The sequence below is a fragment of the Capsicum annuum genome, chromosome 2, assembly GCF_002878395.1.
Source record: "Capsicum annuum cultivar UCD-10X-F1 chromosome 2, UCD10Xv1.1, whole genome shotgun sequence".
NCBI lineage: Eukaryota > Viridiplantae > Streptophyta > Magnoliopsida > Solanales > Solanaceae > Capsicum > Capsicum annuum.
The window spans coordinates 102,324,584-102,468,762 of NC_061112.1; the positions used below are offsets into that span (position 1 = coordinate 102,324,584).

Here is a 144,179-nt window from a genome sequence, read left to right on the forward strand (position 1 = left end):
TTAATACTAAGAACCCTCTGAAATGTAGTCATATCTTATAACCCTATTGCTGCTAAAATGTTATATTGTTACAGGGATTAGATACAGCAATGAGGCCCGTTGGCCAGGTTCGGATAGGCTGAGGCCTCCACCCCCTACGTCTCATTTGCTTTTTCCTTAGTGTTGTCTCACTTTGTCCCTCTCCCCCTTCCCAGCCAACTTTTATGGCATTCTTCAATTTTCGGAAATCCTAAAATTAGTGATTCTGATTGCAATTATTCCATCAGACTCTTCCTAAACCCATTCTCCCCATCCTCTTTCCAGGTTTTCAAGGTAACTATTTGGATTTTGAGACCATAATCTTCCGGTAACAGCATAGCACTTTGTGTTGGGTTCGAAATTGAGAAGGCGTCATGCAAAAGCTTATAGTTTGCAAACTAAGACGGCTATAATTCAGATGACAAATAAAACATATATTAAAAGGACATTATTAATATGATTCGGTCAAACGACCTACATATTAAAAACAATATTGAAAAACTTAAAAACAACTGATAGAAAATCTCCCCATAAACAAAGAATCTTAAATGACTATATTGTAGATGCTATTATGTTATGGTATAAGAAGAGGGGTCTTCTATTTATAAATTTCCAAAACCTTTCCTCCAAGAAGAGATTAGCCAAATATGGAAAAGTTTTATATTTTCCTTTAAGAAAAAAGTAAAAATAACTATGGTATTACTTTTATTTTCCTTTCAAAAAAAGTATTAACTTCATTTTGGTAAGAAAATCAGGACAAAAACCCTAACACTTTGGAAAGAGGGTGAAGTTACATTTTGTCAAATTTCATATTACAGATTAAGGGTGGAATACTCCCAAGAGTTCCATGAACATAGCATCCTGAAATCATGATATGGGTTCCTCACTAAGTGCTTGATAAAATACATATTCATCAACCTGCAATGGCAACTCAACACATTTCCTTCTCTAGTATTTTTTTAATAGAAACATTACAACTCCAAGATATTCACTTTGTTTGGCCAGTCACATTGCCACCCCTAAGAGTGATTATTTGATGTAAATAAAGATGAATCATACATCGGGAAAGTTTCAACTGTCTAGCCAAATGGAACAGACAACTGACATTAGAGAAAGATGCATACCTTCATCAAATTCTCAATAATCAGCCTGCTGTTTACAGCAATAAGCACCACTATACAGAGATTGAGTAGGCCAGCATGACTCTACAACAAGATGCACCAACTAAATTAGAAAAAGAGCTCTAAAATCACTTATTTTTGGGAGATTCGCACAAATTAAGCTATTTATCACTTGTAAGACACCTGAAACGCAACTCCAAATAATACGAATTTGAAATTCTTGACACCATTAATTGTTAACTTCCACTGTCTTGGTTAAGTTATGAAACATTAGTGAACACTGATAATGCAAATTTAAACAATATATGCCAATTCATCCTTGCAAAAAATTTCTTATGAACAAGTTGGCTTCTGTCGGCCACCCAACTATGGATCCAATGGCGGAGCCAGGATTTTCATTAAGGGGGTTCAAAAATAAAAATACGAACTAATCAAAGGGGGTTCAACATCTACTGTATATACATAAAAAATAATTTTAACGATTATTAAAAATTTTTGCCGAAGGGGGTTTGGATGAACCCCTTCGGCCAAGTGCAGCTCAGCCTAGAGGCGGAGCCAGCCCTCTTTAACGGGTTCGTCCGAACCCCCTTCGATGGAAAAATATACTATTTATACATAATTAAAATTATTTTTATGTGACTATAGTAGGTGTTGAACCCCATTCGACTTAGTTTTCTTTGAATGTTGAACTCCTTGCCTGAAATCCTGGTTCCGCCTCTGGCTCAGCCCCTGTATGAATCATAACACCATACTACTCATTCTTTATCTGTTTACTCAGCTGAACCATCTTTTATGCAACTCGAAACGCTAAACAACAACCAATCACATAGCTAAAAAGTCTTGAATCCTTGCTTAGCGAGTGTAATGAACAAAACGATCGAAAAGTACCTCATGTTCAAAACTAACATTCCATTATAACCTAACTTTAGCCTACCAACCTTTTAACTAGATTCCTTTAGTTGAATTCAACCAACTAAATAAATAATAAACCAATTACTCTCTCCGTTCACTTTTACTTATCATATTTTGCTTCTCGAGCTCAAGAGTCAAAATGCATAAACTTTGGTGAACATTTTAAGATGTATTTGTTATGGTATAAGATGTATTTTCTTATTGTATCAGTATGAGAAAGATTGCAACTTTCAGTATTTTTCATGTAGTTTTCGAACATTTACAACAACAGCATACCTAGTGTAATCACACCAAGTGGGATATGAGGGGGTAGATTGCACACATACATTACGTCAAAATACTATAGTAATCTCAACAAAATGATATAAAAAAAACATATATTAACCAAATTTAGTTTGCAAATATCTAAATTTAAAATAATAAATTAATCTAATTCAATTTAACTCAAAACTTAATTAAATTGACAAAAGCATAACGTGATAACTAAAAGTGAATAGAGAGTGTACTCCATTTATTTATCAGTTTGGCTTCCTGAGAGCCAACTCCATAAATTTTGACCAACATTATAAGATGTATTTTTACATAGCATTAGTATGAGAAAGATTGCAACTTGTAGTATTTCTTGTATGGGTTTCTTACATCTAAGTAGCCTTTTGGCCATGAAAACTAAAATTTTCCGGAGTTGGAGTTGGAGTTGGAGTTATGTTTGACAATGCCTTTTTAGAAAAAAATTTTTGACTTTTGAAAAAACTTTTTTAAATATGATTTTATGCCCTAACTTTTACAAACTATCAAAATCACCCAACTAAAATTTACCTAATAATGAAAAAAAAACACAATTAGCCACGATTATAAAAATAATTACATATACATAGCCATATTTAATGAATTTCAATTACGACATATATAATATTTACATTAATAGTCGTTTTCTCATATTTGAAAATTTTAAATATGGATGTTACATTAACAGATTACTGCCTCCTGTTTTTTAGATAACAAATATTATCTTTCAAACAAATATATTTTTTTAGGAATTTATTTAATTTATTTCCTTTATTTTTCGTTCCTAAAAAATAGGAAATGATGAGTTTTTATTAAATTGTAGGGTGCCGCTAATTTATTTCTTTAATTTTCTTATACATGAAAGATATCTGTGTGTGAATAAATTATTTCTACGTAAAACATGCTTTGCATATTTATGGTATATTATATCATATACCATAAATATATAAATATGCTTAGTATGTTTCTTTATACTTTGTATTTTTATATATATGTGTATATGATATATACATGGTATAAACTTCATATATAACATATTTTGTATATTTATATTATAAATATGCTTAGTATGTTTCTTAATATTTTGTATATTAATATGTGTGTATATGGTATATACACATGGTATAAACTTTATATATAACATACTTTGTATATTTTTATTATAAATATAATACTTTATGGGTATAAAAAAATATAATATTTTATATATTTATGGGTATAAATATAAATTAGCAGTAAAATAACATCCTAAATGAGGAAGAAAATTAAATAAGGGATAAAAATAATGATGAGAAACAAAAAAAGATATATATTAATTAGGATAGCATTAAATTTGAAATTATAATTATCTTATTCTTTAAAACTGCTATATACGTAATATTGAAAAGAAATGTTATAAGGAGAGTTTTATGTAAAAATTTAAAAGATTGGAATTATATGTAATAATAATAAAAGTTGAAATTGGAGTTGGAAAATTGTGAAAACAACAAAAACCTATTTTCCCTTTACAGAAAAAAATTTCGGAATTATTTTTCGAATTTTCATGGCCAAACACCACAATTTCCAACTCCGAAAATATTTTCTGGAAAAAAGGAAAAAAATTTCATGGCCAAATGGGCCCTAAATTTAGAATTTAGAATATTAAATTAATTTAATTCATTTTAGCTCTTAAGATTAGTCAATCTGATTGTCATAAAGCAAAATGTACTTTCTTATCTATCAATATAAGAAACATTGCAACTTATAATATTGTCGTACAATTTTCTTCGAACATCTAAATTTGTAACTTAATATATTAAAACAATCTAATTCAATTTAGATCCGACGAGTAGTCAAACTCATTATCATAAAGCAAAATGTACTTTACCATCATATATGTACAAGAATGATTGCAACGTGTAATTTTATACTTCCTCCTTAGGACCCTTTTCTTTTTTCAATACTTTAATTTCAACTTTCCACATTGACATAATTAGAATCACAAGTATAACATCTAAATTTAGAAAGCAAAATATTCAAATTAATTTAATTCAATCTAGTTTCGAACATTACTCAAATTGACTCTCGTAAAACGCAAAATAACAAATAAATATGGACAAAACGGGGTAACTATATTACATAAAAACAAGCCAAAAATAGTAAGGAGAAGAGCATTTACTTGTTTGAAAATACCAGCAGAGCTAAGTGAACTTTCCTTATTCATCCGATGAGGCTGCGCCGACGCTCTATATACATACTTGAACGGCGCCGTTTCCCTCTTCTCCTCCTTACGCTCCACCTTCGGCTCACCATCTCTGACGTCACTCGTTACTTCATCCGAACTACTGGAAGCTTCTACCGAGCTCGAATCCAACTCCGTTCCACCATCGCCGCCGTCGGAGGTTGTTATCGTCGGTAGATGACGTAAATCTGTCCGGCGGATCCATAATCAACAAAATTTCTACAAAAAATACCCTCCAAACATGGATACGTGTTATATAATATGATGTCATGTATACGTGTGAAATGTTGTTAGTAACCAAGTTGAATTTGAACACAATAAATTACTTATTTAAATTAGATTTGAATACTTAATTAGTTGGCTAACTTATTAATTTACCTACTTGTTAATTTGAAGTCAAGTTTAATAATATTAAAAATTAAATTTAGTCAAGTTTGACAACCCTAAGAACTAAATTTAGTGGTCTATAACTAATACATTTTATTATGATCATTAAAATAGTAACAAATGTACTTCTAAATTCTCTAAATTTCTCTTATTTTTTTAAGTTTGATATTAATAGTTTATTTTTATTTTACAACATATTATCAGCACGAGTTTCTATCGTTTTGAAATTTAATGGCTAAGAAAAGAAAATTAAATTGAAAGGTGGAAATGGCAAGACCACAAGAACTATGTGATCATCACGATTTGGATTTCACCTTTCTACTCTTTATGATAAGATAAGTATATTATTAACTCATGTTCTTTCATTAAGTTTGAAAATAATATTGATGATCACAAAGTGGTGGTATTGTTATAGACTCAAGTTTGAATTTATTATACTTTGGCCTAATATGTTATTGATCGAAGGTGTGATGATGGATTTAAATCTCATGCCATTGAGATGGTACGACATTGAATTAAAAGTCCTGATGCACTATAATGATAAGATGTTGGGTTTAAGTCTCATTAATTTTTGGCATAAGATATCTTTATATGGATAAGACGGTGAGTTTTAATCTCAAAATAATATATTGATGATATAATAATATTTAAGGCAAAATTTTATTGAAAAGTCATGAAATATGTTCCATTGAATATACTTTATTTCTTGAAGTGAATGTGGTAGCATGCAGTGTATAGTATGTTTGGAAGAAGATATGTGATTGAATTTATGAATATGAATATTAGGCGTAACAAGGACAAAATATTTTGTTACATTATATGTACGCCTCGATTTACTCATGAAAGAGCAATATCTTGAAAGAAATTCTAAGTTATCATAATTTGATAGCCTTAAAACATCATTATATTTTATTTCTTGGGAATGAGAATTTTGATTGTTAAAACTACACATTCATTCTCTGGGGTGAATGTAATAGCAGTAACACCTCCATAAGAGGTAGAATAATTGAAAAGAAATATTATGAAATATACTCTAAAATAGCAAACTTGAAAAATTATTCATATTCTAATAAATCTGAAATTTACAAAGTAAAACTCATATGACATGGTAAACTTGAAGTTTACTAGTACAAATAAGTTCATAAGTTGGCATGAACGATTTTGTCATCTTGAAGATGTGCATATTGAGTATTACACAACATATATATTAAAGAATTAGAAGTTTATATTCTTCAAAGAACATAATGAGTTCTCAAATGATCCTTCAAAAGATGAAGGTAATTTTTGTCATTAATGGGCATGGTATGAAATGTCATTGCACACGTGATTGTCGTGCGACCTATTTTGATAGAAGTTTTATAAATCCTCCATCAAATCAAAGAATACAAAGTGATGGCACACTTGACCTTTCAAAGTGATGTTGAGGCATGTCTTGTAAATATAATAAATTTCATGGCACGAGAATAAGAGCTTCTAATGAAAATTTATGAAGCATGTGCATATGATTATAATTCATTCTTTGAAGAGAATGAGATTTGGTATAAGCATTGTTGATGCTCGATCATTCTTGAAATGAATGTGTCAAGATGAGATAAAAATTATAAAAAAGGACATGCTCATGAATGGTTGGATAAATGTCACATCTCACCTTTACGAAAAGTTTGAGAAAAAATAATTAAAAATTTATTTTGACATAAACGATCATTGATCGTGTACTTGTAGTATGGCATAAATATTTTTGATATGCTTATCGTGGATTGCGAAAGGGTAAAAGCAAGAAACAAATCTTGCCTATATAATGGTTTAAGATTATGGCCGTACTTATATGATTTTCTCCTTGAAGGATATGTTCACCATATGAATGGTGTGTGAAATATGTGTAGTACACGAAATTAATTGAGAACTCCAAAAGAGCTTAAGTGTTACTATCTGGAGGCTTGAAATTGTTCATAATATTGGGTTTGTAGTAAGTCTTGAAAGAAACTTATTAAGTTTCAAAGACATTACCAAAATAAATTATATTGAGATTATAAATAAATAAAAGAAGTTATATCTTCATATTACTACAATCGGCGTGTGTTATAAATATTTACGTAAAGATTATCCACATTTTTTATCTTATTTGTAATACACAAATATGAGCATGATGATAGAATCACATGCAACAGTAAATTAAAATTTCCTGAAAAAATATCAGTTGGCATGATGGTTGACTATTTCGATCCAAATGTGATGCAAAAATAATTGAGAATTCATGTGGTTATATATTGAAAAAATAAAAGATTCTTCACGAATTCTCTTGTGCTGCTTGTTCTCACAATGAATTGATCATTGTACCAGCTAAGGTTGGAATTATATTTCCTAAAATTTTGAACATATAAAAAGGTGAATATGAGACTGTTCACCTACCATGTAGACCGCTTACTATTATATAGTTTAATAGATGCATCTATGATATGGTCACATGTGCTTTCTATTAACTTGCAATTTGATTTTTGTAAAGTTGCTTGCTCGAATTATTAAATTAAGAGCATGGTTCCAAACTATAAATTATGTTGATAATGCTGATTGGTTTAGTAGAAATTGTATGCCTCCAATTCTAGCTAAATCATTGATTATTAGAACAAATCCACCAACAGAAATTTGGTATGAGATGTATCATTTAAAATATAGCAACATTCATATGCATCAAGCCGACGAGGCTCCCTTATCACAATTGGTTCAAGGTCAAGAACCAAATAATTTTCATCTAAAAATTTAGTGTGCGAGATATGATGCAATTGCTTCATCACAATGCACAAATATGAATCCCAAGACAAGGTTGGGAATAAATGTTAGATTCCCTAACATTAGGGGGAGAGAGTCGATTAACAGTTGAAAATTATGCATGAAATGAATTATCTAGATCCTTATTATATATATATATATATATATATATATATATATATATATATATATATATATGAACTTGAAGTTTAAGAGATAATTCATTTGCAAAATGTTGCAAACTAATTGTCAGATATGTTTGCTGACTCTATGTGATTATTCAACTGTAAATGCTCCAATAAAAGAAAATCGTAAAAGGATAGAGTCTGTGGCACGCCTGAAGCGTGATAGACCAATCGATTTCAAAGGTAAAATTCTTTGAATAAGGAAATGAGCAAATGATCAAGATAGTCATGATAATAAGGCACGTGCTTTGAAAGAGTACTGACATAACACTTCATAAAATCTTGGCAAAGGTTCATGTACCTGAATTATAATGAGTATAAAGAGATCTTTATTAAGTTATGTCTTATTGGAATCGATATCAAATAATCGTCGATGATATCTTTGATATAATATAGTGCTCAACATTATAAATAGTATCGAGAATCTTGGATACAAATCTATCAAAGAGTATGAAAAGATAAATTATTGGCCAAATAAAAGTATGTAATTCAAGTAGTTTGTTTCACTTGAAAAGTGAATATTTGGACTCATAATTCAAAGACCAGAGGTATAATGTCAGTAGGTACAAATGATTTACTATGCGAAAGTAAAATTCGTAGGATATAAAGTATGACTTGTGCCTTAGGGCATAAAGATTTCACAAAGTTTCTGACATTATTGTAGAAGAATTATTTTCCTGTGGTGGATGAAACAAGGTTTGTTTCAGCCTGACAATATTGAAAAGTTTGAATATGTATAATGAATTATTATCATGTCTAGCTAGATGAAATTTTTTTATGAATATCCTTAAGGGATTTAAAATGTTATAAAATTATTTTATTGGATAACCCCATGATTATAAAAATCCGCTTAACTTGAAAATAGATTAATTTTGATCTCATGAAAATGATTAGTAAGTACTATGTTAGTGTAATTGATGAACTTCTGAATTGCGGAGCATCATTTATAAGAATAAAGTGTGTTTTAAATGATGCGAGTATAATACTAGTGTTGCTCTCTTTTTTCCTTAGCTAAGATTTTATCCCACAGGTTTTCCTGGCAAGGTTTTTAATGGGGCAGCTAACAATGCATACTACTTGATGTATACGCGGAGTGTTTGACAAATGAAATATTTGTCCATTGATGAACATACGTTGAAAAGACATAAAAGGATGCATCTTGATAAGCATAACACTTATTTGATTTGCAGTCTAGACACTTGAAGATTTTACAGATGAAATGCTGAATATTGTCACTTAACAAAAAATACATGAAAACTTGTTAAGGATTCAAAATGTTTGAAGCATATAAAAGTTTCTGGGAAACTTATCTATAATCCTTATATTGCATAAATTTATAACTTGAAAATTATTTGAACTCTTGGAGAGTTTTCAAAAGCAATAGATTATTTGCTGACATGAGAAATATGCCAAATTGAATTGGTTTTGAAGTACCATATCTTAGTGCAATTGATGTACTAATGTATCCTACAAATACTACAAGGCCTGATATAGCCTTTTTCAGTTAATTTATTAGCAAAGTATAATTTTACTCCTACTAAGAGACATCAAAATGGGATCAAACAGATGATCTTATTTTATTCTAAAGATTGCAGTCCTGATCTTATTGATTATATTGATGCTGGGTATTTATTTAATCCACATAAATTTTGGTCTCAAACATGCAATATGTTGACATATAGGGATACTGCCATATCTTGGAGATATACAAAGCAGACTATCTAACGCTTCATCAAATTATGTTGAGGTAATAGTTATTCATGAAGCAAATCGAGAATGTGTATGGTTGAGGTTCATGATACATCTTATTCAAAAAAAATATTGTTTGAAATATGACAATGTACCCACAATTTTATACAAACATAATGCAGCATGCATAACACATATTAAAGGAGGATTTATTAAAAGGAGATAGAATGAAGCATACTTCATCAAAAATTTTCTATACACATGAGCTACAAAAGAATGGTAATATTAACATGCAACGAATTCATTCGAGTGAAAATATGAATGATTTAATCACCAAGTCTCTTTCAACTGCAACTTTCAAGAAGATGATGCACAAGATCGGGATGCAAAGATTCAAGTCATTAAATTGAAGTTCCCATTAGGGTGAGTAAAATATGATTTGTACTTTTTTTTTCTTAACTAAGGTTTTGTCCCAATCGGGTTTTCCTAGTAAAATTTTTAATGTGTCAACACTAAAGGTGTATTACAAGATGTGTGAACTCTTTTTCCTTCACTAGGCTTTTTTCCATTAGATTTTCCTAGTAAGATTTTAATGAGATACATTATCTATTAATGAACATCCAAGGGGGAGTGTTATATGGATGTCATGTGACATGTATATGTGTGAAATGTCATTTATTAGAGATAATAGTTAATAGTCAAGTTGGATTTGAAGACCATAAATTACTTGTTCAAATTGAATTTGAATACTTAATTAGTTGGCCAAATTGCCAACTTGCCTACTTGCCTACTTGCCTACTTGACAACTTGCTAATTTGAAGTCAAGTTTGGCAACCTTAGGAACTAAATTTGGTGGTCTATAAATAGCCACCCTTTGCACATTTTATTATGATCATCAAAGTAGTGGAAAATGTACTACTAAATTCTCTAATGGTCTCTCATTTCTTTAAGTTTGATATTGATAGTCTATCTTTATTTTATAAGAAGATAAAAGAAATTAATAGTATTTTTTTCAGTAACAGGAGATAAATTTTTAACTAAAACGTAGAAAAAATTTATTTTTTATGAGATATGTTAGTTATACTTACATGAGGGGCTTATTGTTGACACTTGGAATCTATAGGACCCACCGGTCATTACTTTTTGTAATATCCCATATTTTTCTAGCACAAATTAAATCTCAGTACATGAGTATCCGTGCATAAAATTTTCAAAATACTCATTATTTCTCAGTTAAGATCCCATCAAGTTGTGGGAAATTGAACTAGCTTTCTAACGGTATAAGATTCACCTTAATCCGATAACCGAGTAAGAAGTTATGGCAATTTTAAGTTTCAGTCGTAAAATAACTGTGATTTGGGCCCGTGGCGTGTCGTAAAAAAGTGTAAAATCACAATTGTCAAATTCCAGTGAGACTCTGTGATTCCACCGCATCACGGTGATGTCCTATTTCATATTTGTCAATTTCCAGTGAGCCTCCGCGATAATGGCGCATCGCGGAGGTGACCAAAATGGCATTCCAAAGGCTTACCGCGATAGCTCCACATCGCTCCAAGCTTCTAGGTCCCAGCCATCAAATTCCAGTGATGCTACGCAATCTTGGCGCATCGCGCCAGGGCCTCAAATCGGGATTTTCAATTTTCCACTTCCGCATTTTCAATTTTCCAAGGGGTTGTTTGGTCATTTTCCTAATCCCTAATCTTGTCTTAAACACAAAATTAAAGCCTAGAAGGGCATCATATTCCCATTATTCTCAAACTACTCAAAAGGGGATCCATTCTCCTCAAGAACATAAAAACCCTAGCTGTCAAATTCAAGGCTATATCTCAAGAACTCACCATCAATCCTCTCAAATTCATTAACTCAGGTATGTTAAACATTCATTCATGGGTTCCTTTCACTCATGGAGTCCAAGTATCTGATTTTAATTATAAATTTATGATCTTTTCAAGTTACTCTATTTTTAAATTAAGTTTTCAACCATGAATCTCCATGAACTATGATTCTACACCATTTATGAATGGAATTGTTGTTGTTATTTAATTCCCCATGTTTTAATGTTATCATCCATTGAATTAAATCATGACTTAGTATTATTCATGTTTAATCCATGGTATAACTGCAAGTTCCATAACACCCCTATGATGTTATTAAACTATGAACTACATGTGTTTGATAAAATGCTTACAAGAATGATTATTTAATAAAAGCCTTCATGTTATGTCCTCCAAACTTTAGTGTTGTTTTACTATTATTGTTTTGAGTCCTAGGGGTATTGAATACCAGAAAACCATAGCTGTTTACTTAGTCTCATTTCAGTATCTTCAAAATAACTTCAGATTATATTATGAGCATTATCAGAACAGTCAGTTAAACTCAGAACAGTCTAGTATTTCAGTGTCTTTCAGTTGGGAGTAGTATTTAGCACCGAGCGAGTATAGGGATGGCGGCTTCCCCGTCAGATAGGCAGAGTCGCTAGTAGCAATCCCTAAACTCTAGAACTATGTAGCCAGTGTAGGATATGAGTAGTCACCCGTTGGTTTAGGCTTGACTACCTGGCAGGGGTCACCCGTCAGATTAGGCTTGAAACCCTTAGTCCTTCTGGACAGTACATCAGTATAGTAGATCCACACAGCCAGCATTAGTACCCGTGGCATGGTATTAACACCCTTCAAATTGAGGCTATAGGTTGGACCCCAGTTAGCTTAAATTGGGGACTATCGGTTAGATGATAGCTCCCACAGTCTCAGTCCTATAATCAGACCAATAGTTTAGTCTCAGTATTGTTTGACCAAGGCATACAGATATTAGTTATTTCATTATTTTAGTTTACAAACTTCTATTCAGTTCATGTTATATGCTTGGTCATACATCCCCAATATCTACAGATTTCACGTACCTTCAGTATTTATAGACTTTCATGCATATATAATATTTATAGATTTCACATATTTTTGGTATCTATAGATTTCATGCTCTCTATTCAGTACTCCATGTTTTATATGTATATTTAGATAGATGTTATTCTTGTTCATGAAACCATACATATCAGATCGCATTTAGACATCTCAGACTCTCAGCAGTAGCATTGGTGAGTCTTCATATTTTGAGGATGGATTATTTTATTTCATGCTTTTAGTATAACAGTTAGTTAGGGCCTGTCCCATCAACTTACAGTTATTCAGTTTAGAGGCTTTCAGACACTACATTTAGTTATTCAGTATTCAGACTTCAGTTGACATGTCAGTTAGTTATTCAGTTTATCTCAGATTTCAGTATTTATTTAGACTTAGATAGTTATTTCTTCAGATTCATAATTCAGTACTTGTCTCAGTTATTAAAACCTTATGGAATATCGATTATTCTTCTGCATTTATGATTATGTTATTCAGTGCTCACAGTAGGTACCAGCTCATGGGTTAGCTTGTGGTCCCTCAGGACAGTAAGCATCGTGTGACGCCCAGGGTGTACTCTCGGGGTGTTACAAACTTAGTATCAGAGCCTAAGGTTTTAAAGAGTCCTAGAAAGTCTAAAATTAGCATCAAGTAGAGTCTTATGCATGGGTGTATAGCGCGCCACACTTATGGGCAAGAGGCTACAAGGCATTTAGGAAAAGTTTCCCTTTTTTCAGTAATCATGTCGTATGAGTGAGCATGATCTTAAGTTAAAATCCCAGTCTAATCCATTTCTTTATTCCATATACAAAATATGCCTCCTAAAAAGAATAACAGAAGAGGAGCAGGAAACCAGCCAGCACCTCTGCCCATCTAGGAAGATCCTCTGGACGTGCATGTTTCTCACGTAGAATTCATAGTTGCATTCACCACTCTCGCCAACTCTGTAGCAGTACAGAATGAACTACCAGCTACTTTTTAGGATAACCCAATGACCAATACTGCTGCAGCCAAGATTCAAAACTTTACTCGAATGAATCCTCTTTCCTTCATGGGATCCAAGTTTGAAGAGGATCCACAGGAATTCTTAAATATTGTGCAGAAGGTAACGGATGCTATAAGGGTAAATTCTAGTGAGAGTGCTGAGATAGCTGCATATCAGTTACAGGATGTAGCCCATACTTGGTTTAAGCAGTGGAAGGCTGATAGGGGTGTTGATGTAGGGCCTATAGAATGGGAAGAGTTTTCCACAGCGTTCTTAGACAGATTCTTCCTATTGGAGTTGAGGGAGGCCATGGTGTTAGAATTGATTAACTTGAGGCAGGTCAACATGAGTGTGAAGAAGTATTCCCTCAAGTTTACTCAGTTTGCTAGGTGTGCTCCTCATGTAGTAGCTGCTAACAGATCCAAGATAAGAAAGTTTATGTCTGGTGTGTTTGATAATATTATCAAGGAGTGTAGGACCGCAATGTTGATTTGGGAGATGGACTTGTGTATATTGATGGCCCATGCTCAGCAGATTGAGAAGCAGAAGATTAAGGAGAGAGAGAGGAAACAAGAGAGCTAGAATGGGTAGTTTTAATTTCAATCAACCGAGGTTAGAAGGTGATAATCGTCCTTAATTTCATCAGAGGTTTTCATCCCCAGCACCCTCTTCATCCAGTGCCCCAATACCTAAATTAATAAATAATAATTGGGATAGGGTAGGAGGCTCTAAGTCCCAAGCCAGAGTTAACAGTGCCCGTACGAATCTTCTATGTCAGAAATATGGAAGACACCATCAGGATAAGTGTTGAACGGGCAGTGATGTGTACTTCGAATATGGCAAGCCAAGCAATCGAATTTGAGAGTGTCAGGTAGTTGCTCAGAAAGGTAGGGATTTGCGCCAACAAGGCCAGTCCCATCAGTCGTCAGTTCCATCTGATCGTCCAACTTAGTAAGGTGCCTCTTTCAGTGCTACCAGTGGTCAGCGTCTGAATATATTATATACTCTTCAGTCCCACCAAGATCAGGAAAATTCTCCTGACGTAGTTACTGGTATGTTGTAGGTATTTCACTTACATATTTATGATTTACTAGACACTGGAGCTTCTCTGTCTTTTGTAACTCTATATATAGCCATCAATTTCAAAGTCAGTCCCAAAACTCTAGCAGAGCTCTTTTCAGTGTCTACCCCAGTAGGTGTTTTCATTGCAGCTAGACAGATATACAGGAACTGTCCGATCACAATATCTCAGAAAGTTACTTCAGTTGATCTCATGGAGTTAGAGATGATGGATTTCTACATCATTCTCTGCATGGATTGGCTCCACTCATGCTATGCCTTAATTGATTATAAAAATAGAATAGTTCATTTTCAGTTCCCAAATGAATCAGTCCTTGAATGGAGGGGTAGTACTACAGCTCTTAAGGGTCAGCTTATTTCGTACCTTAAAGCGAGAAAGATGATATCCAAAGGGTGTATTTACCATCGTCTTTGTGTCAAAGACTCAAATTACAGTCAGTTTATTGAAGGGTTTTATTCTATTGCACCACCCATGTCCAAATTAACTCAGAAGAAAGTCAAGTTTTAGTCGTCAGATTTCTACGAGAAGAGTTTTCAGGAGTTGAAGACTTGACTTACCTCAGCCCTAGTGTTGACTTTGCCAGATAGTTCAGATGGTTTGTTGTGTACTGTGATGCATCAAGGGTAGGTTTGGGTTGTGTCCTCATGCATAGAGGTAAGGTTATATCCTACGTCTCTAGACATCTTAAGCCTCATGAGAAGAATTATCCTACCCATGATCTCGAGCTAGCAACTGTAGTATTTGCCTTAAAGATTTGGAGGCATTACTTGTATAGGGTGCATGTTGATGTGTTCACAAATCACAAGAGTTTCCAGTATGTGTTCTCTCAGAAAGATTTAAATTTACGTCCAAAAAAGTGGTTAGAGTTATTGAAAGATTATGACATGAGTGTTCTGTATCATCCGAGCAAAGCCAACGTAGTGGCAGATGCTCTCAGTAGGTTGTTTATGGGAAGTGTTGCTCATATTAAGGCTGGTAAGAATAAATTAGCTCAGGAAGTTCATCAGCTTGCCCGACTAGGTGTCTTCCTAGTTGATTCAGCAGAAGGTAGTGTATGGGTGTTGAGTAGTTCAGAATCCTTCTTAGTTTTCGAAGTAAAGGAAAAGTAGGATAATGATCCCAGTCTAGTTAAGTTGAAAGAATCAGTCAGAGATTAAAAAATGGAGGTTTTCACCCAAGGGGGAGATGGTGTATTGCGTTGCCAGGGTCGGCTATGTGTGCCTGGTGTAGATGACTTAAGGCAACAAATTCTTACAGAAGTGCATAGTACGCATTACTCGATTCATCCAGGGGCCACTAAGATGTACCGCGATCTATGGGAGATTTATTGGTGGAGTAGGATAAAGAGAGATATTACAGAGTTTGTAGCTAAGTGCTCTACATGCCAGCAGATTAAGATTGAGCTCCAGAAACCAAGTGGGTCCATGCAGGAGTTTAGTATTCCCTCTTGGAAGTGGGAGAAAGTGAACATGGATATTTTGACAGCTTTGCCTCGTACCCATCATCAGCATGATTCTATTTGGGTCATCATAGACAAGATGAACAAATCAGCTCATTTCTTTCTAATCCATACCTTTTATTCAGCCGAGGACTATACCAAACTCTATCTCAGAGAGTTGGTTAGGTTTCACGATGTTTCCTTATCTATTATCTCTGATAAAGGTACCCAATTTACCTCTTATTTCTGGAAAGCATTCGAAAAGGGTCTTGGTAACCAAGTCCACCTCAGTACAGCCTTCTACCCACAGATAGATGGTCAAGCAGAAAGGACCATTCAGACTCTTGAGGATATGCTGAGAGCATGCGTAGTTAATTTTAAAGGTAGTTGGGATGACCATTTTTTATTTGATTGAGTTCGCATATAATAATAGCTATCATTTCAGTATTCAGATTGCTCCGTTAAAGGCTCTTTATGGTAGGAGATGTAGATCTCCAATTGGTTGGTTTGAAGTGGGTGAGGCCACAGTAGTAGGGCCTGACTTGGTGTTTGATGCATTAAAGAGGGTTCATTTGATCAGAGAAAGGCTTAAGGCATCCCAGAGCTGACATAAATCATATGCAGATGTGAGGAGAAAGGATCTCGAGTTTGAGGTTGGTGATTTTGTGTACTTAAAAATCTCTCCCATGAAGGGAGTGAAGAGGTTCGACAAGAAAGGGAAACTCAGTCCCCGATATGTCGATCCCTACGAAATTCTCAGCCATTTTGGAAAGGTAGCTTATGAACTCGAGTTGCCTTCAGATCTAGCTTCAATATACCTAGTGTTACATGTCTCATTGTTGAAGAAATATATTGGTGATCCAGCTGTAGTTGTTCCCTTAAAAAGTGTGGGTGTCCAGCACAGTCTTTCTTATTAGAAAGTTCCAGTCGAAATTCTTGATTTTCAAGTTCGTAGACTAAGGAACAAAGAAGTTCCACTAGTCAAAGTTATTTGGCGGAATCAGTTTATTGAGGGAGACACTTGGGAAGTAGAAACAGATATGAGGACCAAGTACGCTCATCTTTTCTCCGCAAATTCAGCTTCAGTTTAAGGTACTAATCTTCTTAAGAATTATATATATCATGCTCCATTTTAGGTGCACATCATGTTTATGTCAGTCGTACATTCATGAATCAGTTCAGTCGTGTACTCCATGCATCAGATATGCATGTTCAGTGTGTAACCTCAGTCCATCAGTTTTCCTCAGCTTAACCAATCTCATTCGAGGTTGAATGATCCCAAGAGGGAGATATTGTAATACCCCATATTTCCCTAGCATAAATTAAATATCAGTATGTGAGTATTCGTACATAAAATTTCTGAAATACTCATTATTTCGCAGTTAAGAGACCACCAAGTTGTGGGAAATTGAACTAGTTTTCCAACGATATAATGAGTATATCTGAGGTCCAACGAAATTGACCACTGTGATAGCTCCGCATCGCTCCAAGCTTCCAGGTCCCAGCCATCAATTTCCAGTGAGGCTACGCGATCCTGGCGCATCACGCCAGGGCCTCAAATCGGGATTTTCAATTTTCCAGTTCCGCATTTTTAATTTTCCAAGGGGTTGTTTGGTTATTTTTCTAAGCCCTAATCTCGCCTTAAACACGAAATTAAAGCCTAGAAGGGCATAATATTCCCATTATTCTCAAATTACTCAAAAGGGGATCCATTCTCTTCAAGAACATAAGAACCCTAGCTCTCAAATTCAAGGCCATATCTCAAGAACTCACCATCAATTCTCTCAAATTCATTAACTTAGGTATGTTAAATGTTCATTCATGGGTTCCTTTCACCCATGGAGTCTAAGTATCTGATTTCAATGATAAATTTATGATCTTTTCAAGTTACTCTATTTTTAAATTAAGTTTTCAACCATGAATCTCCATGAACTATGATTCTACACCATGTATGAATGGAATTATTGTTGTTATTCAATTCCCCATGTTTTCATGTTATCATTCATTGAATTAAATCATGACTTAGTTCTATTCATGTTGAATCCATGGTATTACTGCATGTTCCATAACATCCCTATGATGTGACTAAACTATGAACTATAAGTGTTTGATAAAATGCATACAAGAATGATTATTTAATAAAAGTCTTCATGCTATGTCCTCCAAGCTTTAGTGTCATTTTACTATTATTGTTTTGAGTCCTAACGGTATTGAATACCAGAAAACCATAGCTGTTTACTTAGTCTCATTTTAGTATCTCCAGAATAACTTCAGAGTATATTATGAGCATTATCAGAACAGTCAGTTAAACTTAGAACAGTCTAGAATTTCTGTGTTTTTTAGTTGGGAGTAGGATTTAGCACCGAGCGAGTATAGGGATGGCGGCTTCCCTGTCAGATAGGCAGAGTCGCTAGTAGCAGTCCCTAAACTCTAGAGCTATGTATCCAGCGTAGGATATGAGAAGTCACCCGTCAGTTTAGGCTTGACTATCTCGCAGGGGTCACCCGTCAGATTAGGCTTGACACCCTTAGTCCTTCGGGATAGTACATCGGTATAGTGGATCCACACAACCAGCATTAGTACCCGTGGCATGATATTAATACCCTTCCAACTGGGGTTACAGGTTGGACCCCAGTTAGCTCAAATTGGGGAATATCGATTAAATGATAGCTCTCACAGTCTCAGTCCAATAATCAGAATACTAGTTCAGTCTCAGTTTTGTTTGACCAAGGCATACAAATATTAGTTATTTTAGTATTTCAGTTTACATACTTCTATTCAGTTCATGTTATATGCTTGGTCATGCATCCTCATATCTATAGATTTTACATACCTTCAGTATTTACAGACTTTCATGTATACACAGTATTTACAGATTTCATATATTTTCGATATCTATAAATTTCATGCTCTCTATTCAGTACTCCATGTTTTATATGTATATTAGACAGTTGTTATACCTATTCATGAAACCATACATATCAGCCTACCTCATTTAGCATACCAGTACATTCAAAGTACTGATCACCTACATTTCTTTTGTGCTATGATGTATTATATCATAGGTTCTGATGCCCGGTTCTTGGATCGCGTTTAGACATCTCAGTATCTCAATAGTAGCATTGATGAGTCCTCATATTTCGAGGATGGATTATTTTATTTCATGCTTTCAGTCTAGTAGTTAGTTGGAGTTAGTTGGGGCCTGTCTCATCAACTCACAGTTATTCAATTTAGAGGCTTTCAGAAACTACAGTCAGTTATTGAGTATTCAGACTTCAGTTGACATGTCAGTTATTTATTCAGTTTATCTCAGATTTTAGTAATTATTCAGACTCAGATAGTTATTTCTTCAGATTCATAATTCAATACTTTTCGAAGTTATTAAAACCTTATGGCTTATCAGTTATTCTTCCGCATTTATGATTATGTTATTCAATGCTCACAACAGATACCAGCTCATGGGTTAGCTTGTGGTCCCTCGGGACTGTAAGCACCGTGTGATGCCCAAGGTGTACTCTCGGGGCATTACACTTTCTCATTTTCTTTTCTCCATAATCATCTTCCTCTTCCTCTATTTATTTTAATTTATATTCTATTCTCATATTTTTATTTTTCAAAAATTCCTCTGGATTGTTTTTCTTTCTTTGAATTTTTATATTCTCTTTCAATGTCTTTCATAACAATTAATTTTTAATTTTATTTAATTTAATATCTGTTAAATCAATGTCTGTTAAGTAATGTAATTTAAGTTTTATAATATGCATCTAAGAACTGTCCTATGCCACCATAGACATACTTATTTTATCTCAAGAGAAAAATTGAAGTTGGAGTTGTGTTTGATTTAAGAATATAAATTTGAGCATTTTTAACATTTAGTGAGAAAAGTAAGTAGGCGTTTGGCAATAAATATTATTTACAATATTCTGAAATACGTTTTCACTTTATTTCAAAATACTTGTTTGACCATGAATATCAAATACGTATTTTGAAATACATTTTCTCAATTTTGTTTTGTGAAAAACACCTCTTGAGGTGTTTCCACTTTTTTGGACTCAATTTTTTCTATAACTTTATTAAAAAAGTACATTCAAATTTTAAATATTTTTAAAAATACTATGGCTAAACACAACTCTAACTCGATTTTCAACTTCAAAATATCAAATAAAGTGACATTTTTTATTTTCATTGCCAAACGGGTCCTAAGAGTGTGAGAAAATTATTTGTTTTCATTTTTCAAATACAATTTGAAATTCTCACCAACTTGAAATTGTATGTAGAATAATGTGGGAAAATTTTTTTGAGAAAAAGAAAAAAGCTATCATGATCAAACGGACACTTGACAAACAATTAGTTATTAGGAACTAGAATTTATGAGGATATCACAATATCTAAGCAAGGAAATTCTGAAAAAAATGATATAAAAGTGGGAAGACAAGAAATAGTTGCAAATAATAGGTTGCACAAAGAGATTATCTTTAATTTTTGTGGCATTGTGTAATAACCCAAGAATCTCAGTCAATATTAGAACCATGCTTCAAGATCGTGAGGAATAAATTTTAGTGCTTAATCAATTTTATGAGTGAGTTTGATGTATATTAAGGCCCCAAGTAACTCCTAGCTATTAGACGAATCAAAATATTCCTTACCGATTGAGTTTTGAGAAGAATGTTTCTTTAGTCAACTCCAATGAGCTTATCTTTAATTTTACTGGGATTTTTTGAGCTCATGACCAACCATCAGATAGATAGTCGAATTAGCTTTCTAACGATACCAATTTCGCCTTAACCTGATACCCGGGTGAGAAGTTATGGCACTTTTAGTGAAATCAATAGATCAAAATGAGTAGAACCACATCACAGTGATGATTAAAATGACATTTATCCTTTTCCAGTAGCTCACCGCGATAAACCAGTATCACGCTAAAAATATCAATTGGAAAGAACTGCATCACGGTGGAGTGCAAAATGGGACTCATCCCTTATCTAGTGGGCCAACACGATTTTATCGCATCGGGTCAAGGGCCAAAATCGCGTTCAGTGAGGCACCGCAATGGCACCACGTCGCGCCAAAGTTCCAGTTCAGAATTGTTTTTTTTCAATAGTCTGACGTGATTGTACCGCATCACGTTGGTGTCAAAATTGGGATTTCTAATTTTCCAGTTCTGAGTTTTTAATTCCTAAGGGAATTTAAGTCCTTTCCCTTTACCCTACTAAGTCCAAACACAGAATTTAAGTCCTAATAGAGCATTTTTTTCCCATTATTTCACAATTCTCTCAAATTAAAGTAGCCCTCTTTCAAGAACAAAACCATAGCCTTCAAGAATTCAAGGTCAAATCTCAAGAATTCATCATCAACTCTCACAAATTCAAAAATCAAGGTATGTTAAATGTTCATCCATGGGTCCTTTTCACCCATGGATCCCACGTATCCAATTTCAAATTCAAAGTTGGAATCTTTACAAGTTTTCATGATTTTATTTGTGATTTTAACCATGACTCCCTTGAATTGTAATTCTACACCATGTTTACATGAAATTGTGATTGATATTGAACTCCACATGTTTGAATAATGTTATTTGCTGATTTAAACCCTAGTTAGTTATGTAAATGTTGAAATCATGCTATTTCTACAAGCTTTAAACTACCTCCATGCTTAGTTTACACTATACATACCAAGTGTTTGATGAAATGCCTACAAGAATGGAATTTTTATAAAAGCTTTCATATTATGTTCCCAAGTTTTTGTATTATTTTGCTATTGAGTCCTGGGGGTTATGAATACCCGAAAACTTAGCTGTTTACTTAGCCTCAGTATCTTGAGATTTGATTCAGACATGTTATGAGAAATATCAGTTCAGTCAGTCATGATGATCAGTTAAACTTAGTACAATTTAGTATTTTAAGTTAGTTCAGTTATGAGTAGAATTTAGCACCGAGCGAGTGCCGGTATAACGACTTCCCCATTAGTTAGGCAGAGTCGTTAGTAGAAATTCCTATGCTCCTGAACACGTAGCCAACATAGAAATTGAGGAGTCACCCATCTGTTTAGGCTTGACTACATCCCAAGGGTCACCCGTCAGTTTAGGCTTGACACCCTTAGTCCTTGGGATAGTATACCAGTGGATCCATACATCTAATGTTAGTACCCGTGGCACGGTACTGACACCCTTCCAACTGGGGTCACAGGTTGGACCCCAATTTGCTTATTAGGGCATGTTGGTTAGATGATAGCTCCTACAGTCTCAGTTCAGTATTCAATATATTTAAGTGTAGGATTGTATTGACCATAGCATATAGATGTCAGTTATCTAGTTATCATATTTTAGTATTTCAGTGCAAATTATATTCAGATACATGTTTTATGCTTGGTCATACATTCTCAGTATTTTACAGATTTCATGCATTCTATTCAGTACTTCATAAGATTCATTCAGTTAGTTATTACTATTTACATGAAACCATGCATATCAGCCTACCTCATTTAGCATACCAGTACATTCAAAGTACTGATCGCATACTCTTTTCTTGCGCTATGATATATTATATCATAGGTTCAGATGTTCAGTTCTTGGATTGCTCATAGACCTTCTAGATTATCAGCCGTAGCAGTAGTGAGTCCTCATATTTCGAGGATAGACTATATTTATTTTCATGCTTTTAGTTCAGTAGTAAGTTGAAGTTAGTTGGTGCATGTCCCATCAACTCATATTCAATCAATTTTAGAGGCTTTCAGACACACTACAGACAGTCAGTCAGTTGTTTTTATCGTATCAGTTTTAGACAGTCATTTTTAGATAGTTGTTTTCCATATTCATAATTTAGAAATGTTTTAATATTTAAAAACTTATGGCGTATTCAGATATTCTGCATATGTTATTCTGTTGTTATCATTCAGTGCTCACAGCAGGTACCAGCTAATGGGTTAGCTTGTAGTCCTACAGGACTGTAAGAACTGCGTGATGCCCAGGGTGTACTCTCGGGGCATTACATATTGATATTGAAATTGAGGAGAAAAAAATATAAAATATGAAAAATGATGCTATTGGTGGCTTCTTCACAAAGGTAAAGAGGTGAAGAAGGACTTGTGGACCCCACAAGCCACATGTCTATCAAATAATATAACCTCATCAAATTTTGTTGGTTGTATGAGACTCAAAGTAAATTTTTAATAAAACCTAGTGTTAATAATTTACACATTTTCCAAAATTATCAATCTGGATTAATATTAAAAACTTGGTAGCTCTTGTCTACTTGACTACTATTTGTGTTTCTAATACTCGTTTCAAATATAGTTCCTAAAATGTCTGCCCATAATGCATGTCATGCACATACTGGAGGAACTGCCAAAAGTTTAGTCCATTCAAAGGTTGTGGAGATGGCGCCCAGCTCAGCAAGTGCATTCGCCATCATATTTTGCTCCCTATTGCCGTGGCGTACAACTGGACTTCCCAGCCTCCTTAACTTGGACTTGAAATCATCAATAATATCACTATAGATATAGTTACCTTCTTTAAGCATTTTGATTATTTCTGTGAAGTCGATATTAACTTCCATAGGGGTAAAATTGTGCTCTTCCATGATTTTAAGGCCCTCGTATAGTGCTAACAACTCTATTCGGTTGTTGTTTGCACTAATGAAGCTTTTTAGATACCCAAGCATCCACTCTCTATTATGGTTCCTGATAACTCCTCCTATGCCCCCTTTTTGGGATTACCTAGGCACAAGCCATCTTTATTAAGCTTGAAGGTCCCCCTTTGGGAAAGGTTCCATTTGATGATAATGGACTTGCTGGGTCTGGGAGTTCAACCGGCATGGTGGAGATACTAAATTCAATGGCTTAAGCATAAGTTTGGGCAAGAGAATCTTTATTAGTTCTGTTATTGAAAACATTATCATTCCTATTCTTTCATATTGAACAAAGGCAAAATGGTAAAATTTCAGACCAAGGGATTAGGTTGTCAAAGCTCTTATTTTGAATAGATTTCCAGGTACTTTCCCAGTTCTAAGGAGAAAAATCAGTGACATTAATAGGGGAGGGTTGTCTGGTATTCTTAAGAAGCTCCTTCAAAAGATCTTTGAAATTGGTGCATTCAAAGAAAATGTGTTATTACTTAATGTATAAGTTGTTTCATACATAATTGTGTTAGTATACTACTTTTTCCAATCATAATAGTATTAATATTTAAGAATGAGGGTTCTTTATACATGTAATTCACTGTATATCGACAGAAGTGATGTGTAATGTTATTAGATAATCTTGTATACATTAGTTAGTGTAAGTTATTTTTTTTAATGAAAGGTATGAGAAATACCATAGAAATATATTTTTAAGTTCGTGAATTTGAATTAAACAATATAAGTTCATGATAAATACCATAGAAATATATTGAAAGGTATGAGAAATATCATAACAAATATCATTGCAAAAATTAGAATTAAATAAAAACATGAACCTATTAAACGACGCTGCTAAAAATATATAACATATGTATGTATAAGCAGTTCCAATAGAGCAAAAAAAAAATTATAATCATCACCAACATCAAAGACTCACAATTGTTGTAATTGTTTAACCTCCAATACATAAAAGAATAATATAAATGTTTTTACGCTGAACGTTTAAGAACTGTGCTACTCTAAAGTGACTATGGCAGTTTCATCCATTATCGTAACATAACTATTCCTTGGACGCGGAGGATTGTCATTATCACTTGTGTATTCTTCAAATGTCTTTCGGACCCCATAATTCTAGAGTAAAGATACGCAGCATATACGTTGGTCTTATGCGTCATCCTAATTAAAGGCACTTTCAGTCCTTCACTTAATATCTCTGCATATGCATCAACAAAAATGCCACAATCCCTGAATTGGAAATAATACTATTATTTAACAAGCCGTTAACAATATTATTACATGTTTATACATCTTATAAAGTAAAAAAAAAAAGAGCACTTACAGACTAGCAGATGTTTACTGAGGTATGTTTTGCACATAGTCAACATCAAATAGGTGTTAAGTAAGAAGTTGAGTGCCCTGAGGAAGCTTGTCTTAATATAATCTTATATAGTTTCACATATGTGTGTACACTTTATGCAAATCAGTACATAATCTGAAAAAATGTATAATGAATTCTTATACATAGAAGTATAAAGCCCAAACCAAAAAAATGCAACCTGATACAATAGTTTAACATTTATGTGTGAACCTTATACAAATCAGTACATAATCTGAATCAATATATAATGAAATCTTATACATAGAAGCAGAAAGGCAAAACAAAAAAATGCAACCTGATACAACAATTTCACATGTATGTGTAAACCTTATACAATTAATAATATAGTATTAATCCATGTATAATAAAATCTTATACACAGAATCATACTGCCACACAAATAAAATACAACGTCATACAACAGTTTCACATGTATGTGTAAACCTTATACAAGTAATAAATATAATTTAATACTATTTCACATGTATACGAACACCTTATACAATTTACTATATAATCTTAACAACTGTGTAATGAAATTTTATGCATAGAATAGTGTTGCTAATACATATTTTAATGATAACTAAACCTTCGACAGACGTGGTCATCCAGAATCATCAACCTTTTTCTTACTTGACTATTTTGGAGCTTTCTTGTTTGAACTTGAACTGATAATTTTCCTCAATTTCTTCATTGTTATTGGATTGTTTCGGTGCTTTGAATGGTTCTCTGTGAAATTGGGTTCTTCATAATCCAAAGAATCAGGAACCAAACCAACAACGGAAATAACAATACGCGACCAGACTCCATTGAATTTTTTTTATACTTTATGGGTTAAAATATTTCAAAAAATAACAAATAAAGTAAAGATGTGGCTTTGATAAAGTACAAAGAAAAATTTGAATCCAAATTTGATTTGGTAAAATTGAAAAAAAAACCTTAAAATTAAATTAAGAAGGTGAACTTTGTTCAGTTAATGATTGATAACTGAACAATTTAAAATTCCTCAGATCACGCTAACTTGATTGTAGGCATAAATAAAGGAGCACAAATATGGAGCAAAAATTGGTACACTAAAATAGGAGCAAAAAATGGTATTTTGATATGTATGAGGGGGGTGAGAGAGAAAGAATAAATTTAAGGGATTTAAGTAATTACTTTGGAATTTTTGTAATTCCTTTTCCAATATGGGATTTTATGTAATAAGGTACAGTTACCTTGTGTATATATATGTAATTTTTGTTTTTTTATTATATGCCTCATGGGTTTTTATTTATGTGCTATGGACATCATATGTCAATCTTTTCTACTTGTATGCCCTATAACTCATCTGTTTAAATATAATACCTTTCAAAACTTCATATGATTAGAATGTCAAAAAATTCAGACAGATTGTATAACGTTTGCTTAATATTTTATAGATTGTAAGGATATATATTTTAAGTTATAGTTCGTATTTTCATACGTTATAACTAAGTTATTACATGCCATGTGTTTTCAAAATTTTAAGATTTAAAGCTTAAGAGCTTTCATAATTTACTTTCCTATTTAATTATATGATAAATGCCTTGACATCTACATGATATATGCATAGAAAATCATTTATCTATAAATTATAGCCGTTATGAGTTATATGCTTATACACTACCTTATTCAGGATGTGGTTGCATAAGTGTTATGCATCTCATGACTTACCTACTTAGAGATGTTAAAAGGTTCATTTGCTCACAAAGAATATATTTATTTGCTTCTAATTCGATTCAAGGGTATTTTAATTTGATTAATTTATAGACAATGTTCTCGAGGTAGGACCACGGTAGTATTAAAAGGTGACATTCAGCGTACAGAAGTTTAAAAATGATTTATGATTTTGCTCCACTTTGAAAACCATCATAATGTAGCTTGTAGGTTGTCGCTACCGATTCTTTCATGGTGTCGAGTCTACAAATAAAGACTATTAGATCCCTTGAATTCATTAGCAAACTGAAATATAAGTATGTTCAATTTTTACTTGTTACAACATCATTGATTTGGAGGTTACAAGTTAAATTAGGATGTATTTGATACCTATCATTATCTGATCTTGATTTAGAATGAATTTAATGTTAATCAAAGTTTTAATTTAATCATTTTGTTTTTCCGCTGGTTTTACTAGTTAACTTTTTTTCCCTCATAAAAAAGTGATAGTATTTCTCCATTTAGTGCTAACCTAAAATTGCACATTCAAGTTTGCAATCAAATTATGTCATCTATATGCTTTGTACCTTAGGATTGATGTATTAGATTACCTATATCTATATGCTAGTATATCACAATCACTTTACTTATATGACGTTTTCCATTTAATTTAAAATGCTTTGTATTTAGTTGTCACGATCCAAAAATAATGGTCATGATAACACTTGTTGCGGCATACCTTGACAAGTAAGCCTATCATCCAAACTGATACAAAAAGAGAAGAAGACAGAAATATCCCAAGGTAAGACTTCTAGAATGAAGTCGTACCATATAAGCAATCATAATAATGCGGAAAGAATTTATCCAAAATACCAATTGTGCCCAAAACTAGGTGTAAATAGTGTAGAACTACTAATATAATTCAGGAGTCAAATACATTAGAAAAATAACCACAAGGAAATAATATTTGTCTCCGAATACTAATAAAGACAAAACTACTATAGAAAGATAGAGGTGAACTACAGATGCATAAATGTCCAACCGCTACCTTGGAAGCTCCAACAATCACCTAAGTCAAGCAAGCTGAGGCGCACTTGAGCTAGGACCTGCATCGAAATGGCGTAGTAGACATGAGTATTGTTCGCTTATACATAGTAGGTATCATAGGCTGACTAAGCAAAGTACTAAATAAAGTCGTAACACCCTAAGAGTACACCCTGGGCATCATATGGTGCTTACAGTCCCGAGGGACCACAAGTTAACCCATGAGTTGGTACCTACTGTGAGTACTGAATAACTAATCATAAATGCATAAGAATAACTAATATGCCTTAAGGTTTTAATATCTGAAAAAATACTGAATTATGAATCTGAAGAAATAACTATCTAAGTCTGAATAAATACTGAAATCTGAGATAAACTGAATAACTAACTAACATGTCAACTAAAGTTTGAATACTGAATAACTGACTTTAGTGTCTGAAAGCCTCTAAACTGATTAACTGTGAGTTGATGGGACCAGCCCCAACTAACTCCAACTAACTACTAGACTGAAAGCATGAAATAAAATAATCTATCCTCGAAATACGAGGACTAACCACTACTTCTGCTGAGAGTTTGAGAAGTCTAAGTGCGATCCAAAAACTAAGTGTCGACACCTATGATATAATACATCATAGCGCAAAAGCAATGTATGCGATCAGTACTTTGAATGTACAGGTATGCTAAATGAGGTAGGCTAACATGCATGGTTTTATGAATAGGAATAATAATTGTCTAAATATACCTGTAAAACATGGAGTACTGAATAGAGAGCATGAAATCTGTAGATATTAGGGATGCATGACCAAGCATATAATATGAACTGAATAAAAGTCTATAAACTGAAATACTAAAATAACTGATATTTGTGTGCCTCAGTTTAACAACACCGAGACTGAAGTACTGGTTTAATTATTGGACTGAAACTGTGGGAGCTATCATCTAACCGACGTGCCCCTATCTAAGCTAATTGGGGTCCAACCTATAACCCCAGCTGGAAGGGTGTTAATACCGTACCACGGGTACTAACACTGACTATGTAGATCCACTAGTCTTATATATTGTATTATCCCGAAGGGCGAAGGGTATCAAGCCTAATCTGACGGGTGACCCTTGTGAGATAGTCAAGCCTATACTGACGTGTGACTTCTCATATCCTACGCTAGCTACATAGTTCTGGAGTTTAAGGACTGCTATTAGCGACTCTGCCTATCAGACGGGGAAGCCACCATCCCTACACTCACTTAGTGCTAAATCCTACTCCCAACTGAATGACACTAAGTTACTAATATATTCTGAGTTTAACTGACTATTCTAGTAATGCTTATAAATATAATCTGAAGCTACTGAAACGATACTAACTAAACAGCTATGGTCTTTGGGTATTCATATAATGCCCTGATTTTCTGAACCGGAACGCTACACGATGCTCATGACCTCGAAGGACCACAAGCTAACCCATAACTGATATCTGTACCTATAACTGTAAAATATACATATAAAATACGGAAACATGAACAAAGAGGGCGTAATGTTTAACTTTATATAATAAAATATCTGAAATAAGGTGGTATCACAGTACCAAAACAAAACTGAAAATACTAAAGTCTAAATATAAACACTCTATAATCGTCTGAAAGCCTCTAAACTGTCTGAATAAGGAGTTAAAGGAACATGTCTCCAACTAACTCCCTAAACTGAAAATAAACTGAAATACTGGAATAATAAATGTAACGATCATGTCCTCGAAAGATGAGGACTCACTGCTTACTGAATTGCTACTACTAATCTGGAATCTGCACCTTAGAACCTATGGTGTAACATAAAAAGAAAGTACCATAGCGCAAATGCGTCAGTACAACTAAAGTATTAAGTATATGTGGGGGTAGGATAAATGCATAGGGTTTATATGCATGAACATACTGACTAATATGAACGTGAGAATACATGTATACGTAACTGCTATTGAACGCGTAGAGATACTGACTACTTGAGTTTGAACTATGACAATATGAGTTTCGTGATACTGAGATACTGAATGACTGATAACATGGATGACTTTATCTAACATTTCTAATTCTGGGGAAAACTATCTGAGTTCCAAACTGTATCTGAACATCTAAGTCTGAGATCAGTCCTAGCTAACGAGTGATCTCTGAAACTGATAATGAGAATACTCGACTGAATCTGAGATTGAGATTAAGCCTGTCTGCCGGGTGACCTCTAGATCCAATAATAAGTATCTGAATATGGGACCAAGCCTATCTAATGGGATGGTCCAAGAATCAATGGAACTATCTGAGTTCCTTACTAAGATCGATGGCTGTATCTGACAGTCCTGATTCCTGATTTCTACTCTAAAGACTGATACTGAAACTGTAACTACAACTATAACTGTAACTATGACTGTGGGAGATTGTAACCTAACTGACATGCCTCAATACAGTACTAGTGGGGTCCAATCTTTGCCCTGATTGGAAGGGTGTCAATACTGTGCCACGGGTAAAGACCTCTACTATGGTCAAGCCTCTCTGATGGTTGACCCTGAATAGAAAATCAAGCCTAAGGCAATATAATAGTCAAGTATAGCCTTTATCTGACGGGTGACTCCTATCCTGTGCTGGCTACGCAGTTCTAGAGTACAGGGATTGCTGCTAACGGCTCTGCCTTTATAACGAGAAAATTGCCACCCCTACATTCGCTTGGTGCTAGTCCCTACTCCCAACTGAAAGACTCTAAAAGGATTAACTGCACTGAACTGACTAACTGAACTGAACTGATTTATAAACTGATTAACTGAGCTGATTATATTTTCTTAGTTGAACTAACATGAATTCACTGAGTTCCGTTGACTGACAGAAAAGCTACTTGAGATCTGAGGTCTGACTGAGGGTATCAAAACCACTGGGACTACTGAACTACTGAGATTGCTGAGTTTTTCTGAGTCACGTGAGTAACGGAAATATATGGAGCATAGATTGACTGAGGACATCTTGAAACATAACACTAGCTCTAGGCACACAACTATAGTTTTCGAGTACAAGTACCCCCAGGACTCGATGGAAGGAAACTGACACACATGACTGACTTGATCATTAGAGTAAAGTCCACAATTCACAATATCATAAGGATTTCATAATAAGAATGATTCTCAACAAACTATCACATGATCAGGAATGCATACAACATGTATATACTTGCATGGCTTCAATAACATGGTCATTCCATATCACAACAATATCATGAGCATTTCATACAACATATTCAATTCAATACAATAGCATGGGGATCACGTTGAATATAAACTTAGAACATGGAATAGTCATTTAGGACTTATTATGTCATAAAAGAATGATTTCTATTCCCTTAGGTATTTTCAGAAACACCTTACATGCACATCTTAGGTATAGATGGATTCATCAAGATTACAAATATTCAACCACTAATTTCACATATTTATACATTAAATACCACCATATCCTCACACAAAACATACAAAGATCCCATCTTAGGCATCATCAAACTCTAACCACATGAACATCAACCACCAACAACATAAACATCATAATACATAATTTAGAAGATGGTTCTTGAGCTTCATGGATGAAAGGAGTCCATGAATCAACTCACGCATACCTTTGAAGGAAGATTCTTGATGATTGACGGAGGAATTTCCTTGAAATTGGATCTTCAAGATTAATTATGCAACCCTAGTTGTTTTTCACTTTTAGTGCTCTTGGATGATGAACTTAAGATGTTAGTAGGGTTGTAATGTAATTAAGAGTTATATATTTCATAGGGTTAAGTTTAGGGACGTGTAAGGAGTGTTAAAAGACTTAATTACCCTCAAAATAACTCAAAATGGAGTGTTTTTGGCACTTGGAACTGACTTAGGCAACGCCTAAGTAATCGCACAAGCCAGGTTGGGCGACGCCTAACCAATCACCTAAGTTTGGTTGGGTGGCACCTAACCAATCGCATACCCTTAATGTCTCATGAGAATGGGCATATATTTTCGCTCGGGTATTGGATTAAGGCAAAATTGGTATTGTTGGAAAGCTAATTAGATTCTCTATAATATGGTGGGTAGAAATATGTAGAAATACCACATTAACGTTGAGTTATACTCATTCAAATATGACCCTTATGAAATCGAACACTAAAACTTGATTGATTCAAAAACTCTTAGCTTGTATTACCTTAAGTGACTTATGTGAACATGCTTAACGCATCATAAGCTATCTTATCGCTAGGATACTCATTGTAAGTCATGTACTCAATTATGAATCACAGTATAGGAGATTTCATATGTAGGAAAAATGGTTCATCTCCTAGCTTTGAAATATGCGGGGTATTACAATTCAATACCTCCAGGACTTAAAACAATAATAGTAAATCGACACTAAATCTTGGAATACATAGCATGAAGGCTTTTATTACATACTCATTCTTGTTGGCATTTTATCAAACACTTGTAGTTCATAGCTTAATCAACTCATGGGAAGGTTATGGAATTTGTAGTAATAGCATGAATTCAACCTGAATAGCATTAAATCCTGATCTAACTCAATGAGTGATAATATTAAAACATAGGGAATTGAATAACAACAACAATTTCATTCATATATGGTGTAGAATCACAATTCATAGAGATTCATGGTTGAAAACTTAATATTAAACAAAGTAACTTGGAAAGATTATAAATTTATAATTAAAATTGGATACTTAAGTTTCATGGATGAAAGGAACCCATGAATGAAAATTTAACATACCTAAGTTAATGAATTTGAGAGGATTGATGGAGAGTTCTTGAGATTTGACCTTTAATTTGAGAGCTAGGATTTTTGTTCTTGAGAAAGGGATCTTTAATTTTTAAGAGAAATTGAATAATGATGATTATTTAGGTCACTAATGGGTTAAATCTCATGTTTTAGGTTGATTATGGTCATGGGAAAATACCCAAATACCCCTAAGCGAATTTAAAAACTCAGAACTGAAAGCTGGAAATCCTAATTTTTGACTCCGGTGCAATGCGGTGCTATCGTGTCGGGCTACTGAAAATTGACAACTGGGACCTGGAAGCTTGGAGCGATGTGATAAAATCATGGTGCCTTACTAGAATGCCATTTTAACTATCTTTGCGATGCTCCATAAGTGCAGAGACTCACTGGAAATTGCCAAATGCAAAATGGGATTCCTCTGCGATGCGTCATGATTGTGGAGCTTCACTAGAAAGTGACTATTGTGATTTTGCACTTCTCCGGAATGTGCTACGGGCCCAAATCATGGTGTTTTACGACTGAAACTTCAAATCGCCATAAATTCTTAATTGATTATCAAATTAAGGCGAATCTTATATCGTTGGAAAGCTAATTCAATTTCCCACAACTTGGTGGGCTCTAAACTAAGGAAGAATGAGTATTTCGAAAATTTTATGTTTGAATACTGAGTATTGGGTCTTAAATTATGCTAGGGAAATACGGCGTATTACAATATCTCCCCCTTGGGATCCTTCGTCCTCAAATGAGAATGATTAAGCTGCGAAAATTGATAACTGAGCATATACATTGAACATTCATATCTGATGCATAGAATGTATGATTGAATTAATTTGTAAATACACAACTGACATAAACATGATGTGGAAATAAAACTGAGCATGATAGAGAGAAATCTTAAGAAGATTAGTACCTTAAAATGAATTTGAATTTGCGGAGAAAAAATAAAGGTACTTGGTCCGCATATCTGCTTCCGCTTCCCAAGTGGCTCCCTCAACGGACTAATTCTACCAAAGAACTTTGACTAGTGGAACTTCTTTGTTCCTAAGTCTACGAACTTGATGATCAAGAATTTTGACTGGAACTTCCTCATAGGAAAGACTGTTCTGAACATCTACACTTTCTAGGGGAACAACTACAGCTGGATCACCAATACACTTTTCAACAATGAGACATGGAACACAGGGTGTACTGAAGTTAGATCTGAAAGAATCTCAAGCTCGTAAGATACCTTTCTGAAATGACTGAGAATTCTGTAGGGACTGACATATCGGGGACTAAGCTTTCCCTTCTTGCCAAACCTTTTCACTCCCTTCATGGGAGAGATCCTTAGGTAAATAAAATCACTGACGTGAAACTCCAGATCTTTTCTCCTCACATATGTATAGGATTTCTGTCGACTCTGGGCTTCTCTAAGTTTTTCTCTAATCAACTAAACCTTTTTTAAGGCATCAAACACTAAGTCATGCGCTACTACTACGGCCTCACCCACTTTAAACCAACCAATCGAAGATCTACATCTCCTACCATAGAGAATTTCAAACAAAGCCATCCAAATACTGGAATGATAGCTGTTATTATATTGAACTCAATTAAAGGAAAGTGGTCATCCCAACTACCTTTAAAATCGACTACACATGCTATCAGCATATCTTCAAGAGTCTGAATGGTCCTTTCTACTTGACTGTTTGTTTAAGGGTGGAAGGCTGTGCTGAAGTGAACTTGGGTACCAAGACCCTTGTGGAATGCTTTCCTGAAATAAAAGGTAAACTAGGTACCTCTATCTAAGATGATAGATAAGGGAACACCGTGCAACCTAACCAACTCTCTAAGATAGAGTTTGACATGTCCTCAGCTTAATAAGAGGTATGGACTGGCAAGAAATAAGCTGATTTGGTCATCTTGCCTACAATGACCAAAATAGAATCACGCTGAGAACGAGTATGGGGAAAACCTGTCACGAAATCTATGTTCACTTTGTCCCACTTCCATATGGGAATACTGAACTCCTATATGGACCCACTAGGCTTCTGGTGCTCAATCTTAACTTGCTGACATGTAGAGCACTTAGCTACAAACTCTGTAATATCTCTCTTCATCCCACTCCACCAATAGATCTCCCACAAATCATGTTACATCTTAGTGGCCCCTTGATGAATAGAGTAGCACGTACCATGCAATTCTGCAAGAATGCATTATCTCAAGTCATCTACACCAGGCATATATAGCCGACCCTGACAACGCAACACATCATCTTCTCCTTGGGAGAAAACCTCCACTTTTTGAACTCTGACTGATTCTTTCAACTTAACTAGAATGGGATCTCTATCCTGCTTTTCCTTTACCTTGAAAACTAAAGATGATTCTGAGCTACTCTACACCCATACACTACCCTCTATTAAATCGACTAACCGAATACCTAGTCGAACAAGATGATGGACTTCCTGAGCTAACTTTTTCTTACCATCCTCAACATGTGAAACACTACCCATAGACAATCTACTGAGAGCATAAACCACTAAATTGGCCTTGCCCGAATGACACAAAACACTCATGTCATAATCCTTTAATAACTCTAACTACCTCCTCTAACGCAAATTCAAATCTTTCTGAGAGAACACATACTGCAAACTTTTGTAATTTGTGAACACATCATGCACCCCATACAAGTAATACCTCCAAATTTGTAGGGCAAACACTACAAATATTAGCTTAAGATCATAAGTCGGATAATTCTTCCCATGGGGCTTAAGCTGTCTAGAAGCATAGACTATGACCTTACCTCTCTACATAATAACACAACCCAAACATACTCTAGATGTATCACAGTACATAACAAACCTATCTGAACCATCTGGCAAGGTAAGAACTGGGGCTGAGGTGAGTTGAGTCTTCAACTCCTGAAAACTCTTCTCGCTGGAATCAGACCACTGAAACTTAACTTTCTTCTAAGTCTATCTAGAAATGGGGGATGCATTAGAAGAAAAAACTTCAACAAACCAATGGTAATAGCATGCTAAACCCAAGAAACTCCTGATATCTAATGGAGAGATTGGTCTAGGCCAGTTTCTCACTGCCTCAGTCATTTGAGGATCAACTCTAATGCCATCACTAGAAGTAATATAGCCAAGAAAAGCTACTGATCTTAACCAAAATTCAGAATTACTAAATTTGGCGAACAACTGATGAGTTATGAGAGTCTATAACACTATTTTGAGACAGTCTGCATGATCATTTTTACTAAGGGAGTAGACAAGAATGTCATCAATAAAGACAATGATGAACATGCCCAAGTACTGCTTGAACACTCGGTTCATCAAGTCCATGAAGGCTGTTGGGGAATTGGTAAGGCCAAAGGACATGACTAAAAATTCAAAGTGACCATACCAGGTTCAGAAAACTATTTTCAAAATGTCACATTCCCTGACTCTGAGCTGATGAAAGTCTGATCTGAGGTCTATCTTAGAAAAGTAACTGGCTCCCTGAAGTTGGTCAAATAAATCATCGATTCTAGGAAGTGGATATTTATTCTTGATGGTGACTTTGTTCAACAGACGGTAATCAATACACATTCTGAGAGAACCATCTTTCATACGCATGAATAGAACTGGTACATCCCACAGGGAGATGCTGGATCTAATGAATCCCTTATCTAGGAGATCCTTCAACCGTTCTTTCAATTCTTTGAGTTTAGCTAGATCCATTCTATATGGAGGAATAGATATGGGCTGAGTATTTGGAAGAAGGTCTATTCTGAAGTCAATTTCCCTTTTGGGAGGAACTCCGAGAAGATCTTCAGGGAACACATCTAGAAATTCTCTGACTACTGAAGCTGACTCAAGGGTTGGAGTCTCTGAATTTGAGTCTTTGACTATAACAAAATGGTAAATACACCCCTTGGATATCATCTTTCTCGCTCTAAGGTACGAAACAAGTTGACCCCCTAAGATCTATAGTACTACCCCTCCTTTCATGGACTGGTTCATTTGGGAATTGAAAATGAACTATTCTATTTCTATAATCACATGAGGCACAACATGAGTGGAGTCAATCCATATCGAGAATGACATTGAAATCCGTCATCTCTAACTCTACGAGATCAACTGAGGTAACTTTCTGAGATATAGTAATCGGACAGTTCCTGTATACCTACCTGGCTACAATAGAAACACCCATTGAGGCAGACACTGAAAAGGGCTCTGCTAGAGTTTCGGGACTGACTCCAAAGTTAATGGCTATATATGGGGTTACAAAAGAAAGAGAATCTCCAAGGTCTAGTAAAGCATAAACATGTAAATGAAATACCTGCAATGTACCAGTAACTACGTCAGGAGAATTTTCATGATCTTGGCGGGACTAAAGAGCATATAATCTGTTTAGATGTTGACCACTAGTAGCACTGGAAGTGGCACCCTACTGAGTTGGGTGACCGGATAGAACTGGCGACTGATTAGACTGGCCTTATGGGCACAACTCCCTACCTCTTTGAGTAACTACCCGACACTCCCAAATCCAATGGCCTGACTTCCCACATCTGAAACACACATCACTACCCGTTCTACACTCACCTTGATGGTGTCTACCACATTTTTGATGTAGAGGGTTCGTACGAGCGCTATTAACACTGCCTTGAAACTTAGAGCCTTGTGATCTATCCCTATTATCATTTCTGAATTTGGGTACTGGGGCACTGGCTGAAGAGGGTGTTGGGGCTGAAGACCTCTGATGTAATTGGGGACGGTTACCACCTTCTGACTTTGGCTTACTGAAATTAAAACTACCCATTCTAGCTCTCTTGTTCCCCTTCTTAGCTCTCTTGTTCCCCTTCTTTCTCTCTCCATAATCTTCTGCTCCTTAATATATTGAGCATGGACCATCAGTCTAGACAAGTCCATCTCCCTAATCAATATTGCGGTCCTACACTCCTTGACCATACTATCAACCACACCAAACACAAACTTGCTAATCTTGGACCTGCTGTTAGCTACCACATGAGGAGTGTATCTAGCTAACTGAGTAAACTTGAGGTAATAATCCTTCACGCTCATACTGGCATACCTCAAGTTAATAAATTCTAACACCTTAGCCTCTCTCAACTCTAATGGGAAGAATCTGTCTAAGAAAGTTGTGGCAAACTCTTCCCATTCTACAGGCCCTACATCAACACCCCTATAAACCTTCTATAGTTTAAATCAAGTATGGGATACATCCTGCAATTGATATGCAACCAACTCAGCACTGTCACTGGATGTCACTCCCATAGAATCTATTTTCTTTTGAACTATATCTAAGTATTCCTATGGATCCTCTTCAGACTTGGATCCCGTGAAGAAAGGAGAATTTATTTGGGTGAAGTCCTAAATTATGGTTGCAGCAGTATTGTCCACTGGGTTGGACTGAATAGCAGTTTGACGTTCATTCTGAGCTGCTATGGAGTTGGCGAGAGTGGTGAACGCAACCTTGAATTTTGTATGAGAGACATGCACATCCAGAGGATTTGCTTGGATGGGCAGAGGTGCTGGCTGGTTTCCTTCTCCTCTTCTGTTATTATTTTTGGGAGGCATGTTCTGTAAACTAAAGGAAGAAATAGATTAGATAGAGAGTTTAACATGAACTCATGCTCAGTCATACGACATGAATACTAAAAGAAGAGAAACTTTTTCCTAAACATCTTGCAGCCTCTTTCCCATAAGTTTTGCGCGCTACGCACCCATGCACAAGACTCTACTTGACACGGCTTTTAGACTTCCTAGGACACTTTAAAACCTTAGGCTAAGATAACAAGATTTTAATGCCCTGAGAGTACACCCTGGGCGTCACGGGGTGCTTACAATCCTGAGGGACCATAAGCTAACCCATGAACGGGTACCTGCTATGAGCACTGAATAACATAATCATAAATGCAGATGAATAATTGATGTTCCTTAATGTTTTTATATCTGAAAAAAATACTGAATTATGAATCTGAAGAAATAACTATCTGAGTCTAAATAAATACTAAAATGTGAGATAAACTAAATAACTAACTGAGATGTCAACTGAAGTCTGAATACTGAATAACTGACTGTAGTGTCTAAAAACCTCGAAACTGAATAACTGTGAGTTAATGGGAGAGGCCCCAACTAACTCCAACTAACTACCAGACTGAAAGCATGAAATAAAATTATCCATCCTCGAAATATAAAGACTCACCATTGCTTCTACTAAGAGTCTAAGAAGTCTAAGTTCGATCTGAAAACTGATCATCGGGACCTATGATATAATACATCATAGGGTAAAAGAAAGGTATGCAATTAGTACTTTGAATATACTGGTATGCTAAATAAGTTAGGCTAACATGCATAGTTTTATGAATAGGAATAATAACTGTCTGAATATACATGTAAAACATGGAGTACTAAATAGAAAGAATGAAATATGTAGATACTGGGGATGCATGACCAAGCATATAACATGAACTGAATAAAAGTTTGTAAACTGAAATACTGAAATAACTATTATCTGTATACCTTGGTCTAACAACACTGAGACTGAAGTACTGGTCTGATTATTGGACTGAGACTGTGAGAGCTATCATCTAACCAACATGCCTCAATCTGAGCTAATTGGGGTCTAACCTGAAACCCCAATTTGAAGGGTGTTAATACCATGCCATGGGTACTAACGCTAGCTATGTGAATCCACTAGTCTAGTATACTATATTATCCCGAAGAACGAAGGGAGTCAAGCCTAATCTGATGGGTGACCCCTATGAGATAGTCAAGCCTATACTGACGGGTGACTTCTCATAACCTACGCTGGCTCATAACCTACGCTGGCTACATAGTTCTGGAGTTTAGAGACTGCTACTTCCAAATCTGCCTATCTGACGGGGAAGCCACCACCCCTACACTCACTCGGTGCTAAATCCTACTCCTAACTGAATGATACTAAGTTAGTGACATATTCTGCGTTTAACTGACTGTTCTAGTAATGCTCATAAATATAATCTGAAGTTATTCTGAGGATACTGAAATGAGACTAAGTAAACAACTATAGTTTTTGGGTATTCAATACCCCTATGACTGAAAACAATAATAGTAAATCAACACTAAATCTTGGAATACATTGCATGAAGGCTTTTATTACATACTCATTCTTGTAGGCATTTTATCAAACACTTATTGTTCATAGCTTAATCAAATCATGGGAAGGTTATGGAATTTGTAGTAATAGCATGAATTCAACCTGAATAGCATTAAATCATGATCTAACTCAATGAGTAATAACACTAAAACATGGGGAATTGAATAACAACAATAATTTCATTCAAACATGGTGTAGAATCATAGTTCATGGAGATTCATGGTCGAAAACTTAATTTAAAACAAAGTAACTTGGAAAGATTATAAATTTATAATGAAAATTGGGTACTTGGACTTCATGGATGAAAGGAACCCATGAATGAACATTTAACATACCTAAGTTAATGAATTTGAGAGGATTGATGGAGAGTTATTGAGATTTGGCCTTGAATTTGAGAGTTAGGGTTTTTGTTCTTGAGAAAGGGATCTTTAATTTTTAAGATGAATTGCATAATGATGATTATTTAGGTCACTAATGGGTTAAATCTCGTGTTTTAGGTTGATTAGGCCCGTGGGAAAAAACCCAAATACCCCAAAACAAATTTAAAAAATCGGAACTAAAAGATGGAAATCCCAATTTTTGACTCTGGTGCAACGTAGTGCTATCGCTTCGGGCCACTGGAAATTGACAACTGGGACCTAGAAGCTTGGGGCGACGCGATGAAATCGCGATGCCTTATTGGAATGCCATTTTGACTATCTTCGCGATGCGCCATAATCGTGGAGACTTACTGGAAATTGCCAAATGCGAAATGGGACTCCTCTGTGATGCACCATGATTGCGGAGCTTCACTGGAAAGTGATAATTGTGATTTTACACTCTTCCGTGATGCGCTAGGTCCAAAATCATGGTGTTTTATGACTAAAACTTAAAATTGCTATAACTTCTTAATCGGTTATTGAATTAAGGAAAGATAATTAAATTTCCCATAACTTGTTGGGCTCTAAACTGAGGAATAATGAGTATTTTGAAAATTTTATATATGAATACCCATGTATTGGGACTTAAATTATGCTAGGGAAATACGGGGTATTACAAAAGCATACAAAATATACACTAAGGTCATGTCACCTGCAATTAGAAAATGTCCCACAACAGTAGTCCACACCGCTTGCACTAACGGTTCCAATATATCACATATACACCAAGACAGAATACAAGTATGCATTACATCACATATAAGTAGAACAACGGGGAATATGCATATACAAGATCACCAAATACAAGTAAAAAAAGATAAGACAATTACATAGATGACAAATCAATACGACAATACAACACAATATAAACATCATAAAGTAAATGTAATATATGTGATGATGATGATGCACGAGGTCGTCGCACAACCTTCGGGATCATTGCGCAATCCACGTATATACCTACGGAGGCAAGTTTCCCAACGCAGGACCCATGCAGGGTTCGTCAACCCATATACAATCCATATATCTTATACTCTTTTCCGACACATCCCTCAAAAAGGTTTTTATAAGGTGTTACAATAAATCATCCCCAGCACATCCCTCGAAGAGGGTTTTAAAAAGGTGTTGCAAATGTTTCTCAGATGTTACCACGGTGATACCAATGTTTCATAATGAGTATGATATGAGGATGTAATGCTCACAACCAATCACAATGAGTATTTCCACAACCAACCACATGATATATTTTCAAAACCAACCACAATGATTTATTTCCACAACCACGTGAGCCAATATCCACTCATTATTTTAGTTTCATCCATAAATTTCCACATGTCTCATATGCCAATAAACTATGAATATAATCACAATACACTAACAGTACCATATTAAGCATCTTAACAACACAATACAATTATTCACATGTTTCAAGGCTATTAATATCACATAGGACCGCACACGGTCACACATATAATATAATATCTCTATTTTGATAATTACATCACATATAGGTCCCACACAAGCACAACACATAGATAGTCATTTTTCATGATTAGTTTCCACCCCTAACATGCATTTTGTACCATCATTTACTAGCCAACCCAATCTGAAAGAGTTATGCCATAACCTACCTCGAATCCTACAATCGATCCGCTGTACTTCGAACCCACGACCTTACTTTATGCGAACGATTCTAAAATTCACTAAAAATATCAAATAGAAAATCTATTCGTTAATACAAAACCAACGACACCCAAATTGTCTACTTTTGGTTCGGGGTCATATCGGACCCTAGAAATGGGTTTTTGAAAAAGAAGGGAAAAATGAAAACTTTACTTAAGAAATATATTTTTCATATTTTTAGGAATCTACATCTGAAAACCCAAGTCAAATCGAGTCAAAAGCGAAGCTCAAATTGAAGAAAAACTATTTTTGAGCTTTATTAGGTAAAATCATTGAAATTTGAATTAAAAATCAAGAACCAGAGTTGTTTTAAAGGTTAAATTGATGAAAAATTTGTAATTATAAGATGAAAACATTATTCAAGTGTAAGGGAATGAAACTGGAGTTTAAAATCAAGCCCTAAGATTTTTAGGATTTGAGAACTTAATCAAGAAATTACTAAGAAAATAGTGAATTCTTACCTTAAATATGTAATAAAATCAAGACCCCAGAAATACCATAATGCAACTATGGAGAGGGATAAAATAGGAAAATCACACAATCACAAATTTCACATATTTCAGCAAACTTTTAGGTCGTTCAACATCCACCACTAAAAATCTAGTTCGTCCTCAAACTAAGGAAAAAAAAATACCTGAATCAACGAAGAGCTAAAGATAAGAACTACGAATATCAGATCAACCTCCCAAGTAGCCTCATCTACAGATCGATAATGTCACTGAACCTTAACCATAGGGATAACTCTAGAGCGTAATCGCCTAACGTCCCTAGACAAAATGAAGACCAGCTTCTCAATAAAGGATAACTACTAATCCAAATGAACCGAATCCTAATGAATGACATGAGACTCATTAGGAATATAGTGGCGAACAATAGAAACATGAAAAAATGGATGAACATATGATAGATCAAGGGGCAAAGACAACTTATGAGACATATAAACAATAGTATTAAGAATCTCTAATGGACCTGTAATTCCCCAAGGCTACCCATTGGACGTCACATGGTGCTTAGGACCACAAGTGATCCCAAGTTAACCCATGAACTGGCGTACTATTAAGCTACTGGTTTAAAAAACACAAATCTTAAGAAAAATGCAAAAATAATTCTTTTTGAACTTGATCAATACAAATCAAAATTAATATGATTACAACTCTGCTAATACAAGATAAAACTAAAACTAAATACATCAACTATATTAACTGTCTATGAAGCCTCTACTATACTGACTATAGATAGATGGAACGCGACTCCAACTACCACTAATCAATATATGAGTAAGAAAATAAAGTACATGAATAATATCTAACTAAAGTCCCTGAAGTAGGAGGACTCATCATCTGTGGGCCGGAATCTGCAAGCTGTCTGAATATGCTGAACGCTCTACAACTCATACCATGATTATGAGACAACGTAGCACATAGACATATATGTGGATCAGTACTTTTGGAATATACTAAGCATATAGGGGTGAATGCATAAGTCAAAAAATAGTGCATTATTAATACAAACTATCAAAAACTGCATGCTAAGTGTAAGTGACTCACCTTAGCTTGAGTAATCAATACTGTAAAATCATAAATCATGAGAAGTAAAGCATAAAGGTGATTATGTGAGCCACCACACTTAGTTCTAAAAAATTATAGTTTTATTCTATTTTCAAATCATGCTGCTAAGTGTAAGAAGTACTCAACTTTATCATATGAAAACTAAAAGCTGAAATCTGATAACTAAAGTCTTATGTAAGACAATATCTGAGTAAATTTGTGAGCCTTTACACTTAAATTCTAAAAACTGTTCTGTTATTCTTTTTCTGTTGGGGAATTCTTTTGAAAACTTTTCTATCTTTCTTTACTAGTAGGAAGGTTCTTCTAACTGACATAATCATGTAAGCTATCATAGAGTCCAACGTCTTATTCCCCTAAGGGAAAAACCTCACATTGGGGAGAGGTGTCATACTCTTGCCAAGTAGTATAACCTAAGCTAAGTGATCACATCTGTATCTATCATCCATATAGAAATAGGAATAATCTGAATTTATACCTATGTTGGCTCATAGTTCTAGGGAAGTTGGATGCACTAAACCCACACTTCCCACTCGGTGTTAAATACTACTCTCTTTAATCTGTACGCTCAATCTATAGGAAATCCACTTTAAAATTTGCATAAGGATTTATAATGAAAATCAGTTATGCATCTGTCTATTTTAAGCTGTAATCAAAACTAATCTATTTTTTGTAAACTGTAATAAAAATGTAAAGTGGATTCCATATCTTAGCTAAGGATCAAAAGATCAAATCTTGTTCAAAATTTGAATGTAAACTAATCATAGAATGCTTAAAAGCACAATCTTTCTTGAAATATCAATATTCAAACCAGGGCTTAATAACCCACGCTCTAAATTTATAACAAATCAAAGTAATACTTCATGCTCAATAATCTTGAAATACTTCAATAATTTTAGTCAAGATAATGAAATCAAAATCACAATATGAATCTTATGGATCAAAACATGAGCATGCATAATCTTGATGCAATTAAAGCCTTTAAAGCTCATGCTTTCTTTCATATAACTTGCAACATAATATCATGCTTAAATCACAATTGAAAATCCTTAAAATTAAAACATAAATAGATAAGAACAAGCATGCATATTAACACTTAAATCCATAAAGTCAAAACAAGATAGGTTGGGTATGAACCCTAATTTCAATTTACGTAAATTAAACTTTAAAACTACTTTTTGGCACAAAGATGAAAGGATTATCCTTGCTCATAACCCCACATACCTTAATTGAATAGATTCTTAAAGAAATCTTGAAATTGAAGCTTGGATCCTTGTGTTCATGAGAGGAGAAACTTGAATTATTGTTCTTGGGAAAAGAGAGGGTGTTTATGTGAGTTGATTTGAAGAAGATGGGCAAATAATTTCCCTTTTTGAGTTATAATTCGTGTTTGGACGGCTGGGGATGGGGGAAAAGGACTAAAATACCCCTTGTCCTCTCTTTACTGTTTAAATGACCATCGTGGTGCGACCCCCAAAAATGGGAATGAACCTCGCATCACGAGCCTATCGCGAAAGCTTACTGCCTCACACGAAAAATGACATAATTTTTTGCTCAGGTATCGGATTTAGGCAAAATTAGTATCGTTGGAAATCTAATTCGATTATATACAATTTGCTGGTTCTTAATATACCAAGTTCCACTCGTACATTAAGTTATGCTTGTTCAAAAATAACCCTAGTGAAATCAAACACCAAAACTTGATTGATTCAAAAGCTCTTAGCTCATATTACTGTAAGTGACCCTTATGAACATGTTTCACACATCATAAGATCTCTTCTCAGTATTATAATCATCATAATTAATGCACTCAAATATGAATTACGGAATTAGAGGTTTCACACGTAACAACAACGGTTAGAATTCTAGCGCAAAAATATGGGGTGTTACATTATCTCCTCCTTGGAATCATTCGTCCTCGAATGATGGATAGGAACTTGTTAAAGCCTTAGAGGTATGGAATAATGTGGACATGATATGTCTTCTTATAAATGATATAACTGAGCTGAAACATTAAAACCCTGTATCATGAAACTTATTTCTAAGATGACTTGTCTTTACTTACTTTAAGGAGCTGATTCATATTGAGAGTTTAGAATTTGCTTGAAGTGTTCATGATACAAACATATATATAGAACTGGGAAGTGATAACTTATGCAAGCAAGAATCATAAGACAACAAGACTTAGATCGTACAAGGGGTATTACACTGTCTGAGCTAAAATACTTGGAAAACTGAGATTATGCGTTGAACACTTATGAACTGAGTCATGACAAAATAGCTGAATCTGAAACATGATGCTTGGACTGAACTGAATTCTCAATTTACATGGATGCGATCAGATTATCTCTTGGAATGGCCATACACATGAGACTTTGGAAGAGTAGGACTTGGCAAAAAGGTGGAAAACCATAGGAACTTGTCTGCCTGACTACTAAACTAAATTGCTGGCTATACGAACAAATTTATGCTGGAAACTTATACTTAACTGGAGTATCTCTTCAACACTCTTTCTAAAGAAGTTCTAGTAACATTAGGGATCAAGGAATATTACGCATGATTTGAACAAGACATCTGACTAAGAAATCACAACATTAACACTACTCTATAGCATGGAATATAGACATATAGATGATAAACTAGGAAAGAATTACTAGGCCTTAGGCAATGCAACTTCTTACTTTCAAGCTTAGCAACACTTCTCGAATACTCCCTCAACTATTCTATTCCTCTTAAATACCATACTCATTTGATTAAACTTATAGTTTTCACATGGGCATTGATAAATCTATCTACTAATGTCCAAACTGACTAAATCCTCTCATCGTGATCAAGCCTAACTCAAAATCACAAGATACAATATGCTACACCATAATACTAGTCTAAACCACATGATTCAATCTTCTGTCTCTCTCCCAGGGCTCACACTCTAAGCATAACGTGTCTTACCACTTCAATGACTAACTCTGAATTCTTACGATGGATTCACTAGCGCATATTGCATTCCTCCACTTATATCCCAACATGACATTCAAGCCTATCTTTATGACCACATATAAACTTCAAGGCAAACACCCATAAATGCATACTTCGCATATTCTCTAAACCTCTATTAATAACAACTTTGTTTCAATATTCTTAAGAACACACACACCAATTTTCAACTAACCATGACATGTATCAAAGAATTGGCCTCAATCTTACTTCACACTCTAGCCTTAGATAGAAAAACATAAGTAGCCTTTTTTAATGAGGCTCATCAACTCCCTCTCATCCAAACCATTTCTTATCCATTATCATCACCACTATCTTAACGTAGGAAGAGGTCACTGAAGGGCTAACACAAAAGGACCTGAAGCACGAAAGAATACGATACATAACTTTGACACTTAAATGAGGCCTGAGGAATAGAATGTACAAAGCATGGATTTATTAAGGAGATCTAAACTGAGAGCATACATGACATAAATTGAATTTCACTAGGATCATGAGTTTCTAAGAACTGATCATACTCTGAAACATGAGTTCATACTTATCATAAGCTATTCAACATAAGACTCGAGTTCATAGATTTATGAGGGGTAACTCAAATCATAGAATAAAGTTGTTACTTGCTTTCTAAAAGCCGAGAATAGACTTGAGTATGTATGAAGTGTATAAGTGTTGGCCTCTATCATGGATCTGTCATGCAAGACATGGATTTGGTTGGTGTGATAATGCCTGAAATCTAAGGAATACTCTAGAGTAAGAAGGGACTACTATCTTATCACAACTCTTATTGACATGTATCACAATCTAATTCTCAAAACTTGATTTTGTTCTGCACTCTACCATCTCCTCCTTAGGTCAAAGTTGATATTCAAAGCTTATGGGTCTACTCTATATCCACGAGACTGAGCCAAATTTCTTTGCTCTAATGGTCTACACATAAATGCTAAAGTCACATGAATAAATTATATTTCGAACTTACTGACTTCTTTTTTTAACAACCCCTTCATATACCATCTTTAAGTTTTCTAGCTTCAATAATCATTATCAACGACTTACACTTTCGTTTGCAAACATATGTACTCACTATTCACATAATCATAGCCTACCAAGATCACACTCTTGTACTTATATTTTTTCCAAATCGTAAGAATCAAAATCATACTTAAAAGACTCAACACCAGTTATCCAAAACTCCTTAACTTAGCTATTAAGAACACCATATACTATATAACTAGCCTTTTTCCACTTAGAAACTCAAGGGTACTACAACCACATACGACACTTAATAACCTTAGAAAATAATGCAAACCCATATAACTATGGGCACACCTCTATATCATACTTAATCTCAAATTAATAAACTTAAATTCTTACATGCACTATTCAAGCCTACTAGATCACCTCCGTATAACTAGCATTACTAACCAAGAAATCACTGTTTCCACTTTGATAGTCATTCACTATTCCAACTTAGCGTCTAGTGCTAGGCATGATTAACAACCCAACCTCACATAATATTCTTACTTGAAGCTATAAAATAAAACACCAAGAAACACTATTCCATTAGAATTTCATAACAATAATAATCGATCATAATCATATAATATATCTTATCATAATATGTTAGTACATCCTCCTTCTACACATTCCGACTATTTACCAATCTATACACCTAAATTACTTTCATAGCTCTATAAGTTTCAATAGACTGCATTTTTGCACCCTCAAGGGAAGCCTAAATTAAAGATACTCAACCACCAAATACTTTTATTAAAACTCCTGTACTTTTCTAACAAAATGAATACCATCTATAACTCCTTTGACACTTCAAGAAAACAACAATTCACCTTAACTAATAACTCCTTCTCCATCTTTCACTAAACTAACACACAAGGACATACCACTTCGCTACTAACTCAATCGTATGCAAAAGTTCATCTATATACATTCAATCAATCGTCATCACCACCTTTCTTGTCACTACACTTCTATACCCATACTTCCAACTATAAGAAAGTTCTACTACTTACAAATCATAATACTCTAGTTGCAATATCCCTCGAATGCAAACTCTATTTAACAATCTAGGTTCACACTATCTCATCTCATAAGCACTATATGGAATGAAGGGTTAGTGAGGAATCTGAATACATATCTTACTCTTATCTTAACTAAAGTACTCATCTGGTTGAGAAAATAAATTTTGACTTGAGGAACTTTTAACATACTAGCGAGCTCCTCTCAAGCCCCTTATATGGCTTTTGAAGTTACTGATAGTAAATTTGAGAGCATCACTTGGGAGGAATTGGAACTCACTAATAATGTTATCTCAAGAATATGACATAGATAAAGAATTATAAAGTAACACACGAATCGACAGAAGTTTTTAAGAGGACAACTTTACAGCACAACCTAGAGTATGAAAGAAAGGAAACATTTCTTAAATGTCTTGTAGCTTCTCGAAGAAAAGTACAGACATCTCCATATTGTTCCGCAAGACTCTAATAGACACAGATTTACAGACAACCTAGGACAATTAAACTCTGTGCTATGGTACCACTATTGCAATGCCCTAAGGCTACCCCTGGACGTCATAGGATGCTTAGGACCACAAGTAATCCCAAGCTAACCCATGAACTGGCATGCTATTAACAACTGGTTTAAAACACATGAATCTAAAGAAAAATGCAGACAATAAATCTTTTTGAACTTGATCAATACAAAGCTAAATTAATATGATTACAACTCTTCTTATACAAGACAAAACTAAAACTGAATACATTAACTATACTAACTGTTTATGAAGCCTCTACTATACTAACTATAGATAGCTGTAATACGACTCCAACTACCACTAATCAATACATATAAGTAAGAAAATAAAGTGTATGAATAGCATCTAACTGAAGTCCCCAAAGTAGGAGGACTCATCATCTGTGGGAAGGAATCTGTAAGCTGTGTGAATATGATGAGCGCGCTACAACTCGTAACTATATTATGAGACAATGTAGCACATAGAAATATATATGGATTAGTACTTTTGGAATATACTGAGCATTGGGGGTAAATGAATAAGTAAAATAATAATGGACAATTCATACAAACTGTCAAAAACTGCATGTGAAGTGTAAGTGACTCACCTTGGCTTGAGTAATCAAAACTGTAAAATCATACATCAAGAGAACTAAAGCATAAAGGTAATTCTATGAGCCACCACACTTAGTTCTAAAAAGTTGTAGTCTTATTCTGTTTTCAAATCATGCTGGTTAAGTATAAAAAGGACTCACCTTTATCATATGAAAACTAAAAGCTAAAATCTGATAACTAAAGTCTTATGTAAGACAATATTTGAGAAAATTTGTGAGCCTTTACACTTAGTTTCTAAAAACTGTTCTATTATTCTTTTTCAGTTAGGGAACTCTTTTAAAGTTTTTCTATCATTCTTTACTAGTAGGAAGGTTCTTCTAACTGACATAAACCATGTGATCTATCATGGAGTTCAATGTCTTGTTCCCTTAAGGGGAAAACCTCACATTGGAGAGAGGTGTCATACTCTTTCCAGGGAGTATAACCTAAGCTAAGTGATCATATCTATATCTATCATTCATATAGAAATGGAAATAATCCGAATCTGTACCTATATTGGCTTATAGTTCTGGGGAAGTAGGATGTGCTAAACCCTCACTTTCCGCTCGGTGCTAAATACTACTCCCTCTAATTTGTATGCTCATCTATAGGAAATTCACTTTAAAATTTGTATAAGGGTTTATAATGAAAACCAGTTATGCATCTGTCTATTTTAAGTTGTAATCAAAACTAATCTGTTTTCTGTAAACTACAAAGTGGATTCCATATCTTAGCTAAGCATCAAAAGATCAACTATTGTTCAAAATCGGAATGTAAACTAATCATAGGATGCTTAAAAGCACAATCTTCTTGAAATATCAATATTCAAACTAGGGCTTAATAACCCATGCTCTAAATTTATGTCAAATCAAAGTAATACTTCATGCTCAATAATCTTCTAGAAATACTTCAATAATTTCAGTCAAGATAATGAAATCAAAATCACAATATGAATCTTATGGATCAAAACATGAGCATACGTAATAGTAATGCACTGAGAGCCTTTAAATCTCATGCTTTCTTTCATATAACTTGCAACATAATATCATGCTTAAATCTCAATTGAAAATCTTTAAATCAAATCATAAATAGATGAGAACAAGCATTCACATTAACACTTAAATCTATAAAGTCAAAACAAGATATGTTGGGAATGAACCCTAATTGCAATTTACGTAAATTAAACTTTAAAACTAGTTTTGGGGACAAAGATGAAAGGATTATCCTTATTCATAACCCCACATACCTTAATTGAATGGATTCTCTAAGAAATCTAGAAATTAAAGCTTGGATCTTTGTGTTCTTGAGAGGACAAACTTGAATTATTGTTCTTGGGAAAAGGGAGGGTTTTTACGTGAGTTGATTTGAAGAAGATGGGCAAATAATGTCCCTTTTTTGAGTTATAATTCGTGTTTGGATGGCTGGGGATGGGGGAAAAGGACTATACTACCCCTTGGCCTCTCTTTCCCATGTAAATGACCATCGTGGTACGACCCCCAAAAATGAGAATGAACCTCACGCTGCGCCTCCCAAAATGAACCTCGCGTCGTGAGGCTATCCGGAGAGCTTACTGCCTCATACGAAAAATGACATAACTTTTTACTCGGGTATCGAATTAACGGGAAATTGGTATTGTTGGAAAGCTAATTCAATTATCTACAAGTTGGTGGTTATTAATCTACTAAATTTCACACGTACATTATGTTATGCTCGTTCACATATGACCATAGTGAAATCAAACATCAAAACTTGATCGATTCAAAAGCTTTTAGCTCCCATTACTCTAAGTGACCCTTATGAACATTTTTCACATATCATAAACTCTCTTATTACTAGGCTAATCATCATAAGTCATGCACTCAAATATGAATTACAGAATTAGAGGTTTCACACATAAGAACAACGGTTAGAATTCTAGCGCAAAAATATGGGGTGTTACAGGACCAATATACCTGGGGCTAAGCCTTACCCTCTTTCCAAACCTCATCACAACCTTCATGGGTGTAACTTAATGGAAGACACAGTCACCAACGCCAAATCTCAAGACACAAAGTCTATGATCAGCATAGCACTTGTTCCTACTCTGAGCCACTCGAAGTCTATCCTAAATGATTCAGACTCTTTCCAAAGACCGAGGAAGAAAGTTTGTACCTAGAGGTCTCACCTATGAAACATCAAACCAACCAACTGGGGAGCGACAATGCCTCAAAAAGAGCCATATCAATACTAGAATGGTAGCTATTATTTTATGAAAACTCTGCTAAAGCCAAATATTGCTCCCGCTGGCCACCAAAATCCATCACATACGTGCGAAGAATATTCTCCAAAACTTAGGTAGTCCACATTAACAAGCCATCAGTTTGGGGGTGAAATGTTGTGCTAAGATCAACCCGAGTACCCAACGCATCCTGAAAAGTCTTCCAAAAGTGAGATGTCAACACAAAACCTCGATCTAAAATAATAGACACAGGCACACCTTGCAGACGAACAATCTCACGAATATAGATAGGAACCAACCTCTCAGCACCGAACGAGACCTGAACCAGAATAAAATGAGCTAAATTGGTCAATTTTTTCCATGATAACCCAAATACTATCAAAACCATAACATGTACGAGGAAAATCAGTCATTAAATCCATGGTGATACGTTCCCACTTATGCTTGGGAATGAGCAACCTCTGAAGCAATCCACCAGGTCTCATATGCTCAGCCATGATATGTTGATAACATAGGCAATGAGCTATAAAATTCTCTATATCTCACCTTATACCGCCCCATCAGTAGTGCTTCCTCAAATTATGATACATTTTAGTCATACCTGGATTGATAGAATATCTAGAACAAGGGGCCTCCTCCAAGATCAACCTAATCCAATCACCCATTTTTGGCATACAAACTCAGCCCCCAATACTCAAAACTCCATTTGAAACAAGTGAGGCTTCCTTATCTTCCCCATTCAACACTTTATCTTGAATCAACCTCAATCCAACATCGTCAAACTGATGAGCTCGAATCTACTCCATCAAAGAAGATCTGGCCTCCACAAATGACAAAACACGCCCAGGTGTTGAAATATCAAGTCTAACAATCTAGTGAGCTAAAGACTGAACCTCTGAGACCAAAGGCATCTCCTGGGTCAAAAGATGCGTCAAGCTACACATGCTAGTCGACTTTCAGCTCAAGGTATCCGTAACCACATTAGCTTTGCACGAATAGTAGAGAATATTCAATTCATAATCCTTAAGCAACTCAAGCAGACGACGCTGCCCCATATTAAGATCTCGTTGGGTAAAGAAGTACGGAAGGCTATTATGATCAGACATGTTTCACAACAGACTCCATACAAGTAGTGCCTTCACAACTTCAAGGCAAGCACAGCTGCGCACAACTCTAAATCATGCATAGGATAATTCCTCTGATGAGGCCTCAACTGATGAGACATATACGCAATCACCTTTCCCTCCTGCATAAACACAACACCTAATCTAACACCTAGAGCATCACAAAAGATGGTAAAACCTACGTCGTCCTTAGGCAAAGTCAAGATAGGAGCTGAAGTCAACAAATTCTTGAGATTTTGAAAGCTTTCCTCATAGGCATCAGACCACTAAAATGAAATTTTCTTCTAGGTCAACTTGGTCTACAGAGCCACAATAGAAGAGAAACCCTTAATAAAACACTTATAATAACCTACCATGATAATAAAACATCAAATCTCGATGGGCAAAATAGGTCTAGCCCAATCAAGAACCGTTACAACCTTGGAAAGATCAACCAAAATTCCTTCCTTAGTCACCACATGACCCAAGAAAGAAGCAAACTTCAACCAAAGCTCACACTTAGAGAACTTATCTTACAACATCTCATCCCACAATATCTGAAGTACAATTTGCAAATACTCCTCATGCTCAACCTTACTCTTGGAATAAACCAAGATATCATCTATAAATAAAATAACAAAGGAGTCAAGATACGATTGAAGCACCTGGTTCATCAACTCCATAAACACGACAGGGGCATTGGTCAACCCAAAGGACATGACCAAGAACTCATAATGATCATATCGAGTCAAAAAAGTTATCTTCAAAATATTCAATGCTCTAATCTTCAACTGGTGATAACCGAACCTTAAATCAATCTTTAGAAATACTGCAACACCCTGAAGCTGATCAAATAAATCATCAATACGATAAAGAGGATACTTATTCTTAATCGTCACCTTATTCAATTATTGATAATCAATACACATCCGCATTGACCCATCCTTTGTCTTCACAAATAAGATATGCGCACACCAAGGCAAAATACTAGGTCAAATAGATCCTATATCCGACAACTCCTTCAACTTATCCTATAATTCATTTAACTCTGATGGGGCCATCCTATAAAGAGCATAGAGATGGGTTTGGTGCCCAGCTCAACATCAATAGCGAAATAAATATCTCAATCCGGAGGCATACTGGGCAATTTTATAGGGAACACGCCCATTAACTCATGGAAAACATGGACATAATCCAAGAAAGAAGGCGATACAACACTGGTGTCATGAATATGAGACAAGTAAGATAAATCCCCTTTCAACTAATTTATGAGCCTAAACATAAGATATAATCCTCTTAGGACCCAAATAAACTACACTCTTTCAAGATATCCTTGGCACACTCAACGAAGCTAAGGTCACAGTCTTGGAAAAATAATCTAAGATAGCATGATAAGGAGCCAACCAATTCATGCCCAAAATAACATCAAATCGACTATATCTAATACAAGCGAATCTACCAAAATCTCACGCCCGACAAAAGTCACAAAACAAGATCAGTATGGTCGATCCACCACTAAAGAATCACCATCAGGGTAGATACATGAATAGGCATGGCAAGAGGCTCACTAACAAAATCAAAACCCAAAGAAAAATATACAGACATATAGGAAAAAGTTGATTCGGGTTCAAATATTATAGATGTAGGTCTGAAACAAGCGGGGACGATACTATAATCACAACATTAGAAGCCTCTGCCTCAGGTCTGGCTTGTATTGCATAACACTGACCACGACCACTAACTGCCTAGGAGGCCCCATGACCACCACCACAGGCTCTTCTATCTTTACTTCTTGTACCTCTAGTAAAACCTCTACCTCTCACAGCTAAAATAGGAGTATCCTGAATCACCCAACGGGGACAGTCCCTGGCCACATGGCCAATCTCATAACATATATGCAATCTCTACGACCAGCCTCAATAAAAGAAGGTACAACTAGCCCAAACGGCCACCCTAAACTGCTAAACTAGAAGATCTACCACCTAAACTCTATAAAGTCACCTACACTGGCCTACCATGGTATCTACGAGAACCTCTAAATCTCTACCTTGATAGGTCTGACTCCTGAACTCACCAAAACATCGTGCCTTCTTAGTGCCTCCCTAATATGCACTAAGAATACCCTTTGTTCTCTTAGTATGATCCATAATACTCTAAAAAAATCCCCAAACATAACCATATGAGATGTATCCAACTGAAGGGAAACATCCAAACCCTCCACAAACTTTTGAATCTGCTTAGTCTTGGTAGAAATACTATCATAAAAATATCTGAACAGGGCATGGAAGCCTGCCTCATACTCAAAGACTGTCATGAAGCCCTTCTTTAAATGATCAAACTCATACTGTATACAATTCCTTAAACTAAAAGGCATAAATCTCTCTAGAAAATCCTTGGCAAACTGATCCCAAGTTATCTCAGGAGAATCATGGGGTCTATAACTGACATGCAACCTCCACTAATCTCTCACCACATTTCTCAACTAATAAAATTTAGTATAAGCCAGACCATCCACGCATAAAGAGTGAAACACAACTCAGAATACAAGGTATGACAAAACTTCGCACGATAAAGAATAAAATGAGGGAAGCTTCCTAAAGACATCTTATAGCCTCTCAAAGATTAATACAGATGTCTATGTACCAATCCATGCGACTCTATTAGACATTCCATTCTTACACCATTGAGACAAATGAAACCTGGCTCTTATACCAATTTGTCATAACCCAAAAATGAAGGTCATGATGGTAATTTTCACGGAGTACCTTGACAAGTAAGCCTATCACCCAAACTGATACAAAAAGAGAAAAAGATAGAAATATCCCAAGGTAAGGCTTCTAGAATAAAGCCAGACCATATAAGTAATAATAATAATGCAGAAAGAACTTAACTAAAATACCAATCATGTCCAATACCAGGTGTCAATAGTGTAAGTACTACTAATACAATCCAAGAGTCAAATACATTAGAAAAATAATCACAAGGGAATAATATTAGTCTTTAAATACTAATAAAGACAAAACTACTATAGAAAGATAGAGGTGAACTCTAGACGCATAAATGTCCAACCGTTACCTTAGAAGCTCCAACAATCGCCCGAGTTAAGCAAGTTGAGGTGCACTCGAGTTAGGACCTGCACCAAAAGGGTGCAGTAGGCATGAGTACGATCCACTTGTAGTCAGTAGGTATCATAGGCCGATCAAGCAAAGAAATAAATAAAGCATACAAAATATACACTAACGGTACGTCACTTGTAATAAAAAAATATCCCATAATAATAGCCCACTGTAATGCCCCGATTTTCTGAACCAGAATGCTACACGGTGCTCATGACCCCGAAGGACCACAAGCTAACCCATGACTGATATCTGTACATGTATACTGCATAAAAGACTAAAAAATGTGGAATCATGAACTGAAAGGCCATAAGGTTCAAACTGGATAAACATCTGATAAGAACAATGTCTGAAAATGGTATAGAAATACCAAAACAAATCTAAAATAATTGTCAAATATGCTATAGTCTAAACTATCTGAATAAGGAGTTGATAGGCTATGTCCCCAACTAACTCCATCTATAGAAGTAAACTAAAAACTAAAATAGTAATGTAATCATCATGTCCTCGAAAGATAAGGACTCATAGCTGACTTTAGCTACTGAACTAGGATGCTACTGATGCTTTGGAGATCGTACTTCTAAATGTATGGTATAAGACACCATAGCACAAATGCGTCAGTACTTTGAATATAATGGTATGGAAGTAAGGTAGGCAAAATGCATGGGGTTCATATGCATGAACAATAATAACTGACTGATTAACAAGAATGTGAGAGTATATGCATGACTACGTAACTGTAACTAAGATCATGATAGGACTGAATGCTGAGTTCTGACTACTAAGTTTACTGATTTGACATCTGAGTCACTGATGAATGAGAAAGATTGATACTGTATTACTGAATACTGAGGGACTGATACTATATTACTGATACATGAATAACTATGTCAGATAGTTCTGATTATGAAGAACTGGTCTGGTTGACTCTATCTGATAGTCCTAAAATTGAATACTGATAACATAAGTTCTGATAACTGATATGACTGATAACATAAGTGACTGTATCTGACAGTCTTGAATCTGATGGATTTAGTTAAGTTCTATACTATATCTGAATTGACTGTATATGACAGTCCTGAGATCTAAAGAACTATCTAAGTTCTTTTACTGAGACTGAGACTGTGAGAAGTAGTCATCTAACCGACATGCCCCAGTTGTGCTATAATAGCTGAGCTGGGGTCCAATTTGAGCGCTGATTAGAAGGGTGTCAATACCACGCCACTGGTAAGGACAACATGTGAGTACCCTAATATAATAGGTAACTCTAGTGAGAATGGTGGGAACCCTCATATAACAGGTTAAGCCACTTCATCTACCCTTATATAGCAGGCTACAATGTCTCAACCTATGCTGGCTACATAGTTCTGGAACGCAAGTATTGCTTCTAAGAATCACACCCTCATATAATAGGTGAGTCCCCATCCTTGGGTTCACTCGGTCCTAATTTCTACTCCCATCTGGATAGACACTGAACATAATTTACTGAACTAAACATGGACTGAGTTATTGGATTTTCATTGACTGACGGAATACTACTAATATTTGATAACTGATTGAGTTCATAAGATTATTGATCTTACTGAGTACTGAGTTCATGATATTTCTGAGAGTACTAAATTATGGAGATTACTGAATTTACTGAGTACTGAGATTACTGAAGTTAACTGAGATCACTGAACTACTGAGCTTACTGAGATTTTTGGGTTTTCCTGAGTCACATGACTGACTGAGTTCTATGGATCATGGCTTGTTTGAGGATATCATAAAAACATGACTTTGCTCTAGGCACACAACTATATTTTTTTTAGGTACAAGTACCCCCAGGACTCGATGGAAGAAACTGACACAACGTGACTTTCTTGAATACATGACCATCAATAATAATCCATAATACATGAGTGAGGGATTTCATGAAGTACATGGTCATCATAATGTCTAACATGAATGAGAATAGTTGTAATCAAGTCATCAACCTCATATTCTAATATCATGGGAATTCCAACAACTTATACTTTTCATAACGATAACATGGAAACCGTTTAAACATAAGGGAATGGCAAACATATAACATTTAGTTCATATTATAATAATTGGGGGATAACTCATGTGGTACTTCATACTCATGATCTTGTACATAACAAGGAATGCATATATACACACTATGAATCCATTCTCCAATTATCATGTACATTCCATTAACACATATATTGCACAAGTTATGCTCGTTCAAAATGACCTATGTGAAATCACATATGAGAACTTGGTGGATTAAAAAGTTCTTAGCTTGGCTTACTCTAAGTGACTCTTATGAACATGTTTAACACATCATAAGCTCTATTATCACTAGGATACTCATCCTAATTTATGTACTCAAATATGAATCACAGGATAGGAGGTTTTCACACATAGGAACAATGGTTTATTTTCAAGCATAGAAATATACGGGGTGTTACACCCACACCGGTTGCAGTAACAATTCTAATTTATGACATACACACCAATATAGAACACGAGTATGCATTACATCATATATAAGTAGAACAATGGGGAACATGCATATACAAGATAACCAAATACAAGTAAAAGAAGATAAGATAATTACATAGATGACAAGTCGATACAACAATACAACATAATATAAACACCATAAAGTAAGTGCAATGTATATGATGATGATGATAATGATGGTGTACGAGATCGTGGCACAACCTCCGAGATCATCACACAATCTTTATATACACCTACGGAGGCAAGCCTCCTAACGGAGGACCCATGAGGGATTTGTTAACCCGTATACAACCCACATATTCATATCTTCTTTCCGGCACATCCCTCATAAAGGTTTTTAGAAGGTGTTACAATATCTCCTCCCCAACACATCCCTCGGGGAGGGTTTTGAAAAGATATTGCCAATGTTTCTCAGATGTTTCCACGATGGTACCAATATTTCATGAATGAGTATGATATGAGGATTTAATGCTCACAACCAATCACAATGAGTATTTTAATAACCAACCACATGATATATTTTCACAACCAACCACAATGATTTATTTCCACAACCACGTGAGCCAATATCCACTCATTATTTTAGTTTCATCCACGAATTTTCATGTCTCAAATGCCAATAAAGTATGAATATAATCACAATAAACTAATGGTACCATATTAAGCATCTTAACAACATAATATAATTATTCACATGTTTAAAGGCTATTAATATCACAGAGGACCCCACACGGTCTCATATATCACATAATATCTCAGTTTCGATAATCACATCACATAAAGGTCCCACACGGGCACATCACATTGATTGTAATTTTTCATGATTAGTTCCCATCCCTAACATGTATTTTATACCATCATTTACTAGCCAGCTCAGTCTGAAAGATTTATGCCATAACCTACCTTGAATGTTGAAATTGGTCTGCTACACTTCGAACCCACGACTTTAATTTCCGCAAATGATCCCAAACTTTGCTATAAATATCAAATATGAAATCTACGTGTTAAAATAAAACCAACGATACTCATAGTATCTACTTTTGGTTCGATTTCAAAACGGACTCCTGGAATGGATTTTTTAAAAAGAAGGGAAAAATCAAAACTTCACTTCAAAAACATGTTTGCCATATTTTTAGGAATCTACAACTGAAAACTCAAGTTAAATTGAGTAAAAAACGTGGTTCAAATTGAAGAAAAACTATTTTCGAACTTAACCGGGTAAAATCTTTGAAATTTGTGTTAAAAAACAAGAATTAGAGTTGTTTTAAAGGTTAAATTGATGAAAAACTAGTAATTATAAGATAAAAACATTATACAAGTGAAAATGAGTGAAATTGGAGTTTAAAGTCAGGCCCTAAGATTTTTGGGGTTTTGAGAAATTAATCAAGAAATTACTAAGAAAAGGGTGAATTCTTACCTTAAATCCTTAATAAAATCAAGAAATAGATGTTAATCTAGCTATCCAAGATTCCACAAGCTTCAGTTTTAAGCTCGCACACTATTTTAGGATTTAACTCCCAAGAGGTAAGATGAAAAATGAGTAAAATGGGTCCAAAACTGCTATATATATATTGCAGAAAATCTTCACAAAAAGAGCTATTTTTTTTTAAAGTCCAATTCGGACTTCGATGGTGTGCCCAGAATTCATTTGGAGTCCGATACATGCAAACAAACTATGAAACCATACTAAATTCGACGTTTCGGACGCGATGGAAATATTATATTTTCAAAAAAAATATCATTTTCACGAAGTTGACCCCCAAAACCCGAAATCATAATTTTCCAAATCGAGGGTTGAAATGAGATTTAAAAGCCGTAAAATCATACCAAATTTTCTAACACCCTAAACTCGATATTCTAAATCTGCTGGCAAAGTCAAATTTTCCATCCGACGTCGTTTTGATCAAATATGGGTCCCACACGCATATTTTTAATTTTCAAACTTTCCGATCAATAGGTCGAAATGAACTTAAGTGCACCGGGACCCGAACCAAAGGTATACGCAACCTAAAATTGATATTTTGGAGTTGTTGGTGCATTCCATTCAGACATTCATCGCACGGAACAAAAGATATCTCCATAAGTCTAAAATAAGATTCTCGAAGACATAAAAAACCACAATATCGCATAAATGGTACTAAAATACATCAAAAATCATGTCAATCACCCCCACGCTCCAGAAATACCATAATGCAACTACGGAGAGGGGTAAAATAGTCAAACCATACAAAATTATAAACTTCACATATTTTATCAAATTTTTAGGTCGTTACATATTAAATAACATTATAGCACATCTATTTACCTGGTTATATGACAATCATGCAATATCTCATTTATTTATATGTTGTTTGTTTTATTGCTCACCTATTTACATGCTATTTTATATTTTATAAGCTCATATTTCATAGATTTTTGTAGTTTATCTGCATATAGATAGCATGCTATGTGTTCTCCTCTAGTTTATAGGTTATACACCTATTGGATTTACATGTTTATATTTGTTTCAGAAGCTCACATGTTTACATGATTATATGTTCAGCATATTTATTTGCCTACATATTTTAATTTCTATATACTTATTTTCTTAAATAATATATATAACTACTTAAATAGCGAGGAATGAGTTAAGTTTATTCCTCTAGGCAGAGGGCAAACATGTTGGTTTATTTGGTTTGGTTTTCTAAAGAATAGTCAAAGAACTTCAGTCATCAAGACCTCTTGAAGCTAAGAAATGTGTTTCTTGAAGAATTATAAGCTCGCATTATTTACTGATATTTTATTATTTTAGATATCACCTACAGAAGGTATCACATGATTCAGAAGGAGTGTTGAGAGATATAAATAAAGCCTAAGTAAATATGGGCCTATAACTCCTTCGTTCAGTTGTTATTGATTCTTACATGACACCTTTAGATAGTTGATTTGTGCCAATGATTTTAACTTTGATGTAGCATTCATAGGTAAAGTTTAAGATAAGTTATGATATTGTTTATAGATATCATTGATTATAAGGCCAGTTGTAGCCTCGTGTATTATCAGTTGAATGGTATATTTATTGAAACACTCTATGAAGCGTATTTGTATGTTTTTTGGTTAACTGACATGAATGTCTTGGGCAATTATAGGAGTCAATATTAGTTATACGCATTATTCAAGGACAAATGATCCTAAGTGGGGGAGATTGTAAGACCTCGATGATTTTTAAAATGTATTTTAATACTTTACACGAGTATAACTCTTAATCTATAAAGCGTTACGTGACAAATATATTTTATGTAGAATTATAGTGCTTGTATATTATATGGAGCTTTCAAAGTAAGTAGAGTAAACTAGTGGGCCCAATCTATTTTTATTAGGGAAAAATTCAGAAATAACATACTTAGCACCTTAATTATGAGAATCATAGCAACACTTTCATAATTACATAATATAGCAAGTTGTATTTTGTATTTTGTATTTTTGCAAAGTATTGCTATAAAAATATAAATACAACTGTTTTTTACTGTCCTTAATTAACTTAATTAAATATGATAATATTGTCTTATATTAACCGTGAAGATCACAATCCCATTAAAATCTCATCAATCACGCTTTTTTCGTTATTTACTAACAACCCTATTCAAATTCAAAAAACAGTTTTAGAAAAAACGAATTGCTTCAAAAAAATCCAATTCAATTTAGTTGATTCAATAATTTCGCTCTAAATGAATAATCCAATCCAATTCTAACTGTTGTTAAAGGTATCAAATCGTTATTTTTTTGTGATTATTATTCAAATTCAAAAACTAGTTTCAGAAACGTGTTTTTTTAAAAATAAGAAAAAATTTAATTCAGTTGATTCTTCAATTTCACTTTAATTAAACAATCCAATCCAATTCTAATAGGTTTTAAAGGTATTAAATCATTTTTTTTAGATTATAAATTTTTTTCGAACCATTGTACTTAAGTCGTTCGATTTTTCTACTGATCAATTTCTTCTACTTTGTTAAAAAAAATTTACTTCGTCGTAAATTTTTTTATGAATATTTCTTATCAATTTTTGAGTTAAATTTAATGAATTAGTAATTTCAACTGATAGAACTAAAAACTAATCGTAATCAGTTTGTGAACCTGTTCAAATTGTGTTTTTTTATTGTTTTTCTTAAAGAAATTTGAGAGAATATCTGTATATATGCTACGATCTTTTATATATATTTTTTGTGTGTTCAATTCTAGAGTTTCTGGATTTGGTTATATTTAAACTTGAATAGATACTTTTTAATTGTATTTAGCCTGGTGAATTTTACTTTGTTTCTAAGTTTGGTTTAACAAATATTGTGCAAATGTTTTTTTTGGCTGATTTGAACTGATATAACAAAAAAACTGATAGAATCCATTTTGTCGAGCTGATGAAATTCTTTTTTTTTTTTGGAGTTTTGCTCGTTGGAATTTGACAGTATATCTGTATATTGAAAAAGTTCTTGTATATATGTTTTGGTTGTGTTTGATTTTAGAGGTTGTGGATTTGATTGTAGCTTATCATTGAACAGATAAATACACAAATTGTATTTTGGTTGAAAATTTTGCTGTGTTTGTATTTAAGTTTACCAAATTGTTGTGTAAATGTATTTTGGTTTGTAGTTGTTGGCTGTGTAAGTATAGTTTACGTTTGTAACTAAAAAATTCTATTTTTGTTTTTAGAAAATTGTATGTTGTCACAGTTGATATCTTAGAAATATGTATTGTTTTGTATTTTGGGTGTAATCTGTTAGAAGCATACCAATTCTCGTGAAGCACTCCAAAAGATGAACTTATGATTAGGGTTGGGTATATTTTGGTTTAAACCTGAAAAATCAAAAAACCGAATCGAAATTTAATTTTTGTTTAGTTTTTTTGGTTTTTCGGATTGGTTTCAATTTCAAATTTTAGAAATTTGGTTAAACGGATTGGTTTTTGAATTTACAATACAAATTGGATAAATCGAAATTATACAGATAATATATTATAATTTATATATAAAATTTAATATATATGTAAATAATAAAAATATAATATAATCTGATATAACATATAAATATATAAATTATAATCATTTAGTACCCCTAAATCCTAATATACTGTTTTGTTTTAGACCCTAACATTAACGTGAAGGCTACAACAGCGCTTAACCATCCTTAGTTCGTCAGTTCATTTGAAATCTCAACATCGCCAACAATGGTCGTTTGCTTAGTTCGTCAGAGCCGTCGGCAAGTCGCTGCCAAGTGTGGCCACTACCGTCACGCCAATGGCGATGACTTAATGAGGTCGATATTTATGGTTATTTCATACATGTTGAATTAAATATATTTGGGAATGAAAAATAGGTTTGAAAAAAAAATATTTTTCAAGAAAATCACCAATTTTAAATGCTCACTACTTTAATCTTTAAAACCGAAATAAAAATTTGAAATAACCGAACTGAATTTGTAAAAATCGAACCAAATCGAAATAACTTTGGTTTGGTTATGATTTTCATTTTTGTCAATCCGAAATTCGAAAAACCAAACCGATATTGAACAATCAAATCGGACAAACCGAATGCCCACCCCTACTTATGGTATGGAGTTTTGATTCTTAATATTTATAGTATATCTATATATGTAAAAAGTTTGTTTATAGATAATTTGGTTGTGTTCAATTATGGAGGTTGTAGTTTTGATTGTATTTAATGTTGAACAGATAATTTTTAATTGTATTTTGTCTGAAAATTTTTTCTGTGTTTGTATTTTACGTTTAACAAATGTTTCGTAATTATATTTTCGGGGGTAGTTTTTGGCTATAGAATTTTTGGGAGTAGTTGTTGGCTTTGATTGTATTTGATTGTATTTTGTCTGTAGTTGTATATTTCGTAATTATATTTTCGAGAGTAGTGGTTTCGTAATTCTACATATATAACTATGAAATCTTGTTTGAGTTTTTATTGTGTAAGTGTATGTTGTAACTATTGACAACTTAAAAATATGTATATTTTTGTATTTTAGGTGAAATATGTTAGCAATAGGAAGCATGTCAATTCTCGTGAAGCACTCTAGAAGGTGGACGTATGAAAAAACTATGAAAAGTACGTCATTGATGCAATATTGTTGAGCACAACGACATCATTCAATGAACTACACAATCTTTTGGCATCTCACATAAATGTGGATTTGAGCAGAAGATGTATTCAAGTGGAATATCAAATCACTGATAATGCAGGACAAATACAAATACATAATGTATGTGTTGTTGAAATAAGTGACATCCAAAATAATTTGCACCAAGTGTTAAATACATCTGCTGAAGGTGTTAAAATCGAGTAGGGATATGTTTGAAAAGAAGAACATCAACTCATACAGTGGTTGTAGTTCTAATGGTAACAATAGGCGTTCATGTAGAAAATATCGTAAATGATACATTTGATCTTCCGTATTCTTTCTTTATAGTTTCTTTTGCACTTCTCATAAAAATGAACTCATTTGTGAGTTTTAAGTTCTTTATCGATCATTTTCTATAATGCGTTATAAATAACAATTAGTAATACAGTTATGTATTACTAAATTTGATAGAAAAATACATATGCTTTTTATTTGAAAAACACTATGTTTTAGGGTATATGTATTTGATAACTGAGATGTTTTTCAAATATGATCACTTATACGTATTTGTAATACGAAAGTATTTTAAAATATTTGAAAGTAAATGAACAAAGTTAAATCTGAATACTGCATATGTATATATTGCAAAATCTGAACATATTTGATTTTTAAGCTAAATCTCACTGTAATAAAAAAAATGAACACTGGAATAAAATACATAGTACAAAATTATTGAAAACATATTAAACATAATTATTAAAATGAATTAATTTCATTTACTTCAAAATTAGTAAGTTTGATTCACTTCATATTTATTTTGAAAGTAAATGAACAAAGATTAAAATACATATGATGTTAAATGCATATGTATTTTTAAGTTAAATCTAAATACTGCATATGTATATATTGCAAAATCTGAACACTGCATATGTATTTTGAAGTTAAATCACACTGTAACGAATATAACTGAACACTAAAATAAAACACAAACTAAAATGAATTACTTTCATTCAATTCAAAATTAGTAACTTTGATTCACTTCATATATATTTGAAAGAAAATGAACCAAGAATAAAATACATATGATATTAACTGCATATGTATTTTTAAGTTAATATGAATACATCATATGTATATATTGCAAAATCTGAACACTGCATATGTATTTTAAAGCTAAATCTCACTGTAACAAATAAAACTAAACAGTAAAATAAAACACAGACTACAAAATTATTGGAAACATATTCAACTTAAAAGACTAAAGTGAATTACTTTCATTCACTTTAAAAATAAGTAACTTTGATTCACTTCAAAATATAAAATAAGTTTCTACAATTAACATCAACATCCAATTAAATCTTGTTAATTACACTTCTAATACTTCTGTGACACTAGTTATCTTACTTTTTCTAACAGGCCTCAATGAAGCTTCATCGTCACTTTGAGCTTTTTCTTCTTTTTTCCTCATGATGTAATTCCACAATAGTGAAGCATATCTTATACGAAATACGTTGGGATTGAACTCAACTGAAGGAATGCCTTGACCATAAGAAAGTCACTCTGCGTATGTAACCATATACAAACCACAGTCCCTACAAGAAAACATTGAATAATAATTAAAATATATTTTGTACAAACTTACAAATCCTCTTCAAATAACACATCAATATTTCACATTAATATAAACTGTAAACTTTCCTCAATATCATTATCACTGTAGCAGCACATATGTGGTGCAAACTTGGAAGTTTTGAAGCATATCTTATACAAAATACGTTGGGATTGAACTCAACTGAAGGAACGCCTTGACCATAAGAAAGGCACTCTGCATATGTAACCATATACAAACCACAGTCCCTACAAAAAAAATTGAATAATAATTAAAATATATTTTATACAAACTTACAAATCCTCTTCAAATAACATATCAATATTTTACATTAATATAAACTGTAAACTTTCCTCAATATCATTATCACTGTAGCAGCACATATGTGGTGCAAACTTGGAAGTTTTCTTACAATGAATATTTCATCACGCGGCACCTATACAAAGTAAAACTACACCTTATTAAACTATAAAAAATAATAAAACAAAATCAACACATCAAAAAATATATATAAATATTCATATGTATATTGAACAAAATAAAAACACAAAATCATCATTAAAGCAAAATACATATGAAATTTGATATGTATGTATAAAAATGCAAATGTTTCCCTATACCTTAAAATGTATATTGAACCTAACAAAAATACAAATGAAAGTGCTTATGTATCTATAAAACATACAAACTACATACGTATACCTTAAATGTATATTTAGTCAGTCATTTGTATATATGGCAAACCTACATAAATTGTATTGAAAAATTATTTTAAAATATATTTGTATTTCAACAGATACAAATATGTCCATAACCACGAATGTATTTGTATATTTCAACATTCTAGTATACTAAAAATACATATCAAGTATAATAAATTTCATACATGAAACTTAGCAATTTCATTTAACATACAAATACAAATAAACATAGCAGTTTTACAAAAAATACAAATAAAAACATGTTAACCCAAAATGTATATTTAACCTATCATCTTCACAAATTAGTTTTACTGAAATCCCTAAATACATACCAGTTGACCAGTAAATACATATTAGCTTCACAAAAAAACTACATATTAACAAAAATTGATAACGGCTTTACTAAAATCTCTAGATACATAACAGTAAATAAAAATACATATGCAAAAAATAATACCTCTTCCTCCATGTCTTCTTCAACAACAAATCAACCCAAAATCATCTAAAATATTCACTCAACTTCGATTATCCTCCATTAATCGCAACAAAACAAAAATCAATTTCAATTCTCATCCAAAATTAATTTTTTCAACTATATAAACTAATAAAAAATTAAATTTCACTGAAAAACAATTGAAAAAAAAACAATCAACAATAAATCAACCCAAAATCATCTACAATATCCATTCAACTCTGATTATCCTCCATTAATCACAACAAAAGAAAATTCAATTTCAATTCTCATCCAAAATTCAATTTTTTCAACTACATCAACTCATAAAAATGACCTTGATAATGATTTACAGTATAAAATATAATTAAAAAATTGTTAAATAGATAACATGCAATAACTGAATTTCATAGTTACCTGGTTTTGTGGATCACAATCCTTATAAAAAATGTGAGGAAAAACACTGAAACTGAAATTTGAGAGATTTGAAAGAATAAAAAGAAAGAGAAAAGGTAAGGTTACAAAGAAAGAGAAAGATTGGGAAGAAAGAGAAAGAGAAAGTGAAAGAGAAAAGGTAAAGTTGAAAGGAAAGAGAAAGATTAGTCTGCAATTGGCGTGAAATCCACAGGTTAAACACGGTAATTTTCCAAAGATGCACAAAGTAAGGGACCACACTTAAAATAATGCTAGGTTTGCTACACAAAGTAACTTCATTAAAGTGTTGCTATTTCTTATTAATTAAGTCGTAGGTATGCTACTCCATTTAGTTTTCCCTTTTTATTAAGTAGACAAAAAGGGGTTACAAATAATTTATTTTAGAAAAAAAGAGGAAGGTTAAGGGGTTTTATATAAAAATTAGGGAATAAATAAGGGCTAGTGATTTTATCCTTTTATAAAATAGAGGAACATACAGTGCTGGTATATTCTAGCTCTTAATGCTTATCTTTTATATTTTCTCTTATTTTCGACTATCTTGTAATTATTATTTAAAAATTTTGGCTTAAAAGCGTTCCTTTGTTGTCAAGAGTCAAGCATCAACAGTAGCACTGCATGTTTTCTTCCCTTAAAGGTATCATAAGAAACTGGGGATTTATTTTAATTAGGTAATTTTTCTATCCTTTACTTGAATATTATTTTGAAATGCATGTTTGAAGTATAGGAGGAGGTAGTAATTACCATTTGAATTGATTTCCTGAAACGCCCCGAAAATGGGTCCCGAGACGTCACACAGTGCTCAAGACTATGAGTAGCCTTAAGCTAACCCTATCTTCCTTCTACTAAATCTAAAGCTCAAAATAGAGGAAATAAAGATATATAATCAAAGCTAAGATACGGAATTCTGTACGAGCTAAGCTGAAGCTGTCTAAATATAATATCTGAAAGTACTAAACTCAAGAGTCTGATCGATCAATACTGAAAATCTGATTAATATCTAACAGCCTGACAAGCCTCTACTACTAATGCTAGAGAGTCACGGGTACAAGCCCCCAGTTGACTCAAACTATCTGAAAATACTGAATCATCTATACTAATAAGCTAAAGAAATGAATGACTAAGTTTCCGAACTATGAGGATTCACCAACTATCGGGATGTAGATGGAGATGCTCGAAATTACTCACGTTGCTAGAAATGAGCACCTGAACCTACATTATGAGACAATGTAGCACATAGACATATATGTGGATCAATACTTGAATTGTACAGAGTATATGGAGGTGAATGCACAAGTAAGTCAATATCTCAATATTATTATAAATTTGTAAAAGAATGCATGCTAAATGTAGATGACTCACATAAGCTGGAATATCTGAAAACTGAAAATCATAATCATGGATAGCAAAACATGTTGCATAAATCTAGTGAGTCATAACATGTAGTTTCTAAAAGTTGTACTTGTATTCTACCTTCAAATCATGTTGTCTAAGTGTAGAAAGGACGCACTTCTGTATCTGTAAACTGAAATATAAAATCTCATAGTTAATTTCATATATAAAATAATATCTAAATAAAACTATGAGCCTTTACATTTAGTTTCTAAAAGCTTTTTTGTTATTCTTTACTCTCTTCTGTAAGCTATAGGAAATTCCAGTAAAAGCTTTTCTATTAGGGAGGTTCTTCTAACCGACATAAACCATGTGAGCTATCATGGAGTCCAACGTCCAGTTCCCTTATGATAAAACCTCACGTAACCTAATCTAAGTGATCACATTTATATCTGTCATCCATATAGAAATGGAAATAATCTGATAATTTGAACCTGCGTTGGCTCGTAGTTTTGGTGCATGTGAACATACCAACTCGATGTTAAGTACTACTCCCTTTAATTTGTATGGTCAATCTGTTGGAAATCCACTTTTAAAAACCAGTATAAGGGTTTACAGTGAAAACCTCTTGTAAATCTATTTACTGTAACTGTAACTATATCTATAAAGGGGATTCCATATCTAAGCGGAGATCAATAGATCAAATCTTTGTTCAAAATCTGAATATAACAAGTCATGGGAAGCTTAAAAGCATAATCTTCTTGAAATAATAACATTCAAACTAGGGCTAATAACCCATGCATCTAATTCACATCAAATCACAATAAAATTCATGCTAAATAATGAAAATAATGATTATTCAATGCTAAATCTGGAAATAACAACAATACAAATGAAAATACAAAAGTAGACATGAAATTCAACATCTAAATCTCTCAAAATCTCATAATCTTACAAATAACAATATTGGGTATGAACCCGAATTAAAAACTCATGTAAAATTATCTTCAAAAACTAATTTTGAGCACAAGGATTAAAGGATTATCTTTGTTGAACCCCCCTCCCCCTCCCCCCCACATACCTTAATCAATGATTAGATGAAGAAACTTGAACTTTGAGTTCCTGTTTATGCTTTTGAAGATATATTCTTGAAGTTCTTGAATTGGGAATCTTTAATTTTAAGCTATCTTAGAAAAAGAATGGTGGAATTTTGGATTTCTTGGAGATGAAGGTTTAAGTTCTAGGATTTCCTTGGAGAATAATTTTGATGAAAATATGCATATAATGGTTAGAATAGGATTAATTCTGTGTTTTACACAATTTGGGGGCTTGGAAAAAGACTAAATTACCCTTTTTAAAATTTTACTCGGAACTGAAAATCATGATTTTGCCTCCCACCATGATGCGCCACTATCACAGTGGCTCACTGGATAAGGTAAAATCTCGGTCTTAACCAACATCGTGATATGGTACAATCGCGATGGGCTTTCTGGGTAAGGGACGAATGCCATTTCGGCTTTTTCCACGACGTGGTGAAATCGTGTTGGGCTCACTGGATAAGGGACGAGTACCATTTCTCACCTCACCACAATATGGTGCCTTTCTCATTTAGGATTTTGGTGTGTTATAGGCCAATTGCGGTGAGTTAAAGGTTAAGGGACGAGTGGGAACTAGAACTTCACCGTGATGTGGGCTAATTGCGGTGCCTTACTAAAAATCGGACAATTACAAATTTTTCCTTCACTGTGATGCGATGCTTATCATGGTGATCTACTGCTTTACTAAAATCTCCATAACTTCTTAACCAAGTGTCAGATTTAGGCGAAATTGGTATCGTTGGAAAGCTGAGCCAATTATCTACACATTGGTGGGTTCTAGATCTTAAAAATTGTACATGTATCAAGAGTTATTCATTTTTGAATCTAACCCTTGAAATTCTAGAAGCTAAATTGAGCTATAAAAAGTATGTGGTATTACAATTTCTTACTAGTTCTTGAAGTGGGTTTTGTAATTAGGGTTCTTGAAATAAAACAGGGAAAGGATAGAGTTGTGATAGAAGTGAAATTTTTAGGTATTTCTATTGCTAAGGGCAAATTTAATATTGATATTATAAAAAGGAATTTGCTTATTTTTTAGCATAGGAAAAGGGTATTGAAATAAGTTGTAAGATGAACCTTTGGATTATTGATGAATATACTTATGTATTGTATATGTAGTTGTTTATGTTGGAGTGATTGCTCACCCTTTGGGTGGTTCAAACTTATTGATTGGTTGGTCGCGAAAGAAGACACCTAGGAGTGTTGAATTATTCGAAACTCGTGACCCGACCGTTAGCTAGGAAGGCATCAAAGGTATGTAAAGCTAAACCCTCTTTTGCCGTTAAGGCTTAACCCATAGTTATTTACTTCTCCTAGCGGATTCGATATAGTATACTTGATATACAAGAATGAATCTCCCACCTTCTATATTCTATGCCTAATTTCACCACAATATTCACATTCTCTTCTCATCTTAACTTACTTGTCGCCATCCTTCACGTGTCTATTATTAAAGTCATAGTTCGTCTTACTCTTGTCAAGTCAAGTATCTATAGAGCGATATATGATTGTGTTGGTGTGTATTAGAAATTCATAGAATTCATATGATCTATATCACAAGATATATGTTTATAATAGATAGCTATAGAATAGTCCAACTTGTATATTGAATCACATGACAATATAGAACTAGCGCTTGAGCAACTCGATACTAGTAAATGAATTAATTATACATGAAAAATATTACCTTAATAGTTGGATAGTATTTATCATGATACACTCACATAGGCCTATTGACACTGCTTGATAAAGTTGACGATAGGAGGGTGCATAGGTTTGGCTTGGCATATTGCTTGATGTAACTCTGCGCACAAGATCAAGACCAGACCATTATAGTAAGCCTAAACATTATGGCGTACCCACCCTTGTGACATAATTTTTCTTTGGAGTTATCTAGGATGCCCCTGACTCGAGCCAATATATGGAACATATGACTTGCGAGCAAACCCTAATAATGAGCCCTTAAGGAGGGTCATACCCTACAATAGACTGTAATTCAATAACAAAAGCATGCATAGATATAAGGCAATATTTCCACATATTTGACACAGAATGCCTTCGGTAGGCCATCTTATGGTCATTTGTATTTGATATAGGCATAGGACATCACCTAGGCAAATTGCAAGGTGTCTTATAATGAAGAATAACTTTGAGTATACATGTATAAACTAATAAGGATGCCCACATAAGTCAGACTATATTTTACAATAATATGGACCCATAATTGCTCATCCTTAATAGTTGAATTAGGACATGCTGATTAAACTTGTGTATTAGCCACTGTTTCAGAAGTTTCATATTGTATATCAATTATTCGCATGCTCATAAGTCCTTCATCTTGGTATCTAATCCATATGAGCATCCATACTTGTTACTTGTTATTCTGTCTACTTTACATGCCAGTACATGTTTTATATCTGCTGATGTCCTTTCATTTAGGACACTACATCTCTGTAACACAGAATCAGGTATGTCGATAAGCAGACTTCCATACTAGGCACTCATCCCATGTTTGGAAAAGCCTTTTGTGAGGTTCTCTCTCATTTGGAGCTAATAGATGTCTAATAATCTTTAGTCATGTTTGTAGTTACAGTTTGGACATGTTAGGGGTTTCATCCTAACTATACTCCATTGTAAAAATACATATTCTATTCTAGGCTTCGTAGATAGTATTAAATTGCCTCATGTGGTTATAGTGTCATTTGTCATATTAGTTGGGGTCCAATAGGCTAAAATTGTACATTTTTATAGGCCCTCATAATTGGTTAGGAACAATACCCTTCCATTTAGAATATATGTCAGTGGTATAACATATGCGTATACGGTTTTTGTCTACTCCATCTAGGCTTAGAGGCGTGACACTGTGGTCTAATGAATGTAAGGGGAAATTATGATGCAATTTACTTCATCACTTTTATTGATAATTTTACTCAATTTGGTTATGTATATTGATTTTTTTACAAATTTGAAGCTTTGAGTTGCTTCATTAAGTTTATGAACTTAGTTGAGTATAAATTGGATAGAAAAATTAAAGCTCTAAGAACTAATCAAGGAAGAGAGTGTTTTTCTGATGATTAAAACAATTTTGTGATGCAAAAAAAAGCAAAGACAATTAACTACTCCTTATACTCCACAACAAAATGGAGTTGGAAAATAACAAATAGAATCTTTTTAGAAATGATTAGGTCAATGATAACACAAGTAAAATAGTCAATCACTTATTGGGGTGATGCATTACTCATTTTTGCGTTTGTACTTAATCATGTCCCTTCAAAATCAGTTACATATACACCATATGAGTTATGGACTAAACAAAAGCCCATTTTAAACATTGTAAATCCTTGGGGTTGTGTTGCTTTTATTCATATCCCTTCTTCCAATGAAAAATTAGTTCCAAGAAAAATAAGTGTATCCTTATAAGATATTCTGAATAGTGTAAGAGTTATGTCTTCATAGGTGAACAAGATAGCGGCACTAGAACTGAAACTGAATCACGTGATGTTACATTCATAGAGAAGAATAATTTTTATTAGTAGGGTGAGATAGGTCAAGATTCATCTCTTTTTGAAATTACGGACCAAACTACTTTCGCTATTGACATTCTAATGATTTTAAGTGGGAGTCACATTAATGATAATGGATCAGTTTTTATTTTTACAAATCCTAGTGATATTGCTGGTCCATATGGGAGTAACTTATCAATGATATATAAATTTGTCAATCTCAATCTCGACGAATAAGTCGTCCACAAATTTTTTATTATTAACTTAAGTTGAAGAGAAAGCATTTATAGTTACTCCGAATTATGAAGAGACAAGAAATATAAATGTGGCTCTTACATGTCCTGTCAAAAAAATAATTAAAAGTAATGGAGTCAGTGAAATCTAAACAATCGTGAGAATTGATTGATCAACCTATAGGTCAAAAAGATATTGAAAATAAGTGAATTCTCAAAATCAAGCGTAAGACCAATGCTAGTATCAAAAAATTTAAAACTCGCCAAATAGCTAATGGGTACACACAACAGGAAGGAATTGATTATGATGAAATATTTTTTCCTGTTGTACGCTTTACTTCAATAAGATTAATTTTGTCTATACTAGATATTTTGAATCTTTGATTACATCAAATGAATGTGATAACCACTCTTGTTAATGAAGAACTAGAAGGAGAAATCTATATGAAATAACCTCTAGGTTTTGTGGAAAAAAGGACAAAAATAAAGTATGTCAACTTCAAAGGTCGATTTATGGCCTTAAAAAATCTTCTAGACAATGGCACTTACGTTTCATAACATGATAATATCGTATGATTTCATAATGATTCATGAAGATCATTGTGTATAAACCAAAAGATCCAAAGATAAGTTTATGATTTTATCATTGTATGTAGACGACATACTTATAGCTGCAAATGATATTGAATATGTAAAAGAAATAAAATAGTGCTTATCATCTACTTTTAATATGAAAGATATGGATGAAGCATCACACATTCTTAGAGTCAAATTTTCAAGAGATCGTTCAAGGAGACTGTGATCTCTTTCACAAGAACCTTACATTAAGAAAGTTCTTGAATGCTTTAATATGCAAGACTGCAAACTCATAAATACTTCAGTTTCTAAAAGTGAAGCATTAAATCAAAAGATATGCCCTCAGACTCCACAAAAGAAGAAATAAATGAGAAAAAATTATTATGCCAACATAGTCAGAAGTCTAATGTATGTTATGATGTGTACTAGACTTGATATTTATTATGTCATTGAATTAGTTAGTAGATATCAATCTTACTCAAAACTACAATATTAAAAAGCAGTTAAAAGAATATTGAGGTATCTAAAAGGCATAGTTGACTATTTCTTATGTTATCAAGGAAATGATATGTAACTCAAAGGCTACACTAATGCTCATAGGAAAGGAAATTTAAATGAGAGAAAGTTCACCTCTGGATATGCATTCTTGCTTAAAAATAACATCATATAATAGATTAGCAAGAAGCAATCATGTATAACCTTAGCTATGATTAAAGTTGAATTCATAGCACTTTTATTTGTTGTGCAAGAAGCTGTTTGACTTAAATATTTTTTGATCCACTTGGGTGTGTATAACAATGTTGTTGAACCTATCACAATTACTTGTGATAGTTAGTCTACAATAGCCAAAACAAAGGATCCAAAATATTATAAAAAGACGAAACATACTGACATAAAGTATAATTTTATAAGAGACGTGGTTGTACAAAAGAAAGTGACCATGAAATACATATTTACGCATCAAATGATAGAAGATTCCTTAACAAAATTCATATCTTGTGATGTTTATGAAAGAAATGTAAAGTCATTGAGATTACGTAGACGTTGATGTATTTATTTTTTATTTTTCTTAATCATTCTCATGTAAATTCACAATATTAAGGTTAACGTTGATTAATTCCTAATTTTTCATCCTGTTGGTTCATATACATATATAATTTTTCTTAATGTTGTTTACATAAATTTTTGAGGATAAAAAGTATGTCAAATATATAAAAAGATTGATTCACAAAGGTAATAGCCTCTAATGTCTAAATGACACATAGTAGAGATGAGACAGTTATAAGCTTATTATTGTCAGAAGTGATGATAAAAGAGAATTGAAAGTTTATAATTAGAATGTCATTTGTTATATTATGTTTAATCATATGTGATTAAAATGAGTTAATCTGTTTCTAATGCCATATGTGAGTTCTGAAGGATAAAATAATTGAGTAAATTTGTGAACTCAAAGTTAGACATAAGTTTTCTAAACTAGCATCTCCACACTATTTACTTTATAATAGACATGTGCTCCTTGGGAAAATAGTCAAGACTGTGATACATGTTTCATATCATATATGCATAAAGTGAATTATAAGAGCTACACAAGTTTAGACTCTACTTGCTATCATGTGAAAACCTAAAAATTATAAGTAATTTCTCACATTGTACTCTCACGACTTTTATCAATTTCTTGATATTCAATTTGGTATTTGATATCTTAGGATGATGTCAAGAGATCATAATTGATTCGATCTGACGGGACATTTCTAGAAAAACATATCGCATTAAGATTAATAAATTCATGAGATAAGGAAGATCATTGAATATTATCATATTAATTGTGTTCATTGACGTCTTTTATGTTTGTGTATGTGACAAGCACATTATGATGAACTCAAATTTAAGAAAAGGAAATGATGAGACATATGAATGTGATATGTGATCTAAGGTACTACATACTATAATCTACTCTGAGTTTCATTGATCGAAATGCTATACATTCCTAACAGATTTATATCAATCAAGTTATCGAAGTAATGCACTGATCACACGGTCTATTCGTTAAGTATGAATGTTACAGAATAGGAATGAGACTTGACCCACTATATGTGAGTGGGAGATGAACGATATTGGACTAGAGATCTCACGTGGGTCAATTTGATTCATGGGTGTGTATGTGTCTAAATATATATATGGCACTAACATGTTGATATGACACTCTCGATGATCAGCACTTCTATTTATCTATTAAATTTTTAAAATTTTTTAAACTTATTTACCTATTTTATGTTAAAAAAATCTCCATAAAATTAATTACTATTAGAGTTTATCTTTTCTCATTATTGTTGTAATTTATTTCTTTTTCAAGAATCTTTCTTTGCCTTCTTTATGTCTCGTTTCCTATTTTTAAAAAATTAATACACATTTAATTAAATAAAAAGTGAAAATACTGAAATCTTTCATTCTCCAAAGCTATTAAATTTTTAGCATATAAATTAAGATGATGGTTTACATCATGTAGCAACCCTGGTGTCGCTGAAAAAAACAAATTTCTCTCAAAGACGCTGAAGATGAAAGTTGAATCGGGGCTTAATTATAGTATTGAGTCAGGTTCAATCTAGAAATGTTTTGTGCTGGATTATTTATTTTATTTTTATGTAATACCCCTACTAAACACTATTTTATGGTCCTAAAAAGCTTATGTGTAATGAAAAAGGTTCTAACCACCAAAGAATGTGGTGTAGTACATAGATTTGATTTAAGATCTAGATAAATTTGATAGGGAGCGCTATCCTCGAATGATCCATACCCAACTCGAATTTGGACTAATCAGGCTTCAATGTGAGTACTGAATAATTGCTGAAAATTACAAAAAAAGTTGTGTGACAAACATTTCTCTCAAGATAAAAAGTTTTTGAACAATATGTTGCAATATAATTCCTCCTACGAGAAGTTATATATTGAGAAAAAAAGGGTAAAAATCATTTCCCCCCCTCAAGTTTACTTTAAAAATCAAACTCCCCCCTCTACTTTGAATAATAAGCATTTTTCCCCCTTTTGCCTTGACAATGTCAATTTTAACCTTGGCATTAGCAATATCTTCTTATAATATACATTACTTATTTTAGTCAAGTATTTATATATTTTTACTTAAATTTTTTAGTTTAACCTTTTTAATGAACTTGTCACAAAAGCTAATGTTATTTTTTATGATTCTTATTTTATTGAGATAACACACAAGTATTTTTCGTCTCCCCTAAAAGAAGTACAAAATATTCTGGTACTTGATGGCCAGATCAACAAAAAATGAGTTTAGGTGGTAATTGGTCCCCTTTTAAGTTTAAGTGAGTCATAACAACTTCAGATATAGTTTAGGGGTACCTTGTACCTTATCTCTTATTTTACACGCATTAAGTGTGTGCGTGCGTGATATACATATATATATATATATATATGCACATAAGTTTCGATATACTCCCTAGGTTCTTTTTTACTTGTCACTTTTCGTGTTTCCAGGTCAACCCACATAAATTTTGACAAATATTTTAAGATATATTTTTTCATTTTATTAATATGAAGAAGGATTGCAACTTATAGCATTTTTCATATATTTTCTGATCATCTAAATTTTAAATTTAAATATTAAATTATACATCTTAAAATGTTAGTCAAAGTTCATGCAGGTTGACCTTAAAAAGCAAAATAGTGACAAGTAAAAGTGAACGAGGGAGTATATATTAATAACATAAGTAAACTTTTGAATTAATTTAGTATAAAATATATCTCCATTTTTGTTACATGTTATTATATTACATGCATTGGAATGTGTTTATAAAATTATTTTTATTTGTTATTTTCACTAGTATAAATAGATATTACAATTTTAATTATTACTAATAAATAAATTTCCATATCTTGGTCATTTATTTCATTTAGAACATCACTAACTTATAAACTTAATATATGTTTCTCACTTTTTTGTCTAGAAAATAATTTTCTTTTTATTTACAAAAATTTACTATATATATTAAAAATAAAAAATATAATAATTTTAAAGAGGTAAAGAAAAATAAAGATTAATAGTGTAAGGGTAAAATAAGTATATAAAAAGACAAGTAGGGAAAAGGGGGAAGAATAATTATTGTTTAAAGTTGAGGGGGGAGTTTGATTTTTAAAGTAAAGTTGATCACCCGAGAAAAAAAATATATTTTGATGGAGGAATTTATAAGAAGAGTAATGAAAGTGTCAAAGGGGAAGAAAAATTATTTAAGAAAGAATCAATCTATTTATTTTTAGAATTCATATCAGATCAAGAGGAGAATAAGTAAAAATCTATTTTATAAATTGATAAGGAGATATTATTCCATAAACTTGGGAGAAAACAAAGACCAATTAGGTAAGAGTAAAATAGTTTAAAAAAAATAATGAAAAACAAAAAAACTTAAGAAGCTATAAAATAGCACATCAGACCTAACAAGAAGGAGCCGAAATTAGTATTGACTTTCCAACTTCTTTACCTTACTATTTCTTTATGTTAAAGTCAAATCTTCTCAACATAAAGTTTAGAATGTAGAAAGGACTTAAAAATTTCACTGTGTTTTAAACATGAAGAAGTCTTCAATATTTGTATTACTTCTTAATTCTTGCTAAAATAATGATAATAAATATTCTAAATTTTATATTTCTTCATATTGCTCAGTTAATAAGAAAAATATCATTTACATATTTATTATTGATTTGACTTGGAAAATTCAAAGGAAATCATCCGCCACAGATACTGTAGATGCAATTATGAGATGCAAACGATTAATCAAAGCAAACGTTGTTGAAAATTTTTGCTTCAAAATTTCAAATGATGTAATGTTCAATTTATATTATCAGTATTCATTTTTACTTTGTGCATACTTATAAAGGGGAAAGCCATTTGCGAATAGGTAGAATCGGAGTTGGGTGAAGAAGATGAGCTCCAATGGCCAGATCTGTCGATTCGCCCAAAGACCGTCAACCCCCACCCATAAATCTCCGGTACAAAGCATTGGACACCTCAACAAAACTTGTTGATGAAGCCTACCACTGTTAAGGGGGTAGAAAGCAAAGATACGCCAGGGTCTTCTACTAAGCAGCCTATAGAAGTGGTTAAGTCAACGGGAAAACCAATTGAAACAAGAGTGAAAGTGAATCCAGAGGGGAATGCACAAAGAACATGGGCAAGGATCTTTACAAGAAATAAATTGGCGTCAAAGGGTATGAATTTGAGTTATGTTCCCCCGATGCTGGTAGAAGGAGAAGCTATGGTGCAATTAGCTAACGAAGACATTGAACATAAAAGACTCAAGTAGAATAAGGCCCTAATCTTGTACGTGGTTGGGAACACACCATCCATTGGAGCCATTGAATGATTTATTGCCAATCAATGGAATTTTATCACTAAACCAAAGGTCCTATATCATAGTGAAGGTTATTTTTTTATCCATATGAGCAGCGCAGAATAACGAGATTTTAAGGTAATTTTTTCAAGGCCATGCACACTCAATAATCAACCTATAATACTTAAGGCCTGGGCAGCAGATTTTAATTTCAATGAGGAGGTGCTTAAAACTATTTCTCTTTTGGGCCAAATTGCTTAACCTTACGTTGAATTGTTGGAGTAAAGAGGCTCTTAGTAAGATTGGCAGAGGTCTTGGCAGGACACTCTATGCAGATGATTGCACAACAACAGTGGAGAGAATATCATATGCACGGATTTTAGTATAAATTGATATGACTAGGCCAATTTCATATTCTATCAAAATTTATGATCCCAAAGGTAAAGTAATTGATCAACCAATAATGTATGATTAGGAACCTGTTTACTGTCAAGAATATTGCCAAATTGGACATTCTTGCAAGGCGAAGAGGGTGCAACCAGCTGAGGGGGTGAACGAAAATGCCCAAGAGGCTAGGCCAAGGAAGGAATGGAGATTCAACAGAATGTTGGACTCGAGGTTGGACACAATGATTGATGAACGAGGTCGATGGAAAGACCAATTGCTACCAGAGATAGTCCTAATCGAGAGAATGAGATACTAACTCAAAACAGAACTGACGATTGGTTAGTGGCCCAAGGAAAATCTAGTTCTAAGATCCCAAGGGAAAGACCTTTGCAGGTCATTTCTGGAAATAAAAATACTTTTAATATTTTAAATTGTAGCCTAGATGAGGTCAAAAATTTGACAAGTACCATTGATATTGTGGTTAAAGTAAGAGAAGCAAGGGGAAGTGAGTCAGCCATACCTTTCTCGTAGCCATGAATCTAGTGACATAGAATGTGCGGGGGATGAATAAGGTGTATAAACACCAGGATTTTAAGATTTTTTGTTGTAGTAATCATATAGTTTTAATTGCAGTCATAGAGAATAAAGTCAGGGAAAATAAAGCTCCAAGACTAATCAAAAAGTTAGTGGGCAAATGGCAATGGGCTGCAAACTACCAGGAAGCTCCAAGGGGATGTATTTGGATATTATAGGATTCAGATCAAATTGGTTTTACCATCACATGCATGCATAAGCAGTACATACATGGGCAAGTTATCTACCTCCGAGTTAACCTTAAATTCAATTTGGCGGTAGTATATGGTCTCCTCTTTATACAGAAAAAAAGTCGTTATGGGAAGGGTTAATAGTACGGACAAGAGGTGTTCAAGGCCCTAGTTTGATTTTAGGAGATTTCAATGCTATTAGCTCCATGGATGATTTCCTCTATGGGAGTATAGTTCAGGAAGCAAAAGTAAGGGATTTTAAAGATTTCATTCAGGAAATAGGGTTGGTCGAATTAAAATCTATTAGGAGAAAATACACTTGGTCAAATAATCACATTCTGAGTAGGATTAACTGGATGTTTGTTAACTCTACCTGGATGCAGCTCTACCCTCATCTGGAAGGAATGATCATGGACTCTCTTTTCTCGGACCAAAGCCCTCTTAGTGTTACATTAGCGAAACTAGTGGGGGAAAGAACTAAGTCATTCAAGTTTTATAACTATCACTCAGACCATCCTGAGTTTCAGTAAACTATTACAGATCACTAAAGGAAACTAGTGCCAGGTTTTGGTATGCAAGCAATTTGGAACAAACTTAAACAGACTAAACAGGGTATTAAGAGCTTGGTGACTGCTGATTATCAAGGGGTTGAAGATAAAGTACGAACAGCTAGAACAGAGTTGGTGACTATTCAATATGAAATAAGAGAAGCTATTAGATTTACAGAACTTATGTCATCTGAAATAGAGGCAAAGAAGCAACTACAAAAGTGGATACTGGTGTAGGAAAGCATTGTGAGGAAGAAGTCTAGGGTCACCTGGCTAAGGTTAGGAGAAGCTAATACTAAATATTTTCATGCTTGCTTGAGAAGTCGACAATCTCAAAATCAAATAAGAAGACTCATTTCCTTAGAGGGACATGCAATTTCAACTGCACAGGAGATTGAAAATGAAATGGTGCATTTTTATAAGGAGTTACTAGGAACTTCAGCCCAAAAACTGCCAATGGTTAATGTTGATGTTATGGCATATGGTCCTTCCTTGGACAGGGCTCAACAGCTTGAATTAATTAAGCTAGTTACGAAAGATGAAGTGTATGAGGCGTTACAAAGTATTAATGATAATAAAGCACCGGGGAGTGATGGATTCAATGCACACTTATTCAAAAAAGCCTGGCGAACTATAGAACATGAGATCACTAATGCTGTATTGGATTTTTTCAATCTGGTAGAATGTGCCCTGCTATAAACTGTGCATCCATTACATTAATTCCAAAAGTCAAGCATCCTTATACTATTCAAGAATGTAGACCCATTCCATGTTGTACAGTCCTTTATAATATTATTTCGAAGACCCTAACTCATAGAATGCAACCAGTAATAAATGAGCTAGTGGATAACTATCAGACTGCCTTTGTTCCTGCTAGATTGATTATGGATAATATTGTGATGAGACATGAGCTTGTGAACGGGTATGGTACAAAATAGATCACTCCTCGATGCATGATGAAAATGGATATGCAAAAAGCCTATGACTCATTAAAGTGGCTCTTTATCAAGCAAGTTTTGAGGCTTTTGGGATTTCCTGAGGTCTTCGTCAATTGGATAATGAATTGTCTGAATACTGTTAGCTACTCAATTGTCCTAAATGGTAAAGGTATTGTTCCATTCCCTGCCAAGAAAGGGCTTCAAGAAGGGGATCCTATATCTCTTTTCCTACTTGTTTTATTCATGGAATATCTAAATAGGTTGTTGAAAGAACGTAAACAGTCCCTCGATTTTAGATTTCATCCTGGATGTGTGAAGGTTGGGATTATACATTTGGCCTTTGTGGATGATCTCTTATTATTTTGTAGAGGTGATGTAAGTTCATTGACTGCATTAAATGATCAATTTCAGAAGTTCTCACTTGCATCCGACCTTAAGGCAAACTTCCAGAAGAGGGCAGTCTACTTTGGTGGAGTACCCGTCCCTGTTCAACAACAAATCTTAGATTTGTTAGGCTACTCAAAGGGGGAGTTTCCATTCCGGTACTTAGGTGTTCTTCTAAGTACGAAATAGTTAAATACAGTTCAATGTGAACCTCTTATGGAGAGAATATTAGGAAGGATTAACATATGGACTTCTCGATTCCTTTCGTATGTTGGGAGAGCTACACCAGTCAAAAGTGTATTGTTTTCAATTAAAACGTAATGGGCTCAGATTTTTGTCTTACTAAAAAAGATCATTCAACTTATTGAGGCATTATGTAGGCGATATTTATGGACGGGTACAGCAGAATTCTCATGAAAAAGCCTGATTACATAGGAAAACCTTTATTATCGTAAAGTGGCAGGAGGAATTAACTTGACTAATATGGATATCTGTAAGATGTTGTGGCATTTATGTATGGATAAAGAACGACTATGGGTGAGATGGTTCCATACCTATTACATTAAAAGTAAGTCAATATGGGATAGAAATCCTAAAATTTCTTCCTGGGTGGTGCAGAAGATCTTCAAGGCTAAAAATTACTTAGTAAATATGGGGAGGATTTCTACCAGGCACCTATTTTCTACTCTTGTAAGCTGTATAGCATATTCCATGGTGTATTCCCAAAGGTAAACTAGAGAAAACTGGTATGCAACAATATTGGCTGTACAAAATGGATTTTTATGTTGCGTCTAGCCATAATGGGTAGGTTGACGACTAAAGATAGGCTGGCAAAATGGGGAATTAATGTTGATAAGTTGTGTGGATTATGTAACCAAATAGAGGAGTCTCTGAATCACCTCTTTTTTCAATGCCCAATAGCTAAGCAGGTGTGGCAATCACTGTTGAGTTGGGGAGGAATTCAGCGGAGGGCTATGAGATGGGAGAAAGAGCTGAAATGGGGGGTTCGGTTTGGCAAAGGAAAAAGTAGAGGTGCGAGTATATATAGAATGGTGCTTTCAACAACCATATATCACTTGTGGATGGAGAGAACTACCAGAATTTTTTAGAAGCAACACAATCAGAATAATCATTCAGGAGGTTCATATTAGAGCTAGTGCATGGCCTAAATTAGATAGCTATATGCAAAGCCTAAACTTTTATCCTTAGCCACCAGGGTGCTTCCTGATATATAGATATCTTAGTGATTTAGTGGAAATGAGTAGATTGAGCGCAACTGGATGTATCAGTTGATTGCTCACTTAACAATAGAGCTATAACTCCTCACTTGGTATATAAATACAATGTTTATTTACCAAAAACAAAAAAAATAATGTGTTATGATTTTGAATAAAATGAAAAAAAAAATTGCCTTTTGAAGTTTACAATGCAAATAATATATAAGTTCTTACCTTATTAGTATCGTAACTGTTTCATTAGCTAAGATTTAGAAAAATTATTTAGGACAATTTTAATCGGCACATTATTTCAATTTTTAGTTATTTACGCGCGAGTCAATCCAAACAATTTCTCTCCACATATTGAAAGCAAAAGATAGACCAAAATATGAAAATTAGCCAAACTTGAGTACCATTATCATCTTTTGTTAAAAGATAGATAAATTCTCATCATTCATATAGTAACCTTCTAAGAACCGAATTGAAAGCATATAAGTACATTAGAATTTGTGCACAAATACAAAGCCTAAAGCTTAAATTTTTATTACACCTTTAAAAATATATCTCGATCGAGATTAGTTATAAAGGTTTTTCAATCGTCAAAGTCACATAAATATCTAGAACATATTCTATGTGAAGGAAATATTGTGGGTAAAGTGGGATTGACTCTTCACACACACATTCTCTCTTTCTTTTGTCTCTTTTAATATATGTCAATAAAAAATAATATTTATTTAATATCTATATCTAATGATTTGATAAGTTATATATAAAAAAACAGGTAGCATATGAATGTACCTCAAAATTTTCATCTATTCTATTTCTGATAAATTTGAAGTTATTAATATGGTTAAAAATTGAGCGAAGCGCGACCTATTCACTAGTTAGATATATAATTATGTATTATATATATTAATAAATAAAATAAAAAGGCACAACTATTTAAAAAGTTGTGTCCCTTCATAATTATAAAAGAATTTTCACGGGAGAAATCAATGCATCTTTTCATTCTCTGCAAAAACTAAAGAGTAGAAAAAACTTCTCTTCTTCCTTCTCCAATATCTCTAAAGTTATCGTGAAGATTCTTTGAAGATTTAATCTCCAAAAAGTGTTGAAACAATTTTGTAATCGATACACGATTGTAGACTGTGATCTTTCGGTGTAGTTCGTATTTTATACATGTGATTGCACTGTCACACTAGTGAAACAAACTCAATGATCCTGCAAACTAAGTTGATTAGATTCTTCACATGTGAATTAACTACTACTTGTAAGAATGTATAGAGATTGTTGAAATTTTTTGATTAGACTAAAAATAATATATATTTGATGAATATAAACTATTCATGTATTTTAATATATAAAATAATAATTTTAAATAAAAAATATGAATAAATATATTCAATTCTCCTATTTTTTCTAACAATTCTTACAGGAAAAAAATGCATGAGAAACAAGAAAGAAAGAAGATAAAAGACAATGAATGAAGATTCATCCACTACAAATTCATCAAAGACTACACAAGTACAAGAAAGATAAAATCACGAATATTCTCATCAAGGTCTTTGAATTTCTCTTCAAAGTTCCATGATATTTTTCATGTCAAAATACCATCAAGATTTCATGATAAATTATCATGTTAATTTCTCATCAAGATATCATGATATATTGAAAATGTCTTATCATTCTCATCAAGGTTCAAAATAGAAATTTATCTACAAATAGGCATATGTTGTCGAGGAAGATCATCCAATTTACCATCTATTTAATATTCTAATTCTCTTTTTAGTTTTTCTAAGGAGAAATAAAGAGTTGATCTTGGTCTCTTCCTCTAATCATTTTCTAGAGAAAAATGAAGGAAAGGTGTCATTTAAGTCTTGAATGAAATATTGGTGACATTGACCAATTTAAAGGGTACAACATAATTAGAAAACTTGATTAAGTTAATTGTGGACTTGATTAATTTTTTATAAACTTTCTAATCTTATCAAAAATGCAAACCAACTCACACCACTCTCCTCTCCTCTCCAAATTAACTATCTCTCTCCTTTCTTTCTCCTCTCTCCCCTCTCTTTATCTTGATTGTTTCTCTCAAGCTTCTCCCAATCAACAGTTCTACAAATTAATCCCCTCAATCCCCAGTGATAAATAGTTGGTCTTTGAGTTTCTTTTGTACTTTCAATCGGCAATCGATGTCTTAGCATTGCTCTTCGGTGAAAATAACTTTGAGTTCTCTATCGTTCTCTTTCTTCTTTCACAGGCAAAAACTTATGGCTTTTTAGTGATTAAAAAAAAGAGAAACTTGAGACACCTAATTTTATTCTAGTATTGGTTAACAATTTTAATAGTTGTTGCTTTGAAATGCGATTTGATTTTTGGTATTTCTTCTCTTCACTATTTGGAATGAAATAGGATTTTTTGTTGTTTGTTGCATTTTTTGAAGTTTAATTTTTGTTGTTCGTGTTGTGCCTATTGCTGGGTTGATTTGGTCTTGTTATTGGTAAAAATGATGATATTGTTGTTGTTCTATTGAACAAAATATGCTACTATTTTTTCATGTAACATATTAACCTTCTGTTGCAACATATTACCTTTCGATATAACAGATTATATATCTGATATATTAGATTTACTATATGATACTTGATGCGAAAAATTAATCATCTGATGCAACAGATTAACCATCAAATGCAACATATTTATCATCGGATTACAAATATGATGCAACAGAAGCACCATCTGATGCAATAGATTTACCATCGGATTAAAAATCGGATGCAACAGAGGAACTTTTCGTTAGATAAAATCCTATCAACTATTCTAACAGGACATGTTCAAAACTTAATTTTTTCAACCAATCATTAATTTTTTGCGATAGATAACCCTTTTGTTGGAAGAAATCTAAACAATATTGAGTGTTGATAACAGTTCCAACGGACCACTCATATGTTGCAATAGATGTATGATCCATTACACAGACCAGTCATCTGTTTCAATAGATGAGTGATCTATTTTTATTATTTTAACAGATTACTCACCCGTTGCAACAGTTTAGTTATATAATGCAACAGATAACCTACCTGGTGCAACAAATGTGCTATCAGTTGGAACAGTTATCTTACTATTATGCATTTTAGATTTACTGATATCCTTTTTTTAATGATACATTAATCAATTATAATCTATTTTATATTCCTATTAATTTTAGATAATATGACTCCCAAAAGAAAAGAAACTAAATCAAGTCCAAGTAATGGAACAAGTGAAGTGGCTAGGCTACATCCACCACTCTATGAGCTTTCTTTACAAGCGTTATCTCAATCAGGAGCAGATGATGATAAACATGGGGAGGAGCAATATTTCAAAATAGATGATCCGAATGTTAATATCCCTTCCACCAAAGAGTAGGTAAAAACCTTCTGCATTGATATTTATCCTGTGCGAATGCAGTGCGATGGTGCCATAGTATTAATGGGTGATTATGTGGTTAAGTCATCTATGGAAAAATCTTTCGATGCCTTCAAGAAAATACTTCGAGAACAAAATTTGGATGCTTATTTTAGGGGCAGCTGCCTTGGACAATATCTTGATTTACCGGAGGACAACAATGCTCGTTTCTAAATAAAAATAGTATATGATCTTCTCAAGCGTAGGTTAATGTATGGGAAAAAAGATAAGATGAATGAGGTGTCGATAAATTACTGTGGCATGCCTTTTTGTTTTGGTTGGAAGGAGTTTGTCATAGTAACTAGACTAAAATATTATCATCCTCCTCCTTCTCAAGTTATACCTATTCTAATCCAAAAAAGCACTCCCCACACCCAAAAAAGGCAAATATAAGTTGAGTGATCATAAATACTTGGTGTCCTTGGTTGGTCCAATATTCAAAAATAAAATTTTGATAGAAGCATTGAAAGCCAAAAGACTTTCAAAGAAGCACAAATGATCATTATGCTTGGTTTGATTTGTACATGATATTTTTTGAGCAAGAGACATTAACATCAACATACCGCTTAGTTTAATAAAGATCTTCGAGGTTCTTGAGGTATTTAACGACTATCTTTGGGGTTATGAAAGCTTCAAAATGACTGTCAAATATTTATTGAATTCGTTAACGCCAAAGACAGTCAACTTATATGTCTATCCATGGTCTTTCATGGTAAATATTTCTTTTATTATGATATGATTCAATTTTTTATTCAATAATTCTTTTGATTTATTGGCGTTATTTCATAGGATTGGGTATTTGAAGCCATTACTTATTTGAGACAACAAGTGAACTACTAGGAAAAGGTTTCGTGTCCAAGAATCCTGAGATGGTTGTCGGCCAAAACTGATAAAAATGCAAGATTTCTTAATCTCTTCAACCCTCTAAACGAAGCAGTAAATCTAATTCTAATTAAGTTATTGTTTTTAATTAATAATTTCTTTAAATAACTCCATCATCATTCTAATATATGTACTAATTTATTTTAGATTGTCCATTCGTGGCTTGTTCCAATCACTTGAGAGTTGAAGATACCAATTTTTCTTACTTTACGGTCTGTGCAAAATTTATCGGACCCTAAGGTCATTGATAGAATAAAAAAAGGAATTGTTTGAAGCAACAGTCATCACAAGAAAAATAATTTTAGAGGGTGGGATTGTTGTTGTTGATGATGTTAGTGGTAGTGGTGCTATTTTTGGGGTTAATGATGCTCCTCTTACTGTTTTTGAAACAATAAACCATTATGATTATGATCACACTAGTTCTTTATATTTAGTCCCTTCTAGGGAATGTTCTGTATACAAATGTCAAGTATTCAAAGTGAAACATAATGGAGTAATTAATACTATTAATGCATTAACCGCTTCTGTAAAGGAATTGATATCTAAGAGGGGTGACACTCTATTAAAAAGGATTTCATATCTATACACTCCACTAGAGATTAAGGTGGATAAGAGGAGAAGGAAAGAAATTTCCAAGACATCATCAAGCATCAAAAAAGTAAAATTGCAACTCCTCTGTCTTTTTCTTCCACCTTTTATCAATGTACAAGGGCCACAGAAGAGCAGCTTGAGCTGAAGAAGGTAAATGTATATCATCTATTCCAATAAACAAGTAGACACATATTTGTTCCAACAGATGATACATCTGCTGTAAATTATCAAACAAATATGTTCATCTATTGCAACAGTTGTCTAACCTGTTGCATCAGATATGTTATCTGTTACAACAGTTGTTTATCTATTTCAGCAAATCAAATAGGTCTTTGTACTATTTTATTTTTTACCAACAGATGAGTCATGTATTTCAACAGATGGGTTATTTGTTTGAAATTATCGTACAACTCCTCCTTACCTGTACAAATTTTTTCCAACAGATGATACATTTGTTGTAATAGATAGATAATCTATTGTATATCTGTGATTGGCATTGACAATTCTGGATTTCCAAGTGGATGTCACAATAAAAGCTACTACTGAACAACATGATATCACAATTGATAATTGTAACACCCTGATTTTCTAAACCGGAATGCTACACGGTGCTTATGACCCCGAAGGACCACAAGCTAACTCATGACTGATATTTGTACCTGTACACTACAATATATGACGTAATAATACAGAAAAACATGAACAATAGGCCATAAGGTTCAATTGAAAAAAATATCTGACAAACTTAATATCCATATGGGTGGCAAATACCCAAAAAACAACTGACGTCTAAATCAAATCTGAATTAAATCTGAAAGCCTCTAAATACTGTCTAAGTAAGGAGTTGAAGGAATATGTCTCCAACTAACTCCGTCTAGCAAAACTGAACTGAAATAATAAATGAAAAAAAATAATATCGTCCTCAAATGGATAAAGACTCACTGCAACTCTTTGACTGGAATGCTACTGCTGATCTGGAACACGTGCCACTGAACCTATGGTGTAACATAAGAGAAAGCACCATAGCGCAAATGTGTCAATACGTCTGAATATACTGAATATATGAGTAAGGTAGGCTAAATACAAATGGTTATATGCATAAACAATGCTGACTAATATGAACGTGAGAATACATACATGCATAAGCAAATATAACTGAACTCGTGGTGATACTAACTACTGAGTCAGATACTGACGACATGACTTTACTAATACTGAATAGATGAATAACTATTTCTGACAGTTCAAATTATGAAGAACTGGTCTAATTGACTATGTCTAACAGTCCTGAAACTGAATACTGATAACATAAGCTATGACAACAGACATAATTTATATAACTGTGATGATCAACAAGACCGATGTAATTGATACTGAGCAACTGTATTTAACAGTCTAAGTTCTGATGGAACTATCTGTGTTTTGTTGTATATTGAGTAACTAAATTTGAGATCAGTCCTATCTAGCGGGTGATCTTTAAATCTCTAATGGGTGATCTTAAAGTCTATTTATAGTGATAAGGACTGACTGTCTCTAATAGTAATGAATTTGTACTAATGAACTGATTTGACTATATCTGATATTCCTGAATCTGTAACTGAAACTGTGGGGTGTGTTCATCTAACCGACATGCCCCATGCTAAGTTAACTGAGGTCCAATAGCCCTGACTGGAAAGGTGTTAGTACCGCACCACAAGTAAAGACAACCGCTATGGAGTCAGTCCTAATCTAGCGGGTGACTCCTAGGATCAGTCCTATACATATAAATGTGCTATCGGGTGACCCCTGAGTATGCCATTCCTATCTAATGGGTGACATCTTGTACGTACGCTAGCTACGTAGTTCTGGAACTTAGGGATTGCTTCTAAGGATCTATGTCCTTTCTAGCGGTTAAGTCCTCATCCCTAGGCTTACTCGGTGCTGAATCCTACTCCCATCTGAAAGACATTGAACTGGATAACTGAGCTAAACTGAATAATTAAACTGAAATGATTAGCTGAACTGATACTGATTAACTGAACTGATACTAGTGGTATTGTTTAGCGGAGCTAAACTAAGTTTACTAAGTTCCCTTGACTGAAGGAACGCACTGAGTTCTGAGGACTGACTGAGAGTACTAAAATTACTGAGATCGCTAGGAATACCACAGTTACTGAGATCACTGAGATTACTGAAGTTACTAAACTACTGAGACTGGTGAGATTTTTGAGTTTTCCTGAGTCATATGACTAACTGAATTCTATAGACCATGGCTTAACTGAGAGTATCGTGATAACATGACATGGCACTAGGCACACAGCTATATTATTTTGGGTACAAGTACCCCCAGGACTCGATGGAAGGAAATTGACACACATGACTGACTTGATCATAAGAATAGAGTCCACAATTCACAACATCATACGTAGGGGATTTCATTCAACACTTGGTTCTCAACATCTTATACATGGAAAGGGATGCGCACAATATGTATATACTCGTGTTGCTTCAATATCATGCTCATTCCATATCACAACAATAACACACAACAATAACGTGGAGTTCATGTGGAATCATAAATAATAGAATATGGGTTTGTCATTTAAGCACTATTAAGTCATAAAAACATGGATTCTATCATTCTTGGCATTTTATCAAACACCTTACATGCACAACTTTGGGCATAGATGTACTTATCAATTTGACAGTCTTAATCCATCCAAAATTCATGGGTTTCACTAACCTACTCACATGCTTCATGAAAAACACATCAAGATACAACCTTGAATCCAAACAACAATCATCAACATGATTAAAGCCATAACACAACAAGGAAATCACAATTTATAATTTAAAATATGATTCTTGAGCTCCATGGATGAAAGGGACCCATGGATTAACACTACGCATACTTTAAAGCTTGATCTTGAAAGAGATCTAATGTTTCTTGAAGGTTCTTGAACAAATCCTTAGGCTTGTTTTTGATTTTTCTTGACTATGGTTTAACCCCTTTGGGATAGAATGTTCTTGTTCTTAAGGAGATGATCTTGAGAGAAAACCATAATCTTGTGGTTGAGAGTGTATGAGAGAGCTTTTTGAGATGTTTAACTAAAGAGAATGAAAGATAATATGCTCCTTGAGGGTTATAAGTCATGGGAAGTGAAGGAAAAGACCAAAATACCCTTGTAAAAATGTCCCTTAATTGCTGGAAAAAATAGCTGACGACATTCGTGACAAGCCGTCATACAGGTGATAGGTTGTCACTAATTATCGCCACAAAAAGGTGATGTCTTTGTTTTCTGGTTAAGGTTGACGATATTAGTAATTGGCCGTCACACTTGTCACAAAATGTCATCACTGGGGGTGAAAATCTACCCAAGGGTGATGACATCCATGTTTCAGTGGTGTATGTGTTGTACGTACTTCATTTGATCTTTTCTTCCATCTCATTCATTCTCATTCGAGAATGAATATTCCCAAGGGGGAGATATTGTAATACCCCAAAAAATCAAAACCAATATTAGCGCCACATTTCAAGCTCATGCATAGTACATCATGGTTCTTTTATAGTTTTATGAGAAAGTTAGATGTATTTTAAGTCTTCAAATTACTCTCAGCTATCAAACGAATCAAAACATTCCTTACCGATTGAATTCTTGAGAAGGATATTACTATAGTCAACTTCGAATGAGTATATCTCTCATTATACTATGAATTTTTTAGATCATGACCTACCAAGAGATAGCTAATTGAATTATCTTTCTAACGATACTAATTTTGCCTAAATCCGATATCGGAGCAAAGAGTTATGTCCATTTTACTCTGGCATGTTAGGCTGGGAAACTGAGTGACGACATTCATGATAAGCTGTCACGCCCGTGACGGCCTATCACCAATGTCGTCACTCAGTTTCCCAGCCTGACGTGCCGGAGTAAAATGGGCATAACTCCTTGCTCCAATATCGGATTTAGGTGAAATTGGTATTGTTGAAAAGCTAATTCAATTATCTATCTTTTGTTAGGTCATGAGATCAAAAATTCGTAGTATAACGATAGATATGCTCATTCAAAGTTGACTATAGCAATATCCTTCCTAAGAATTCAATCGGTGAGGAATGTTTTGATTCGTTTGATAGGTGGGAGTTATTTGAAGACTTAATATACATCTAACTTGCTCATAAAAATATAAAAGAACCATGATGTACTATGAATGAGCTTGAAATGTGGCGCTAATATTGGTTTAGATTTTTTGGGGTATTACAATAATTCATCAACTTCTTCCAAAAAAGAATAAAAAGTGGATCCTGTTAGTTTGGGAGAACAGAATATCTATTTGAAGGGTTCAACATCTCAGACGAGCCTCAAAAAAACTAACAAAGTTGATCAACAACTTTTCAGAATGGATTGTCGATGGGCTATTGAAGCATCATGCCGGCAGGTACATAAATCATTATTAAATATATCAATTTATACAATTATTGTTGTAAAAATATGACATTAACACATATAAATCATGTAGAAAACAAAATGATGAACATTACAAAGTGAATGAATCGGTTCTTGATTTTGATATGTGCGGCTTTGTTGTTGCACATCCCCGAACAAAGGATTGGTTCTATTTGATGTCATAGCCCCAAATTTTTTGTAATGATGAGGTTTAAATGTTATACATATTACTATTAACTAATACTTTATTTAATTACATCTGTGTATTAATTTTATCATCACGTAATCTAAAATGTTTGATAATATGTGCAGCACATCGATGTCATTTTTTACTCCCTCCGAAAGAAGGCCAAGCTGCGAATATAAGAACAATACAGATATGATAGACAATTATTTGTACAATGTTTACATCAATAATGCCTATGATAGGCATTGTCAACAACAGCCAGATGTTTCCCGGATTGAGGAACGCTTAATCAATATCATCAAAGGTTTTAGCATTCCAGCTGGCTTGCCTTGGCATTTGATCGACAAAGTAAACATCCCAATCAATTTTGGGGATGAATTCCATTGGGTGTTGGCTATCGTCGTTCTAAGAGAGAGGCGCATCCGAGTTTATGACTCGATATCGGGAAGGAGACGTTTCGCACCATCATCGGAGATATAAAAGCTGGCCAAATTATTGCTTACTTACGTTGATATAAGTGGCTTTTTAGACCAAACTATTCGTACTAATTTATCGATGGCTAAATCATACCGGGATAAAATGTGTAATCCATTTGATGTAGAATATGTTGAAGGAATTGCTCAAAAACCCATTGGTAGCCTATAAGTATCACGATGTAGTTTCATTTCATAAATTTCACAGCGCTTATATTAATTACAAGATATGGATTATCTGATTTTTAAAAATACAGGGATTGCAGCCTCGTTTTGCCGCTTACGCTGAGTATTTGAGAGATGGATTATAAGTATCAAATAATGCACTTGATGTCGATTAATCTATAAAAGATATGTTACTCTTTTATGAAAATACGGAGAAGCAAAATCTCTGAAACTAAATGCAAGTGACATTAAAGATCCACGAAGACCAAAGCCAAATTCCATAGCACGAATGAAGAACAACTTGTCTGTATTAAGTAGATCTTTATAGTTTGTGTCTGTCAAAGTAATAAACTCTCCTTCAGAACTGTTGGCACCAAAGGTTAAATTATTAATTTATTTATTGAGTAAATCATCTGTACCCATAATAATTTTTTTACATTATCTATGAATTTAATTTAATCCTTAGATTTGAACTTATTAATCAAAATGAAATACTAGATTCAAATATTTCAACTGATAATACATCTGTTGCAACGGAGAATTCATCTATTGCAATAGACGAAATATCTATTAAAAATTATCAAATAGATTTAGATATATGTTGCAACATGTAGGTTATCTATTGAAAATTATCAAACAGGTCTTCCTACTATTTTGATTTGTTCCAATAGATTATTTATAAGTTACAACAGATAGACTATATATTGCAACAGATTGTATATCTGTTGCAATAGATAAACTTAGAAACATCTGCATAATGCAATAGATGACCAACATATTGCAATAGATAATTAATCTATTGGAACAGATAGACTATTTGTTACAACATATATATAATCTGTTGCATTATAAAAATATTCAAATTTCATTAAACATAAAAAATATCCACTACATATAAAGTGAAGTGGCTTGAAATAAAAATTTATTGTGGTTTTTGTGTTTCTACATCTTCTTCTTTATACACAGGATCCAAGAATCTAGTTAGTACCCTTAATCCCAGACCTCTTGTATTTTTTCCACAACATCATCACACAGAGCAGCCATTTCTATACCGGTCAGCAAACATCCGATGTATGCAAGCATGTACGACTCATACGCGACATCAATTTTATTTTTTGGAAGGTCCATGTCCTTATTTTGACCTTCAAAATTCCATGCTTTCTTGGCCAACACTTACACTGTCAAATGATCCATCAGCTTACTCTGCCTCAACAAGTTAGGGAACAACTCCAACAGTGGCGACATTTGGATAAAAAAAATCATCGTCATCGAAGACAGGTAAGTTACAGTCATAAACCTTAATCTTTCCCTCCTCTAGTAGTATCTCAACAGCGATAAAATATTTAATGTCCAAGTTCATGACTGCAAGAATTCTCTTTGCCTTGGTCCAGCTCTTGTCATGTGGATATGGCCTCTTCTCTCTAACATAGTTAATCATATCTTCATCCCATTGGAACCTAGAAACTAATCGATCAAATCCCAGGCCATCAGGAGTGTCGGCTAGCTTACTAATATCATGGTAGCTACCCTTGAAATTATTGTAGAAGTTGAGGTCCATTATCATATAGGAAATATCATAAGCATCTGAGTACACTAATTGTTGCCCCTCATAAGGCAGACAATTTTATCAATATACTATGATATAAGAAGATAATTTTTGAATAGGTTAGTAATTGTAAAGAAGGAAAATATTGTGGAAAGATGAAACAAATGGTCTCAGCTAATGTAACTTATGCAACAGATGCATAATCTGTTGCAATAGAACTAGAACCAATTGTAATAGAATATCTATTTATTACAACAAACGACACATCTGTTGTGTAGCTTCTTCTTCATGAAGTAGATTATAAGGCAAGGTTAGGAAAAGTAAACTTACCTTGTATACGTACTAATCTCTCATATTTGTCATATTCTTGAAGTCTTGATCACGAAAGGTATTCATGGTGTATTCTTATTCAAATTTCTTGGCATTCACGGTCCTTTGCAGTTCTTTTTTCTCTTTGGTACCAATTGTCGCGTATATGTCCACCTTTTTCAATGGCCCCTGAACTTCCACAAGTTTTGGAGAGGGAGGAGTTGAAATTTTTTTGGTGTTAGATTAGAGAGTATTTGGCTAATTAATTTTTTTCTTCCTACTAACCGTGCTTGTTGGAGTGTATGGCTCCCTTACCTTCTTGGATGGTATAACACTCCTCTTTGATTTTAATACCTCGATAGCTTCAGCGATAGCCTCTAATTTTTAAAAGAGTTTATCTTGTCTGTCCTTGCACTCTTTGAATTTGCAATAGGAATATGAGGGTGAAGAGGGGTGAGAGGGACCACTATAAGGGTGAAACGGACCATTGTAAGGGTGAGAGGGACCGGTGTAAGGGTGAGAGAGACCTTTGTAAAGGGTGTTTTCAAACATATTTATTTTTTCTTAAGCATCAACATGCTCATCATCATGAATGGCAGCAGCATCAGCATCGTCATGTCTTCCACCAACATCAGCAACACCCCCAGAAGAAGCACCTGGATCTGTTGCAGTAGGTTGTTCATGAAGAGTGTCAACATTAGGCTGACCTTGCCTAACTACTCTTCTTATGACTATTTCTCCAGCCAATTTCTTCTATATTAATTCCACTTTTGGGTCTTCTATTATATCAATAAGACCTAGAGTAATTAAAAAGTTATCCCCAACTTCTGCTTAGTAGGCACGATCGATGGATGCACAACCTATAAAAAAAAATATAAATAAGGTTAAATCATATAATAATTTTTAGTCAGTTGGGTTACATGTTAACACAGACAACTTACGCAAAATTTAATCTATCTGTCATAATAGATTAACAATATATTGCATCAGATTACCCATATGTTGAATAATTTATAGTAGATATGCAACATGTTGAGTCGGGTTTAGAGAACCAAAGCAATAAATGGATATTCTATTACAAAATCTAGATTGTCTATCATAATAGATTACCTATCTATTGTACGAGTTAAAGTAGATGGATTATCTATTACAACAAATGACCCATCTGTCGAAATAGATGACACATCTATTTCAATATCTTTCTAAGTCAAATTCTTTTACTTGAAATAAGACATATTGCATCATCAAGAGGGATAAAGAGATCAACCTCCTTAATTCTTGTACTGCTCTTGGTATCCAACCACCTAAGTATCTTTAGATAAGAAACTTCATTTGGATAATCTTTGGCCTGCTTTTGGAGTTGAGGAAAGACTTCAAATGCCCAACCCAAAAAAAATGTAAACAGGAGGCAAGAAAAATAAAGTCATAATAATTATTCAATTTAAATTAATGGATGGGTAAACGAATAGTAATTAAATTTACCATGAAAGCCCAAGAAAAGCTGTATAAAGTGATCGTCTTTGAGGATAGCTTTGTCAGTAAATATTTGACAGTCAAGTAGTAGATTTCATATCCTAAGGGATAATTGTTGAATTCCCCAAAATCATCAGCAAGCTTCAACAAATCATCTTCTATGACTTTGTGGATGTCTTTTGCTAATATAACGAAATGAGCATACGAAACTAAGAAAAATTACTCTTTGTACTGCTTTGGTATGGTTTTATCCATGAGATGTTCTATCAAATTATTGGCTCTATACCCACATCCAGCAATGTCTAACAACCCATTTATTTTTTCCTTGCGTTTGTTGGTTTTGGTGGGTGGTCGCTGGGACAATGCCTTCCCTTTAGTTGATGGTGGTGTTTTGGTTGTCCTACTTGCCTTGGACATTTTGTGGGGTGTTTCCTTGATGAGAAGTTCGTCTGGATGATTGCATCTCAAGCCTGTCACTATGGAAAACCCTTTCAAGCTAAAAAAAAACCGGCATGCCACAGTAGTTGATCCATATTTCATACATCTTTTTATCCTCCTCCTTGGAATCTTTATCATCCCATACGTATTTGATCCTACACTTGAGAAGACCATATACCATGCTCATTTGTAAATGGGCAGTGTGGTCCTCAGGCAGCTCAAGAAAGCGTCCAAAGAAGTTCTTCTTAAAAAATCCGTCTATGTTTTCATTCTTCATAATATTCCTAAATTCATCAAAAGTTTTCCCCAATTGACATTTAAGTACAAGAAAACCAGTTAGTTCGGCAGGGTCATCTATCGGCATCGTAAAATGAAACCTGTCAAAACTAATAATCTTGACAGGATCATGATGGGATTTCAATCTTAATTCACGCCCCATTGGTGATGTGTTATCATCATCCTCTTTCTCACTTTCTACTTCTTTCTCTTCTTGTTTATCATCATGTTGATAAACATCCTCTCTCTCACTTTCGACTTCTTCCTCTTCTTGTTTATCATCATGTTGATCAACATTCTCTTTCTCACTTTCTACTTCTTCCTCTTCTTTTTAATCTTCTTCTTCCTCCTCACTTTTATATTCCTCAACGGCCTCTATATACCCTTCTTCACCTCCCTATTCATAAATTTTCTCAGCTTTATTTTTCCCTGACCAAGATTGTTCAAGAAGTTCCTTCGAATCCATCTATACTCTAGCCTTTTTTGTTAGGTGGTAAGAAGTTAATCCACTTTCAGTTTCTTTTCTTTTGAGAGACATCTTTTAACTACAAACAGTGGAAAAACAAAAAATACATCAATGGATAACAAATTTCAATAAATTATTATACACCACATTACAAAAAAATATTCCAACGAATAACCCATCAGTTGGAACAGATTGGGAATCTGTTTGAAGACCTATTTAATATCTCCCAACAGATATTCCACCTGTTGCAACAGATGGACCACCGACAATACCAATAATACCACTAACAATGCCCCAAATACCACTAATACCACCACCAAGACCACCAAGACCACCAAGACCACCAAGACAACTACCAAAACCAACACCAACACCACCATGAAGACCACCACCACCACCACGAATGCCACCAATAGTCGCACCAAGACCACCAACACTACCACAAATGCCACCAATACCAACACCAAGACCCCCGGCACCACCACCAAGACCACCAATACCGACACCACCAATAACACCACAAAAATCATCCAACACTGCGACCAAAAACTAGGATTTTCTCAGGTTCTTCCTATATTTTTTGCATCAAAATGCAAAATTATTAATCTATTCTCGATGGTACTATAACTAAAAATCTATTTTTTATCATTAGCTAAAAAGCCCTAATTTTTAGAACAAAGAACAAATGTAGAACTCTTCTCAAACTCTGTTACCTGTGAAGATGGAGAAAATGATGGATATAAGCAAGAATAACGTTGAAAATAACAGCTATGTGGTCAAAATGGGAAGAAAATTGATCTGTTTTGAAGGGTTGAGCAATATATTGAGTAGTTGTTGTCTATATTATTGAGATAGAAGGAAAAAGCGAGAACTCGAGATTCGAAATGATGAAAGATTTTTTTCACAAATGGACGATTTGTATGGGTTGATTTGTATTTTTTGAAAAACAATGACAAGTTTTGAAATTGTTAATTTGGTCCGAATTAACCTTAACTATTTTTTAAAATTATATAAGATATAATTTTTAATCGTCACATCATAATAACTTGTATTAAGTTCAACTAGAATACTGTTCAATTAAGGTATTAGATTAACAATGATTTAATATGAATCATTTCAACTCAGAGTGATCGTTCGACGACTCGGGGTCGGGAGGAACGCAATACCAATATCATGCAATTGTAAAAACTCAATTGAAGTTGTAGTCGACCCCATGTACTCATCCCTAGTTCTATCTAAATTAATTTAGATAATAGCTCAATAATAAGTTAATACAAATCGTTTTGACTCAGATTGATTGATGTCGGGAGGAACGCAATACCAATATCATACAATTACAAAGAATCATTTGAAGTTCTTGTTGACCCTATGTAATCATCCCTATTTATAGATAAATCAATTTAGGTATTATCTTAACATTAGGTTAATATGAATCATTTCGACTCAGATTGATCAATCGACGACTTGAGTTGGGAGGAACGTAATACCAACATCATGCAATTGCAAAGACTCAATTAAAGTTGTAGTTGACCCCATTTACGCATCCCTAGTTATATCTAAATTAATTTAGATATTATATTAACATTAAGTTAATACAAATTATTTCGACTTAGATTGATCGATCGACGACTGAGGTCGAGAGGAATGCAATACCAACATCATCCAATTGCAAAGACTCAATTAAAGTTGTAGTTGATCCCATGTAATCATCCATAGTTCTATATAAATTAATTTAGATATTAGTTCAATAATAATTTAATACAAATTATTTGGACTCAGATTGATCGATTAGTGACTCAGGTCGGGAGGAACGCAATACCAACATCATACAATTGCAAAGAATCAATTGAAGTTGTAGTTGACCCCAATTAATTGTCCTTATTTATATATAAATCAATTTAGGTATTATCTTAACATTAAGTTAATGTGAATCATTTTGACTCAGATTAATTAATCGAAGACTCGGGTCGAGAGGAACGTAATACCAACATCATGCAATTGTAAAGACTCAATTGAAGTTGTAGTTCACCTCATTTACTCATCCCTAGTTATACCTAAATTAATTTAGGTATTATCTTAATATTTATTTAATATGAATTATTTCAACTCAGAGTGATCGATTGAGGACTCGAGTCAGGAGGAACACAATACCAACATCATGCAATTGCAAAGACTCAATTGAAGTTGTAGTTGACCCCATGTACTCATACCTATTTATATCTAAATAAATTTAGGTATTGTATTAACATTAAGTTAATATGAATCGTTTCCACTCAGAGTGATCGATAGATGACTCGAGTCGGGAGGAACGCAATACCAATGTCATGTAATTACAAAGACTCAATTGAAGTTATAGTTAACCCCATATACTCATACCTAGTTATATCTAAATCAATTTTGGTATTATCTCAATATTAAGTTAATATGAATTATTTCCATTTAGAGTGATCGATCGATGACTCAGATCGGGAAGAACGCAATACCAACATCATGCAATTACAAAGACTCAATTGAAGTTGTAGTTGACCCTTTGTACTCATCCCTAGTTATAGCTAAATAATTTTAGGTATTAGCTTAACATTAAGTTAATAAGAATCATTTCGACTTATATTGATTGATCGACGACTCACGTCGGGAGGAACGCAATACAATTATCGTGCAATTGCAAAGACTCAACTGAAGTTGTAGTTGACCCCATGTACTCATGCCTAGTTCTATCTAAATCAATTTAGGTATAAGTTCATACAAATTGTTTCGACTCAGATTGATCCATTGGCGACTCAGGTCGAGGGAATACAAAACCAACATCATGCAATTGCAAAAACTCAATTGGAGTTGTAGTTGACCCTATGTACTTATCCCAAGTTCTAGCTAAATCAATTTAGTTATTCACTTAACATTAAGTTAATAAGAATCATTTTAACTCTGAGTGATCGATCGATGTCTCGGGTCGGGAGGAACGCAATACCAACATCATGTAATTGGAAAAACTCAATTAAATTTGTAGTTGACCTATGTACTCATCCCTAGTTCTAGATAAATTAATTGCAAAGAAATGTATCACAATAGATGACTGAGCTGTTACAAATTTTCAAATAGATATTAAGATCTGTCGTAACAGATTACCCATCTGATTTAATTATCAAATAGACATTTGCATCTGTTGTGATAGATGACTGAGCTGTGGGAAATTTTCAAAAAGATATTGATATCTGTTGCAACCGATGACATATCTGTTTGAAAATGTTCTTTTACAAATTTTAAAGCAATCTTCTATCTGAAAGAAGAAAGATCTAACAGTACTACTAAGGCGTTAAATAATATTTTTTGGATAACTAAAAATCTCCTCTTTGAGTACTCTTATCTTGTCTTTTTAATGTCACCCATCTTCCTCGTGCCCCTCAATTTATTAATGAATACTTAAACCCATTTCTAGAATTCTCTTTCCTTCAACCCTAAATTTATTCATCTCTCTTCTTTTTCTTTCTCTCATCTTTTGGGTTATCACAACCGTCTCCTTTTTCCCCTTTTTTTGCTCCTCTTTCTCATATGGATCCTTTCGAATCTAAATCGATCTATATCTTTCCTTGACTAAAATTATTGTTTAGATCCCCTTGCTTTTGACATTGCAGTTATGATTGACTATTGTTCTTTTATTCTCGTCTTCTTCTTTGCAGGTTATTAAAATTATTTATTTACATTTGTATTTTATTTAATTACCCTTTATCCATATCATATTTTCCTAAAAAATTGTGACTAGGAGGTCACGGGCTCAAGCCTTGGAATTAGCGTCTGGCAGAAATGCAAGGTAAGGCTGCATACGATACACCCTTATGGTGGGGCCCTTCCCCGAACACCGCACATAGTGGTAGCTTTAGTGCATCGGGCTGCCATTTTTTTTACCCTTTATCCATATCATATTTACTTAAAAAATTAAAGAAAAGGTTACTTTTAATTCTTGAATGAACGAACCGATGTTTCACTAAAATATGCAGAAAAAGTCATATGTTGGGAGAAGTTTAAAAGCTTTGTTGGCAGTATCATTTTTTTTTGTATGCATTTTGTTTGTTTATTTGTTGTTGTAACGACCCGAGACTACCCCCTAGTCGTCACACGGTGCTTAGGACCCTAAGTGATCCCTAGCTTACCCTTGTTACTGGCATAACTCATAAGCAACTGAAATAAATACATAAGTTTTAAAGAATAATATGGAAGATAAATCTTTCCTGAATATAATCAATACAAAAATATATTGAAATAATTACAACTCTGATTAGAGAAAACAAGACTAGAATCAAATACATCAACTTCTACTGACTGTCTATGAAGCCTTTACTAGTATTGACTATAGGTAGCCGGGACATGACCCTCAAATATCCCGAATCAATACAGCTGAAATAAGAAAACAAGATACTACTTGAAATATAATTGACTCAAGACCTCAAATCAAAAGGACTCGTCACCTACTGACTGGAAGCTGTAAACTGTTTGATTATGATATTGTTCTACAACTGGTACCTATATTATTAAACAATGTAGCACATAGACATATATGTAGATTAGTACTTTTGGAATGTACTGAGCATGTGGGTGTGAATGTATAAGTAAAACAACAATTCAATTTCCATACAAAACTTTCAAAGGAATCCATGCTAAGTGTAAATGACTCACCTTGGCTGTAGAATAATAAAGCATGAGTATGTAAAGTATAGATAATCTTTGTGAGTCGTAACACTTAGTTCTAAAAATTATACTTTTACTCTTTCTAATTAGAGTTTCTTCTAACCGACATAAACAATGTGAACCGTCATAAAGTCCAACGTCTTACCTACATTGGGGAGAGTTGTTCTACCCTTGCCATCAGAATAGAACCTTATCTAAAGTGATCACTAACTTAGCCCACTATGGGAACGTAAACATATAGCGGCTCCAGTTTTGGGGCATGAGACCTTGGAATTATACCCAACTCGGTGCTAAATACTACTCTCATACATATTGCTCAAAACTTTAGGAAATCCACCTTAAAACAACACAAGGGATTATAATGAAAACCAATTATGCTTCTCTTTCTTAAAATCTCAAACTATATGAACAATGTGGATTCCTTATCTTAGCTTAGGATCAAAGATCAATTTCTTTCTTAAATCTTGGTAAAAAAACTTATAAGAGAGGCTTAAAATCATAATCTTCTCGAAATATCAATACTTAGACTTGGGGATTAAACTCATGCTTTAAACTCATGAAAATTCATAGAAAACGTCATGCTAAATATACTTCTTGAAATACTTCAACAATATCAAGATACTGAAATCAAGAATCATAACATCACACTTAAAACTAAATTAGAAATCTGTAAAATCATATCACAGGAATAAAAATGCAAAAATAGATATGCAATTCAACATTTAAATCAATTATAACATCATAATCTTCAAATAATGAAAATTGGGTATGAATCCTAAATTGAAACACATGTAAATTCGACTTTAAAAACTAGTTTTGGGCATAAGGATGAAAAGAGTATCCTTGTTCATAACTCCATATAACTTAATAGACTTGATTTGATGGGGAAAGCTTGACCTTGAAAGCCTTGGGGATGATCTTGAAATCTTTTCTTGAAATTCTTGGACTAGGGAACCTAATTTCTTGATTATTTTGAAGAGAACATGATGGAATAAATGAACTTGGTGAGGAATGATTAGGGTTTGTTCTTGAGAAGAGGAGAAGGGTTTTAGATCCTGACTTGAATGATATGGTACTTTGGGAGCGTAAATAATGTATTTAAAACCCCCTTATAATGATTAGGAGTAATTAGGGATAGTTATGGGATGCAAAAAGACTTTGTTGCCCTCAAAATAACTCAAAAATAAATTGTCTACGCCGCTTGGCCATAGGATTTGCGTCACATAATCTATGGAAAACCTTAAGTTTTGCGTCACACACCATATGGAAAACACTTTCCAATGAATGTTTGCGATTTCTAGGCGACGCTCACCCCTTGGCAAAGCCATAAGTATCGCATTAAGGCAGAATTGGTATCGTTGGAAAGCTAATTCGATTATCTACAATTTGGTGGGTCTTAATCTGTCATATTTCACATATACATGAAGTTATACTCATTCAAGGATGGCACTTGTGAAATCGAACACCAAAAATTGGCCGAATCAAAGGCTATTAGCTTACTTTGCTCTAAGTGACACTGATGAACATCTTTTCCACCTCATAATTGTCGCGCCCCATTTTCCTCGTGGAAGGTGGGATTCGACTTGACAAACTCTTTTTGGTATGCATTAAGGAAGGGTGTGAGAGTCGCCACCTAATGTATTAAGGTGCGTTAGGGCACCGATCTAGGATACTACGAACCTATTTTTTGTTATTTAGACTTAGTTCACCAGAGTTCGGGTAAGGGTTCAAATTACCTCAAAAGGAAGGTGTTAGGCACCTTTTGAGGTCCACAAAGGTGGTTCCCGGTCAAATTCATACTTTACATGGGGATTATATGTGATCAAATAAAGGTCTCTTCTTTTATTTTACTGTTTAGCTAAGCAATAACATAATTAATAAGCAAACACATGTCATTTGTTAATGCGAATTGTCGATTATCTAGTTGATAAAATAAATAAAAATATAGAAATAAGATAAGCGAGGAGAAAGAAATGACATAATTTTTAATAAAAAAAGGGACTACTTTATAATAAACTAGCTACCCCAAATAAACATGTAAAATAAATAAAAAGACTAAAAGAAATCGTCTGAGTCAAACAAAGAGATATTTTGATTTTATTCAGATCAGAACCCAACTTGTTAATCATCATCCGACCGAAAGGCCGAACTCTTACATAAGTAATAATGTCATTAAACTCGCCGTTAATAGTCATTGGGATCATCATTTCCGAAGGGGCTACCCGTCCCACCCCACCTAGGCTGGATGCCAAGTCTAGGGGCATCCTATGACAAGGATAAAACATACGTTTTAATAATACTTATCGTCCCACCTATCATCCAAGAGGCATTGGACTTTACTATTTTGAGTTTGTGTTCTAGACTAAAAGAAAGCTATGTTGCCTAGGAATCAAAGCGCGAACATATTGGACAACAAATAACACGTAATAATCCCAAATTTACCTCTTGATTAATTAACGTTTATTAATGATAGCATACGAGGAAAAATAATTATTCGGTACACCATTAACCTATAATTATGGTGTCTAAATGATCAACAATTCGTGATAAAAGACTGAGACTCGTGTATGCAACAACCTTATGTGTGTTCATAAGAGGTGTCAAAAGTGTGGTAAATGTGTCAAGAAAATATGCTTGTGAATTAAGTGTGGTAAAATATAAATGAGTACATAAGAAATCAACAAGAATATTAAAAGACATTAACTTGTTAAGGAAGCCATGATATACTTATTCTAGTGTTTAAACATATAGAAAAGTGCTCAAAAGTATGTATTTTTTATATGACAGAAGTTGTATTGTTGCAGGAATTTCATAGTGACATGTTGAAAATGTATCAATCATACTAAAGATGCCTTAAATCTAACATTTTGACATGGTGATATATTTAAACATGATGAATATATGCCAACATACAGAAACTTTAAGTTAACATGCTGGAAGTAGTTATGACATGCTGAAATTTATTAGATGCGCAGAATTTTAATGATCTAATGTTAATAACATGCTAAAATTGTATAGATATACAAAAACATGATTTAAACGTGCTGGAATTTATTTAAACATGCTGAGAATGTTATAGGACATGCTGAGAGTTATGTTGAACATGCTCAAAAAAATTAATCAATCATGCTAGCTAGTTAATTAAACATGCTAAAAATTAATTAATCATACAGAAAAAATAATTAGACATGCTGAAAGATTAATTAGACATGTTGTAAAATTAAATAGACATACCATACAATTAATCAAATATATAAATATGCCTAATATTTAACATGCAGCCAAATATACTAATATGCTGACATGCTTGGTGTCAAATTATGTACTAATGTACTTGACGTCAAATAATTTAGAAATATGTTTGATGTCAAATATGCTAAGATGTATTAATGTCTATTTTAACATGTTAATATGTGAGAATCAGTATGAATATCTAGAATGTGATGAAAAATGACTTTGATGCTCAAAATACGTGGTAAACCAGATTCATCAATTTCCATGTTGCCAAACTTAATATGTCGAAATTAATTAAAATTCCTAAAGCAGGATTTCAAGGCGGTCAAGTAAGTAAATTAATAGATTTTAAGTCGCGTTTTGCCTAAGTGTTTTGTATAGCAGGTAATACACTTAAAAAATCCTAAATTGTGCCTACTACACCGTTCATAGAGCACATAATCCCCGCCTCCCCAAAGCAGTCCCCAGATTCTATTATTACAATAATAATGAATAATGTTTTTATGAATAATATTACAAGCCAAATGATGCAAAAAATAAGTAAAAGAAAAAATAACTAACTATCAAGAATACTTAGTTAATTAACTGTCCCGGTGACTCTTCGAAACTTTTAATTGTCTACTTAAACCTGCGAAATAAGATGTAATGGCAAGCAAAACAAGAATATTTGATGAACATCAAAATTTCCTGTAGACATGTTTTCTGAAGGTTGTCACGACATGATGCAGTCAACACACAAAGAAAAAAAATTGCGTCAATTCAAGAACTCACCAGTGAACAGCGATAAAGAGAGAATAAAAAAAACAAGTACACAAATAGCAAAATATGCAAGATGTTAACAGCAGCCTCCAAAGAGAAACAAAAGCACTTAAAGATATCAATTGCCTTTGTAAAAAGAATAGCCAATGATTTTTTGTTAAGAGTAGTAATAATTGTAATTGTGAGAATTGAGAACTTTTCACTGTGTCTCCTTTTGTGAATGAAGGGATGGGTTTATATACTGGGAGGATTATGAAAGTAAAGGGATAAAAAATCAATCAATAATGATAAGAAAGGAAACAAATTATTCCCAAACCAACAATCAGGATCAATTAAGGAGAAGAGAATATTTTTTCAAAATCAGTCAATGAGATTTTCCCTAAAGAGCAAAATCACACATGATACCCAAATCAGTCCAAGCAAGTAAAAAGAAAAATATCCCTTAAGCCGGTCAATCAGACGCACCAAACATGAAATTCACCAAAAATAAGGACCCCAACTTGTGATCTCATTAATTATCAAAAATTCTGTAATTAAAATGTTACCATAAATCAGTCCAGTTTTAAAAAAAAAAACTTTCCATACCACATAAGGATAAAAGATTAGAAAAATCACAAACATACCCAGTTTACCTAAAATAAGCAAGGACAAGAGCTATCACACAATTTCATCCCAAATCATATATCAATAAAAAAATTCCACTTGATTGTAAATAAATCAGAGTCTACTATAATCAGCTGTCGTAATACTTTTATCTCACCAAATAAAGATGGCTACAAATTCAAATTTTAAACAGATGACCCAAGCACATTTTAGAACAAACAGTGAAGGATATCAGATTTAGAGATATCACACATCAAATTATGAAATTAAAATAATGAAACTTGGGGATTTGAATAGGTATGTCAATTTAGAGACGAACATAAGCCCGAAAATTAACAAATAGGAACAAAATTCAGAGTCACAATATCATAATTTATAAAGCTGCAGCGCTGCAATTTGCAATCATAGCAAACAATCATGCATGTTAACCAAAGCAAACAATCATGTAATTAAGAGTTTGAGAAATCAAAACAGATAGAAATAGTTGATGTTTGTTGAAAGCCTCGCTGGTTATGAAAACTAGACAGTGACAATGGGGGTCTTTCGTCGACCAGGGATGGAAGAGTAAAGTAGTGGAGGCAATGAGGAGATGGATTGATTGTTGGTGGTGGTAGTGAAGACGGACAGCGGGATGCGAAGGAGGGGGTTGTCGTCGCTGGTCATTACCGGAGATGAAACTTTTTCCAATGGTTGAGGTGGCGGTGGCTCATGGCGGCGTTAATGGTGAATGGAGAGATGAAGGTGGGATGACATCATGGCAGCGGCGACCCAGCCCATAGTCTGGGAGAGAGAGAGTGTGTTTTTTGAGACAGAAAGAGGATGATGAGAGAGAGAGAGAGAGTCTTATGAGATTAGGGTTTCCTTTTGATGGTCCTTAAAAATGAGGGGGGGAAGTGTTTGATCTTAACCGTTGGATCCATTTAGATCAACGGCTGAGATTAAAACTATTTAAAGGGAGGTCAGATGATTAATTAGGTGTCATCGATTAGGCTAAAATTGGTGTTAATTGGATATCAATTGGCTAGAATCACAATAACTTTGGCTAGAGGATTAAATAAATACGGCTAAAATTGAAAGAATTTGAACAAATTGGGTTAAAAGGTGACTTTAATTAGGTTGTTATTTAAATTCTCGTAGTAGCAAATAATAATAATAAATAATAATTAATAACGAATAATAATAATAATAATTTAATAAAATAAATAGTGCTAAATAATGGAAAACTAGATAATGTATTTGCAAAAAATGTGGATGTGCATAATTACGTGAGAAGGTAATTGAATTAATAAAAATCATGAAAAATATCATATTTGATTTAAAAATTTATAAAAATGATGCTAAAAGGTAATAAAATAATTTATGCATTTTTCTAAATTATTAATGCGATATGTTAAAAATCTATTTGATGAAAGAAAAATGTGCAAAAAAACTACTAATATTTAAAAATTGATAATTTTGTTAAAATAACAGCCTACATGTAGTGTCGGGAGGTCAAAATTAGGTGTCAACAATAATCTATCTTCATACTATGTTAATGATCATGAAGCATTGATTAGAATATGAATCACAAGACTAGAGTTTACACTAGTAGGAAAGAGGGTCTGATTTCTAGCTTAGAAGCGTACGGGGTATTATAGTTGTTGATGTTGTTATTTATGTTGTTAGTGGGGTTGGTGTTTTTGGAACTTGTGGGGTGTTGTTGATGGTGTTTGAATAAATAATGTTGCTTTCTTGTTGTTGATGTTGTTGTTGATGGTGTTAGAACATATGATATTGTTTATTTATTGTTAATGTTGTTTCTTTGTTGATCGTTTCTTTGATATTGATGTTGCAACAGACGGAGAAATTATTGGAACAAATCAAACCACTAGCAAGGCTTGTTTAATGTATTCCAACAGATTACAAAACTGTTGCAAAAACTATACAATTGTTGCAACAAACTCCACATCTGTTGCAACTGGCTCCACATCTGTTACAACATATTGACAATCTGTTGAACGGATGAGAAGATGTTACAATAGATAGGTAATATATTACAGCATATGGATAATGTTCTTTCTGTTCTTCTTGTGTTTGACATCAATTTTTTTCTCTTGTTTATAGATATAAGGAAATTAAAGTTGATCAACTTTTACCCGACCAACACAAGAGGCTACAGTAAAGATGGGTTTGTAGGAATAAGTTGTTTGCAGATGGAACTACTTCAAATGTGGGAGGTATATATTACTGAAACCATTATCATGAAGACACACATAGAGTACACTAATTTTGTGAATGTTGTTTTTTATCATTTAGTTATTGATTATTCAAACAAGATATCTGCAATTTGACAATTAAGCTTGATAGGTCTGAACTGATAAGGCTGAGGAACCATGAATATGGTTCTGATACCCTGCTAAGATTTAATGACGATTGTAGATCATGTTTATGTGTCAAGCATTGTGAAGGGATCAAGTTTTGGTGGCATTATAAAAAGATTTGATAGCGATTGGACTAATTTTTAGGGTTCATTGGACTTTGAGAGAGACTTCGAAGCCCCCCATTGCTTCAACCAAGAACAAAAATCAATATAGTTATTAACCTAGCCCAAATTTATATAGTTGGGTTGCTCAGGGTGATGATTATATGGCAAAAGGTGCGGTAGGAAATTACCTACGAGGGAAAAGAGGAGTTGATGAAAGACTTATCATCTGAGAGATAATTGAAGAGGAAACATAGAATAGGAGGGGAGGTCATAGTAAATCTGGCCAATAAAACTGACTTACAACATGAGAAATCTGAATCAAGTGCAAATATGAAAGTGTATCAAGTAATGAAAAATTTGCCTATTGTCTATCTCAAAGAAAAATAGTACAGCTGGGCACTTTGCTAGGGAACTGTGAAAAGGTAGCATGGTCGGAATGATCACCTACATAGAAAATAGCATAGCACAAAGAAAGCAGCTTTGCGGACACCGAGGGTTGAAATAATGTACAGTAAGTCAAGAAAACTTACGCCAAGAATAGCTGAAGTTAAAATAAGAAATCTAAGCGAAGGCAGAAATTTCTAAATTTTAAATTGCATCCCATGCATTCTTATTTGTGGTTCCGATTAGGTCCACTGCTATTGACCTGATCGAAACCACAAACAAGACTGAAAGAAAGATTGAGTATCAATACTTCCTTAGCAATATGGATATAATTTATTGTGTTTTCTTGACTTAGTATGCTTTCAACGTATCTTGTAGAAGATCATATGTTTCTTGTAGTATGTGAATCCTGAATATTTTCAAGCTTGCCTCCATTTTGCTAATTCAGTATTCAAGCTTGTCGTTGCAGCCGTTGAGGTTAGTATAGAGTTCTTGATCTTTTATGAGATTGGCAATGAGGAACACTTCCTTTGAAGTTGTGGCATTGTAAAAGGCCTTCAGAAGGCTTTCGAAACACATTTTTCAAAAGGTTTAAATAATACACGATGGGTCTCTATGTTTGTTATAGGTCAACGTGTTGATTCACACTCAAGAAATGGTCCCAATAATTAAAAAACTCACTTTCTCGAGCATTGTTCAACGCATTTTATTAAACCAAACTTCAAAGGATTTGATAGGATAATGAGCCTAGAATTAATGGAAATAGTTTAGATCAAATGCTATGTAATTCCGGAATGTTTGATATAAACTGATTCCACTAATTCCAGGCTAATCATTGGGACCATTGTTGGAGTGTGTATCAATGCGTTGACCTAAAACAAACATAGTGACCCTATGTATCATTAAAGCCTTCTAAAGAAAGAGTTTTGAAATCCTTATGAATTCCTTTTACAATGCCACAACTTCGAAGGAAGTGTTCCTCATTGAAGAGCTCAGAAAACACCAAGAACTCTATACTAACCTCAAAGACGGCAACGACAATCTTGAATACTGAATCATCAAGTTGGAGGCAAGCTTGAAAATTATCGGGATTCACATACAACAAGAAGCATCTGATCTTTTCCAAGATATGTTAAAAGCATGCTAAGGTAAGAAAATACAATCAATGATATCTATAATGCTAAGGAAATAATGATACTAATATGCCTTTTAATCTTGTTTGTGGTTCCAATCAGGTCAATAGCAGTGAGCCTAATCAGAACCACAAACAAGAAGGCATAGGATGCAATATAAAATTCAAAAATTCTCACCTTTATTTAGATTCGTTATTTTAACTGCAGTTGTTCTTGGCGTAAATTTTCTGGACTTACTGTACATCATTACAACCCTCGGTGCCTGCAAAGCTGCTTTCTTGGTGTTCTATTATTTTCTATGTAGGTGATCATCTCAACCACACTACCTAGTCACAGCTCCCTAGCAAAGTGTCCATCTGCATTATTTTTCTTTGAGCGAGACAACAGATGAATTTTCATTACTAGATACACTTTCATATTTACACTTGATTTAGATTTCTCATGTTTTAGTTCAGTTTCATTGGCTAGATTCGATAGAAGTTCCTTGCTACCCTATGTTATCGCTTCAATTAGCTCTCAGATGATATAGGCTTTCATCAACTCCCTTTTTCCCTCGCAGGCATTCTCCTACGGCTCCTTCTGGTGTATAATCATCTTCTCGAACAATCCTTCCATATAAATTTGGGCCAGGAGAATTTCTATTGGTTTTCTGTTCTTGTTTGATGTAGTGCGAGACTTCAAAGGCCTTCTTTGAGTCCAATGCACACTTAAAGTTAAGTCCAATCTCTATTGAATCTATGTAATTACACCAAATATTGATCCCTTCTCAAAACTTGGCATGCATAAACATGAGCAACAACTGTCAGTAATTCATAACAGGGTATCAGCACCATCTTCATGGGACCCTCAGCCTTTTCAATTCGAACCTATCAAACTTATTTGTACAATGCATGATCTTGTTTGAATGATCAATGCCTAATTGTTTAAAAATTGAATTCACAAAAATATTGTACTTTGTGTGTGTTGTTCCGATAACCTTATTTGTAATACATAACTCTCACACATGAAATTGGATCCATCTATCTGCATGCACCTTATTCTTCCTAACTCATCTATGGCTTAATTTGAATAAACAGATGACTAACCTGTTGTAACAGATGACACATCTGTTAAAATTATCAAAAAACTATTGATATTTATTACGCAAATGATCAATCTGTTGCAACATATGACTTATCTGTTGGAAAAATCAAACAAATATATTTATCTGTTGCAACAAACTGTCAATATGTTGTAAATTATCAAAAAGATATAATATATTTTACAACAGATTACCCATCTATTAGATTTATTTTAAAGCAGTTTTGTTTTCTTTTCAAAATACAATAAATATAAAATGTTGTATTTAGATCCTTTTTTTAATTTACATATTTGAAAAGTCACCAATTTTATTTTTAAAAGGTGAACAAACGTGGATTTTTTACTAACCCATTCAAATTTAATCCTTTATAAATAGGTCCCTCCTTACTCGTTCATTCTACTTCACTTCTAGATATGGCTAATCCAGATTAGTACAAGGTGATTCATCTCGAGTCCCTGCGAAAACTTAAAGGCAGATTCATGAACTCCGGAGAGAGTTGGGCGACTTCAGAGAAAAGATGAGGAGGGCACTGCTGCTGCCGGATGATGATTAGCCGGTTGATAAGAAAAGCCATCAAGGGTCAATATGGTGCAATCCCTTGGACATATTTCACTTATGGACAACTTTTAGCATCTTGTATTGAAGAAGGTCTAAAACTCTGTAATGAATTGAAACTATCTAGACAAATTAAGCTAGATAGAATTAGAGAAAAACCCAATTAGGTGGTTTTTGTGGATAGTTTGGTATGGAAAATCCTCCTTCTACTAGAAAAAAGGGTCGCGGATACGATAATCCTGACAAATTCTATAAAAGAAAAAGATCTAGACCATCTACAAATCTAGCCTTCCAATGTTCAAATAGAGATTCGGGCAGATCCATGACCCTAGAAAGAAAAGTATCTTTATACCATCTAAATTCGCCCAAATGTCTACACCTCAGACTGCTTAAGAGGTTACGAGTGTTTTCATGTTAGTTAGAAAATGTACCCCCCAAAGTGTTGAATAATGGTAAGCATAAGGGTATATACGGCATCTTATCTATTTGCTGGAAGATATCGACCTAGGTTATCTATCCTAGGCAAGAGGTTTCTGGCTTCATAAATCTTATTTCTTTCATCATTAGAAAGGAAATTGTCCCACCAGCCCCGAAGTTGGCCAGTAAAACCTGCAACAATCATTTTACATATAGTAGCATCAGTGCAAACATGTGCACCTGCATCGTCTTTAGGGCTAGGAACTTTTGCAATAGTAGAATACATTAACATACGATGAGCCAAAATAGACAATTGTCTTTCAGATAATCCACCTAAATTCCATTCATAAATATGTTCTCCACTATACAAAGTATTTGTGAGGGACCAATCTCTTTCTTCGATCATGACATCTGGAGGAGTTGGTCGTGGGTAATAAGCAATTTGCATTCGAGGAATATCAGCATATTTCTTCAACAAAGAGAATCTTATATAGTCCCAAAAGTTAACTGGGTCGATACGAGTTAATTTATCCCAGAAGTTACAATAAAAAACCCTATAAGTTCGGGAATTTGTTCTTTTGTGAATTCGAATTCGACATTTCACTTGTGAATCCATAGAATTGAAAATTATATAAAAAAAAATATATTTGATCAATGGTGTCTAATTTGCAGACATGTTCTGAAAGATATAACTCAATTAAAAATGGTGAATGTTTCTTCCATTCTTGGTAGAGAGGAAGATATTCTGGTGGCAGAATTTTAACTGTGAAGTCATGATATGACCACCATTGGAGAAACCAATTGAGAATTTGATTTTCAAAGACTTTTGCACAAACCTTAAGAAACCAAGTGTTTTTGTGTCTAGAATTATTGTAATAAAGTGTTTGGGTAAAGGCTTTAATATAATCCTAGCAGGTAAAAGAGACTTTAGAATCTTTCATGGTTAAATATATTTCAGCATGGAGGTTGTGCCCCAGTCTTCAATAGAAAGAAGTTTTTTAATCACCATTTTAGAATAACCATGCACATATTCAGTTGTAACTTCAGCTAATTATGATGTTCTATCTCTGCGCTACCAGTGGCAGCTAATATATTTTCATAATAAGCTCTTGTTTTAAATGATTCTCCTACAAAATAGAGATGAGTTAATAAATGTTTTTGAAGTAATCTCCACGGATCTTCCTGTTTTCATATTTGAGAATTTTAAACAAGGAGTATTAGCTCCCTTTCTTCGAGCTTCTTATAATTGGGCCTATCGGCAGTATTTTTTAAAGCGATTATTACAAATGAATCAGCCTTTTTAGCAGTCATATAGGATTGTATTTGTTCATATAAAGGATGATCTTCTGGAATATCGTCCAGACAAATTGAAGGGCTTACATTTTGAGTTTTTTCTAAAGAAGATGGTCCTGCAATATGCTGCATTTTGAAATTTATCAAACTCATATTTCCTCTTTGTAATATGGGGAAATTGGAAGAACTTGAAGCATAAGATGAAGATGGGGATTCCCTTCCTCTAGTGTTTTGATTTTTTTCTTCTGCCGCTATTTCTTCTTCCTCTGACCGCCATCCATGGGGGGTTGGTACTCATAATGCTATATAAAGTAATTATTGATCAGCATACCAAGCCATATATTCAGAAAAATCTTCATAAAGTGTATCCTTTGTAATAAGATTAGTGATGACTTTTCTCAGAATAAGCATGTGCATGTCAGCATTCAAAGGAGTTGTTTTTATAAAAGTGATTAGAAATTTATGAGCGAAGAAATGAATGAAGAGCTTCATTGTTTCCTTTTGATCCTGTAAAACAGGGAGCGGTGTAAAGATTAATCACTTAAGTTAATCTCAAACCAATAGATGTGATCAACATGAAATTCGTTAGAGATTAATTCTTCTTCAATTATGTCATTAACAAGTTTTTCTAGAATAAGAAAATGAATATCTTCATTTAAAGGTAAGCACTTTATTATAGCAATTATTTTTTTTTTAGAAAGAAAATATTTGTAGAATTTCATTTAGTTAAAAATTCTTGAGATAAGAAATTAGGTAAAGAATTTTCACTACCCTTTTTATATTGAATTTCAAAATCAAAAGGGGCTAACTGAGCTTGCCATCTTGCAAAAATTAATTTTGAAGCATTATGTTTAAAGTCCTTATCAAACATATACTTAACAGATTGTGCATCAGTTCTAACAATAAATTTTTGGTTATATAAATCATCTTGAAATTTTAAAATACACTTAACAATAGTTAACATTTCATGGGCCACAGTGGCGTATTTATTTTGACTTTCAGACCATTTTCCCGAATGAAATCTAATAAGACATTCAGTATTATCATGGGGATTTAATTGTTTAAGTATTTCAGCATAACCAATATTGGATGCATCGATCTCGATGATTTTTAACCAATCAGGGTTAGCTAAAGTTAAGCAAGGAAAAGTTTGAACTTATTTTTTAATTAATTTTACCAGATTAGTGTGGACTTAAGTTCAAGGTTATTTATAATCCTTCTTTAGCCTATCATATAAAGGAGCTAAATCCCTAGACAGATTTTTATAAAAAGGAGAAATATAGTTAAGACTTCCAAGAAAACTCTACAACTGAGTTTTATAAGTAATAATATCAGGGAATTTTTCAGCAAAGTCCAAAGTTCTTTGTATGGGCTGAATAGTGCCTTGAGAAATATTATGTCCTAAAATCGGACATTCGTCTGAAACAAACTCATTTTTGGCTTAGAAATAACCAAATCATTTTGTAAAACAATTTTTTTGAACATATTTAGGTGTTTAAAATGCGATTCAAGGGTTTTTGAGAACACAAGAATATCATCAATATAGATAATTATAAAATCCATATAAGGATTAAATATGTCATTCATAATTTTTTGGAATTCAAAAAGAGTATTTTTTTAAACCAAATGGCATAATATTCCATTCATATTGTCCAAAAGGGACATTAAAAGCAGTTCTATAAGTATGATCTTTATCAATTTGAATTTGCCAGTAACCAAATTTAAGGTCAAATTTAGAAAATATGTTGGCATCATAGAGTCTAGAAAGCAAGTCTTTTTTATTAAGTATTGGGTACCTAATCCATTTTAAAACTTTATTTACGGGTTTATAATTAATGACTAGTCTAGGCATACCACGTTCCTTTTCAGCAGCATTATTAACATAGAAAGCAGTACAAAACCAAGGGGATTTTGAGGATTTTATAAGACCTTTTTTCAAGAGACTATCAATCTCTTTTTTACATAATTCTACTAATTCTGTATTCATTTGGCAGGGTTGAGATTTTGTAGGTATTTTGTCTTCACTGAAGCCATCTTCATAAGGAAGTGAAACAATATGTTTCTTACGATCCAAGAAGTAATTTGGGTAATCAGCACAAATATCAATAGTCAATTGATCAGAAATTTTTTTTATTTTTTCTTGGATTTTTATAGACTTCATTGACTCATGAATATTCTACTCATTATTTCTAATTGTAAGAAATTTACCTGTCGTTGCTTCATCCTAATTAGAGCATTTATATCTCTTGTTACAGGATCAATAACAAAAGGATAAGAAATTTCTTTATTTTTATAAGTAGACTTAAAACCATTCGCATCGATAAGCGTATAAGGATAATTAACATTTATAAAAGGTGTTCCTAAAATAATAGGAAGATATAACTGGTTTTTTATCAAAAAAAATGCGGAATGCAAACCTTATTTCGACATATATGAGTATTAGGCAATTTATAGTTAATATCAAGTTTATGACCAGATGCAGACTTAATTATGTGGGTAGTTTTTTCAAAATATCAGGTTGGAATTAAACCTTCCCGAATGCAATTGACATCAGCACCACTCTCAATCATAGAGATATTAGTGAAGGAAAATGCGTTATTAATTAATATAGTGCAATTTATATACCATTTATGAGTATTAACAATTTGTATCATACCCAAGAAATAATCATGCTTTAAATCTATTTTCTGAACAATATTATCCATATTTTGAGAATTTTCAAAATCCTTTTCTTTTGCTTTAGAATTAGATGAAGTAGTATTTTTAGAAATGTTAGAAATATCTTCATCCATTTTCAAAATCCTATGATCTGAGACCTTCTGATTTTGCTTTAAAGAGATAATTTCCTTTTTCAACTTTTCAACTTCTGTTTTCAAATCATCAAAAGTTGTATCTCTTCCCAGAGTTTGACTAATAGCGAGTTTCTACTGACTTCGGAAACAGAGTAGGGCATGATATCAATAGTAGAATCAGTATTTTTCTTGACATATATACTATTAGTAGGATTAGAATTACTAGAATTGTTGGTTGATGTAGAAGCAAGATCAATAATTTTTTGATGAAGCTTCTCATCAGTTACTTTCTTTAGTAATTCTAAAGCTCTATCAGCAGTAATTATGCAAACGTTTAACTCTAAATCTTCAAATTGAGATTGAAGTTTATAAAACGCATCATCACAATCACAAGTATTAGCATTACAATCAGTACAAGCATTAGTCGTAGGTTTTTCATGATTTTCATTATCAGAAGAATTAGGTAAATCACTATAATTTCCAAATTCAGATTCAGAACCAGAAGTATATAATAAATCATACACTTGGTCATGCATCTCATCAGAGAGTGCTAAAGACTTGAGTTTTTGAAGTTTACAATCAGGAGCTATATGACCATATTGGTTGCACCTATAACACTTGATTTTTGCTAGGTCTCTCTTAGACCTATTTTTTGTAAATCTGGTAGTCTTTCGATTGGATTTTCTAACTTCACACTCTTCTTTTGATCTACATCTAGATCTTTTTATTCTATAGAATTTGTCAGGATTATCGTATCCATGGCCTTTTTTTCTAGTAGAAGGAGGATTTTCCATACCAAACTGTCCACAAAAATCACCTAATTGGATTTTTATCTCTAATTCTATCTAGCTTAATTTGTCTAGATAGTTTCAATTCATTACAAAGTTTTAGACCTTCTTCAGTACAAGATGATAGAAGTTGGCCATAAGTGAAATCCGTCCAAGGGATTACACCATATTGACCCCTGATGGCTTTTCTAACTCTTTCAGCAAAAAGTGATAGAAGACTATCTACAAATCTAGCCTTCCAATGTTCAAATCTAGATTCGGGCAGATCCATGACCCTAGAAAGAAAAGTATCTTTATACCATCTAAATTCACCCAAATGTCTACACCTCAGACTATTTAACAGGGTAGGAGTGTTTTCACGTTGGTTAGTAAATCTACCCCCAATATGTTGAATAATGGTAAGCATAAGGGTATATACGGTGTCTTCTCTATTTGCTAGAAGATCTCGACTGTAACACCCCAATTTTCTGAATTGGAATGCTACACGGTGCTCATGACTTTGAAGGACCACAAGCTAACCCATGACTGATATTTGTACCTGTACACTACATAATATAACATGAAAATACGAAAATATGTACTGAATGGCCATAAGGTTCAAATCTAAATAAACATCTGATAAAATAATGTCTAAAATAATTATCTGATAAGCAGTATTCTGGAAAGCCTCTAAACTGTCCGAATAAGGATTTGATGAAAACATGTCCCAAACTAACTCCAACTACTAAAATAAACTGAAATAATAATGAAATCATCATGTCCTCGAAATATGAGGACTCACTTCTAACGCTGACTGCTGATACTGAAATCTACTATTGATCTAGAGCGCATGCCTCTGAACCTATGGTGTAACATAAGAGAAAGCACCATAGCGCAAATGCATTAGTATGTCTGAATGTACTGAGTATACGAGTGAGGTAGGATAAATACAATGTGTTATATGCATGAACAATGCCGACTACTATGAAAATGAGAATACATACATGTATAAGTAACTATAACGGAACTCATGGAGATACAAAGTTCTGAATCTGAATACTGACATCATGACTTTACTGATACTGAGATATTGAATAAATGATTGACTATTTCTGACAGTTTGAATTATGAAGAATTGGTCTAATTGACAGTGTCTAACAGACCTAAAACTAAATACTGATAACGTAAGCTATGACAACTGATATAACTTTGATGATCGGCCTAACAAATGTAATTGATACTGAGTGACTGTATCCGACAGTCTAAATCTTCTAATAATAATTAAGAGTGACTGATCTTGAGATCAGGCCTAAATAATGGGTGATCTCTGGAACTGATATGAGAATACTCAACTAAATTTGAGATTGAGATCAAGCCTATTTGATGTGTGACATCTATAAGTACTGATACTAAATAAATTAATGGGAGTCTAAGCCTATCTGACGGGTGGTCTTTAAATCTGTGGAACTATCTGAGTTCCTTACTGAGGTTGATGATTGTAGCTGACAGTCCTGATTTCTGATTTCTACTCTGAAGAATGAAATTGAAATAGTAACTGTGGGAGTTCTCACTTAACCGAAATGCCTCGAATCTGACTAGTGGGGTCCAACCTGTAACCCCAGCTGGAAGGGCGTCAATATCGTGCTACGGTTAGAGACCTTTGCTATGGTCAAGCCTCTCTGACGGGTGATCCTGAATAGGAAGCCAAGCCTAAGACAATATATAATAGTTAAGTCTAGCCTTAATCTGATGGGTGACTCCTGGACCTGCGCTGGCTACGCAGTTCTGGAGTACAGGGATTGCTACTAACGACTCTACCTCTCTAACGGGGAAGCTGCCATCCCCATACTCGCTCGGTGCTAGTTCCAACTCCCAACTAAAAGACTCTAAACTGATTAACTGAGCTAAACCGATAGACTAAACTGAACTGATTAGCTGAACTGGGTTGGACTGAGTTAACTGAACTGATACTAGTTGTATTATTTAGTGGAGCTAAACTAAGTTTACTGAGTTCCCTTGACTGAAGGAACGTACTGAGTTCTAAGAACTGACTGAGAGCATCATGATAACATGACTTAGCTCTGGGCATACAGCTATATTTTTTTGGGTACAAGTACCTCCAGGACTCGATGGAAGGAAACTGAAACTTCTTGATCATAGGAATAACATTCACAATTCATAATACCATAAGCAGGGGATTCCACGCTACACATGATTTCATATTATTGATCACGAAAGATAATGCATATAATATGTACATAATTGCATGATTTTAATTTCATGAGCATTCCATAGCATAACAACAATACATAATAATTTGCATGTAATTCATGTTAAGTCATAAGGGATAGAGCATGGATTTGTCATTTGGGTTCTACTTAGCTATATTGCATGATTTCTAGTCTCTTAGGTATTTTATCAAACACCTTGCATGCACTCTCGAAGGCATAGGTGTATTCACAAATTTACACCATATTATTTCTAGCTAGGAATAAGTACAGGTATTACATCGACCTAGGTTATCTATCCCAGGCAAGAGGTTTCTGGATTCATAAATCTTATTTCTTTCATCATTAGAAAGGAAGTTGTCCCACTAACCCCGAAGTTGGCCAGTAAAACCTGCAACAATTATTTTACATATGTAGCATCTGTGCAAACATGTGCACCTGCATCGTCTTTAGGGCTAGATACTTTTGTAATAGTAGAATACATTAACATACGATGAACCAAAATAGAAAATTGTCTTTCAGACAATCCATCTAAATTCCATTCATAAATATGTTCCCCACAATACGAAGTGTTTGTGAGGGACCAATCTCTTTCTTCGATCATGGCATCTGGAGGAGTTGGTCATGGGTAATAAGCAATTTGCATTCGAGGAATATCAGCATATTTCTTCCCCGACTATTTTTTACCAAACCTCTGAGTTTATTCAAATCTGAGTGGATTTCTGCTCCTACCGAAAGGGTTTGTCATTAGTAAAATTATTGGTTAAGGATTCAATAGTATCAACAAAATTATTGGACAAATCAATGGCTTTTATATTTAAACCAGAAAATTTCTTTTCAAGTAATTTTTTAAGTTTTTCTAAATCAGAGGGTTGTCTAAATCCTTCAATGTCAGGATGTCTTTGAATATAAGGCTTAGCTTTCAAGTCTTCTGTCGTGCTTTCTGATGAAGAAGCAAGATTAGAAGACTTTTGACTATCACTTAGCATTTTGATCAGATCAATCATGACATCAACTTTTTTATCAAGAGAGGAAATATGTTCTCTCAGAACCTTTACATAAAGACTCAAATAATTATTTTGAGCGATTAGACTATTAATTTTAGAAATAGTGATTTTTCCAACTTCATTATCAATAAATTGTTGAAACGCAGAGAAGGTTAGGCCGGTATTATTAGGCAGTATAAAAGATGATTGAGGAGGATAAATAGCTTGCGTTATAGTACCATTTGAATCTTGGTAAGATCTTTCAATAACCTTGACATACAAAGGCAAATATGCAAATATAAACCATGGAACAAAGTAAACAATTTGATTATGCAATGCACATATTTCATAAAATTCTTCAGAGATGTTTTCTAATTTATCAGAACAATATACTTCAAAAAACCAAGTTCTAAAAGTTTTCCATTTTGCAGAGAAGAATTCTTTTTTAATATAATTTCTTGCCTGTGAACCAGGACTAAAATCAATTAGTTGTGTCATCATAATTTAAACAGAGGTAATATCAAATTCCATTTCAGATGGAGTAGGATTTTCATCATCAAAATCTTGAACTATATTAGTTTTAGAATTTATTTTTAATTTTTTCTACACTTATAGGTGTAACATGCGATTCTGCAGAATTTATAGTATGCAAAGATACAATACGATTCCTATCTAGACCATAAACTGGTTCTACTGAGGAAATATGGTGCATATCAGGCAACATCCTAGGAATAGAAAAGGAATTTCGATTGTAAACAGTAGAATTATTGTCAAATTATAGACAAATTCTCCCATCAATATTTTGAGTTACTTGAGTTAACTCTTTGTTCGTCACATCCTCCGCAAGTTGCTTTGGAGAAATGACAGAATTTAAAATCCAAGTTTTTGGGAAATTACGTTCATCCCATTTAATAGATCTTCTAGTAGTAACCCTGGATTTTGCAAAATTTGTTTCAATAAGTATGGTATAATCAGAAGCATCATCAACCAATTTACATCGAGGATTCATAGTGGATAATAAGCGGTAATAAATACGATATGATAAACATATGAGTTCAGATCCTGGTGCATAATTGTAACCATGGGTTTTTACATTTAGAGTTAAAGCATCAAGAATATTTACATCAGTCAAAGATAACTGCAGATTTGGTTGAGTATTAAAACATACAGGGCCATATGCAAGAGTGAACTCAATAGATCCCATCAGAGACTCTCTAAAATTTAAATTTCTAGCATCACGTAGTGCAGTTAAAAAGGTCTCTGGGAGTCTCTTTAAAGTTAGGGGCTTAAAAGCAATCTGTACCAAGCCAATATGCATAAAATTATAATGATTTTTAAATATACCAATATCATGTTTAGTGAGCAGTTTAATAGTTTTCTCATCAGCATTTAACACAATAGATTGTTCTATGGTTTTTATTATTTGTTTGTATTTGAATTTATCAAGAAATCCATATTCATAAATAGTGTTTAATTTTACTTGAGGAATCGTCCATTTATTTAATAAGTCCATATTTTGAGTGAAATCTACCTCTTCAAGTTTAGTACCTTCGTACTAACTTCTCCCATATCCATGATTATGAAACCTTATACCAAATGCTGAAAAACTTCACCTCACTTACATAATTATTATGAAAGTTTCTAGGCTCTGATACCATTAACAGGATCTCACTAGGCTAGGGTATGTCGCTCAACCTTCCAAAAAACCAAATGGCATAACATTCCATTCATATTGTCCAAAAGAGACATTAAAAGCAGTTCTATAAGTATGATCTTTATCAATTTAAATTTGCCAATAACCAGATTTAAGGTCAAATTCAGAAAATATATAGGCATCATAGAGTCTATAAAGCAAGTCTTTTTTATTAGGCATTGGGTACCTAATCCATTTTAAAACTTTCTTCAGGGGTTTATAATTAATGACTAATCTAGGCATACCAAGTTCCTTTTCAACAGCATTATTAACATAGAAAACAGTACAACACCAAGGGAATTTGAGGATTTTATAAGAACTTTTTGCAAGAGACTATCAATCTTACTGATCAATAATTACTTTATACAGCATTATGGGTATCGACCCCCCATGGATGGCGGTCAGAGGAAGAGGAAATAGCAGCAGAAGCCAAAATCAAAACACTAGAGGAAGAGGATCCTCATCAAAATAATAATAATAATAATATCACTAGGCTGGGGTATGCCGCTCAGCCTGCCAGACCATGTAACAATATCGGATTACGCCAAAATCAGAAAACCGAACCAAAGCACCAACTGAAATATAAAAAAATTTCAAATAGTTTAATGACAGTATGGAATCTCTTATTCAAAAAAGGGGCCTGTCAGAGATTTAATAGCATTATGTTAAACACATGTGTCAAGAAGTTCTAATTGTGCAAAATTCGCCCTTTTTGCATTAGTACAATGAGCTAAAGAGGCACAACTTACTAGACGTAGTCACAGAGACAAAGCTAACATAAGTTTATTAAACTCGACTGTACCACCATTTTGGAACCAAGTCAAGAAACTATAGAAAAATTCCTTCATATTTTGATAGAGTCTGGATCTTTCATAGTTACCATGTAAAAAAAGTTAGATCTTCAATATAGATAGAAGAAGCTTTTTAGTCGGACATAGTCATGGATGGACGAGGGTAAAATTTGTATTAAATGCACACAAATAAAAAAGTAATATGTACCTTAATAGCCGGAAGCAAGTCCTAAAAATATTAACAAATAGTGGCTAGTGCCTTCTTATTTATCTTCGAGATATATTTTACAAGAAAAACTTGCTCCTCTTACAGCTGAATGAGATAGCTTTAAATAGGAAAAGAAAAGAATCTTGCAAAGTACTAGGTGGGTCCCTGTGCATAGCATAGTAAAAGTTTTTAATAATTTAGCTGCTGGGTCCCGCCTGATCTTTGCCTTTCTATTTTCTGATAAATGCTTCAGAGTTTTCAATAACTTCATCTGTTTCGCCCATAACTTCTGGAGGTTGGGACTCTGTAATATCTTTAGTGTTTACTTCATCACTTTCCATTGATGTATCTGAATTTTGTTCAATCGTTTAGAGTAATTTATGTCATACCTCTGCTAAGTATTGTTCGATCATCTCCATTTTATTTCCATCGTGAGCTGATATTCTTCTGGAAACATAATTGAGACTTTTATCTTCAACTAAAACTAATTTTTGAGGACTCTATTTATATTCAGCAATTCTCTTGATGATATTTTCTCGTTGATCATGTCCATATGTGAGTTTGGTATTTGGATCTTCACGAGTTAGCTTGTCCTAAAAATTGCAATAAAATATTCTGTATAAAGCAAGAATTTGTTGGCTAGTATAACCTATTTCAACTGACCATCTACGAATTCAAGGGATAGAGAATTCTATAAAGAAATACATTTGGTCAATAGTGTCGATCTTACAAATATGTTTAGAAAGGTATAATTCAGTCAAGAAGGATGAGGATTTTTTCCATGTATGATAAAGAGAAGAATATTCTGGAGTTAATATTTTAACGGTAGGTCCGTGATAAGTCTACCATTGCACAAACCAATTGGGAATGGGATTGTCAAAAACCTTGGCACAAATTTTTACAAACTATGTATGTTTGTGTTTAATATTATTATAATATAAAACTTGAAAAATGCCTTAATATAATCCCAATATGTAAAATTTATCTGAGACTGTCCCATTGGTCCCATAGGCATAGATTTTTGAGTCATAGATGAAATTCCCCATTCTTCAATAGAAATAAGTCTTTTAACAATCATCTTGGAGTATCCATGTACACCTGGGGTAGTGTCTTCCATTGGACTGTGATCAAAATTTGCACTGAATGTCTAAACCAAAATATTTTCATAAAAAGTTCGGGTTTTATATGATTCTCCTGTGAAATAAACATTAGTAGTTAAGTATTTTTGGAGTAATCGACATGCTTCTTCAGAATTTTCTTGTCGAGAAATATGCAGATTTTCAATAAGTAGAATGAGTTCTCTAGCATCCAAATTCTCATATGTGGGTTTATTTTTGGAGTTTTCTTGGACTATAGATGCAAATGAATCTGTAGTTTTTTGCTGATCGGATATATAAGATTGAAGTTATTTGTATAAAAGATGATCTTCTGGAATATCTTCCAAATGAATTGAGGAACCAATATTTTGAGTTTTTTATGATGATGATCCTTCTTGGAGAATTTGGGAATTGACCAAAGTTCTATTTCCTTGTTTTAATACTGGAAAATTAGAACATGCAGAGCTCTATGCAAAATTATTTCTATTACCAAAATAAGTAGGGTTTGTTCGTCCTTCGTACTATGAAGATTTTTGACTTCGTCCACCTATGCTACATCCTCTGGCTGTTTGCCAGGGTGGATCCATGCTACATCAATAATCAGGAATTTGATCAGCATACCATAACATATATTCGAACAGATCTTCATAAAGTGTGTCCTTTGTGATAAGATTATCAATGACCTTTCATAATATAAGCATGATCATATCCGCATTTAAAGGAGTTGCCTTTATAAAAGTGATTAAGAATTTTTGAGAGAAGAAGTGCAGAAAGAGCTTCATTATTCCTTTTAATCCGGTAAAATAAATATTAATCACTTAAGTCAATATCAAATCAATAAATATCATTATCAAGAAATTCATCGTGGTTAAGGAATAATTCTTCTTCTATTATACCACGAACAAGATTTTCTAAGACAAGAAAATGAATATCTTCGTTTAAAGGAATGCATTTGATAATAGTAATTATGGTTTTTTCAGAGAGGAAATACGTGTAAAAGTTCATGTTAATCGATTAAATATTCTCGAGATAGAAAATCAGGCAAAGAATTTTCACTACCCTTCTTATATTGTATTTCGAAATCAAAAGGGGCTAGTTGAGCTTGCCATCTTGCAAAAATTAATTTAGAGGCATCATGTTTAAAGTCTTTGTCGAACATGTATTTTATAGATTGAGCATCAGTCCCAACTATGAATTTTTGATCATATAAATCATCTTGAAATTTTAAAACACATTTTACAATAGTAAGCGTTTCATGAGCCACCGTAGCATATTTTTTCTGACTTTCAGATCATTTTCCAGAATGAAATCTAACTAAACATTCAGTGTTTGTATGGGGATTAACTTGTTTAAGTATTCCTTCATAACCAATATTTGAAGCGTCAGATTCAATTATTTTTAACCAAGAAGGATTAGTTAAGATTAAACATGGAAGAGTTTGAACTCATTTTTTAATTATTTTAACCAAGTCAGTGTGAACTTGAGTCCAGGGTGTTTTATTATCCTTTTTTAGTCTATCATATAAAGTAGCTAAATCGTTGGATAGATTTTTGTATAAAGGAGAGATGTAATTAAGACTACCAAGAAATCTTTGTAACTGAGTTTTATCAGTAATTATATCCGGGAATTTTTTAGAAAAGTCTAAAGTTTTTGTATGGGCTCATTAGTACCTTGGCTAATATTATGACCTAGAAATCTAACATTTGTCTGAAACAAGGACATTTTTGGTTTAGAAATAACCAAACCATTTTGCAATACAATTTGTTTGAACATATTTAAGTTTTAAAAATGTGATTCAAGGGTTTTTGAGAACACAAGAATATCATTAATATAGACAATTATAAAATCCATATAAGGATTAAACATGACGTTCATAATTTTTTGAAATTCAGAAGGAGCATTTTTCAAATCAAATGGCATAACATTCCATTCATATTGCCCAAAAGGTACGTTAAAGGCAATTCTGTAAGTATGATTTTTATCAATTTGAATTTGCAACCCAATTTAAGGTCAAATTTCGAAATTATGTTAGCATCATATAGTCTAGAAAGCAAGTCTTTTTTATTAGGTGTTGGGTATCTTTTCCATTTTAAAACTTTATTCAGGGGTTTATAATTTATGACTAGTCTAGGCCATCAACATTCCTGCTCAGCAGCATTATTAACGTAAAAGGAAGTACAAGACCAAGGGGATTTTGAGGATTTTATAAGACCCTTTTGCAAGAGACTATAAATCTCTTCTTTTACAGAATTTTACTAACTCTGTATTCATTTGGCAGGGTCAAGACTTTGTGGGAATTTTGTCTTCACTGAAACCTTCTACATAAGGAAGAGAAACAATATATTTTTGGCGATCCCAGAAGGCATTTGGGTGATCAGCACAAATATCAATAGTTAATTGATCAAAAATTATTTTTATTTTTTCTTGGACTTTTACGGACTTCATTGACTCATGAATATTCATACTTATTATTTCCAATTGTAAGAAATTTACCTACCGTTGCTTCATACTGATAAGAGCATTTATATCTCTTGTTACAGGATCAATAACAAAAGGATAAGAGATTTCTTTATTTTTATAAGTAGCCTTAAAACCACTCGCATCGATATGCGTATAAGGATAAATAGCATTTATAAAAGGGTTCCTAGAATAATAGGAGGATATAACTGGTTTTTTACCAAAAAAATGAAATGCGGAATGCAAACCTTATTTCGACATATATGAGTATTAGGCAATTTAAAGTTAATAACAAGTTTATGACCAGAAGCAGACTTAATTATGTGGGTAGTTTTTTCAAAATATCTGGTTTGAATTAATCCTTCCTGAATGCAGTTGACATCAGCACCACTGTCGATCATAGCAATATTAGTGATAGAAAATTCTCTATTAATAAAAATTGTGCAATTTATATACCATTTATGAGCAGTAGCTAGTTGCATCATACCTAAGAAATAATTATCTTTTGGACTAAGTTTATCCATATCAGAATGTTCAGAGGTTTCAAAATCATTTTCTTTTCCTTTTGAAGTAAAAGAAATAGTATTTTCAGGAACGTGAAAAAAAATTTCTTCAATTTTTAAAATCCTATGATCGGAGATCATCTGATTTTGTTTTAAAGAACTGATTTCCCTTTTTAATTTTTCAACTTCTATTTTTAAATCATCAAAAGTTGTATCTATACCTGGAGTTTGACTCAATCCAAGACGTCGATTTACCTCAGAAAAAGAATAAGACATATGATAATGATCATAAGTAGTAACCTTAGAAGTAGAAGTACTAGCAGCAGTTTTTTGAGTAGCAAAATTAATGATTTTTTCACGTAGTTTTTCATATGTAACTTTCTTTAATAATTCAAGGATATTATCAACAGTAAGAGTTTGAATATTTAAATCAAGATCTTTGAATTGCGAGTGCAGTTTATACATCATCTCCTCACAATTACAAGTATCATGATTACAGTCATGGCATTTATTAACTTGATCTGGTAGTTCAATATCATTTTTAGATGCAGAATTATAATCAGATTCAGAACCAGAAGTATATAATAAACCATAGACTTGGTCATGTACTTCATCAGAAAGTCCTAAAGACTAGAGTTTTTGTAACTTACAGTTTGGAGGTATATGACCATATTGGTTGCACCTATAGCACTTGATTTTTTCTAACTCTCTTTTGGATCTATTTTTTGTAAACCTGGTAGACTTACGATAGTTTTTTATTGTTTCACGCTTTTCTTTGGTTCTATGTCTAGAGCGTTTCTTTCTATAAGACTTATCAGACTTAGAATATTTTTGGGTTTTTCTTGCGATCGGTTTATCCATACCAAATTGTTCACAAAAATCTCCTAATTGGGATTTTTCTCTAAGATTGCCAAGCTTAATCTGTCTGGCTAATTCTAGCTCATTACAAAGGGCTAAACCCTCTTGAGTATAAACTACAATAAGCTGACCATAAGTTTTCTCTGAATATTGGATCTCACCATAAGATCCTCTAATGTTTTTCTAACTCTTTCAGCAAATAAAGGGGGGAAGACCATCAATGAATTTTGTTTTCCAATTCTCATACTTACTTTCGGGTAAATCCATAACCCTACTAAGAAAGGTGTCCTTATACCATCTAAATTCTCTTAAATGTTTGCATTTTAAACCATTAAGGAGAGTTCTAATGTTTTCATATTGATTGGTAAATCTACCTCCAAAATGTTCAATTATTGTAAGCATAAGGGTATAAAAAACATCTGGTTGTCCTGCCCGAAGCGGTCGACCTAAATTATCTTTACCTGGTTTATCATTAGTGGCATTAAAAATAGCTTCGCATTTATCATCATCTAGAAAATTATCCCACCAGCCTCAAAGTTGGCCCGTAAAATCCGCAAAAATCATTTTGCAAATTGTTGGGTCAGTACAGTTTGCCCAATTTTCTGCTGATGCAGTAGTTGTGGCAATAGTAGAATACATTGACATACGGTGGATAAAAATAGAGATTTGTCGATCTGATAATACATTAATATTCTATTCATAAATAGCATCCCCACTATAAGAAGTATTTGTTTGATTCCAGTCCTATTCCTCTATCAGAACATCTTCAGGAGTTAGACGTGGATAATACCCAGTAGACAAACGGGCAATGTCAGCATATTTTTCCCCAGTTGTTTTCTAGCCATACCTTTGAGCTTATTTATCTTGAAAGAGATAGTATCACCTACGTTTTGAGTAGATTCCATATTATCAGCAAAATTAGACTCTAGTTTTTGCACAAAATCATCAGATAAATCAAGAGGTTGTATGTGTAAACGAGAGAATTTTTTATCTAAGAGTTTTTCTAATTGTTCTAATTGAGAAATTTTTTCAAATCCTTCAATTTCAGGCTGTCTTTGAATACAAGGCTTAGATAAAATATATCCTTCTTCTTCTTTGATTTCAAAAGTAGAAGGAATGTTAGAGGAATCCATTTTCTCACTAAGTTTTTTAACTAACTAAATTAATTCGTCAAGTTTTTTATCAAGAGATGAAATGTGTTCTCCTAAAACTTTAACATATAGACTCAAATAAATATTTTGACCGATAAGGTTATTTATTTCAGAAACAGTGATTTTTCCAAAATCCTAATCAACAAAGTTTTGAAAAGCAGAAAAAGTCATTCCAGTATTATTAGGTAATACAAAGGAAGACTGAGGAGGATACATGGCTTGAATAATTGTACCATCAGAATTTTGATAAGATCTTTCAATAATTTTTACATAGGACGGCAAATATGCAGACATAAACCATGGCCCAAAAAAGATAATTTTATTATGTAAAGCATAATTTTCATAGAATTCTTCAGAGATATTTCGAAGTTCATCAGGACTATAAGTTTCAAAAAACCATGTCCTAAAGGTTTTTCATTTTTCACAAAAGAATTCTTTTTGAATATATTTTCTTGGTTGAGAACCAGGACTAAAATCAATAAATTGTGTCATCATAGTTAAACAGAATTAATATCAAAATCCATCTTAGATAGGGTAGAATTTTCATTATCAAAATCTTGAACTATATTAGTTTTAGAGTTGATTTCAATCTTTTCTATACCTTTAGGTGTACCATGTAAATTTGTAGAATTAATAGTATGCAAAGATGCAGCACGATTCCTAGCTGGACCATAATCAGATTCTATAGGAGAAATATGATGTATAGAAGGAAGTATTTTTGGTAGAGAAAAAGAATTTCTATAGACTGGAGGATTATTATCGAATTGCAGACAAATTTGTCTATCAGAATTTTGAGTTACATGAGTTAACTCTGAATTAGTCACATCCTTCGCCAATTGTTTTGGAGAAGTGACTAAATTTAAAATCCATGTTTTTGGGAAATCAATTTCATCCCATCGAATAGGTCTTCGGGTAGTAACCCTGGATTTTATAAAGTTGGTTTTAATAAGCATAGTGCAATCAGAAGTATCATCAATTAATTTACATCGAGGATTTAAGGTTGATAATAAACGATAATATATGCGGTAAGATAATCCTATAAGTTCAGATCCAGGAGCATAATCATAACCATGAGTTTTCACATTTAAGGTTAAAGTGTGAAGAATATTTACATCAGTCAGAGATAATTGCAAATTTGGCTGAGAATTAAAATATACAGGACCATAGGCAAGGGTAGATTCAATAGATCCCATTAAAGATTTTCTAAAGTTTAAATTTCTAGCATCACGCAAAGCAGCTAAAAATGTTTCAGGGAGTCCTTTTAGCGTTAAAGATCTAAAAGCAATTTGTACCAGACCAATATGCATATAATTATAATGGCATTTCAAAATATCAATATCATGTTTATTGAGGAGTTGAATAGTCTGTTCATCAGCATTTAAAGCAAGAGATTGCTCAGTTGTTTTAATAATTTGTTTGTGTTTTATTTTAACAAAAAATCCATATTCATATATGGTTTTTAATTCAACTTTTAGAATCGTCCATTTATTTAATAAATTCATATCTTGAGCTAAATCTACCTCTTCGAGTTTTGTACTCTTAGTACTGACTTCTCTCATATCCATGATTATAAAAGCCTTATACCTAAGCTAAAAACTTCACCGTACTTAACATAATTACTATGAAAGTTCCTAGGCTCAGATTGACAAATATCTATTCTTATCCACCGTATGTCAATGTATTATACTATTGCCACAGCTACTGCATCAGAAGAAAATCGGGCCAACCGTACCGACCCAACAATTTGCAAAATGATTGTTGCGGATTTTACGGGCCAACTTCGAGGCTAGTGGGATAATTTCCTAGATGATGATAAACGTGAAGTTATTTTTAATGTCACTAATGATAAACCAGGTAAAGATAATTTAGGTCGACCACTTCGAGCAGGACAACCAGATGTTTTTTATACCCTTATGCTTACAATAATTGAACATTTTGGAGGTAGATTTACCAATCAATATGAAAACATTAGAACTCTCCTTAATGGTTTAAAATGCAGACATTTAGGAGAATTTAGATTGTATAAGGACACCTTTCTTAGTAGGGTTATGGATTTACCCGAAGGTAAGTATGAGAATTGGAAAACAAAATTCATTGATGGTCTTCCCCCCTTTATTTGCTGAAAGAGTTAGAAAAACATTAGAGGATCTTATGGTGAGATCCAATATTCAGAGAAAACTTATGGTCAGCTTATTGTAGCTTGTACTCAAGAGGGTTTAGGCCTTTGTAACGAGCTAAAATTAACCATACAGATTAAGCTTGACAAACTTAGAGAAAAATCCCAATTAGGAGATTTTTGTGAATAATTTGGTATGGATAAATCGGTCACAAGAAAAACCCAAAGATATTCTAAGTCTGATAAGTCTTATAGAAAGAAACACTCTGGACAGAGAACCAAAGAAGAGTGTGAAACAATAAAAAACTATCGTAAGTCTACCAGGTTTACGAAAAATGGATCCAAAAGAGAGTTAGCAAAAATCAAGTGCTATAGGTGCAACCAATAGGGTCATATAGCTCCAAACTGTAAGTTACAAAAACTCATGGTTATGATTCTGCGCCTGGATCTGAACTTATAGGATTATCTTACCGCATATATTATCGTTTATTATCAACCTTAAATCCTCGATGTAAATTAATTGATGATACTTTTGATTGCACTATGCTTATTGAAACCAACTTTATAAAATTCAGGGTTACTACCCGAATACCTATTCGATGGGAAGAAATTGATTTCCTAAAAACATGGATTTTAAATTTAGTCACTTCTCTAAAACAATTGGCGAAGGATGTGACTAATTCAGAGTTAACACATGTAACTCAAAATTTTGATGGACGAATTTGTCTGCAATTTGATAATAATCCTCCAGTCTATAGAAATTCTTTTTCTTTACCAAAAGGACTTCCTTCTATGCATCATATTTCTACTATAGAACTTGATTATGGTCCAGCTAGGAATCGTGCTGCATCTTTGCATACTATTAATTTTGTATTTTCGTATGTTAAACCTTTTGTACAAGCACATTAAGGCTAGGGATGAAAAGATTGAAAATCATGGTTCAACCCTTAACATTTTAGAAACTCGGATAAGCCAATTGGCAGTTCTTGTGTCAAAAAAAATTCAACATCCTTTACCGAGCAAAACAGAAAAAATTCAAAAGAGCATCTTGAGGCCATTGCCTTACGATCAGGTAAGGAATTTGATTAACCTTATGCAAATCGACAAGAACAACAACAATCACAACAACAGGTCGATATGGGTAAGAATGTTGAGACACCCAATGAACCATCAAAACAACAAGAAGTTAAGAAAAATAAAGAAAAAATATTAAAAAATTGACTCCCCTCCCTGTAACAATTCCTTTTCAACAAAAAATGAAAAGAGAAAAGATTTATAGTCAATTTGCAAAGTTTTTGGATATTTTAATACAAATTCACATGAACATTCCTTTCACTGATGCTTTATTACAAATGCCTTCATATACAAAATTTTTGAAAGAAATTTTTTCAAGCAAAAGAAGATTGGAAGAAGTTTTTATGGTAATGCTTACAGATAAATGTAGTACTATACTTCAAAATAAGCTACCACAAAATCTTGGGGATCCAAGTAGTTTTACTATTCCATGCACTTTAGGAAGCATATATTTTGAAAAGACACATTATGATTCTGGAGCATCAATAAATTTGATGTCTTTTTCTATTTTTGAAAAATTGAATCTTGGTGAAATTAAAGACACAGGTATCTCTCTTCAATTTGCAGATCAAACTACAAAGAAACCAAAGAAAATAATTCAAAATGTTCTTGTAAGAGTAGATAAATTTATTTTTCTTATAGATTTCATTGTACTTGAGATGAAGAAATGTCCTGATGAACCAATATTTTTGGAAATACCACTTCTTGCTACTAGTAGATCCATCATAGATGTCCAAGGACAACTAATTTTAAGAGTGGATGAAAAAAAAAGTTATTTTTTATATGCAAAAGATGCTAAGATTTTCAGCAGATGAAACATTATCTTTATATTTTTCAATTGATATAATTAGCAATCTAACAGATGAACTCAAGGGTGATCAATTAGTTTCAGATTCAATGGAAAATGTCTGACCACGTCAGGCAGCATACAGGATGATGATCTAATTATGAAAAAAGAAGCTGAATTATTATAAAGAGATTCCGGGGATGATGAGATGCCTCCAGAAAAAGTTCAATAAAAAATTGGACTCAAAACTCTTCCATCTCATTTAAAATATGTGTATCTTGAGCAAGAATCATTTTCAATAATTATTTCATCTTCTTTAACTACAGAACAGGAAGATAGTTTCCTTGCAGTACTATGCACACATAAAGGAGCTTTGATATGGACTATTACAGATATCAAGTGAATTAATCCAGCTATTTGCGCACACAGAATTCTCACATAAAAGAGATTAAATCCAACAATGCAAGAAGTGGTGAAAAATAAAATAATAAAACTTCTGCGTTGAGTCAAACTTTGGACACAGGTGCGAGTCAAAAGGAATGGAATAGGAGTAAAGTAGGGATCACGAACTGAATCAGTCTATCTGCTACGCAACCTAGCGACAGGTATCATCTACCCTACTTCCGACAGTCCTTGGGTAAGTCCTATTCAGGTAGTGTCAAAAAAAGAGGTATGACAGTCATAAAAATTGAAAATAATGAACTCATACCTACTAGAACGGTTACAAGATGGAGATTCTGTATTGACTATAAATGTCTCAATGATGTCACCAGAAAAGATCACTTTCCGTTATCTTTCATTGATCAGATATTGAAAGAAATTACAGGATATGACTTTTACATTTTTCTTGATGGCTATTCAGGTTATAATCGGATCTATTGCCCCTAAAGATCAAGATAAGATAATTTTTACATGCCCTCGTGGAACATATGCATATAGAAAAATATCATTTGGTTTATGCAACGCCCTTGCCACATTTCAATGTTGCATGTCAGCAATTTTTTCTGACATGATTGAAAAATATCTTGAGATTTTTATGAATGACTTCACACTCATTGACATGACATTTGAAGATTTTATTCACCATTTGACCGTAGCCAAAAGCATCACTATCTTACGCTCTGACCCGAGTAGCATGGGACATGTGGAATCCCGTAAACCACCGCCTCTCAGGTCCCCCAACTGATTCTACCATAGAGGCCAACGATAGAAAATGACTCCCCCCCTCCCGAACACAGATTACAACTTTCATCGTCCTTTGGTGTCCTCTCCAGTCAAGAATTGGGGCCTCATAATCACTAGCCAATATGATTTTCTCTCATGCATTTCTTCATTCATGGTGTCCATCTTTTTGATATATATCAGGCATTGCATTCTACGAATGATTCAAATTGAAGCAATTGGATGTCCATCTCAGGCCTATATGACATAACCGGTGCTTTTCTTCTAGTATTCAAGGCTCTTTATTTTGGGGGCGTATATGATACCTGGGCTCCGAGAGGGGGAGATGTAAGAAAAATTACCAACTTGATCCTTATCCCGAGTATCATATTTGATTATTTACTAAAACTTTTGTCGCTCCATCCCCGCAGGGGCAGAGAACTCATCGCTGTCTCGGGTGAGCTACCGAAAATTTTGGGAAGTCAGAATAGGAGAGCACTCATCTTGGGGTAGACTTACAACTTAGATGCTTTCAGCAGTTATCTACTCTGCACTTGTCTACCCAGCATTTACTGTGGGCACGATAACTGGTACATCAGAGGGCGTCCTTTTTGGTCCTCTCATACTAGGAAAAGGTTCTCTCAATGCTCTAAAGCCCACACCGAATATGGAACAAGATCTTTATACTGGCGCACTTTTTCTATTATTTCTTTTTAGTTCCTAAAAGATGTGAAAAGAAAAACTTAATTCTTAATTGGAAAAAATGATATTTTATGGTAACAGAAGGAATAGTCCTAGAACATAAAATCTCTGCTGAGTAAATCGAAGTTGACAAGGAAAAAATTAATCTCATAGGAATATTACCTCCTCCTACAACCATTTAAGGCATTAGAAGTTTTCTTGGTCATGCAGGTTTTTACAGAAGATTCATAAAAAACTTCTCAAAATTTTCAAAACCTTTGACTAACCTTTTAATGAAAGATGTTAAGTTTAATTTTTCAAGTGATTGTTTGAAGGCATTTAAAACTCTTAAAGAGAAACTATCAACTACTTCTATAGTTGTAGCTCCTAACTGGAACCAATCTTTGACTGTGGGAGTTGTGCTAGGTCATCAGAAGGACAAAATTTTTCGTCCCATTTACTATACCAGTAGAACATTGAATGATGCTCAACTGAATTATTCTACAATATAAAATGAATTACTGGCAGTATTATTTGCATTTGATAAATTTCGTTCCTATCTGATAGGAACCAAGGTCATTGTCTTTACTAATCATGCATCTTTCAAATACCTCTTCACAAAGAAAGATGCTCATCCTAGATTGTTAACATGGATTTTACTTCTTCAAGAATTTGACCTTGAAATAAAAGATAAAAAGGAAACGAAAACCACGTAGCCAATCATTTGTCAATTCTAGAAAATCCTCCTCTTGAGTCTTGTGAAATAAAAGAAGAGTTTCCTGATGAAAATATTCTATCTATTAATCATTTATGACTCAACCAACCTAGTTTGCAGACATTGTAAATTACCTAGTTGGAAAATGGATACCAAAGAATCTCTCTTATCAACAAAGAAAAAAACTCATCTCTGATGCTAAATATTATCTGTGGGATGAACCTTACTTGTTTAGATTTTGTGCAGATAATATCATTAGAAAATGTGTACCTAAGAAATATATGAATTAAATATTATATGATTGTCATAGTGGAGTAAATAGAGGATATTATGCAGCCAATCGAACTGCTTTTTTAAGATTTTGGAAGTAGAATTTTTCTGGCCAATACTTTTCAAGGATGCAAGTGAATATGTCGCACGATGTGATAAGTGTCAAAGAACAGGTAATATCACCAAGAGAGATGAAATGTCATTACAATATATACAGGTATGTGAATTTTTTTATTTTTAGGGAATAGATTTTATGGGTCCTTTTCTCTCACCTTATTCTTTTGAATATATTCTTGTGGTTGTACATTATGTCTCAAGATGGGTTGAAGTCATTCCCACCAAGAAAAATGATGTTTGAACTGTGTGTAATTTTCTCAGAAAAAATATTTTTATCAAGTTTGATATACCTTGAGTAATCATAAATGATCAAGGAATACGCTTCATGAATAAATAATTTTCTGCATTACTGTCATAATATGATGTGATTCATAAAACAGGAACACTATATCATGCTCAAACTCAAGGACTGGTTGAAATTTCCAACCGCAAATAAAAAAATACTTAAAAAAATGATTGAAATCTCAAAAAAGGCTGGACTTTAAAACTAGACGACGCATTACGGACATATCAAATGGCGTTCAAAACGCAAATTGGCACTACCCCATATAGATTAGTCTTTGGAAAGGCTTGCCATCTGCCTGTTGAGTTAGAACATAAAACTTTTTGGGCATTAAAAGCATTGAACTTTGATATTAACTCTACTGATAAAAATAGATTTTTTTCAAATTAATGAGTTGAAAGAATTGAGATTAGAATCTTATGAAAATGCCAAAGAAAAACAAAAAATAGCATGACAATCAAATTCGAAAAAAGAAATTCGAAATTGAAAATCAAGTTCTTTTTTACAAAAGCAGATTAAGGCTATTTTCAGAAAAATTAAAATCTAGGTGGACAAGTCTGTACAATGTTACAGATGTTACTCCATATGGAATAATTGAAATTCAACATACCAATGGGGGACACAAATTTAAAGTAAATAGCCACAGATTAAAATTATATTTTGAAGAACATTTTGGGCAACAATCATTAGTTACTATAATAGATTGATGAAGTCCACAATCAATAAATCAAGTTGACGACACTAAACTCAGAACTATGGTACCTCACTTTCCCGCAACTATTGAAGGTGAAGCAATGGAACCTCCTAAGTCCAACATAGAATTGAATATTTAAATGTTTAACCAATTGATCTGATTAATATTCAGATTATTGTACAACCAGAACATTTCTTGATGATCTCTAGAAAAACAGTGTCATCTACACAGGAGTAACTCTACGGTGATTGATATGCCTGAGTAACTGGTTGATTAGTCATTTAGTAATGCAATTCATATGCCAGCACAGGTAAAGCTATTTGGTTTATATTAAAATCAAAATGATCTAATGAAGTATTAAATTAGTATATATATGATAAATTATAAATTTCATAATATTATATATTATATAATAATTTTTAAAAAAAAAAACATAATAGTAGTATACCAATTTTCTCTTCACTTTAACATTTTTATATTTTTAATTACATATATTATTTATATAACTATAACATTATATTAATATATGTATTCTATAATAATATGGTTACTATTTGTATAAATAATAAAATAATAAACAATATTAAAGTAATATGAAGGTGATGTAGTTATTTAAAATATTATACTAAGGTTTTTATATAATAATGATTATTTACTATTTGAATAAAATGACTTTAAAAAATGAATATATGTATTCTATAATAATATGGTTACTATTTGTATAAATAATAAAATAATAAACAATATTAAAGTAATATGAAGGTGATGTAGTTATTTAAAATATTATACTAAGGTTTTTATATAATAATGATTATTTACTATTTGAATAAAATGACTTAAAAAAATGAATGAAAAAGCTAATAAAGTGTCATTTTCAAAGAAGATACACTACTACAAATTCCTACTCTTCTCACGTCCAAGGTAAGTCACCTTTCCTTTTCTTTAGTTGTTTTGTTCTTCATTTTAAACGAAAAATGAAAAAAAAAAAATTGTACGATTACTCATATCAAAAAATAGTAATTAAAGAATTCTTTTAACATAATTATTTCTTATGTCAACTCACTTGAAATAATGTTTCTTCTCATGCCTTCTTTTATAAATTTTTTAGTCATTTTACCTCAACCGCAACAAGAAAAAAATGAGCTTAACTTCTCTTCTCAAATATTTAAGTTTTTTTTATTTTAACTATCATGTTTCTCTTTTTCTCATTATCCCTTTAGTCACTTCTCTTCCTCATATTTGTTTTTCATCTATTTTCTTCTTAAATGGCTTTTAGAACTTTAAGCATATCCTTCAAATTTTGAATTAGTAAAAATATATTTTATCATGAAATTTCAAAAATAAAAGAACTACCTTTTAGCAAAGAAGATGAAAAAAATGATGCATTTATTATCCAAATTCATTTTTTTCTTTTTTAAAAAAAAAATTAAAGGTGGGCATCAGCCCATTTATTAAGATCAAAAGCAATATAAAAAGACCAAAAATGTTTAACCCAAAAAGTCGATATTAGACACAAAATAAGTCAAAGATCAAAATTAGAAAAGTTTATCCATTTTTCTTCTCGATCGATGATTCATTTTTTTGAAAGCTTGTACAAGCTACATATTCTTCTCTTCAATCTGCAAGAGTTCAGTTTCATTGAAACCATTGAAGGTTAGCTCCTCTATTTTATTTTCGCACTATTTATTCCTTTTCCTCAAATGAACTTCGATAGAAGTTGATACTATCATCAGATCTGAGAAATCAGAAGTTCATAGTACTGATTTTTGAATTGTGAGAGAATTTTATAAAAAATTTAAATAAGGCTAACAATATTTCTCATATATTGAAAGGGTCAGTAGATTTCTCTCCAACGACTATTAACAAGGTGTTTCATTTGCCTCCAATGAATGATAGTACTAAAGTCACATTTTTTAATGATTTAAATTTGAAATTGATTGAAAAATATTTGTGTCCCTATGATGCTGATTGAAGCTTCTCATCAATTGGTGAGAAGATCTATATTAATGGGCACAACATTAAAAAAAAAAAAAAAAAAAAGCAAGACCATTGTTGATTTTTTTGAGTAGTAGATTAATTTTCGACATTAATTTATCTAAGGTTGATATACCTAGATTTTCTCTACTTTATGTTTTTTATTTTAAAAAAACTTTTGATTTTAGTAAGCTTATCAACACCAATATTAAAAAGTGTTATTATGATCCTATTACTCGCATGTTGTGATTTTCTTCAAAAACTACTTTGTCGATTCAATATGCTGAAATTATATCAAGTTTGAAATCAAGTGTGGCATTAAATAATTATTAGTAAGACACTTTGAAAAGAATGTGGAGAAGAGGAAGGTCCAAAAAATAGGAAGAATTATGAGATGATTTTGAAAGCTATAAAAAAAATATTATTAAAAAATTTAAATGAAAAAAAAGTTGATGAAAAAAATAATGATGAAATGTGAGGAAATGAAAATAGTCTTAGAGAAAAAATTGAGGGTAGGAATTGATGAAATGAAAAAAATAATATTGCAAAAGTTAGATGGAGAAGCAACAGTGGAATTCACAACTAATCTTTCAAGTGATTTAACAAACTAGGATTATATTACTCCAATGATGAAGGTTTTTTCGCCTAATTTTATTGATCCATCTACTAATTTACTTTCTAATTTTTTTATTGGTGACGAGTTCATAGATTTCTCACAAATTGCATCATCATCTTTACCACCTCTTCCTTCTTTCTCCAATACCTTTTTCAACTTAAATGATCCCACAACTTTCATATTACTCTCTTCAAGCATAAATGACAATCCGAAAGAAAAAAGAAAAAGAGTTATAAAGTGAATTTGGATAAAGAAAATGATGAATGAATGATGAAATGTTGAAGTTATTTTCATTTTGGAGAATGAAATGGCCAAGTATGAGAGAATTAAGTTGTTGTAGTCTTTGTTGATCTCACTTTGTAGTTTTTGTCGATCCCATCTTTTTATAAAGATAATACAAATCATTTCTATGATTTAGTAGGTCTTAACCTTTAAATATCATTGTATACATATGATATTTACTTTTGCTAACTTTTATGTATATAGGAATCAAGAAAAGTCATGTGACATATGCTTATGTGGTGGCTACAAATATATATATATATATATATATATATATATATATATATATATATATATAAAGAGAAACTTCAATAACCATTGAAGGTGAAACAATGGAATCTCATAAGTCCAATGAACGTAAGAAAAAAAACATGTTTAATTGGCGCAGGTAATTTTCTAGTTTATATAAAAATTAGACTTAAATTTATGAGTTATGTGTGACTATGGTTTCTTTCAAACTTTCTTCTGCAACTGTATTTTTGAAAGCCAAAAAGAATTTTATATATATAGATATATATTACAATAATGTATTTTTGCCATGCTAATTATCAAAATAATTTTTTTCATATCATGTCAAATATATATATATTTTATATTTATCATATAAGTTCTTTGTTTGTGACTTAATTTTTGTGAAGATAAGAACTATCTTTAACACTTGACTGGATAATTTGAGATTGAGAAGCACTATGATCAAAAACAAGTAGAAGTTACAATCATTATGCTAGAACTTGTCCCAATTGTCTATCGAGGCAAAATCTTAGGTAATACTATTTTTTTGAAAAATGAATTTAGTCCATCCTTATTACCTCAGTCTTCCTAAATATCACACCTAATAAAATGATATTTACATTCCCAGAAATCATTTTAAAGCCAAAAAGAAAAAAAAAAGAAAAAAATAAGAAGTTTATTCTCTTATATCTATCTATGCTCAAATTTAAATGTGTATCCATACTTATAATTTGAAATCCCTTTTTTAAAAGTAAGTTGAAGTTTTTTTCAAAAAAAAAAAGAATCAAAATTAATGGAAACAAAAAAAAAAAAAAAAAGAAAAAAAAAAAAAAAAAAAAAAAAGGAGCAATAAATTGCTACAAATATATTGATGCATCAATTATAAATATTTGAAAAATCTGATATGAGAAAAAGTATTTTGCTCCAAAATTTAAAACAAAAAAAGGCAAGTCATTATAAATATAATCTATTTCTTACCAACCTGAAGGAAACGTTACAAGCCTAAAAAGCTCTAGAAGATTTGAAAAACTGATGTTTAGTCTATATTAGTGGAGATAGACATAAAAAGCAAGTATATGGACTAAAGATGAAAAATACTCACGCAATTAATCATAAATTTATCAATTTCAGGAAAGTTTCGAAAAAGTAATCAGATGTAGTCCTTGTTGAATAAAAATTAAAGCGGAAATAAAGTGAAGATTTGATGGGTATAGAAGATTTATACAGTTTGACACCATGATAAATTTGTTTGACTAAATTAGTGTTTTACAAGAGTAGCAATAATTTCAATTGCATATATATATATATAAATATATATAAATATATATATATATATATATATATATATATATTTATATATATATATTCTACTTTCAAAAAAAATTCTCGAGGACGTGTAAAAATTCAAGTATAGAGAAATTTGATGAACATAAATTATTCATGTATTTTAATATATAAAATAACAATTTTAAATAAAAAATATGAAGAAATATACTTAATTTTCTAACAATTCTCGCAGAAAAAGGAATGCATGAAAGAAAGAAAGAAAGAAAGAAGATATAACACAAGAATGAAGATTCATCCACTAAAAATTCATCAAAGATTACACAAAAACAAGAAACATAAAATCATGAATATTCTCATCAAGGTTATTGAATTTCTCATCAAAGTTTCATGATAATTTTCATGTCAAAATACCATCAAGATTTCATGATAAATTATCTTGTCAATTTCTCATCAAGATATCATGATATAATGAAAATGTCTTGTAATTCTCATCAAGGTTTCAAGTCGAAATTTATCTATAAATAAACATATGTTGTAGAGAAAGATCATCCAATTTACCATCTACTTAATATTCTAATTTTTCTAAGGGGGAAGAAAGAGTTGATCTTGATCTCTTCCTCTAATCATTTTCTTATAGTGAAAATACTTTTAATTTTTTTGGTCTTAATTTTTCTTACTCAATAGTAAAATAATCTATTTTTGTTGGGATAGTTGATGAAGCTTGCTATATATTCTTATAATATCATCTAAGTCTCAACATATCTTGACTTAAAAATTTTCACTTATATTAGTGTTGGAATAATAGTTTAAATTAATCTGTATCATCATCTTTATATATTTTACCTTTAAGTTATCTTTATATTAATTTGATAATTAAACCGTATCATCATCTTCATATATTTTATCTTTAAGTTATCACCATCGTCATATATTTTATCTTTAAGTTATCTTTAATGAATAAATTAGTGGAGTCAAAGTAAGCTTTAGTTATTTATTATTTCAAAATCTTTGAATTTGTTTCTTTAAATTTTAATTCTCATGAAGAAATTAATTCAAACAAATTTATTGATTAAAGAGGTCTTTATCTTATTTTTTTCAGTCTTAATTCTCATGGAGGGGTTGACTCAAAT

The 144,179-nt window shown here is 33.1% G+C and overlaps 1 pseudogene; it reads right to left on the minus strand.

The window, feature by feature from the left end:
* LOC107858851 overlaps nucleotides 1–4,880 on the minus strand; it is a 16,993-nt pseudogene extending 12,113 nt beyond the window's left edge.
* Between the last annotated feature and the right edge of the window lie 139,299 nt (nucleotides 4,881–144,179).